The sequence below is a fragment of the Amblyomma americanum genome, chromosome 9 (assembly GCF_052857255.1).
Source record: "Amblyomma americanum isolate KBUSLIRL-KWMA chromosome 9, ASM5285725v1, whole genome shotgun sequence".
NCBI lineage: Eukaryota > Metazoa > Arthropoda > Arachnida > Ixodida > Ixodidae > Amblyomma > Amblyomma americanum.
This window is the reverse complement of record NC_135505.1, coordinates 136,779,115-136,917,998: the sequence shown is the minus strand read 5'-3', so window position 1 is coordinate 136,917,998 and position 138,884 is coordinate 136,779,115. Positions and strand designations below refer to the sequence as shown.

General features: G+C 46.7%; 8 protein-coding genes and 15 non-coding genes across 32 annotated transcripts in view; 19 read left to right on the top strand and 4 right to left on the bottom strand.

Annotated features, from left to right (window-relative positions):
- Positions 1–9,989, bottom strand: part of LOC144104518 (uncharacterized) — a 21,330-nt gene extending 11,341 nt beyond the window's left edge. For both annotated transcript variants that reach the window (XM_077637593.1, XM_077637594.1), the window contains exons 1-7: positions 9,702–9,989; positions 8,895–9,020; positions 7,911–8,009; positions 7,420–7,536; positions 4,042–4,137; positions 3,017–3,112; positions 2,891–2,935 (exon numbers count right to left, since the gene is read on the bottom strand). In XM_077637593.1, the coding sequence (XP_077493719.1) occupies positions 2,891–2,935; positions 3,017–3,112; positions 4,042–4,137; positions 7,420–7,536; positions 7,911–8,009; positions 8,895–8,988 (547 nt within the window). In that variant the 5' untranslated portion in view covers positions 8,989–9,020; positions 9,702–9,989. The remainder of the gene's footprint in view (positions 1–2,890; positions 2,936–3,016; positions 3,113–4,041; positions 4,138–7,419; positions 7,537–7,910; positions 8,010–8,894; positions 9,021–9,701) is intronic.
- Positions 9,990–19,690: 9,701 nt separating this feature from the next.
- On the top strand, positions 19,691–22,459 carry LOC144104514 (uncharacterized). Its single transcript, XM_077637589.1, has one exon. The coding sequence runs from the start codon at positions 20,193–20,195 to the stop codon at positions 22,389–22,391; it is 2,199 nt and encodes a 732-aa protein (XP_077493715.1). The 5' UTR covers positions 19,691–20,192; the 3' UTR covers positions 22,392–22,459.
- A 529-nt stretch (positions 22,460–22,988) lies between these two features.
- Positions 22,989–34,040, top strand: LOC144104516 (U11/U12 small nuclear ribonucleoprotein 25 kDa protein-like). Of its 2 annotated transcripts, none has more exons than XM_077637592.1 (4): positions 22,989–23,128; positions 27,275–27,499; positions 28,258–28,456; positions 33,791–34,040. In XM_077637592.1, exons 2-4 carry the CDS (start codon positions 27,348–27,350, stop codon positions 33,953–33,955), a joined length of 516 nt encoding a protein of 171 aa, XP_077493718.1. In that variant the 5' UTR covers positions 22,989–23,128; positions 27,275–27,347; the 3' UTR covers positions 33,956–34,040. The 2 variants fall into 2 exon arrangements, with proteins under 2 accessions (XP_077493718.1, XP_077493717.1); XM_077637591.1 differs by lacking the exon at positions 22,989–23,128 and adding an exon at positions 23,265–23,376.
- A 1,360-nt stretch (positions 34,041–35,400) lies between these two features.
- LOC144104515 (transcription elongation factor, mitochondrial-like) lies at positions 35,401–47,858 on the bottom strand. The gene is made up of 5 exons (XM_077637590.1): positions 47,711–47,858; positions 44,390–44,707; positions 41,967–42,113; positions 38,124–38,285; positions 35,401–35,873 (listed from the first exon to the last, which is right to left on the bottom strand). The coding sequence occupies exons 1-5, from the start codon at positions 47,807–47,809 to the stop codon at positions 35,649–35,651; spliced, it is 951 nt and encodes a 316-aa protein (XP_077493716.1). The 5' UTR covers positions 47,810–47,858; the 3' UTR covers positions 35,401–35,648.
- Positions 47,859–48,113: 255 nt separating this feature from the next.
- LOC144104513 (putative glutathione-specific gamma-glutamylcyclotransferase 2) lies at positions 48,114–51,863 on the top strand. Of its 2 annotated transcripts, XM_077637587.1 has the most exons (4): positions 48,114–48,398; positions 48,806–48,847; positions 48,998–49,093; positions 51,266–51,863. In XM_077637587.1, the coding sequence occupies exons 1-4, from the start codon at positions 48,264–48,266 to the stop codon at positions 51,623–51,625; spliced, it is 633 nt and encodes a 210-aa protein (XP_077493713.1). In that variant the 5' UTR covers positions 48,114–48,263; the 3' UTR covers positions 51,626–51,863. The 2 variants fall into 2 exon arrangements, with proteins under 2 accessions (XP_077493713.1, XP_077493714.1); XM_077637588.1 differs by lacking the exon at positions 48,806–48,847.
- A 526-nt stretch (positions 51,864–52,389) lies between these two features.
- Positions 52,390–58,006, bottom strand: Naa80 (N-alpha-acetyltransferase 80). Of its 2 annotated transcripts, none has more exons than XM_077637586.1 (5): positions 57,798–58,006; positions 56,763–56,908; positions 55,689–55,764; positions 55,518–55,608; positions 52,390–54,824 (listed from the first exon to the last, which is right to left on the bottom strand). In XM_077637586.1, the coding sequence occupies exons 1-5, from the start codon at positions 57,887–57,889 to the stop codon at positions 54,582–54,584; spliced, it is 648 nt and encodes a 215-aa protein (XP_077493712.1). In that variant the 5' UTR covers positions 57,890–58,006; the 3' UTR covers positions 52,390–54,581. The 2 variants fall into 2 exon arrangements, with proteins under 2 accessions (XP_077493712.1, XP_077493711.1); XM_077637585.1 differs by having other exon boundaries at positions 54,465–54,824; positions 57,699–57,996.
- Positions 58,007–59,700: 1,694 nt separating this feature from the next.
- TRNAT-AGU (transfer RNA threonine (anticodon AGU)) lies at positions 59,701–59,774 on the top strand. The gene has a single exon. It is a non-coding gene; the product is annotated as a tRNA-Thr (tRNA).
- Positions 59,775–61,900: 2,126 nt separating this feature from the next.
- TRNAT-AGU (transfer RNA threonine (anticodon AGU)) lies at positions 61,901–61,974 on the top strand. Its single transcript has one exon. It is a non-coding gene; the product is annotated as a tRNA-Thr (tRNA).
- A 100-nt stretch (positions 61,975–62,074) lies between these two features.
- Positions 62,075–62,148, top strand: TRNAT-AGU (transfer RNA threonine (anticodon AGU)). Its single transcript has one exon. It is a non-coding gene; the product is annotated as a tRNA-Thr (tRNA).
- Positions 62,149–62,248: 100 nt separating this feature from the next.
- TRNAT-AGU (transfer RNA threonine (anticodon AGU)) lies at positions 62,249–62,322 on the top strand. The gene has a single exon. It is a non-coding gene; the product is annotated as a tRNA-Thr (tRNA).
- Positions 62,323–62,422: 100 nt separating this feature from the next.
- TRNAT-AGU (transfer RNA threonine (anticodon AGU)) lies at positions 62,423–62,496 on the top strand. Its single transcript has one exon. It is a non-coding gene; the product is annotated as a tRNA-Thr (tRNA).
- Positions 62,497–62,596: 100 nt separating this feature from the next.
- Positions 62,597–62,670, top strand: TRNAT-AGU (transfer RNA threonine (anticodon AGU)). The gene has a single exon. It is a non-coding gene; the product is annotated as a tRNA-Thr (tRNA).
- A 101-nt stretch (positions 62,671–62,771) lies between these two features.
- On the top strand, positions 62,772–62,845 carry TRNAT-AGU (transfer RNA threonine (anticodon AGU)). The gene has a single exon. It is a non-coding gene; the product is annotated as a tRNA-Thr (tRNA).
- A 101-nt stretch (positions 62,846–62,946) lies between these two features.
- TRNAT-AGU (transfer RNA threonine (anticodon AGU)) lies at positions 62,947–63,020 on the top strand. Its single transcript has one exon. It is a non-coding gene; the product is annotated as a tRNA-Thr (tRNA).
- A 101-nt stretch (positions 63,021–63,121) lies between these two features.
- On the top strand, positions 63,122–63,195 carry TRNAT-AGU (transfer RNA threonine (anticodon AGU)). The gene has a single exon. It is a non-coding gene; the product is annotated as a tRNA-Thr (tRNA).
- A 100-nt stretch (positions 63,196–63,295) lies between these two features.
- On the top strand, positions 63,296–63,369 carry TRNAT-AGU (transfer RNA threonine (anticodon AGU)). Its single transcript has one exon. It is a non-coding gene; the product is annotated as a tRNA-Thr (tRNA).
- A 101-nt stretch (positions 63,370–63,470) lies between these two features.
- TRNAT-AGU (transfer RNA threonine (anticodon AGU)) lies at positions 63,471–63,544 on the top strand. The gene has a single exon. It is a non-coding gene; the product is annotated as a tRNA-Thr (tRNA).
- A 101-nt stretch (positions 63,545–63,645) lies between these two features.
- On the top strand, positions 63,646–63,719 carry TRNAT-AGU (transfer RNA threonine (anticodon AGU)). Its single transcript has one exon. It is a non-coding gene; the product is annotated as a tRNA-Thr (tRNA).
- Positions 63,720–63,820: 101 nt separating this feature from the next.
- TRNAT-AGU (transfer RNA threonine (anticodon AGU)) lies at positions 63,821–63,894 on the top strand. The gene has a single exon. It is a non-coding gene; the product is annotated as a tRNA-Thr (tRNA).
- Positions 63,895–63,994: 100 nt separating this feature from the next.
- On the top strand, positions 63,995–64,068 carry TRNAT-AGU (transfer RNA threonine (anticodon AGU)). The gene has a single exon. It is a non-coding gene; the product is annotated as a tRNA-Thr (tRNA).
- Positions 64,069–64,169: 101 nt separating this feature from the next.
- On the top strand, positions 64,170–64,243 carry TRNAT-AGU (transfer RNA threonine (anticodon AGU)). Its single transcript has one exon. It is a non-coding gene; the product is annotated as a tRNA-Thr (tRNA).
- A 5,225-nt stretch (positions 64,244–69,468) lies between these two features.
- Positions 69,469–118,121, top strand: Unc-76 (fasciculation and elongation protein Unc-76). Of its 6 annotated transcripts, none has more exons than XR_013308555.1 (11): positions 69,469–69,612; positions 76,274–76,335; positions 77,373–77,792; positions 101,420–101,528; positions 101,635–101,760; positions 103,970–104,075; positions 105,287–105,525; positions 107,015–107,090; positions 108,048–108,113; positions 110,471–111,306; positions 111,364–118,121. XR_013308555.1 is itself a non-coding variant. In XM_077637584.1 (10 exons), exons 3-10 carry the CDS (start codon positions 77,437–77,439, stop codon positions 110,485–110,487), a joined length of 1,095 nt encoding a protein of 364 aa, XP_077493710.1. In that variant the 5' UTR covers positions 69,469–69,612; positions 76,274–76,335; positions 77,373–77,436; the 3' UTR covers positions 110,488–118,121. The 6 variants fall into 6 exon arrangements, 2 of the variants coding, with proteins under 2 accessions (XP_077493710.1, XP_077493709.1); XR_013308554.1 differs by having other exon boundaries at positions 110,471–111,315; XR_013308553.1 differs by having other exon boundaries at positions 69,470–69,612; positions 101,635–101,790.
- Positions 118,122–122,358: 4,237 nt separating this feature from the next.
- The window catches only part of LOC144103711 (beta-scruin-like), a 25,618-nt gene continuing 9,092 nt past the window's right edge, over positions 122,359–138,884 (bottom strand). Inside the window, exons 4-8 of the mRNA XM_077636367.1 lie at positions 137,720–137,810; positions 128,763–128,855; positions 127,567–127,776; positions 123,644–123,882; positions 122,359–122,762 (exon numbers count right to left, since the gene is read on the bottom strand). Of these exons, the coding sequence (XP_077492493.1) occupies positions 122,554–122,762; positions 123,644–123,882; positions 127,567–127,776; positions 128,763–128,855; positions 137,720–137,810 (842 nt within the window). The 3' untranslated portion in view covers positions 122,359–122,553. The remainder of the gene's footprint in view (positions 122,763–123,643; positions 123,883–127,566; positions 127,777–128,762; positions 128,856–137,719; positions 137,811–138,884) is intronic.

The window sequence follows — 138,884 nt, the reverse complement described above, 5'->3', positions numbered from 1 at the left end:
GGACGGTCAGCATCGGAGTAGGGGGTGGTGTTAACGACATGTATTGAGATATCATTACTGATGCTATTCTGACGGATAGTTTTCCAGAACTTGCTTGGATTATTCTTAAGTAGCGCAGGAAGGTTTCTTGAAAAATATTTATTTTTAGCGTCACAAAGGGCGGAACAATATAGGTTTAGGTAGGTTTTATATTTACCCCACGCGCATGGCGTACATTCATGCTTTGCATTTTTGTATAATCGTTTTTTTCTTATTTCTCATGAGTTGATGCTTTCTTGTAAACCAGAGATTAGATTTGCCATTTGATAGCGTGGTAAGTGGAACATGTTTGCCTACAAGTTCTGCTAGCTTGTCCCTAAAAAGAATCCAGTTATCTTCTACTGCCCTGTCTTTAAAAGAGGGCATAAGGATATTATCAGAAAACGCTTGAAGTTCATCATTTATTCGATTGTAATCTCCTCTGTTATAGTCGCGAATCATTTTCCTCGTGATGCCAGTGAACGGAAGTGGAATGTTAATTGTCAGTCGAAGTAAATTGTGGTCGCCCAAACCGTCTAAGTAATATATGTCACACACTGTGTCAGGGGCTGATGTTTATGATTTATGGTTTAGGGGGATTTAACGTCCCAAAGCGACTCAGGCTATGAGGGACGCCGTAGTGAAGGGCTCCGGAAATTTTGACCACCTGGACTTCTTTTACGTGCACTGACATCGCACAGCACACGGGCCTCTAGAATTTCGCCTCCGGCGAAATTCGACCGCCGCGGCCGGGATCGAACCCGCGTCTTTCGGGCCGGCAGCCGAGCGCCATAGCCACTCAGCCACCGCGGCGGCTCAGGGGCTGATGTAAAGATGAGGTCTTATGTATTGGGACCACCGGTGGGTTGGGTAACTAGTTGAAGTAGGTTGAAATCTAAAGTCAAATTTATGAAGCTTGTTGAAGCAGTACAAGGGGATGAGATATTTGCCCAGTCGATCTGTGGAAAATTAAAGTCTCTTAGTAGGTTAGTTACATCAGCCTGGAACAGCTTAAATGCCCTCGTAAGGCTTACACGTAGTTTATCTGAAAATTAGTCATCAGAGTTCGGTGCGTGGTAACAGTTGCCTATCAAAATTTTGATGGAGGAAATAATGCAAGCTGTCCAAATGATCTCAAGATCGGAATCGGTATTTATAGCAAATGATGCTAGCGATTTTTTTATGCCTACGAGTACGCGCCCGCCTCGCTTATGAATGCGATCACGCCTGTATATATTATATGAGTTGGAGCCAGAAAGAACTTCGCTGTCTTTGATATCGCGATGTAGTCATGTTTCGGTGAAAGCTATAATATCGGAGTCACTGTCTCCGAGAAAAGATGAGGCATGAGCGCTCTTGGATAAGATACTTCGGATATTAGTAAATGACACTGATAAAGGGGAAGATAAGACAGGTTAAGTTTTTTTGTGGATGCGCGTACTATTGCCTCGTATCAGCTACTGATCTAACTGCCCGACAGCGTCAGCAGCGACATTGTGGGTGTACGTTTTGGGGCCCATGCACAGTTTATCAACTGATAACCTATACTTCAACTTATGCTGCTTTGCGAACTCGGTCAGCTTTGCCCTTGCCTTGCGTGTTGTAAGCGAAAAATCCTCACGGTCTGCAAAATCTGTTCCCTTAAGTTTAGGCCCTGATAACAGGAAAAGTGCTTTGTCCTTGAAAAAGGTCAACTTTGCAATTACTGGCCTGCGCTTCTCGGCGTTATATTTCCCCATTCGGTGAACCCGCTCAAACTGATGGTTGGTAGCGGTAATTTCTAACTTTTCCGCGTAGAATTTTATCATTTTCTCCTCGGACATTGCCCTGTCTTCATCTGATTCATCTTCTATTCCGAAGAATAGAAGGTTTGAACGCCGCATCCTATTTCCCGCATCGTCACACCTTGACGCAATGGCCGTCAGCTGATTCGAGACGCACACTATGTTGGCCTTTTTTTCGATATTAGACTCAGGTTAAGCTCTGATCGAGGTTAAGCTGATCTGATATGTTCGCGTCGCAGATGGAAGTTGATGAAGACGACGACGTTCAATGCACAGCCCAAGAGTATGTTGCAGCTTAACACGTGCCGTGATCGGCTGCTGCGATAGCATATACTGCTCTCGTGCAGTGGCCAGCGAAGCCGTTCTGTTGCGCCGCCGCGTTTTCGAAATCCATGCAGTCGCGGCAGTATTTATTGTTTCTGCATGAGCTGCTGCTATGCTATGACTGTCCAAGGTCACCCTCAAGGTCACCCTCCCACTGGCTGCAGCTGGCGCGACGCTCCTCCGAACTAACCCGAACTTGCCCGAGTTACTCCGAGACTTCACACAAGATTTTTGGCTGGCACTGTGTTAAGTACGGCTTTCGCACTGAAAGCATTGAAGGGTTGTAGAGGTCGTCTAAACAGCATTCAGGTACTGCAGGTAGTAATTCTTTAGAGTGAGCTCATTATGATTCGTGCCAATTAACATTTTGATAGTGATGCCCGCTGCTCAAGAAGGTTTCTTGAAGTTGTGTTTTATTACTCTCGAAGGCACTATTTCTTCAATTCCTTCAATATTTTTAGCTCACATTTTTTTTCGACGTATGGTAAGATTAGAAACTACAATCTTGCAGTAGTCAGCGCACAGATATCACAGAACGAAAGAGGACCACAATCGAAATTGCTTTGTCGCCCAACTAAATTTATGCTGAAGGATGAAGTTTATCGTAGCTTTGAAGTTACGCGCAGAATCCAAAATCGCCAGGGAGGTTGGCATGTAAAAATAAAAATATGCCAAAAGTGATGAACTCTTCGCTAAGTCTAAAGGTTATGGAAAGCTGAAATGCTAAGCAGTAAATGCAGAGGAGGGATGCAGAAATAACTTACAAGGTTTCTTCGTCACGTTGTCTGGCCTAAACGACTTCAGCCTTTCTGGAATGTAAAAGATTAGCATTTTTCATTTTACTTAAAGTCTTCAATAATTTCGACATACAAAAAAAGGAATGGTTTTACCGCAGATACAGCCAGCCAGGTAGCAGCCATGCAGGTCCCGTGGCGAGTGAGGATCGCAGTCTGAACCGTCTGGACATCTAGGTGCGCAGTCCGGTTCTGGGCGTTTAAAATGCAAGGATAAGAAAGGCTAACAAACAAATTAATATTCCAAGCAGCACAGGTCATTAGCCCAATATTGGAAAGTGATTTTCTCACACTGGTCCACTATAAGGCCAGTTTATGCCAATATATTCCAATATTGTGCCGACTACCTCTGCTGCTTGGGATTTCACGCTCTGAATATCAAAATTTCTTTGATGCCTTTAGAGGATGCTCCCGTTATTAGTCCTGCGTATTCCCTCCACCTTGTGTGACAACCCATGCAGTACGTGTAATTCGGCCCAATATTGGAAGCATATTGGCAAACGTTGGTGCTATAATGGACCAGAGTGAAACCATCAATTTCCAACATTAGGCCGATTACCTGTGCTGCTTGGGAAAGGAGGCTCCTAAATTGAGATAACGCTGCTATGCAGCTCAATAAGCTTGGCTCTCAACTTTGTGGAAGCGCTAGTTGGTGACTGGTAATGTGCAGAATGCTAATAGCGCAATGGGCAGGCAGAAGTATTTGAGGCTTCTGCAGCGAATAGCACTGCTGTTGCCTCTGCAACATTCCACTTACAATGTCGTCGACGTTGCTGAAATTTAGTCGGTGCCAAAAGCTCGAGACTGTCTTTCACTGAGAGCAATTTTTGTTTCCTAGCTCTGGGTACAAACGAATTTCAGGGCACCTAGGAGTTTACCAGCGACCAGCAGAAATATGTGTATTGTGGAACGAGAAGCTACTAATGAAAGGCTAGAAAGAAGTATACCAACACCGCAAACGCTGCCTACCAGCCATCAAAACCCAAGGCTAAATACAGAAAGTAGAAAATAGTAGACAGAACAAAATTGCACACAAATAAATATTTAGGAGCAGAGTCATCATCGTTGTTTCTCATTGGAACACTTTCTAATTACGCCTTCCTGAAGATGCGGCCCCTTACCGCATGTGCAGCCTGGCTTGAAGCAACCCTTGGCGTCCAGCGGTGATTTCGGCTTGCAGCGCTTTCCCGCCGGACACGGTGACAGGCAGTCGGGAACTGCGGTGGTGAAAAAAATAAGGTAGCTTAAAGCTTGCACTGGTGATAAAACGCCCAGTTATTTCTGGTTTGCCTAGCAGCTCCCTCATTCGGGCACAAAATTAAGTTTTCACGAAGGCTCCAGACAGCATACACTTTCAATTCCATTAACGCCATAGAGGAATTCAGTGATATGTAAACACAAAACATACAACACAATACAATATTTATTCTGCAAAATTAAAAAAACACAATACACGTAACAGGACTGTCAAAGCCTCAGAGGGCTTGACTGGCAGTGCCTGGCAGTCAGAAAACAAGAAAATGCAGAAAGTTGTTACTGTAGATAGCAGTGAAAGAAAAAAAGCATAAAGATGATTGCAAAAAATTAATTACTTCTTAACAGTCTTTTTATCTCTTGTTTAGTGTTTGCTTTTAAAACAGGCGCTGGCAATTTGTTAAATATTGCGGGCACATAATATTCCCGCGTTCGTTTTCCATATTTTGTTAAGGTCCTGGGGATTATGAACGGATCCTTTGGTTTTAGGCAACTGGTTGGTGTGTACAGTGTTTTAAAATCATTGTTCCAAAATTGATTAATTGTCACAGTTTCGACCATAAGAGACATAAAAGAGGGAATATTCAAAAGTCTAAACATTTCTGTGTCTTTCTTAGTGCATAAATCATATACCATTGACAACAGCAAGGAACGTAAAATTGAATTAACTCTTGAGCTCCATCTGAGGGTGCAGTGACAACACACAGTCAAACCATAACGCATAATACTGTAAACTAAGGCATGAACAATTGTTTTTCGTACAGAAATTGGCATTAGGCATCGGATATTGTACAACATACAAGAAGCCGCACGCAATTTACTGCAGAGGTGGGACAAATGGGAATTCCATGAAAGATCACCGTCAAAACACAACCCAAGATATTTAACAGAAGATGCATAATGAACCGGTTGACAAGTGCATATTTTACAGTCAGATGTGTGTAAGAATAAAGGTTTCATTGGCAGAATTTTTTACAACGGACTGCATACATGCATACATGAGAGATGAGTTCGCGCGAAGAAAGAAAGGGGTATGCAAGCTGCTGCAGCTCTGCTGTTTCCTGAAGTGTTCATTTTTCTTTGTAATTTTGCAAAGAGATTTCTAGCTTCATGCAGTTAAAATTTTGAAGGAATTTTTCTGAGCGCGAAGATTATGCTGGATGGCTTTGTAACTGGAGTTATCGGCTGATCGATCGGTGCTATCATGCCGTGGATCACCACATTAGATATTTATATCTGCTTCTATTTCCAGGCAAGATTTGCTCAGTTCTTCCAGGGCCAAAGAGGAAGGTTCTCGTTATTTTTTGTGCTAGTTCTGTTTCAGACGGCACAGTCGGATTTGAACTATGGCGTGAAAAACCTTGGTGGCTTTGTGTAACGTGATCGCACGTGACACTACCCAGGTTTCTAATGGCAAAACCGCACACAGATTAGGCCAGTGGTACCTAAAAGTGACTGAAAGCATCTCTCCTGACTAAATTCAGTTCGACTACCACGCCCGGTTTATCGCCTTTAAAGGCACACTAAGGGGAAAATAAACGGAAACAAGATGATGCTGATAAGCTTTTTTGCAGCAAGGGATTCTTTGCCCAAAGGGCACCACAGCACAACGTGTTCTTTGCTCAAAGTGGGGGTCGTAAGAGGAGGAGGAGAGTTACTGTGCAAGGAACAGGGAATGGTGAGAACATAAGATTACGAAGGGCAGATATCGTGGAAATAAAAGGGCGGGTATGGTCAGAGTGCAGGACTCATAACGCTCCGTCTGCAGCGATTGCTGCGAAACGCGTCGCCCGCCGATTGGACTAGCGGCAGTGGCGCCGCTCGCCTAGAGCGGAGGATTGGAGAAGAGGGAACTACGCATACATGCAAGTCGCTCTGAAATTCTTTACGGCAATAAATCGCGGAATGAAAATGCCTCAACAGCTGTCGCTCAACCTTGTATTACACAGTGGTTACCACCCTCAGTTCTATTTATTTTTTTCCCTGCTTGACAAAATAATGTCTTTGCTGCAAGTATCGTAAGTCCACAACTTTCTCCGCTGTTGAGACTGCCGGAAGTACGGAGGAGATTAGGCCACTTTCACGACGTGTTTGAATCAAAAGCAACGAACAAAAAAAAAACCGGTTTTCCTACCTCGAACAGCGTTTCTTTATCACGATATCTATCAACAGATGGCGCAGTAATAGTTACTCATAGCTTAGAATGGCAAAGTACCAGAATAGAATGAAAGGCTATGAAGTACCAAATACATAAAAGCCACTTTAATTTACTAGGCAAGATGGCGGTCGCCACCACCTCAATTCAGAGGGGATGCCAATTAGGTCCACCATATATCTATCAATCTTAATATGAATCCCAACATACTACCATTAGCACTGATATCGGCGCTACCGTTAGGGAGAGGCGCAAGCGGCCCCACGAGTTTGTGAATTACTTGCGATTCCGAAGCTGCTGCGCATCATGGCTTCAAGCAGGCAGACTGTGAGACGTGTCAAGTGGCCTCAAGAGCATTCGCTGTGCTGGTATTCCTACGGTGATTCCTGTCCCCGGTCGAAATTGTATTGCCGCGAAGAGGATGAACCAAAAGTGGGTGAAGAAGATTTCATGCGAGAAGGTGTCCCTACAGCCCTTCGCTTTCACAATGTTTTTTCCTGATCGAAACTCTGCTCTATAGGTAAAATAATAATAATAATAATAATAATAATAATAATAATAATAATAATAATAATAATAATAATAATAATAATAATAATAATAATAATAATAATAATAATAATAATAATAATAATTGGTTTTGGGGGAAAGGAAATGGCGCAGTATCTGTCTCATATATCGTTGGACACCTGAACCGCGCCGTAAGCGAAGGGATAAAGCAGGGAGTGAAAGAAGAAAGGAAGAAGAGGTGCCGTACTGGAGGGCTCCGGAATAATTTCGACCACCTGGGGATGTTTAACGTGCACTGACATCGCACAGCACACGGGCGCCTTAGCGTTTTTCCTCCATAAAAATGCAGCCGCCGCGGTCGGGTTCGAACCCGGGAACTCCGGATCAGTAGTCGAGCGCCCTAACCACTGAGCCACTGCGGCGAGGCTATAGGTAAAATCGGAAAATTTGAAACGTTCGGACACTGATCTCTTAGTCAAGTTAGGTATAGTATTTCTCTATATGTAGTGTCCGTTTAACGGCTAGATGCTTCCACCCTGCGTCCTATGCATTTTCAGAGAAGCCTTTGCCTTAGGCTTACCACACACGCAGCCGTGCAGTGGGCAACCCTGGGCATCTACTGCAGCGTAAGAGTGGCACTTTTCGCCCGGAGGGCAAGAGGTGGTGCAGTTCTTGGGCGAAGTGGCGCTGATGGAAGCTGCAAAACAAAGGGCAGGACAGAGAACGCAACGGACTGTGAAGATAGAAAAGATACAACGCTTTCCATTCAAAAACGAAAACTGATTAAGCTCCACTTAATCGGTTAATTCCCATATATTCGGAATTGGTCATTCTCGACTTCACATTCACAGATCCCTGAGAGTCCTCGTACCTCTAATTTTCAAGTGCACTATACTCATTACAATGCTAGTATAGCATTTAATCAGGGTTTTGAAAACGCAGTCTTGCCCTACGGCGTGATAACCCACCTCTTGAGTCGCGTTCAAGCAACTCTGTGAAAGCGCATTACAGCTGTTTCATGCATGCAAAACACCATAGGTATGCGTTGCATATCAAATATATAGCGCTTACCACATTCGCAGTTGGGCTTGAAGCAGCCCCGCGCGTCGACTTCGGATTCCAGGACGCATTCCTGGTGATGGGGACACCGCTTGGGGCAGTTTTCTGGGACTGTCGAAATAAGACGGTTATCGGATTACTGAGATCATGAGCGTTGTGACAGTGTAGGATGGACAGCATTCTATTGCGTGCGAAGGTAGTTAACAATCACTGAAACTAAGGAAAGCATAGGAGATTATTTTTTTTTATTTTGTGGTTTGGATCAGTTGAAAATAGTGCTCTAAAAATTATTGGCCTGAAAGATAAATGATTAGAAAGTATAGAAAAAAAATTTGGGACAGCGTTAATGGGTCCCGTCAGAGGGTCTTCCTGCCCGTGCAGATCCGAACACTGTTTCCATATTGTGTGGAAGACCACATGGCCTGCATATAAAGCCCTGCATTAACCAAAGTGGCAGATGGCACGAACTTGGCCACCTGCGACATGGCTGCGTGGCCATGTCTCATTTGGCGTCGCTTTCGGCGCTGCGCAATTTCCTCCAAGCGTGACGTCAGCGGTCAGCGAAACAAAAATTACAGGGCAGTTAAGGCTACTTACGTGCTGTGAATATCATGGGCTACTATAGTTAACTATAATAAGGTGAAAGCCGTCCTTGGCTCATGAGTGGCGTGTACGGAAGTTGTAGATGTCGCGCCCTTGGCAATGTTGCCCAGGACTGAATTTTGTTTTGTGCTTCCAGGGCGCTGACGTCATAGCAAAGCTTGAGACCCGGTGCGGACCAAGATACAAGCAGCGCTACCCCAATAGAATTCTGTTACTGTAATTGAAATTTTGTTCGTATTGTACTTGTTTTCTTAGTCGCTGTCCAACCGGTGTTACTAACAAGCTGCCTCTACTACCAGCGCTTCTGATAAGCTGCCGAAAATATCGGCTCCTCACGAAAGAGCGCTCTTTCTTCCGTTGTTGCTGCACGTTTGTGCATTCGGGGATGCTCACAGCAAGGGCAGCCGGCCTCGAAGCAGCCCCTGTCGTCGCGGTCCGAGCTCGGGTGGCAGACGAAGCTTGGCTGGAAGCAGGGGTTGACACACATCACGGCTTGCTGCTCGGTCGATACCCCAGGACCTGCACGAATAGATGCAATGCATGCACTATACCCAGCATTAACAAGCGCATGTTAATGACATCCTATAGTCGAAATCAAGAGGACGAACTGGGCTTGGGCAGGGCATGTAACGCGAAGGCAAGATAACCGCTGGTTGGTAAAGGTGACGGAAGGGATTCTAAGAGAAAGCAAGCGTTACACACCGAACAATTTCGCACCCATGAGGGTGCAAATCAGCCTGCCCCCAGACGAACACCCATTATCACCTAGTGGGTGCTGTGAAAGGGTGCAGAGATCAGCTCCCTTGAGGAAGGGTGCACCGCATGAAAGTATACAAGGTGTGCGTTAATCCAAGGCTTCTGCTTCATGGTTGAATCAATGTGGAGCACCCTTCCAACATGCATTCGTAGAGTTATAGAAAAGAAGTAGGGTGCAGCCATTACACCCTCTAAAGTAAAGAAGTGCACCCTTCCTTAAGGGTGCTGATCTCTGCACCCTTGTTTAGCACTCTTTAGAAGGCAATGGGTGTTCTTCTGGGGAGAAGGTGAAAGTTAGGTGGGTGGATGAGATTAAGATGTTTGCAGGCAAAGGGTGGATGCAGCTGGCAAAGGACAGGGTTAATTGGAGAGACATGGGAGAGGCCTATGCCCTGCAGTGGGTGTAGTAAGGCTGATGATGATGATGATGCTCACTGCGCGTACCCAAGACTGGCGTGCCGCCACTGTTCCGGAAGGCGAGCAGAAAGAGGACCACAACGACCACGATGGAGGCCAGGCAGACGAAGATGAAGGCTTTCTTGCTTCGCCTGGCCACGCCAGCGCCTCCGCCGCCACTGTACTGGACGCTCTCGGTGGCGCTGCGCAAACACCAAAAGGGCGGTTTCGCATACCCACGTGACTTTAGCAAGAATTCAGCAGGTTAGCCTCGTCTACCCGCCAGTCATATACATGCTGCTTTCCGTGCGACTCTAAGCAGGTGCACGCACTCTTAACACGGATTGTCCTATATAGGAGCAAGAAGGGAGTCCTCGAGTGTACTCCCTTTGAGGGCCCAAGAACTGGGGTAGATTTCCGTCACTAAAAATACGGAGTACTTAAGGACGGCATCGGAAACAAATTCCGTCTCAATCACATCCTCTTGGGAATGCCCTCAGGCTAACTCTGAGGTGAGAAGCATAAATTATTTAGACCAATGAGAGACCTTACTCCTCAACTCCTATCCGGAGATTCACCTGAAGACTGTCCGACTGGCCGAAGCCGCCGCTAGGGTCCAAGGACTCCTGGCTGTCGTCTAGGTAGGAAGGCTAAAACCTTCCCTACGTTGGACAAATAAAGTTTTACAATCCCAGTCCCTCTTCTAAACATCCGAAGCTCTAAGCGGTTATGAACATTTTAACGGAGGTTTAGATCTCCTCTATTTGCTAACCCGAAGACCTCCGGTGCCGCATTTAAAACTTTCCTCCCATTGATAATTGCACCAAATTAATAAGCTTTACAGCGGGGATATGCCTCCGTTGCTAAGAGTAAACATTCCGTGTATTTAGTTAAATCTACCACAGGACGTGTTTAGAGTGTAGGGAGAAAACATTGCTTGACAGGAATGCGGAAGAAAGGATGCAGGAGAGAAGGACAAGTAGAGTCGGAGCGCGCTAAGTCCGGAACGTACGTGTCATCCGGGTCATGTATGATCCCTGTGACGCTGATAAATGGAGGAGTATATATGACTGAGGTCGCCAAATGGCTGAACTCCACGCTCTAAGCACAAGTTAGACTATACGGGGATAAAAAAGGAGTGAGTTATCTTCTAGCGCACTCCTTTTTTAGGGGCAATGTATGGTGCCCAAGTCCCGGGTTACAGTTCAATCACTAAATACACGAAATGCTTACTCTGGGCCAGGGAGTCATACTCCCACGACAAACAAAGTAACTTGATGCAGTTAGCGATGGGAGGAGGCTTTTTTCAACGCGGCACCGGAGGCCTTGAGTTTAGCAAATTGAAGAGATTGAAGCGACTTCTCGCACTTCACAACTTCTGAAGAGGGAATTCGTATCCGTTCCTTATTTTCAGAGATGGAAACCTACCCGAGGCCTTGGACCGCATACCTTGCCCCTAAAAGGAGCGTGCTAGAGGACACCTTACTCCTTTTTTCCTCCCATAAGTCTAATTCTTGTGTGGGGGGGGGGGGGGATTTCACTATAACAATTCATATATCCGCAGTATCACCGCACGGCAGTCTTGAATTCTTTTCTATTAATGTTTTTGCTGTCGTCAAAAGTGTTGCCCGGTGGTTTTCTATGACAGTCTTAACTGTTCGATGCGATCGGCGGAAGCACTTTAAACGAAAGATTTTGCTACATATCACAAGAATGGACCATTACCTTCAATACTTCTAGCGACAGTTTCTTACAATTTTGGAATTTTCAAAATTTTTGTCCGAGATTGTTGCACATGGTACCGAAGCCAAATAAAAAGCAATCAGTGAAACGAACAGCAGAATAAATTATTATAGTTTGAGGAAATTAACTCTGTGGTCATTTGCACTGGTAAAGCGTTATGGCCGCTCGTAGGAAGTGATGACGGAGCACATGTGCATCTCCTCTCTTTTTATCGATTTTGATGTTTTTCGCTTAGCCTGTGAATGTTTTGTTTGCATGTGACTTGCTTGCTGATGACGAAAAGCATTATTTCTACTGGCTAGGTTATCGAGAAGTGCAAAAATATCATCCTTCGTATTAGACCCCTAGCTGTAGCAAACATTTATGCAACTGGAGTAACTTTGGCACACTCCATTGTAAGTCAGTGAAAGACAAATTGCACGCAAAACAATATTCCTCCGAGTAATTTGCGCGAGAAATAAAAAAATCGCATTCCTGCTTACTCGGGCCGCTCATCTGAAAATTAAACAAAGATTTAGAATTAACCAGTTCTCAGCATACAAATTCGCTCGATTAGCACCCTAAACAGAAAGGAGTAAAAAGGAAGGGAGTAGGCATGTCCTTTAGCGCACTTACTTTTTAGTCTCATAATGGCGTATTCATGCTTAGAGTATATGATTACTGAGAGGCGGCAAGGTATTCAGATATCTAATTGACAGTTTCGATTGACAAGTGATGGCGCAAGCATGACTGCAGTTATTGTGACGCAGGTAGAGAGCTTGAGATGGCAAGAAGTCTTGCATCAGGAACGTATTGGAAAGCTGGATGGTCCCATTTCGCTGATGCCGCAGGAACTTTACCCGGAGACACAAAGCGTGTCCTTACACGGATGAGAACTCGCTTTCAACTGAAATTTCGTAGAGAGAGGGAGGCGGAAGCGGGGAGGGAAACAAAGGGCAGCAACAACAATAGAACAAAACAAAACAAGAAAACATCAAAAGCGCGCTTCTCCTCAATGGTCCGCAAGGCTCACTCTTGAAAAAGAGTAAGGAGAATATAACGGAAAAGGAACGCTTAGGAAATGCTGTCATTGATGTAAGTGCGGAGGTGGATTATCACTGCCGTGCTTGTGCAAAATCAACTGAGGACAGCGGTTGCTGCTCGCTTCCTTCCGCTTACACAGGTTGGCAGTCAGTAAGGCAGAGTGGGCCTCCTCGCTTCCTTCCGCTTACACAAGTTGGCAGTCGTTGAGGGTGTGTATCCTCACTGCATGCCGCTTACACAGCTTGACAGCCAGTAACGCAGTGTATAGGCCTCCTCGCTGCCTCCCGCTTACACAGGTTGGCAGTCAGTAAGGCAGCGTATAGGCCTCCCGCTTACCCAGATTGCCAGTCAGTAAGGTAGTCTAGACCTCTTCACTTCCTCCCGCTTACACAGGTTGGCAGTCAGTAAGGTAGTCTAGACCTCCTCACTGCCTCCCACTTACACAGGTTGGCAGTCAGTAAGGCAGCGTATAGGCCTCGCTGCCTCCCGCTTACACAGGTTGGCAGTCAGTAAGGTAGTCTAGACCCCCTCACTGCCTCCCGCTTACACATGTTGGCAGTAAGTAAGGCAACGTATATACGTCCTCGCTGCCTCCCGCTTACGCAGATTGGCAGTCAGTAAAGTAGTCTAGACCTCCTCACTGCCTCCCGCTTACACAGGTTGGCAGCTAGTAAAGTAGTCTAGACCTCATCACTGCCTCCCGCTTACACAGGTTGGCAGCCAGTAAAATAGTCTAGACCTCCTCACTGCCTCCCGCTTACACAGGTTGGCGGCCAGTAATGCAGTGTTATATGCCTCCTCACTGCCTCCCGCTTACACAGATTGGCAGTCAGCAAGGTGGTCTAGGCCTCCTAGGGCCAACAGACTTTGGCCGTTCGTTCTACGTAGCATATAAAAAAAGACTTGTCATTACTTTTTCTTCCGCCCTAACAAAATCCGTACTGTCGTGCTCAGGAGATAAATGGCGCATATCCACTGCAGGGAATTGACCAAGACACAGGGGGGTCCCCACAGATACACAGGAGTTTTTCACAGAAAGATTGGATTGAATACTGGCAATTTAAAATTCAGTACAAATCGGCTCCTGTGAGATAGGTGGGTGAACATGGGACGAATGCTTCATGTCTAGTGTATTGGATGGTTCGATTACGAATGAATCCGTACTTACCAGCGCCCTCGCGTTGGTTGGAAGGCATTTTCTTCTTCTACTTTCCCGAGCCTTGTTCCAGTTGCGACCCTTGAGGTGGGTACAAAAAACAACACTTACGAGCTGAGAACAAGTTGTGCGAATAATGTCTTTCAATGTCCATTTTAGGCACTCCACCGCGGGCACCGTTGCCGCTTTTGTGTCTGTGATAGACGGGCTGAAAACGTTGGTTTAGGTGCTATATTTTTCTTCTTCATCGGCATCTCCGACAAACCAAGAAAGATGAGGCGCAGATACGGACCCAAGTTTGCGCATTTAAAAATCTTTCAGTGCTTTTCATGTATTCAATTCTCTTCTCCCGTTTTCTCCTTTTTAATTAATATCTCACTTATTACCCAAACCACTACCATTAGCGTAGCAACAGTTTACCCTCTTCTCTTGGCCCTCCTCACTGAAACCTGGCCAATCCCCCGGCGTGGATGTGTGTCATGTCACTAAGGAATGGTGTCATACGATTAGGACCTTCGTGTGGGCCAGTCGGTGAGGCATCATGGAGAGGTGCAGCGCAAAGGAACGAAGGACGACAGAGACACAAAGGAAACAGGAGCGCTCGTCCTGTTTCCTTTGTCTTGTCGTCCTTGGTTCCTTTGCCCTGCACCTCTCCATGGTGTCATACGACTCAGCGTTTCGTGCAGCCTAAACTTACTAGTTAAGTTAGAGTCTAGCTCGCGGAAGGGATTCGAACCGGCGACCTATGTTAGGTGTATTAACGCTCGATATTCGATCGCTCCTCAGCGTCGGCTTATTTTTTTTTCTGTATGTCATCGTTGAGCCCAAGAAGCCACCACTCGGCGCGCAACTCGTGAATCGCCCTTATGAACTTATAAGTTCACAAGGCATTTATAGGCATATATGACTGCTTGCAGCTCCTCGAACAACAAAAAGTGGCGCATTGTGTATGACTGTGTTCAGCCTGTAGCGCACTAAGCGCACCTCTTAAAGTATGACAATTTAATAGACTTTCCGATGAAAATCCGCCGGTTGCAGCCGCTCATTTTCATAAGTTTTCAGTGCCTTTCATCAGCACAGGTGTCGCCTTTCAAGGCATTCGTTTTTGACGGCACCATTTGGTAAAACTGTGCCGCTTTGTCGGCAATGTATCGCCTTTCCTATTGCACGTTTAAGTCCCTTTCTCAACTGCAGGGCCGAATTTACGGCGCCAGTTCCTTCCCTCTAACCGAGTTACGTAGCCACGACTCTTCGTTGTATCCGATAAACAGTCCCATTGCCCTCGCGCATATTTTGACGGTAGCATTGGCCTCGTTCGTAATAAGCGAGCGTTCGTTATAACTGCGGTCGCTATATGTGGGCTCGACTGCGTTTCTCTATATTCCCCACTTCAAAGGATCATACTGTCTCTGACGGCTCTGTTTTTCTGCGTGCGGGCCTTTCCGGACGCCCGCGCAGTTCCCAGGACTTTAGATAAGAAGGAAATCAGCTCAGCCGGACAATTCCAAGTGTTGCACGTCTGGATGATCACGTAGGGGACGAAAGACCTGATTAGGAACGCCAAATTATATATGTAAAAGCCTCTAACGTCGTAGATAAGACAGAGTTGGTCGAGCTGTCAAAGGTAATCGGCAAGCGCACGACAAATAACAAAACAAGTATAATATGGGGAAGCTCGAGCAGGATCTAAAGTAGGGAGACCGCCTAAAATGGGCCAAGAGGAAATTGGGCATTATCAAAGATCAGATGTACGCCATAAGAGATAAGGAGGGCAAAGTCGTTACTAATATGGATAAGAACACAGATCTCTACAGTAGCCGAAATAATCAGGATGGTAACGATGAAGCCAGTGGTGTGGGAGATTGGGACATTCCATCTGTATCTAAAGAGGAATCAAAGAAAGCCTTACAATGAAAATGAGAAAAGCGGATAGTGAGGATAAGTTACTGCAGATTTGTTGAATGATGCTGGGGAGGTTGTGTTATAAACGCTTTCCACTCTACATACACAGTGCCTCACGACCTCGAACGTACCGAAATCTTGGAAGAACGTATTTAGCTGTATGACATTTTGCGACATTTTTGTGCGATGCCGAGATGTTGAACGCAGGGGGATGGTTGTGAAATCCACCTGCAGAGGCGTGCACAGAGATGGCGCCACTGGGCTGAGCTTTTCATTAAGTCTCCGTTTGCGTACGCCGAACTAAATGTGCGAATGTTACAAATGGCGTGAAGCCCCGCAAAATGCTTGAGTTTAGCCTATGTAACCGTGCATATAATTATGGCACGCAGACAGCGATGATTTATACTCTTTTTATGAGAATATCTGTGTATACGCCGCGAGCAGACGACACACAAACGACGAGGTGTTGCGGAACATGTTTAACGCGTTCTCCTGATTGGTCTCTGAGGAGTTGTTTACCTTCATAGTGCTGCGAGAAACTTATGAGATGGAGTATAAAGTCAGATGGAGCTGGCCTTGTGCACTTGTTTGTCCATTAACTTCTTTCATAGTTTCTCTTTTTCGAGGCGGCAAATCACCCCTCCTCATCTGCCTTTTCTGTTTTCATTTACTGGACAGGGTCGTGAGGGAGGTGTGCGGAGTTTTTTTAAAGAAGCTAGTGATACAATACCCTTCCTTACTATTCGATTTTTCTTGCAATTCCTGCACGCCCTCCCCAGAAGGCAGATGACAAATTTTATTATCGAGTCTACTTTCTGTGCCTTATACCGGCAGCCTTACCTGGGATTTCTTAATACCGGTGACTTAAGGCGAGTTCAGAGAAGGTGTATGTTCTGGAAAATAAAAATTGAAAATAGGTTTTTTGGGGGAAAGGAAATAATAATAATAATTGGTTATTTGGGGGAAAGGAAATGGCGCAGTATATGTCTCATATATCGTTGGACACCTGAACCGCGGCGTTAGGGAAGGGACAAAGGAGGGAGTGAAAGAAGATAGGAACGAATAGGTCCGTAGTGGAGGGCTCCGGAATAATTTCGACCACCTGGGGATCTTTAACGTGCACTGACATCGAACAGCACACGGGCGCCTTAGCGTTTTTCCTCCATAAAAACGCAGCCGCCGCGGTCGGGTTCGAACCCGGGTACTCCGGCTCAGCAGCCGAGCGCCCTAACCACTGAGTGGTTACTAACCACCTTTACATGAATGCGACAATATACGTTTTTAGCATACCGGAGACGTATACCGGCTTACCGGACCCATCTTGCGCCCGCGCAGTGGCTTCTCCTCACTTCACCCAACAACGCCACCGCGCATGCGCAAGAGGGGTCCGGTAAACCCGTATACGTCTCCGGTAGTAAGTCTCCGGTATGCTAAAAACGTCTAACGGCGCATCGTAGTTCCTAGCGTACCTTGCAGAGACTCGTACCGCGTCTAGACTGGCGAGGTGACTCCTCTCCCATTGCACATGGCAGAGGGGGCCATGGCTGCTCCCATTTTAAGTGTGTTCTGCTTTGCCACCCAGGTGAAGGCGTAATGTATACAGCCACCCCAGGAAGGAAAAGGGGGTGTCAGTGCGCGTTAAAAATCCCCAGGTGGTCGAAGTTATTCCGGAGCCCTCCATTACGGCACCTCTTTCTTCCTTTCCTCTTTCATTCCCTCCTTTATCCCTTCCCTTACGGCGCGGTTCAGGTGTCCACCGATATGTCAGACAGATGCATGCGCCATTTCCTTTGCCCCAAAACCAAAAACGAAGGTGGTCGAAATCATTCCGGAGCCCTCCACTACGGCACCTCTTCTTCCACTCCCTCCTTTATCCCTTCCCTTACGGCGCGGTTCAGGTGTCCAACGATATATATGAGACAGATACTGCGCCATTTCCTTTCCCCCAAAACCAATTATTATTATTATTATTTCCATTCACCGCGGAAGCCTTACTCGATCTGCCCCCGTCTGACCCATCGATACGCGCGCTATCCTAGGGCATTAACGCCATTTACATGAAGGCGACGCGCCAGGAAGTTATGATGCGCTGCTGTCGCATTATGTAAACGCGGCTACTGTAACACGGTGATTAGAATAGAGGACAGCGCAGCGAGATAGGGAAAGTAAAATTTGGAGGACACTTAAGCTTAGTCTTTTAAGTCGAGACGCGGCAGCGTGTTGCAGCGTTTCCAAGGCGCGCGCGGAACGCCATCGCCCGTTCGGCGCGACGCGTGTTCCGTTGGACAATTTAAGGAAAGGACGCCTGTCCCACGTATCTCGGCGGACACCCGAACCGCGCCGTAAGGGAAGGAAAGTGAAATGAAAATTGGTTTTAAGGAAGGGAAATGACGCATGTCTCGCGTATCTCGGTGGACACCCGTACAGCGCCGTAAGGGAAGGAAAGTGAAATGAAAATTGGTTTTAAGGAAAGAAAATGACGCATGTCTCACGTATCTCGGTGGACACCCGAACCGCGCCGTAAGGGAAGGAAAGTGAAATGAAAATTGGTTTTAAGGAAAGGAAATGACGCATGTCTCACGTATCTCGGTGGACACCCGTACAGCGCCGTAAGGGAAGGTGTCCACCGAGATGCGCCATTTTTTGCTCACGGCCAACGCCGCCGAAGACACCGGCTTTTCTGCGACGCGAGCTCCTTAACGCTGTCGCGTTAAAATGATAGGTGTAACGTTAAGAGGCCGGAAGATGGCAGAGTTGGTGAGGAAACAAACGCGGGTTAATGACATCCTAGTCGAAATAATAATTGTTTTTTCAGGAATTGAAATGACGCAGTATCTTCCTCACATCTCGGCGGACACCTGAACACCGCCGTAAGGGAAGGGATAAGGGAGGGAGCGAAAGAAAGGAAGAAAGAGGTGCCGTAGTGGAGGGCTCCTGAGTAATTTCGACCACCTGGGAACCTTTAACGTGCACTGACATCGCACAGCAAACGGGCGCCTTAGCGTTTCGCCTCCACCGAAACGCGGCCGCCGCGATCGGGGTCGCACCCGGGTACACCCCGGCTCAGCATAGACGAGTGCCCTAACCACTGAGCCGCCGCGGTGGGTCCTAATCGAAATCAAGAAGAAATGGGCTTGGTCAGGGTATGTAATGAGAAGGCACGATAATCGATGGTAGTTTAGGCTACCGGAGTGGATTCCAATTAGGAGAAGGCAAGTGTAGCGGGGGCGGCAGAAAGTTATGTGGGCGGATGAGGGTAAGAAGTTTGCGGGGATAAGGTGACCGCAGCTGGCACAGGACAGGGTTAATTGGAAAGACATGGGAGAGGCCTTTGCGTGGGCGTAGTCAGGCTGATGATGATGATGATGACGGCGACGACGGCGAAACACGTCTGCCAGTGTTTATAATCCAATTAATCCACTCCTTACCCATGTGTGCGTTTGTATCAACAATGTACCCTGGTTAATCCCCTACCGTGTGCACGTGCCATTCAGCCAGAGGCCATCATCATCCTCATCACTTCGGGCCGCACTTCCCGCTCTTTATAGTGTGCAGTTGAGTTGCAAGGCACGACAAATGCAGCGCCAATTAAACAACCCCGACGTGGCAATCAAGAGTCTTGCACGCGCTGAACGGAAGGCGAGTCGTCGTTTAATACTGATTGCCGCTACAGAAACGCGCCCGCTTCTCGGGGCGCGAACGCTTTAAGGTTTCAATATGTCTCAATCGCTAGCACAAAATGGCCCGAAATGTGGTGGCAAAAGCAATGTCAACGCGAAAAAACCCCGACAGCGTTCAGGACGAAGTGGCGGGATAGCTGACGTTCGATCATTTATTCGCATTAAGGAAAGGAAAAGTCCGGCAATCTTGTCTTCTTGTATTTTTTTTCGATGTTTTGGTTCCGTCAAATACAGCTCCCGCGCGGGCTGAAAAGCATGCTAGCGTCTCCCTTTCAGCTGGACAAGTCACAAGACGCCTTTCTGTCACCGAGCGCGATATCATTGCTCAACGATATCATATAGCAATATCAAGATGCACCGCCCTTTTAGCTGGTGACTAAGAATGACACTTCATCGCGTCACTGCTGCGTGCGCTCAGATATCGCCCCGGGTGATCTCGAAGCGGCATCCTTATCTCGGTGCATATCATTCTCCGCCGCGACCAGGTGGCGCTGCTTCGAGCGCCGTGAAAGACATCGACTGCCACTGCGCGTCGCCGTGTCTTGCGGTGGCAAATGTGCGGACGAGCCCTAGCTTGTTGGTGGCCGCCATTTTTCGTCAATCACGCGGTTGATTTCGAGAAGGACAACGTGCACGCAACACGCGCTGATGTGAACGTGCCTCGCGCGTCGAGCCAGTTCGGCGCCACAGCAGCGTTCAGCTTGTGCGCGGCGGGTGCTGTGAAAGGTCTGCAGTGCAGCGTCTGCGGACGTTTTTTTTCTCGCTTACCGAGGCCCGTGCTCTCGAAGAAGACAACGTTCGCCCTGCGCGGCCCGCGACACAGCCACCCGCTGGCACGGGCCCCGTGCACCACGTTCGGACGCCGCTGTGACCACCAGTCGCCCCGCTGCACAGTCTTGCCGCCGCCGGGTTCGGAGCACCCGCTAACGACGCCGCGAGCCCACCCGACACCAGCGTCGTTTCAGTGCAGCGGTTCACCGCTGTCCGGTCGTCTCTAGCTGGTTGACGAGCAGGCGAAACACCGCACCGTACACCATGGCGACCAGCATGAAACGTAAGAGGGCCCAGAAGCAGGCCGACCCGGAAATGAGGAAGCCGACTACGGTACGCAGTCTGAAGACTTATTTCAGGCGCTTCGACCTGGACGTGAGGGCGCCTTGCACCGACACTGACTTCTACGTGACCATCGATGGCGTCGAGCCGCCCCCGAGACAGCAGGGCTGCTGGCTCATCAGGCGAGCCGGCGTCTGGAACCGCTTCTTCCAGACCATCGGCGTCGAGCTCCGCCAGAGCCGGCCCGGCAAGCTGTCCGTCTGCACGTTCGCGCCCCAGTGCGACCCGAGCATCACCGAACACGGGCTGGTGTGTGCCGCGCTCCTGGGAGAGCTGCTGTCGATCCACCGGTGCATCTACTACGTGCACTGCGGGTATTCGGGTCACCTGTTCGCGCTCAGGCCGAGGATGTTCGACCACCTGATCCCCAACAGCGCCATCGAGCAGTTCCACCTGGACGGACAGATGATGACGAGGGAGGAGGCGTACGGGCTCATCAAGGTCATAGTGCGTGGCTACATGATCAGCGTCCAGATCTCCAACCTCCAGCTGCGCCAGTGCGACATGATGACGCTGTCGGGCTACGTCGCGTCGACCGCGACGCTGAAGGAAGTGTCCCTCGTCGAGGTCGGCCTCAAGGTTGTCGACGTCGTCGCGCTGTTCAAGGCACTCGAGACCAGCCGGACGGTAGAGTTCATCAAGTTGGAGATCACCACTGTGGGCATACGGGGAGCGCAGCAGTTTGCGAAGCTGCTGCAGCACAACAAGACGCTGAAGTCGGCTACTCTGCAGAGGGCAAGACTCCAGGCCAAAGGGGCGGTGGCCATAGCGTCCGCGCTGGCGCACAATACCACGCTGGTGGCGTTGCGCATTGCGAGCAACAGCATTGGACCTGCAGGAACGCGGGCGTTGGCCAACGCGTTGAAGACCAACAGCTCGCTCATGGTCCTGGACCTGCGTGACAACGCGATGGGAGCCGAAGGAGCGTACGCGGTCTCAGACATGCTCACCGTGAATGCTAAGCTCGAAGAGCTCCACGTGTGTGGCAATGCCATCTCAGACTCTGGAATCGTCGCCGTGGCCGAGTCCCTACTGCGCAACAAAACGCTCAAGGTGCTGTCGCTCTTTGCCAACGGCTTTGGCGAGAACGGGATCGTCGCTTTGGCCAGACTGCTTGCCATCAACGGGACGCTGCAACGACTCAACGCCACTCTGGAATCCAACTACGGTGGCAGGAGGCCTTTGGACGCGTTCACGGCCGCCCTGGCATCCAACAAGACTCTCCATGGGGTGCAGCTTTTCGTCTGGGGGTCTCCCGCCATGAAGCAGCTGTCGCACACTCTCCGCTTGAACGAGACCCTCCAGTACCTGTGCATCTGCACGTCCAGCCCAGAAATCGACCAGCTGTGCTCCGCGCTTGAAAAGAACAAGTCCATACAGGAGGTCGAGGTCAACTGCTACCTCAACACCGAGGATGGAACTGCGTTGGCGCGCCTCTTCGAGGTGACCACGACCATCAAGGCGGTGACCATCACCAAAAAGGTGACCACCTTGTGCCTTATCCGCATCTTCCACGGCCTGGCCAAGAATAAGAGCATCTGGTGGTTCAGCGCCCAATGCGGCTCCCTCAGAATTAGCGCCAGCATGGCCATCGCCGCCGCCCTTGAAGTCAACAGGACGCTCTGCTGCATGACCTTCGGACGGCCCTCTGTCGACGAGGCAAGCCTGAATATCCTCAGCGCAGGCATCGCAAATAACCCCATGATCCAGATGTTTGGACTGGGCTACACGACCTCCAGCAGCGCGGGATTCAAGATCAGGGAGCGTCTCCGCCGCAACATGTACATGATGATGCAGGCCATCGAGTTTGTACTGGCCCACACGATTGTCAAGAAGGGAGCCGAGGCGTTCGAGGTGTACAAGGCGAGCACGTTCTTTCACCAGGAACTAGGCAAGGCCGGAGCAAGCAAGGGTCGTCCGTCGGCGCTGACCCTGATAAGGGAAGCCGAGCACTTTGTTGAGGACAACTACTTCCGGATTACGGGCGTGGTGAAGGAGGAGGTCGTGTGCATTGGGCCAAAGCGCAAAAGGAAGAAGAAAGTGACAATGTTCGACCACCTCAACAAGTACTGCTTGAACGAAGTGCTCTCGTACCTTCGGGTTTCCGATGTGCGGCTGTGAACTGAGGCAGTTTTTTTTTGTTATATAAAGTTGAGGTTTTAAATAAACACTTGTTTTCTTTTTACAGATTGACGAGTTTTCGTTTTTTGCGTTGCATAAAGTAAGCTTAAACCTTTCAGTTCCCTTAGTTATAAAATTTTCTTTACCTTCTAAAGGACGCTCGCGTCTGTTTTTATACTGAAACATGGTCACTTATTTTCCGCCTTTTTTCCTTTAAACTACCGTTTATTCTTTTACACTGCTGCATTCGGAGTTAAGGCTGGTTCACATGCAAGCGAGCTCGATTGAGCGGCGCAACGCAGCGAAAATTTCAAACTCATCACAGCGACAACTCGAAACAGGTTCTTCCGCCGCGGCGGCAGGATTTGCTAGCATTTTCGCTTGCATGTGAAACAGGCGTTACGTACAGTTCAGCTCCGTGAGCGATATCAAATGCTTTAGTAGTAGCCAGCTACAAATCAGCACGCACAAATGCGTGATACGAAACCGAAACTCCAGGAAACCGCCGTTGTGTCGCTGTCATCGCTACTGTGCTCTTGCGCAGTCGTTTACGGTCAAGCCAAGGCCGCCAAGGCGGATTTGGTCAAGCCAGCCAGCAGCGTAGCTGCAACATTAGCGCTCGTTTCACTGCTCGCTTCACGCAAGTTATGGTTTTGTCATGTCATCGGTAACATTTGGCCAAAAAGTCTTCACTCCCAAGCCGCCCGACAAAGGCAGTTTCCCGCTGGACCACGACGGTAAGAAGCTCGCTTTCGAGTTCTTTTCACGGCTGAACAGATATGGAGCCGTATCGACAGCTGAACTAATTTAGATATGCTAACGTTTAGAATAATGCCCAAGTTATCGCACTGTCTTCCGGTTCGTTCATTGAAGGCGAATGCAAGAAGGGAGTCCTACAATACCTTCTCTGCTTGAAGGACAACGACGGCAACGCGGAACCCTGCAGGCATCTCGCCCAGAAGTATTTGAAATGCAGGATGGACAAGTAAGTGTTGCCGAGCCCCTTGAGAAGGTTCGTCGTAGATTCGAATTTTTTTATGGCCTCCAATTCTCAGAAAACCATTTCATACTTGCCGGGCTAATCGCGAGCTAGGGAACCGCTCGTGACTTTTTTTTTTTTTTTCCCTTTTTCGGATTCGCTTGGCTTCCGTTCGGGCTTGTCCCGCATGCTTTCAATGGCTTTCGACGCCCGTGCGATTTTGTGATTCCAAATGGTTGTGTTCGGTGCCGTTTCTCACGTCGTTTCATTGACATGCATTATTTCAGGCCATCAATGCTATTGCTGGAAACGTCCCAATTCGAGTTCTTGAAGGCAGTACTTAAATACGTTTCGCGTACGTGCTGACAGATTCGTGGTGCAAAAGTGATTTCGGTTTTGGTATTTTACCGCGGGTGGTCTTACACGCGTGCTAATAGTATCTGGAACTACTTCTGTTCTTTTTTGTTGCAGGCAATGAGTGTCACACAGATTTTCTTACTATTAACTAGAAGGAAAGCTGGTGGCGCTGCACCTGAACCTTCATAGAACTACTTGAACCTCCATGTGCGCGCAAAGCATCGTGGGGCGATGAGCTACTTGGTGCCATAGTTCCTTACATGGAGTGGTTTCTTACTATTAACTAGATGGAAAGCTGGCGCCGCTGCACCTGGACCTCCATGGGCGCTCAAAGCATCATGGGGCGATGAGCTACTTGGTGCGGGACAGTAGATTTTTTTTAGTAACACGGAGTAGCGTTACTAAGATGCCCCATTCCGTATACGACTTCGGCGTAAAAGTAGTGTGCAAAAGCCATAGTAGCGAAAACGCAACAGCACACGACGCCAATAAAAGGTTTTTGTTTTCTGGAACTGCTGTGGAAAAACCTTTTAAATTGCTGAGGCGACAATATTTTTTTCAAAAACATATTTCGTTTTAAAAGTGCGCTTGTTAAACACGCAATATTGGCTTTTGTGGTCTGCAATGCTTGGCCAATAGGAGAGCGAGCAGTCGCTTATTTTGAGCAAACTTTGCATTTACATGCTTTTCTGCTAGTTTGTTATGACTTCTAGGCAGGATATTGAATGACAGGACATTCTTGATTATCGAACGTTTGTTTTTTCCTTGTTTTTTGGCCAAAAGTTGTAGTTCTGCAGTCGGTAGCTCTCTGCATCATGATGCTTAGAGCGCCCTTGGTGGTACAGGTGGTCACGAGGAAGCTCCATGCAAACTCCTATAGGCGGGGCGCCAGCTTTCCTTCTAGTTAATAGTAAGAAACTCTATGGTGTCACAGACCCAGTGCTGACTTCCAACTGGATGAGTTGGTCCGTCACGTCAGACCAACTCGCCCATCAGTTCCTATTGCTAAGATGGGAAAGTGACACTAGCTAGACAGGTAAGGGGCTGCTGGCATGCCGTATGGGAGGAAGCACATAATAATGCCTTCTTCGTTCAGAAAGGCCGCTAACCTTTGAACTTCTCATGATTCTACTAAAGATGCATGATTGTTCTTACCAATCAGTTCTTTCGAACTGCCTTTCATAAAACATGATTCACTCATTCTTAGTACCATTGTAAAGACCAACCTTCGCTACTCTCAGTTTATTGGTTTAAAAAATATATTCAGCCATCTTTAGCTTGGGAGAAGTTTCTGTGACAGGTTTCCTAGATTTCCCTTGAGTGCAACCAAATGGCTGGATCAGAGAATGTGCCATACGTAAACACCTATTTAAGAAAAGTGCTGCCTTTGCTTTCTCTCACTTCATGGACTTCATTAACTGGGATAGCAAGCTCATCTCTTTGAGTGGGTTCTCTTTGTTTTGCTTAGAACCTGGAAATGTTCTTGATATGCTGAATGCTGCCCTTGTTGCATTTACTTGCAAAGGAAAACCAGAAAGAATGTGCATTGAGAAATACATTTGGCAGCAAAACTGTCTTAGCACAGTATAAAGCAGTGTTTAGTCCAAACAGTACTACTGCTGGTGCGTTTTCATACCTTATTAGTATGAGGCGTTGTGAACTCAAAATGTAAGCAGATTCAAGTGCGTTTCAACATACCGTAAAGCATTTTTAATCACCTCTTAGCACTCATAATGGTGCGACCATCGTACAGAAATGCCCATTTTAGCAATGAGGGCTCTATAGCTTTCCTATGACCTTCGATCGAGAATTTCACTCATATTCATTGTATCAGTATATCTCAATCATGTTTCAGGATTTGAATTATCTGTCTAGAACACTTGAAAAAAATTGGCTGGCAGAATTTACATTGCAGGTCCATGGGAGGTTGTGGTAGAAGCTACAGTCCGTTTCATACATCAGGTGCAACGGTGTCAAAGCTAGCGTTCTTGTTTGCGCTGCCTGCATCCATGACCAAAAAGTAGTGCGTTCCTTGTGGTGAGCGAAACGTAGTAAATGCTTCGCCTGCAGGCTTACTACATGACACATTTGTCATGAGGTTAATTAAATTCCTTCTTATTGCAGACCACACGCTGTCGCTTTCTCGTAACTAAGACCACTCGGTCACAGAACAAGCACGGAGTAACACGCCTCTCTTTATTTTCCCATGTGGACTACTTCCGTAAATTTCACAGCGTTGCACCTGATGTATGCAATGGAGTTTATAGGGGTTGCAATGTAGACTGGAGTACTTCGTGATACTAGCTGTCTTAGCATTTTTATACTTGAAGGACAACATCGCAGTTATTCAGTGGTCTTGGTATCTGGCTTATGAGCCCAAGGGTGCGGCATTGAACCCTGGCTGTGGCAGCTGCATTTCGATGGAAACCTTGAAAATTTTCATGTGCAGTGTGATGTCAGTGTACGTTACAGAACCCGCAGATGGCCCAATTTAATCTGAAGTTCCTCCCCTGTGGTGTCCGTCATAGCTTGGGGACTTTAAACCGCGCACACCACTTTTTATGCTTGAAGAGTGAAATGTATGCTGAAAATGTGTGCAAATCTACATTTAAAGGTGCACTAAAGAGAATACTGAGCTCGTCTTTTTACTGCTGGAACTCAATCTAAAAGTTCCAAGCATTCTTAGAAATTTCGAATTATTGTTCCGTGTTGCCAATTTCCCTATTAAATCGGATTAAATGCCCGGCTTCCACCTTTATTTTCGAACCGACCGCAGAGAGTAGCAGTCAACCAACATGTAGAGTGCCTTTTAGCCAGTCGCATGGCAGCTTTCCGCTCTGCCATTGGCGGAGTAATACGTAGTAATGCGCGGAGTGATCTTTGAAGATGTACATGTTGATTGTGAACCGAACAACACTTGCAACAGAGCATGATGGCATCACACAAAAAAGTATAGATCTATGGATGTAGTGGGATTTCAAAACTGGAGTAGGGGCAGAGAGAGGACCTTCGAAAAAGGGGAACCATGATCACCAACACACCACAAGGAAAAAAGCGAGGCGAGCGCTTCCGCCGGAGCAGGGGGCGGGGGGGGGGGGCCATCACCCCCACACCAGCAGATGAGGAGGAAACATAGTCCAATTGCTTCTGGCTTGTTTTTTCAATGATATGTTCTCTGAACCACAAATATGTAGTGGTTTTATTAAACTATTACTTACGTCGTGCTGTAAGAAAGAGTAGTAAAAATTACTTGGGCTGTCTTCACGGTTTTCACTTGCCAATCGCAAGGTGATGAGGTTGAGCCTCGCAAAAACAAAGAGTCCACGCGTATTCTTATTTCCATGGGCTTGATTTGCAGCTATGTTGTCGTTGACTGAAACTTTTGTTCATGGAAACCCAGAAAGCAAAATAAAAAGGTCATAACGAAGTTTTCTAGAACACTCTTTAGTGCACCTTCATGTTCTGTTGAGCAGTTGAAGTGAAAGCCCACTTTCGAAAAACTGGGCATCCATCAGGGAAGCTTATATTTTCATTCGCTCGATTCCAGGCACCTGATGGCTGAGGAGGAGTGGTCAAAGCTAGGTTTCAAGGAGTCGGCCGAGGGGAAGTCGAACTAAGCCATGTGTGACACAGAGCCAGAGGTGAAGGCAGGGCCAGGAGTTGACGAGCCACAGACTGACAGCATCCCGCTTCCAGACGATGCAGCCGACAAAGTGCTGTCGTTTCAGGAAGCAATGGCCATCGCTGACAAAAAGATGCATGCCCTGATCAGGTGAGGCAGCTGGTACATTATATTTTTTTCTTTCTGCACATATCTTTGAGGATCCCCTCGACCCCTCTCCCGCACACAAGCATAGACGCATACGTTAATAATTGGTGATTGTCATTCTATTTGGCTGTCATGTGCATTGGTGAATGTGTGTCATTCTATTTGGCTGTTGTTTGTATTGGTGAATGTGCTTACCAGTTGCGTGCAGCATTGCACTAGGTGCACACGTCTGGAAAAATGCAGAAAAACCTGGAGGTGGTGCTTCTTGTCACCTGCCGCTTCGCTTTCATGCGTGGCAGCGTCAGATGTCGAAGAGTGCTCCCATGCACTTTGCGTGTTCACCCTAAGAGTGGACCACCCTGTATTTTCCATGTTTCTTGGCATTCTTAGTTCTTGGGACTGCAGCATTGGCCTAGAAGTTTGAGAGTCTGCCTCATACGAAGAAGGGGCAAGGTTCAGTCCTCAATACTGCCAGGATATGCCCACCAGTTTTCCACTTGTTTCAAGCTTTCCCTTGGCCTCGTGCTCGGGTCATCTGGGGTGAAAGGTTTGGAAAAGTGGGTCTTGAACTGCACCTCGAACTGGCCAGCAAAATATGTTCACCATGGAGATCTTTGACTAAGCTTCCTTTACACCATTGGAGTCGAACCATCATTCTTTCTTCGTGCGTTAGCTGCTGCGATGCAAGTTTGGGAAGTTCTGTTGTGAACATTATTTCAGATCTGGACATTTCATTTCTTGCCGCATTGTTTCATTTGCAGGAACGACCCCCTGCTCAACAACCTGCACCCCGAAGTGACCACAGATGAGCTGAAGTCCTACCTGGCACTCGAGCATGGTCAGGCCATGTCTCTGGTGGTGCATAAGGCCGATAACGACTACTACACAGTCGTCGTTGAGCAGAAGGCCACGGTGCTGGACTTGAAGAAGGCCCTGCGGCGTCATGTCACACTGCGCATGGTATGCTCATGACTGCTCTTACTAAGTGCTGGTTCCATGGTAGGGCACAGTGGTTATCAGAGGAGCCCCTCTAACCATTGGTGTCAACCCATTGTCATGATGGCGAGGTGAACCGCCTTGCACCATCATTGGAACTATCAATAAGTGCATATTATAAGTGCTTATTATAAGTGGATATGAGACTTAAGTCTCATATCCAGTGGAGAAGATTATTTCATAAAGGTCGGTTTTACCGTGCCCCGTAATTAACTTAAATAAGAACTCAAGTTGGCCGAGATGATTTCTTGGACTTATTGATGCACTTATTGATAGTTCCAATGATGGTGCATATCTTAACCCAGACACCTGCTTTACTCATCTCATTTTAGAACTGCTTGGTATGTAAATTTATTGATACTGCAACCACGCATGTTCGGATCTTAGCAGGGTGGGAGAAACACGAAATATCAGACAGAATACAATGGCAAAGCATAAATAAACAGTGGAAGGTTAAAGCAAAACAAGTAACAAAATAAAAATAATAATATTAATAAGTGCATGTATTATTTTTTTCCAAGAATGGCAACTACTGAGATTACCTTAGTGACACTGAAGTTTTGTAGTCTTCATTGACATCACTTGGTTCCTTCCTTCTGTAATGTTGTTTGATACGGGCATTTTTATTTTGTTACTTGTTTTGCTTTAACCTTCCACTGTTTATTTATGCTTTGCCATTGTATTCTGTCTTTGATATTTCGTGTTTCTCCCACCCTGCTAAGATCCGAACATGCGTGGTTGCAGTATCAATAAATTTACATACCAAGCAGTTCTAAAATGAGATGAGTAAAGCAGGTGTCTGGGTTAAGACATGCACCATCATTGGAACTATCAATAAGTGCATCAATAAGTCCAAGAAATCATCTCGGCCAACTTGAGTTCTTATTTAAGTTAATTACGGGGCACTGGATATGAGACTTAAGTCTCATATCCACTTATAATAAGCACTTATAATATGCACTTATTAATATTATTAATATTAATAATAATATTAATAAGTGCATATTATAAGTGCTTATTATAAGTGGATATGAGACTTGTTTTGCTTTAACCTTCCACTGTTTATTTATGCTTTGCCATTGTATTCTGTCTTTGATATTTCGTGTTTCTCCCCACCCTGCTAAGATCCGAACATGCGTGGTTGCAGTATCAATAAATTTACATACCAAGCAGTTCTAAAATGAGATGAGTAAAGCAGGTGTCTGGGTTAAGACATGCACCATCATTGGAACTATCAATAAGTGCATCAATAAGTCCAAGAAATCATCTCGGCCAACTTGAGTTCTTATTTAAGTTAATTACGGGGCACTGGATATGAGACTTAAGTCTCATATCCACTTATAATATGCACTTATTAATATTATTAATATTAATAATAATATTAATAAGTGCATATTATAAGTGCTTATTATAAGTGGATATGAGACTTGTTTTGCTTTAACCTTCCACTGTTTATTTATGCTTTGCCATTGTATTCTGTCTTTGATATTTCGTGTTTCTCCCCACCCTGCTAAGATCCGAACATGCGTGGTTGCAGTATCAATAAATTTACATACCAAGCAGTTCTAAAATGAGATGAGTAAAGCAGGTGTCTGGGTTAAGACATGCACCATCATTGGAACTATCAATAAGTGCATCAATAAGTCCAAGAAATCATCTCGGCCAACTTGAGTTCTTATTTAAGTTAATTACGGGGCACGGTAAAACCGACCTTTATGAAATAATCTTCTCCACTGGATATGAGACTAGGCAGAGCCATGCTTTAACAATCACTCTATTTCAGGTGCACAATAACTGTTATAAGTATTATTTTTTTCCAATGGCAACTACTGAGATTACCTTAGTGACACTGAAGTTTTGTAGTCTTCATTGACATCACTTGGTTCCTTCCTTCTGTAATGTTGTTTGATACGGGCATTTTTATTTTGTTACTTGTTTTGCTTTAACCTTCCACTGTTTATTTATGCTTTGCCATTGTATTCTGTCTTTGATATTTCGTGTTTCTCCCCACCCTGCTAAGATCCGAACATGCGTGGTTGCAGTATCAATAAATTTACATACCAAGCAGTTCTAAAATGAGATGAGTAAAGCAGGTGTCTGGGTTAAGACATGCACCATCATTGGAACTATCAATAAGTGCATCAATAAGTCCAAGAAATCATCTCGGCCAACTTGAGTTCTTATTTAAGTTAATTACGGGGCACGGTAAAACCGACCTTTATGAAATAATCTTCTCCACTGGATATGAGACTAGGCAGAGCCATGCTTTAACAATCACTCTATTTCAGGTGCACAATAACTGTTATAAGTATTATTTTTTTCCAAGAATGGCAACTACTGAGATTACCTTAGTGACACTGAAGTTTTGTAGTCTTCATTGACATCACTTGGTTCCTTCCTTCTGTAATGTTGTTTGATACGGGCATTTTTATTTTGTTACTTGTTTTGCTTTAACCTTCCACTGTTTATTTATGCTTTGCCATTGTATTCTGTCTTTGATATTTCGTGTTTCTCCCACCCTGCTAAGATCCGAACATGCGTGGTTGCAGTATCAAAAAATTTACATACCAAGCAGTTCTAAAATGAGATGAGTAAAGCAGGTGTCTGGGTTAAGACATGCACCATCATTGGAACTATCAATAAGTGCATCAATAAGTCCAAGAAATCATCTCGGCCAACTTGAGTTCTTATTTAAGTTAATTACGGGGCACGGTAAAACCGACCTTTATGAAATAATCTTCTCCACTGGATATGAGACTAGGCAGAGCCATGCTTTAACAATCACTCTATTTCAGGTGCACAATAACTGTTATAAGTATTATTTTTTTCCAAGAATGGCAACTACTGAGATTACCTTAGTGACACTGAAGTTTTGTAGTCTTCATTGACATCACTTGGTTCCTTCCTTCTGTAATGTTGTTTGATACGGGCATTTTTATTTTGTTACTTGTTTTGCTTTAACCTTCCACTGTTTATTTATGCTTTGCCATTGTATTCTGTCTTTGATATTTCGTGTTTCTCCCCACCCTGCTAAGATCCGAACATGCGTGGTTGCAGTATCAATAAATTTACATACCAAGCAGTTCTAAAATGAGATGAGTAAAGCAGGTGTCTGGGTTAAGACATGCACCATCATTGGAACTATCAATAAGTGCATCAATAAGTCCAAGAAATCATCTCGGCCAACTTGAGTTCTTATTTAAGTTAATTACGGGGCACGGTAAAACCGACCTTTATGAAATAATCTTCTCCACTGGATATGAGACTAGGCAGAGCCATGCTTTAACAATCACTCTATTTCAGGTGCACAATAACTGTTATAAGTATTATTTTTTTCCAAGAATGGCAACTACTGAGATTACCTTAGTGACACTGAAGTTTTGTAGTCTTCATTGACATCACTTGGTTCCTTCCTTCTGTAATGTTGTTTGATACGGGCATTTTTATTTTGTTACTTGTTTTGCTTTAACCTTCCACTGTTTATTTATGCTTTGCCATTGTATTCTGTCTTTGATATTTCGTGTTTCTCCCCACCCTGCTAAGATCCGAACATGCGTGGTTGCAGTATCAATAAATTTACATACCAAGCAGTTCTAAAATGAGATGAGTAAAGCAGGTGTCTGGGTTAAGACATGCACCATCATTGGAACTATCAATAAGTGCATCAATAAGTCCAAGAAATCATCTCGGCCAACTTGAGTTCTTATTTAAGTTAATTACGGGGCACGGTAAAACCGACCTTTATGAAATAATCTTCTCCACTGGATATGAGACTAGGCAGAGCCATGCTTTAACAATCACTCTATTTCAGGTGCACAATAACTGTTATAAGTATTATTTTTTTCCAAGAATGGCAACTACTGAGATTACCTTAGTGACACTGAAGTTTTGTAGTCTTCATTGACATCACTTGGTTCCTTCCTTCTGTAATGTTGTTTGATACGGGCATTTTTATTTTGTTACTTGTTTTGCTTTAACCTTCCACTGTTTATTTATGCTTTGCCATTGTATTCTGTCTTTGATATTTCGTGTTTCTCCCACCCTGCTAAGATCCGAACATGCGTGGTTGCAGTATCAATAAATTTACATACCAAGCAGTTCTAAAATGAGATGAGTAAAGCAGGTGTCTGGGTTAAGACATGCTTGGATCTTTAGGCACTTGGGGAAACCAAAAAGCTGTCTAAGGAATCCAAGGATTTTGCAGAGCCTATTTTTAGGGGAGGGCACCCGCTTCGGCTTTGGGAGGTGGTGGGTTCGACTCCCGGCTTCATCTCGAACCGGATTGGAACTTTTTTTTTTTTTCGCAAGGCACAAATTTTGGTTTTGAATTTTTTGCGATGCAGTGTCCGTTGCCATATCTAATCTGAGAACATAATTTCATGCAGAAAGATTAAAATTCACAAATTTGAAAAACAAAATATCTTTACCTGCACAGTGGTCCTGGGGGTGCAAAAAAACAAATGGGGTCATAATAAACAGTTCTGAAGAAATCAGCTTTGCAAGGTATCTAGGCAAAAAAGCGCAACTGACCAAAGCTGCATCTCGCCTTAAGGCGGGAACCTCGTCTTGGAAAAATTTATGTAGTCACAATTATGAAATTGATTTCAGAGAACATGTGTTTTTATGTGCCGGTTATAAATAATATGTCATTTAATTTCATGTAAAACAAGTCCTTCAGCACTTGCATGAAGTTTTTTGTGAAGAGCTTTCAAGAAAATGTTCTGTAAGAAACTTGCTGAAATGTGTGTTGTGGGTTCTCTAGGCATAAAGGAATGCAATGAGGGCCTTTCATAGAACTTGAGTTGCAGGACATTGAAGCTGCCACTTCAGAAACAGGAATACAAACTTTTCTTCGCATTTCTTAATTTACTGCTTCAAAACTCTGTAACTCAGGTTTTACGATAGGCAGGAAGACAGTTTTACCCTTATTGCATTCCTTATGTCAAGAGAGCCCATACCACACATATCAGTGATTTTCCTGCAGAAAATTTTCTTAGAAGCGCTTCACGAAAAACTTGCATAAAAATTACATAAGTGTTCAAGGAATTGTTTAACATAAAATTAAATGACACGTTTAGAATCTGCACACACATATACATATTCCCTGAAGATTTCTTAACTGTGACTACATTAATATTTTTTTTTTCAAGACCAGGCTCCCTCCTTAAAAGGTTAAGGTATATTTCATTACACTAGATAGCATGAAGCAGTCAACCTTTGATGCATTTCTCGTTTACACTTGCTTTTGTCTCCTGAAGTGAATTACTGTCATTCGTCTTTCATCTTTTTTTTGTGTAGGCTCGCAAAGGAGTGAAGCGGGTGCTGAGCTGGAAGTATGTGTGGAAAACCTACTGGCTATCCTTTGAAGGTGAACTGCTTAGGGACGACAAGGCATTTCTGCGGGACTTTGGCATTCGCAACAACTCCCAGCTGTTGTTCGTCAAACGGCTGCGTGAGAGATAGGCGCCCATGAACTGTGGCCGCATTTCAATAGCTTGTGAATCTGCGCGAGAATAAAACGGCATTGTGTTCTTCGTTTTAATAATAATGCTGGTCTGCTTTTCTCGAGTGTTAGTGAATGGTTCTAAGAAAGGAAGTTAAACGAACGCTTTTGTTGGTGACACAGTGTCAAAGTGTGTCAGTCAGCAAAAGTTAGGAATTCCACATGCTTCATTCATGCCATGTAGCTGGCATATCAAGAAAAAGTGAGCATCCCTGATGCTAGTTCTTTGTTGACAGTTCCTCGCGCGTTGCAAGCAGACATGTAGTAGCTGTGACTGTGGCAACTCCAATGCTGTAAGACTTCCTATGCAAAAACCTTGCGTTTATTTAGATTACTGTGGCCTGTACAAAAAGAGCTAGAGAATGCAAAGGTGGCAAGAAATTCACCTCCATGTTAATTTCCTCATGATGCCATGTAGGATATCATTGAGTTCTCCTGCAATGCACGCTGCTCTTTTTGCCTCTTGGCATTACGGCTATCATTTTCCCTTACATAGCTCTGTACACTGTGCTCAATTTATTTTCAAGCCTTTTCATTGCCCCAAACAGACTTGGCCTCAAACAGTTGTTGGGTCTGACTTTGTACATGTTTGCGTACTCAGGACCTCATACCCTGGAAAAAGTGAATATGAGGATTATTTGAGAGTGACCTGCGGTCTCGTCCTCAATTTCCATGCCACATTGCTGTCTTGCAGAGAAGCCAAACTAACTAGGCTAGCCCTTGCGACAGCCCTCGCCTGGCATGCTTCGCTGCCGAAGTCATTGCTGAAACCAACCGTATACCTTAGATTTAATGGGATTATTGCATTTACAGTTTACCAGTAACAGGATCAAACATCTTATGGTAGGCAGTGGCTGGTTCCAAACCACCTTCCACTTCAGATTCGATTCGAAGCAGGTTAAGCTTAGAAACGCCTAACGAGCGGTGGAACGTGTCAGGTGTGGGTGAAATGTATTCTCACAAAAGCTTTCCTGTCGCCGTTTTTTATTATATGAAACAATTTTGTGATTCACGATTCTAGAGGTCCACCTTAAAACTTAAGAGACCTTAAAACTTAACAGCTCGCACATGACTCCTTTAGTTCAAATTCCCATTCCTCCCTACTAAATCACGTTCACTCCATTGTTCTGCATCCTAATCCCATTTCATGCTCCCATGATTCCTGCGAAATAGAAAAAGGGTATGGCACGATAGCCTTAATGGGTTAATGCCCATATGTGCGGAACTGCTCATTATCTACTTAACATTCATAGATTCGTGGAGTCCTCATACCACTCTTGGCGCAGTGGCGCATTTTGCTCACGGCGACAACGCAGTTTATCTGCAACATGAACTTCTAAACACACTCTCGTTAAAATTTGGAGAACCAGGCACACAACGCATTCTGTTCTATAATGTGCAAGACTAATGTGACAGCAACTGTTTTATTGCAACAACAGATCATTCCATCTACAGTATAAGCACAGGGTATTTTTACATCCAGAAGTACGGCCTTCGTATTGACCAGGCCTCCTAAGACAGCTCGGCAGGAACGGTTGTTCTTCATTAACGCATTAGCGGCATCTCCTGGATCATGAGATCTGTACACTTCCTAGAAGTATGATACACATTTCAACAAAGTCGCCTTTCTGGATGACTTGCCACATCGTCTTCTCATATTTCAATGAGCATGTAAAATGCTCTGGCAAGCAACATGACCCCGCAGAGGTGTTCCCTGTTGACGGACGTCTCCTTGAAGTAGGCGCTCTTCAACTTGCCCTGGAGGTCCAGCGTTCCCTCGTCAACCAGCTTCCTTAGAGTCTCTTGCCCAGATACTCGCTCGTTGCCAACGTTGAGGTTGAAGAGGTTTGTGATTGCAGAAGACTTGACGGAAACCACCTGCAAGGATAAAGGACAGTTGAGTGAACACTCGCAGAGTGTGACCTCAGTTTTTGTTGTTTGTGTAAGGGGAATGCATTCAGGGAGTCAGTCACTTGACCTCACTACATGATGTCATTTCATGCAAATGACAACTATGAAACACCTTGGGAGTGGGTTCATCTATACCAGCCGACACTGTAAAAAGGAAAAGTTATTAATGGTGCTTTTAAGAATGTACTGACCGTTCTAAAAATTTCCGAGTTCTGAGACATACAAATGAGAGACTACTGTAAAAAAATGTGTAAGGGCCGCACTTTCTTGTTTTAATTTAGGTACGAATTTTTAAGGTGCGGCCTATACATCAATTAAAAAAAAGCACGCACACAACTGTATTTTTTCTCAATTATATAATCCAAAATGGAGTGCGGCCATCACACCAGATTACCTATACGGTATGCGTGGCCATGATATGCCTGGCAGTCAGGCGTTTAGCAGTGCGCACTACACGAACAGGCCTGAACTGTAATTCTAACTCGGGGCATGCAAACAGTGGTTTTGGGTTCAAAGCGAATAGTAACTTTCTTCAAATAATTTTGAGGCAAATATTTCGAATATTTCTGGCTGGCACGTAAAAAATGTTGAACAGGAAACGAACATTCTCAAAATCACATTTTTCTAACACACAAAGCCATTACATGAGAAAAAAAGAAGAGTGCACTGAAGCTTTGCCCAACTCATTGAAGCTGTCTCGACTTTATGCAAAACTTTCCATTGCAAATTGAGGAAGTCGACCTACATTCAGTGCCGACGTATACGTGGGATGCGAGACTCATCTATAGAACCTCTGATTGCAGCCGTTGATTTTAACTGGCGATTCCGCAACACCTGCTAGGCATATGTACTTTGTGCCCAGCACCACTCTGCGAGCCGTCGGAAGGCGGCACCCACCTCCGTTTGTCTCATGCTAGCTCCCCTTTATATTTGCACCGTAGCACTTGATTAGCGAATTTAAAGTGCAGAAAAGTGGCTGCGCAGCTGCACTCAACTCAGATTCGCCCCGCGGAAGCGCGGGCATATACATTGGCAGGTACAGATCTGGGCACCGCACTCGCATCGACTTGAGTCTGCTGCCGCACGAATGCACAGACCAGCTTTGGTACACATGCAGGTGCGTACACCTAGGCAGCGTCCATGAAGTCGCGGCTTTGGCTGCGTGCGCACCACAGTGCCATCTCGAAGGAGTTACGCTGAACTGAAGCCACACAAAGCAAGCATTCTAGAAATGTTATTCGGTCGAGACAAATGTTTCGAAATTTCGAATACCAAACAGAAGCTTCTCCATGGGTTTAGTGCATACCATTTCTCTGCAAGGCCCTATGAATTCAATGTTACCACCTGTAACCTTAACGCGACTATGTTAGGACTCAGGATTGGCATGTTTCGTGTTCTGTGTCAAACCTCATCAGTTTTCTGAAACGAGCCCGTTGAAACCCTTCAAATACAGCTACCATGTTTAAGAGGCCACACTTTTATGTGAAAGCATAGCAGTCCTGCACAGAATCGCTTCTAAGGATGTTTCCTTGCATAGCTGAAATGTCTCGAGTCAGTGTAATGCATGAAAGACAGACCAAGCAACGGAGCCAGAGGCACCAATGAACCATACGCCGTGCTACCTTTTGCAGTACTCTAGACAATGACGATTTCTCATGTCCAGCAGGGCAGGCTGCGACTGCAAAATAGGCTGCGAGTACAGCGAGGTGGGCAGGATGCTAGGAAAGTTGTAGAATGATGAAAACGTATACGTAGATTGAGCACAGTAGTAACTTCCACACAAACACAACCTGCCAACTATGTACAGAACATTCAAAGCGACAGGGGAAATTGGAAACTGAATCCCTCTCTCACGCATGAGGGGATGGAGGGAAAATTTTTGGTAGCCTGACTAGCCGTCACCCTACTCGTTTACAAGAGTGAAGTTTCAAACAAAAGATGTGAGAGTAAGTATGAACATGTTACACGGATTAAAAGAACACATTTTCTACTCCAATCAGAAATGCACAAGAAAGTGCGTGACCAAAACATGCCTGTAGTAAAACAATAAAATGTGGTACCGATGAACTACTCTCAGCATGTCATTACTGGAAGTGGTAAAACGAAGACCTCCAACAGTAGGTTGGAATATCAAAGCTGGCAGTGTTAGTTACATGAAGACCGCATTCTAAGGTTCTTGGACCCCCCCACCTCAAACATTCAGCAACGGGGACTTGCCTGTGGCTGCAGAAGCTTGCCGTGGCTGAGCAGTGCTACCAGCATGGCCTGCACAGTCAGCTGGCTCTGGGTGTGTGCCACCTCGCCGCCCTTGGGCCGTTGCTGCTTCTGCTCCACCACGTACAGGTTCGCCGTCGGTAGCTGCTTCAGCACCTGCTGCACCTGAACCACACATATACGCAAGCAATGAACAATGACAAGGCATTAAGATATGCTTGCACAGCTCTGCTAGGATGAAAACCTGAGCGAGTTGGATGGCATCCATCTTTGAAGAAGCACAAAACATAACTACACTAGAAGAGGGACAATGCGACAACCATGAGATCTCAGAGGCGACCTGGTTATAACAGGTGATGCTCTAAAGGAATAAAAAGTTATTATTGGCACTTTCAAGAATACATGTACTTGTCTGACTATTCCTCAGTTCTAAAAATAACAGACACGCGTACATCCCTTGATACCTTGAAACACAATGGCGTCATTCCATGTGAATGAACACTACAAAATTTACACTCGGAGAATGCACAGACAGTTGTCAGAAAAATGCTAGCATCATGTATCCCTCGTCTGGCGCAGTTGTGTTTTGCACGCTTCTTCAAAGATGAAGCATACATAACTCAGCCGGGATGACTTTAGCAAGACAACACACTACCACATTACAGTAGCAGTAGACTCTGCCTTTCCCCTCATTAAAATTCCTTTATCTCTCTCTGCCAAGCACTCTGACAGGGCAGTAATTACCATTTATGTCCATGTTATTTACAGCCAGGCAGCTCCAAAGGAAGGCATATACTACACTGTTCTGAGATCTGTGTGTTTCTAGTTAAGATCTCTGTCCAGGCAGTGATGCTAAAACTGCAGAGGGGACTTGGGTTGTCACTCTGCAAGCTGAGCCAACCACGAAGGCCAAATCAATGAGAACCTTGAAGCAGAGGTGATGCCATAATTTTTGGTGTGCTTCGTGGAATACCCCAAGGTGAAATAAATTTCTGATGTGGGTGCCTGTCGTGCAGCTGTTCCCAAAGCACATTGGACGAGCTCTGTGCCTGGCAAAAAATTTCTAGCTGATTATCCGACGTTGCAAAGCAATAATTTGCCAGCCATATTTCATTCATGCTAGGAAGCACCCACAAGGCATGCCCGCACGCATGTGTTCTCTTAAGTGTTGGAAAACAAAATTATGCATTTTCGGCAATAGAGGATGTTGGAACTTCTGGTCGCAAGGAGTACTCCACATCCCCAACAAACGGTACTAAAGAACCTGTGTTAACGACCAACCCGCAGTCTTTAACCTTGATAGCTTGCAAGAAGCAGTTCCCAAACATACAAGAAGTCACCTATGCAGCTTGTTAGACAAAAACTGCATGGTATACGTTGCTAAGACGGAAGACATTGCTTAGCATCAAACACTGAGCAAAAGACCAGCTCTGTAACAGTTAACAACAGTGTTACGCTGGTTACTGGCTTCAGTCTCTGGGCAAGCCAAAAGCGGTGCACCCCTAATAGCCAGTCATTACCTTTGTCATCAACCATGTTGCACTACTGTAAGCCATTACCACAAAGTATGGAGCTTCAGGGCAGCATACACAAGTAGTAGTGTTAAACTGAAGTAATTGAGAGCATGTTTAGCAAAAGGTGTGGGTAACAGTGGAGTATAGGTAACTGCATGACTGTTGTAACTATCATCAGCATAACTACACCATTGCAGGACAAAGGACTTTTCCTATCCACCCCCCCCCCCCCCCCCCCACCCCCACCCCCCCCCCCAGCAAACCCTGCCTGTCCGGTGCCAGCTCTGGCCAGCTTATCGCAGCAAACCTCCTAATCTCGTCTGCCTCTCTGAATCCCTGCTACCTCCTATGTTTACCTTCTCTTTGAATCTATTTCATTACCCTTAAGAATCCATGTCCATTTCATTAATTTGATTTCCCTAATCTACTACGCTCTCCTCCTATCTCTTAATATTGCCCCCTTTCAAATGTCTTATCACAGCTCTCTGCATAATCTGCAACTTACTTCAAAACCCTTTCGCTACCCACTAGGTTACATCCCCACAAACGAGTAGAATTGTGCTCAATTACAACGAACTTCACTGCCACATGCTGTTAGTTCGTCACAACTAGGAGTTCGCAATAAGTGGACTAAATATAGCAGATCAGACTGCCATAATCGGGAGCTCAAGCCGTGGTGTGCAAAATGAACTCGTACCAACTCGCCCAAATTTCGGCTTTACTCAATGTGCTTTTTACGCTACATATGCGGGAGTCATCACCAGCCCAAAGAAGTCTTGCCACAGGAAGGCACATTTTTCATGTCGCTACCCGTTTCTGCCCTGGCCAGGAAGCAAAGTAAGTTGGGTGCGTGCATCGTGACCAACCCGGTGACTGTCACAGCGAGAGAGAAAGAGAATTTTAATGAAAGAAAGGCGGAGAGGTCGGCCGGTGGTCACTTCTGATTGCAGTGCATATATGTCAGCCAGCCATGAATTTTTTTACCCACAGAGTTGGTCATTTCTGCGCATGCGCAGTTTAGTTTTGTCAGGGCGGCATCTTTACTGAACAGTGACTGGTGGCAGGCTTTCAGCGAAGGGCTCACCGGTGCAGTATGCAGGTATGTGACACCAACACAAAAAACATTCCGCTGCCTGCATACTTAGTCTAAGCAAGAGCAAAATTTTATAGCAAGTAAAGACAAGGCCTTCTCATTTATGGCCCCCCATAAGATTTCTGAACTCCCATGTTTAAAGTGGAGGACAGGCAGCAGTGATAATCCATGAATGTGCCGCCCCTCTTCCCAGCCTCAAGATTGTTGGTGACCTCAATGCGTGCAGAAGCCATAATTTAGCGCTTGCGTGTTGGAGTTCTATTTTCTTGCTTTTTTTTAACATTCATGCAACTACTGTCTTTCTCCCTGTTTTTGCATCAAAAGCAAAGGCCATCGAGGTTTCAATGTCTCTGATAATGGTTACAGCAGTGCAGAGGTGTCGCCGCGCACGTACGTGGCACCTGCATGTTCGCTGTAACCGGGTGTCGTGTTCATGGACATTTGTTCTGTCTGAGGCTTGGTGCCATAACCCTCATGTGCATTGTGACCGATACATTGTTTTTATTCGTACTAAGCGAACGTTCGTTATACATGGGGCCATTATAAGTGGGCTTGACTGTATTGGGAAGATACAACTGTTATAATACAAGCTCCTCTTACAGGATACTGGTAATCTATTATTCGTGCCCTGAAAGCACCTGCCAAAATCTCTGCACCCTATTCTTATCCTCTCTACTATTTCTCTGTCATGGCTGGGATAACACATAATCTTGTTTAAGGGCCACACCCCCTATTTTGAACTAAATAGTTGAGAAAAAAAAAGGTTATACTTTTTTTTAAATTCATGTATAGGTAACACCTTCAGAATTCACACCTAAATTTAAAAACAAAGGTGTGGCCCTGACACGAGTTTATATGGTATGCAGTCACTACTTGCCCTAGATAGATGCATTCCCTGCTGGTGTCGCAAACACCTTGCCACTTCCCATACCTTGCTGCCTGCAGTGAATGTGATATGATATTTTAAACTACACGACTGCAGTTCTCTAATCTCTAATCTAATCTAGTGTTTTTCCACAGGCAGTCCAAGAACAGGCGATCAAAGACCAGAAGCTTGCACTGTGGGCAGCACCTCTGGTTGTAGCTTCAACTCTGGCTCAGAAAACATCATGAAAATTGCATGCAGCATGTACTACACACAAAGCCTTTCTATAAGCATGATGACTTCAACATGGCCACACTGCACTCTGCTACAGGATAACCCTAGTATGGAAGGATGTGTCTCGTGCTCAGGCTTACCGCATCATAGTAAATATACAGGTGAGGCCGTGCCTTGTCTTCTAGGAACTTGACTCTTTCGAGTGCAACCACTGTGTTTTCCCTGGTCACGTGCGTCCACGTCAAGTACGGGGGGCTCACGTCTATGGCCACTATGTCGCTGATGCCCTGAAAGTGGAGAGAGATGTGTTGGCACAGGTTAACCGCTAGCCCTCAATGCCCCCTTTCCAAGCACATGAATTCAGCTGCAACGTTTTTACTCAAGTTGATGCTACACAGCGCCGGCTATCTAATGGTGTGCCACCGACACTATATAAACCTTGAAGGTTTTTTCCAAGACTTCCGAAGCTCTCACACTTCAATGACACAACCCATGTTTCATAAGGGAATGATAAGAACCAATGGAATTGCAAATGTTTTTTCATGTTAAACAAATAAATTGAGTGATACCTTTTCAGAGACTTGCATTTCAAGAGCAACTGTTTGAAAGCCCAATGGTTCAATGTAGCAAAACAGTGTAGGGTGAACTTCTGCATTCAACTGGAGTGATATAACCAAGTTTGTTTTAAACATTAAGCTACAGTAGGATCCCGATGTACGGTCACGGTTGACACGAATTTCGGGATGACATGAATTCGTAGAATTCCTTGGCTGGAGTGTTATGTGTACGATGCACAGAATTTTGGATATTCTGAACACTCTGCCGTGCTTCTGTGGATGATATGAATGCACTAGTAGTGACCACACCCTCGAGCACTAAGCTCTGTCCGCATATCGCCAACACCACGAGTAAGCGGTGGTCGTGCAGCCACAAATAAATCCCGTCAGCCAAGAACAGATCTGCGTAAATGCACTTCCAGTGCTCCTGCATAGGATTTTGCTCATTTTGGATGATACAAATATTTTTTGTGACCCCGTGAGAGTCGTATCATCGCTATTCTACTGCAACACCAATCTAATAAATTAGTAAACAAATATCAGTTAGCCACTGAGAGAAGTGAAAACCAACTTTTCAGCTCTCACTTTACTTTGCTTAAAGTAACTGCACAAACTGTGCTGGTTGTACATGGGGCTTAATATCTCAGAGCTGAGTATGAGTGACATCATAGTGGAGGGCTCTGGATTAATCTTAATAACATGGTATTCTTATTACACACTGATATCGCACAGCATACTGGCATCTTTTTTTTTTTTTTTTTGCACCTCTATTCAAATGCAGCCACTGCGCCAGGAATTTTATGCTCTTAAGCATTTCATCCCTTCAAGCATAGTTAAACAGTTGGGCTGCTTCCTGTCTGTATAGAAGAAAAAGGCTTATTTTTTCTAAGCCTAGAAACTCGCTGTTCTATAAAGAATTTGCATTTTACACTCCAGCATTTGCTGCTGAATTCGCCCGCCATGACTGGGCTTAATGTTTATGGAAACATCACTGGGGTCTCCTCCTCCACCGCTTTTCAAGCATTGCATTTTATAACACCACACTAAATAAAACTGCTCCAAGCCTGCCAACAACTTTCATTAATCCAGGTCTGAGAGCTCACTGACAACTTATAAAGCACAGCCAAAAAACTTGCTTGTCACAAAACTCTTATTGTGCGAAACAGTGCACAGCAAGTTGCCAAGTGAGTGAGGACGGCATGTTGGGTGAGTTGGTTGTTGGACCACTTATTTAATACAAACAATGCAAAACTAAACAAAGCACAGAAGAAGAGACAACGATACAGGGAGAACCAGCTAAGGAGTAGAAGCTGGCATCCGCAACAGCTCCTCTGGTGGCGGTCTCAACTTTGCCTCAGAAAGCACCCTGTACAGAGGCACCACGTTGCCAAGGGGTTTGGCAGTATTTCATTGTCTTTATTTTCTCTTGGACAGAGAAGGAGACAGGAGTAAAAGCTCGTAAGCTTGACAGAGGTCCTGCCTGTGTTACTTTATGATATTGTCGCTAAAAAAAGAAAAACAAGACTCTCTGTTGGGAAATCTAAAGTACGTTATGGTTAAGTGAAGCTAACGTCCTAAAGCTATGTGTGGGTTTGAGGGATGCTGTAACGGAGGGCTCCGAATTTAGACCAGCTTGGGTTCTTTAACGCATGCAAAATACCTGGGCACTTTTGTATGCAACCTCCATCGAAATGCAGCCGCCATGGCTGGAATTTAACTCCACAACCTTAGGCTCATCAGCTGAATGCCTATGCCACTGAGCCACCACGGTGGGTTTGGTGGAACCTACAGATTTCCCATCCTTAAAATTTAATCGAATTGAGATGCATTTATTTCTTCCAGACATTTACGAACTTCTGGAATTGTTACAGGGCCAAAAAGATGTTTAAATGTAGCTTGACTAGGTCCAGGCACCCATTTTACAGCAGTGCTCTTGATATCCAGTTCAGAAAGCGCGAAAACAAAAGAAGCTACTCCAAAGGGGCACCCTTGCAGTAGTGGTTTACCTCTATCCTCTCTAGCGTCAGGGGTGGGATGATGCTACTGCCCCGGTCGGGTAGCCTCTTCTCCTGGGGCTTCTTTCCATACACGATGGCCTCGCAGATGCGTGCCAGGCCCCGCGCTTGGATGCCGCTGATGGCGCTGACGTGGTCCATGCTGCTGAAGCCGCAGTTCTCTTCCCGGTGGTGCAGAATGCGCATAACGTTCGACGGGCCGATGGCAAGCTTGCGGAGCTCCTTCTCCGACGAGTTGTTCAGGACCTTCAGGATCTGGTCCTGCTGTTCTCGGGTGTACTGCTGGCCAAAGGAGATCCCCCGAACACCCTGCATGGAACATTGCAGCTGTGGCAATCTGGCAGACTGACCAGCTAGGCTGCTGGTTAGTTTGTTGTGGTATCAGCACAAAACACAACAGAACGAGGCAATGAGAACAGTGCACATTCGCGGTCTGCTGATGTCAAATCTGTGGCAGCCGCATGGTCCTCAGTAAAAAAAAAAAAAGACGACAAAGAAAAACATGCACAACTGGACAGCTGCCAAGTTCTCTTTTGCTATTTGTCCTGCACACCTCACTTTTTATGTCAAGCCTTTACCATGTCTGTGGCAATGTTTCAGAACTCCATACACTTGTCCCAGCCATTGTTATATATGGTGGCTAGGTGGTTATCTTTCAACATGCAAGTAAACATGAGTTCCAGTCTTTGGGTTACGCACGACTTAATGTTGAGCAATGACACACACAAACTCTCTAGCAATTACCATGTACCAAGATTTAACGTAAAGCGCTAAAAATGTACCCTAATCCCATGCAGGACTCATGCGGTCCGTTTTGCTACTGCTAGGTGACGACGAAAAAGTGATACCGCCTTTTGATACTGGAGACTCATCATGCTTTCACGACTGAAATATTTTCTCAGGCTCTAATATAAGTGAAGGTGTATGCAATACCCAGTCTTCTTTGGAAAGAATGTGGCGACTCGAGAAAGTTGTAAGATATGCATGCCTTGGAAGGCGATGCTTGCCCTGGTATAAAGCACACCAAGCTTCATGTTACAGTCTTTCTGCATACATGTATGGTCAGCAGCAACCGGCGGCTGCCATTTGTCATCAGCAAGTCTTGCAGGCCGAAGTTTGTGAACTATGCTCACGTACACACAAGGCCAACACAAAGGCTTGGCGACAAACGACTTTTGTTAATTTGACGAGTATGTCACTAGGCATTAGTGTAGAAGAGTGGTACAGAAAAGACAAAACAGCTGTTTGCCGAGTGGTTTGTCCATTTCTAGCATTACATAGCCAAAAAAAAAAAAGGGGGAGTTCCTGCTCGTGCTCGACAACTGTGGGGAGCACCATGTGCTGTCTTCCTTGGCTGTGGTGACCAAGCTCTTCTCAACATGGGTATCACTGATGTGCTCAGGATGCCCAATTGGTGGCGCGTCACAGCATATGCTGGTGTCAACTTTGAGACCAGGTGCTGGCATACTGCGGCTAGGATCTTATTGCGCTGCCATGACTGACAGCTGTAGAGTACATCACAATTTGCTTCAGTGTGGTTGGATTTATGCACCTGGAAACGACGGCACCACAAGTTCAGGCGCACTTGGATTTGTATGCTACACTGGCTGGATATGAAGTCGTTTAGGATGACTTGGTTTGCGCGGGTGATGACGCGGGTGATACACCGAGCAAGCTACAAAAATTATGGTGGGGCAAGAAAAAAGATTGAAAAATAAAATGCCCCAGCCCGTGTCACTAGGTATAACGGGCTTACCGACCAAGCTACATATATAGTATGGTGGGGCTGCCATAAAAAGAATGTAAACCAATAAGCTCCTGCCTGCCGACCAAGCTACAAAGAGTATGGTGGAGCTGCCATAAAAAAAACGTAAACCAATGAGCTCCTGCCTGTACCACTAAAGTATCACAGGCTTAACCCAATCGTAATATAAATGAAAAGGCCCGAAGGCAATGTTGTGCTTTTGCCACCCGAAGGTGGGAAAATAAAAAAATGGGGTAATGCTACTAAGCGACCCACAGCCGGGGGAGCGGGCCCGGGGAGACTCCCCTGATCTCCCCTGGGACGTAGCGGAGGGGGTGGGACATAGGTTGTGGGAATGGGACTGAGGGAAGGGTTATGGGTAATGTGATGGGAATGGGGACAGCGAGATATTGACCCTCATTTTATCATCGCTCGACTCCTGTCTGGCCAGGACAGGGAGGGCGTCGATGTTCTCCAATGGTGCGGCTCCACTCACGGGATGCCCGACCACCCAACGACGCAAGCTCCGACTCGGAGACAGGGAATCCTAACCCGGGGCAGCTGCCTCGGGCTCCTCCACGACTTTCAGGGGTCCGGTTCGGACTTGCATTACGACCAAGCTACAGTAGGCGAAGTACAAGCACTCCCCAACTTCCAAGAATATTGTAAAGATGATGATGAGGAGGCCGAGCTTGCACCTAGAAATCAACGCCACTTGTGTCAGGCTTTGTATTTTTGGCTATAATGTGGAAAGTCCCCTTACTGCGAACCTCGGATACAACGAACGCAATCGGCGCGACCATCAGGTTCGTTATAAGTGGGCTCGACTGAATTAAATTGGCTGTTGGGGAAAGGAAATGGCGCAGTATCTGTCTCACATGTCGGCGGACACCTGAACCGCGCCGTGGGGGAAGGGATAAAGGAGGGACTTAGAGAAGAAAGGAAGGAAGAGGTGCCGTACGTAGTGGAGGGCTCCGGAATAATTTCGACCACCTGGGGATCTTTAACGTGCACCGACATCGCACAGCACACGGGCGCCTGTGCGTTTCGCCTCCATTGAAACACAGCCGCGACCGGGTTCGATGCCGGGTTCGAAGGCGGGTACTCCGGATCAGTGGCTCGACTGTACTTAATTGTCGAGTTTCCATATGATGAACCGCGTCAGTCGCTTTGAAACCTTTTTAAGTAACTTGGATATCTCAAAGATAGCTGTCAGTTTCAACAGAAATGCATCTGAAAGCAGTCAGCCATGCAACAAAACAAAAACACGGCTTGAGCGCACTTCGTTTTCAGCATTTTTGAGGCAACCGTTCGCCGGCGATTACCCCACATGAACGCCCAAGTCATAAACCGAGTCGTAACTGCCTACGTAACAATTAGCAGTTGAGCGCGAACAACCAAATGTGTCTTTTTTCTGTTCAAAACAAACTGCCCTTCGTTTCCGATTCATTCACATTCGCAAGGTCGCAAACCACCGTTGACGACAAGCTAAACTGGGTGCATATGCATCGACACACAACACCGAGACTTTCCAAAGAGGCGACATACATGTTGCCGCGATCACTCACAACTTCAAAGGCGCCGACATCCTGAACCGATACGATCGCTTTCAGCAAGTTTGTGCGGTTAAAACACTGCACCGGACACCGCAAGCCCGGTAAATTCATGATGCCATGTAATTTTCCCCAAAGAGAGAAAGAAAAAAAGAACAGAAAATAGAATGGCAGAGCCTAGACAAATAGCAATAGTGCGCTTAGAAGAGGTAGTACAGTGCTGACATCTGTGTACCAAACCTAGTTGCAGTATACGACCTAGACAAATAGCAATAAAGCGCTTAGAAGAAGAGCTAGTACCGTGCTGACATCTGTGTGCCACACCTAGTTGCAGCATACGTCCACAGCTGACTTATTACAACTGCTTCCTTTTTTTTTTCTATTGGCTCTCCCCAAGCACGTGAATCTTTACGTCACCAGGCGCGTGATGCGCGCAGGCAACCCGACATTTGTTCCTGCATTTCGCAACCTAACAGCTGTTTGGCGGCCTTCACAGCTGACTAACAGGCGATGATCACCGCAATTTGAAGATTTACTAACGCGGCGGCGTCCACCGACCTCAGCTGTCATGTATGTCTTCGGCTACGGTTCGCTCATGTGGAAAGCGGATTTCCCATACAACCGCAAAATCGTCGGTTACGTCAAGGGGTACGTGCGCCGGTTTTGGCAAGCCAGCGAAGATCACCGCGGCGTCCCTGGCAAGGTGAGCTTAACGATGTTTACTCTCACACTTCTCACGAAGCGTGTCACAGCTAGCAGAGAAGTTCAGGTTCAAGGTCAGGCGTACTGCAAGCGCGATAGATGAAGCTCCGACCGGACCAGTGCACAGGGACGACGTTAGGCGGGCAATTTTAGCGATTTCTTAGCGAACCGCGCACATAATGAGCATGCAGCCAAGCTGAATGAGGTAGGCGGTTTAGGCGGGAACGTCCTTTTAGCGAGATTGTTGATCGCGGCAGGCAAATATAATGTGGCTTCGCACCGAATGTGGTTTCGTTTTCGATTACTCTCAAGAAATCCGCGCTGTTTGTGGATTTTCTTACCTCGTAAAAATGCAGGCCGGTTTCTTGCGTGTGGCCCGTGTTGACAGTTTTAATGTCACCCTTCCAGCCCGGTCGTGTGGTGACCTTGGTGCCGTCGTCAGACCAAAGCGTGAGCTGCTGTTTTTATCCTTTATCCCTCGCCTAACTATAGCTAAAGCTGCAGTCTATTCTCGGCGCAGTATACACGCCTGTCTGTTTACAGAACACTTGAGCGGCGTTGTTTGTTTTTATACATCCCCCCTCCCTTTTTTTTTTTCAGGACTGCGTTTGGGGCATTGCTTACGAAATCCCCGAGGCCGAGAAAGAAGAGGTGATTGGTCGCCTCGACTTTCGGGAGAAAGATGGCTACGACAGGGTACGAGTATATTAATAGTAGGTCTTTATTCGGATGTGTCCAGAGTAGATACTGTACACTTCTTGTAACCTATATATATATCCTCTTCTAGTGGTGAGAATGGAGAGGTTTTCATGCTGTCTGAGCCAAGATAAAAGTCAAAGCCAGTACTTAATTTGATTAATAGCCCATTACCAAACCAGTGGTGGTGGAGAAAGACTGCTATGACGGAGCAAGAGTATTACCGAGCCCTACCGATTGGTTTTACCTATATTCTTTATCGTAGCAGCAGATATATGGGCTGTTTCTATATGGCTGTCACAGCTCAGATAAACGTTTTGAGCCAACACCTGTGCTCGTTAGCACTTACCGAACAAATGGTGGCAGTACAGTTTTTGCAGAGTGAATAGGCTTGCAAATTGGAAGTCACTCATCTATTTGAACCAGCAACTTCTAACTGAACATTTCCATCTGGGAACAGTGGCATAAAAAAAACTCACAGGACGGTTACGGCTGTGCAACACGATGTTCAGCGATAGCTGTTTAGGAATTTAGTTTTGGGGATATATTCCTGGCACACTGCTGTAGTGGTCAAGTGATGCACCCCTGCACTGGCTGGCGGTTGTTCCAGAGCCACCCATAGGCATATGCGACCCAGGTTGACCATGATATAAGGCCACGTGACATTTTCACGTCATGTCACCTTAGACATTAACGCACCCATCTGTGACGACGGCCACGAGAAAGCCAATGACGCTGATGGCGACAAGAAAGCCAGGGACGGGCGCCTAACAGCTATCGCTGTAAAAGTGTAACGTTGAGTGGGCTGAAGGAAAAGTCGACTCATTACTTGATGTGAAATAAGGAACATTTACTTCACGAATGGGGTGACAGGGTAATTAACATAATACAAATACAGAGACGGATTTATATGATGGGGACAAGCTAAATCTACGGTATAAAACCAACATCAAAGCCAGTACAACAGAAAGCATCCGTCCTGCCTGTGATGCCAGTGACGGGCCGAATTTCACCATCATACCAAATATCTTTGTCATTCTTCTTGGCAAGAGCAGCTGATAGTTAGGTTAATCAGGGAATGATATAACACAACAGTGGAGTGAGCTGTGTTCCAAGTCAGTAACAGGTTAAGGTCTGCCATGGGTCAGGAAAGAGTAGTTACCCTGACAGTATCTGAATGAGATGACTGTATGGGCAGCGGCAGCATCTAAGAGTGCAGCAGATGCAATGTTGGGAGAAAAAGCAAGTTAGGCAGGAAATGTAATGTGCGAAACTAAACCAGTGACCTGTCGGAAAGCCAGTGTGTGCTCCAAGGTGAGGAACACTTAGCCGATGGTTGCTGGGACTAGTTGAGTCATGAACAAAGAAACCAATCTGGAGTAATTTTGCTGCAACTGGCACAAAATAGGAATGCTGGATGATTCAGTGAAGGAAAAGTAGATTTTAAGCGACTAGTAACCAAGCGAAGGTTATCTGATTGGCATCTAAAATCATGGCTAGGTGGCTTGAACCACCACCCGATTTAAAGGCATACATCTCTGTTGATGATGGTGATGACTGTTCTGTTTCGCACGAGGAACAGCCAGTGTGTCTGTTTACTCGAGGGCTCTGCCTAAAGGCTCACTTTAATCACGTCAGACTGTTTGCTCTTTTGAAAATGTACATGTAGAAGCATCAAAAAATTGGTGTGAAACTCCAGACAAGAACATTTCTGCATTGAATTTGAAAATGTTGTTTGGGTATTGTTACTCCATACAAAAAGTATTTAGAACAAAAGAAAAGTGTGCTCTCGCTCATAGAAGTAGGTAATCATTACTTGAATGCTAGTTAATGTTTCCTTTGATAGTACTGCTGCCCATACGGCCATCGTCTGTAGTACCATGGCCAGAGCGGTAGCATTTGTGCTGGTACCAAGGTAGCCAGGTACGAAGGAACGTTCTCTCGCGCGAGATTCCATAACTAGCAAGAGCGCCATCTAGAGAGGGTGGAACATGCAGACTGGCCCCGTGCTGCAACCTCAGATACTGATGAGCTCTTCCGCTTGGCAACACTGTCTCTCCCTTACCATGGTAGTAGTGGACTATGAACCTCTCGCGAAAACTGTGCTCATTGGCTGATGCGTACACAGCAGTCAGTGCCGCAAACTGAGGCAATTTTCTTTTCGAATTTCAGGTGCAGGTCATGTTCTATCCGGCCAAAGACGAAGAGAAGCCCTTCCTGCTCACTATATACGTGGCGCAAAAGGAGAATCCCTTCTACCTTGGGCCCGCGAGCGCGCTGGACATCGCCCGCCAGATCCGCGACGCCGCGGGCCCAAGCGGCTCCAACCGAGAGTACCTGCTGTCACTCATCGAGTGCATGCGCAACATTGCACCACACGTGCGCGACCAGCACCTGCTCGACATCGAGCGCAACCTGCTGAACTTGGAGACCTCGGAAAAAAAAAAAAAGCCGGCCCACCCCCAGGCGCAACTCGACGACTATCAACGGCATCAGTATGAAGGCAGCCGGACGCGGGCAGAGGTTGCGTGACGCCCCTATGCGTAACAAAATTCTGGCAAGGTGGCGTACTTTTAGAGCCCTCCTCGCTGAACAAAAGTTACTGCAAAGGCTGACACAGCGCATCTCAAGGTTCCCGGTGATCATAACTGAGGAATGCAAAGGACATCAAAAAATTGGTGTGAAACTCCAGTGCAAGAAGGAGTTCTGTGTGTGACTTGTTTTTAGCGTGGCAATGTGCAACTTATTAAACACTGCCTCTGACAACTGGTATGGAGTGGCCAGCATATACCTTTGAAATTAAACTGAACTTCTACAAGATGCTCTGTGCTTAGTTGATGGTAGTGCAGTGATAGGGTTCTTCTCCATTTCCTTTAAGGCACCTAAATTACATTCGAAAAATTATCACGCTCGCTTTGTCTGGTTACAATAAACGACTCTGACACTCATCTACTCCACGGCTTAGCACAGCAGTAAAGGCAGTTAACTGCATGGCCTTTTGCTAAGTTGACCATTGACAGAGCCTTTCAAAACGTCAGTCAGCATAAAAGGCAGAAAGTAATCTGCATCTAAATAGCTAATGAAAACACTTCTTACGAGAATACCCAGTGAAGCGGAGAATCCACGCAGATTTCAGGAAGGACTGGTAGCTTCAGCAAAAACAGCCCCATATAGCTTCACCGAAGCGGAACTTTTCAAATTCAGACAGCAAGCACAATAAACAGCATGCGGAAATTTTATAGTGACCAGTGTAAGTCTTGGTAATGATTATGCACTGTTTGAAAAACAACAGGAAATTTTAGCCACACTCCAGAGCTTCCATTTAATTGCGAAAGGGCAAAACATGAGAATTCTCAGGAAAGTCCACTGTCTCCACACGACGAGTACGTTGCTTTTGTAATAATTGATAGTGTGTTTTTGACCCATGCCGAAGGCGATGCTTATATTTCAGCGAACACTAATTAGGCACAGACACTTAAGATTGCTTATATGTGAGAATGCGAAGGCATGCAGCAGTGCGCACCACTGCCTGCACCGTTTCTGCTGGCACGATGTATGACATCACCCACACACATGCGCATATGACGCCGCCTGTACAGCTCAACGATGAACGGTTGCATCACAATTTTCACCTGAAAGTGAGAAGGCATACAAATGAAGGTGTATACGTCATTGGCTCGAATACCTGTCTCAAGTTAGCCTCCAACTTGACCGGCACAACTATGCTATATGCAATGAGAAATCATCTGACATCACCCGAAATGGTGTACGACAAACGGTTGTGCCTCATGGAGGTTGGCCAATGGAGATTATATATATATAGACAAATGACATGTATAGGATTGTTTCAAATGGCGGTGCTGCATGCGTCATATAGCCGCGTGACGATGTCACCCAATTTTTATTGCCATCACTGAGATTGTCTGTACCATCCGCGAGCACACACACATCACCATTTTTTTTCTCGTAATGGGACTAGTAATGCTTTTGCATTAAAAATACCAACAGCTTCACTCAAGGTGCTTCTTGGAGAAGAATGCATCTAAACACACGACACGATAAACATGGCATGTAAACTCAGCTACAAATGGTCTATGAACAGTCTTGGACAAGGTTAATTGCAGACCAATGCAAGAGGCCTTTGCCTCTTAGTAAATGCAGCTACAGTTTCAGGATACTCTCAACATTCTTGCACAGCCGCGTTAGTGAACATTTGGTGGGCGTTGACCTCACGTGGTCTTTGTTCATCCACAAAAGTACACAAAACTGGTGTCATGCCTCAACCATACATCAGAATTTTGTAGCGATAGCTACATTAAAGTAGCATTTTGAGTATTCAGCGTGGCGGTGTCGTGGCTGGTCATGAGGTGCGTTGTTGGTCACGTGGTGCGGAGCAGCTGCCGGCGGCATGGCAAGCCGGTGAAACCGAGTAGGGGCGAGTGGAGAGAGTGAATACACGTCCAGGGACAAAAATGGAGAAGGAACGCCCGGCGAAACAGAGCAGCGAAAGACTGACTTTGCAATTCAACTGAGCGAGTTCCACTCGGCCAGCTGTAGCTATCGCATCACTCCAGGTTTAACCAGAGCTAAACCACAGCCATTTTTACAGTGACTGCAATCTGGCGGCCCACTTTGGCTGCTTCTGCCCGACAGTGGCAAAAAAATATTAATGTGACTAGCTCCTTTTTCACATCAAGCTATCTCATGACAAACGGCAGTTAAATAATCATATACAATCACCTCGGGCTCAAAGAAAGATCAATCCATTGAGAGCAATTAATTTCGCTATCCTCCAGCAAGTGGTTCAGCACACACAAGGCTGAACCAAGAACATGGCCGCTTCAACAAAATGTCTTCAAAGTTTTTTTGTACGGCCAATGTGGCAAAGCACTGATTGTTTTGGGAGCTCCTCCAAGCAGGCGGTCGCCAGAGCCATGCTGTCATATGTATTGTCTCTGCGTTCCATAATTATCTAGCGGACCAGAACAAACAGGGCCTTCTTGCCGCCGTCACAGCCATTGGCTCCGTCTTTACACGACGCACACAGTGGTGCTCGGCATCAGGTGAACGGTGCGTATGCAGCACCATATAACCACTTTCACTAAAAATGGATCTTTTATAAACTAAAAAAAGCAAAGAACTGAAATAGAGGTAATTGCCAACACTGGATAGAGTTTCTCTCACTGCCGAATTTTTCCAATGTTCAGCTGCTGCAGGTGAAACTCACCTCACATATGTATCCCTTCTATACAGCATCAGATCGATTATTGCCAGCCCCCCCCCCCCCTTCCTTCCCCCCAACCTAAAAGTCATCATCTGCATGAAATGATGTCGCTGAAGGTCACATACATGACTGATCCAAGTTTGGCAGATCATATATCCATTCAACCTCTTAGACACAACTCTCTTAGTAGCAGACACAAAGACTAGTATCAGGCCACACAAAGGCCCCTTCCAGTTATTAAACCTTATTCACTCTGCCAATGCATCACAGCTGTTTCATCATCCACACTTGCGTTAGTACTGTACTGACTTGCATCTGAGACGAAAATGGTAACATGGGTGGTGGTGGTGGTGGCAGAGGAGGAGGTAGCGGGTTCGCATTCTCTATGTGCGTCACTCTTTGCGAGCAGCCATCGATTAATGACTTGCTGTCTTGTGGAGATGATTCATTTGTTTTGCCATCAAAGAGCCTGAGGAACTTTTCCATGTGGTCCATTGTGCCTGAGATCTGAGACGAACAAAAGCAGACTGTTACTGCGAATCTGTCCAACGAAAATGATAGGGCAATTTTTTTTTTTCACAAGTTGCCATATGCCGTGCAAATTTACACAATAAACTGGCATTATTCTTCCCACTTTTGCCTCCACCAACGGAAGTGTTTTGAAGAAAGCATTTGTGAGTCTCGCCAGCGTGAAAACCTAGCTGTCACAAAATACCATTTTTCAACAAAACTGCGCAACAAATCACAGCTTCATAATTAAAGCAGACAAAATAACTGCAATATGCAGGCAGAAAAAAAAGAAAGGCTGAAGAAAGGAATTTCATCTCCAATTAGAGTAACAATACACAACTACCATAGTTAATAGCTGAAGAACAAATCACTACTGATGAAGTTTCTTCTTCCAACACCCCAAGCAGCTTATACTTCACATACAAATTTGTGAACATTTATAGCACAACAAACACACGTGGACGAGGAAAGAATTACTGCTGTGCATGAGTGCTGTATTCTTTTCTCGTCCGTATGCGTTTGCTGTGTTATGAATGTTCAAGTCGACTACCCGCTAGCCCGAATCTTCAAACCGCTCTTTTACATATGCTAATTTAAGCCTACTCTGAATCAAAAGTGTCAATAAGTGGCAGTCAGCGAGCATTATTGATATATACACTTCGCATGCACAACGCTAAATAAAATGCTTACCCCACAGACAGGGGGACAAACCGTGTAACCAATACCCCTGTAGAACTGTTCCTTGTCATGGGTTGACAGGTAACATCTTGTGAAGCCTTTCCTTGAAGCAACGAAAACAATCGGTGATACGTAAAAAAGTACAAAGGCACAAAAGACAGTTTAGCTTAGAAATCTACTCACTTGCGAGCATAATCTTCGGTCAGCTTCATGACTAGCTTGCCGAAACCTTTCCCCCTCTCTTCAGGTATGACTATGACTGAAAAGTAAACATTCTGTCACTATCGAAATTTTCACGCAGACCAAACTGTTGCAGTTTTTTTGCAGCTTTGCAAAAGCCCTGGTGCCCCGAACACACCGTTTTGCTACAGAATATCAGTTTGAAACAAAGGCTTGAAAAATACAAAAGGGGAAAATGTATCGTACATGAGAGTCAAATTTACTAACTAGCTAAATTAACTAGCCCATCCTTACAGACAAAAACTGAATCGACTAGAAGAACCCCAAAATTATGCTTCCCACTTATACTTGAGCAGTCATTGCTGATTCATGATTACAAAATGTTCCCTTTAATGTTGCACTGACCTGCACATTAGGCTGCACTTCCTTTTACCAGTTTAAGCACTTCAAGAGACTCATTCCAGAATTCTCCTATTATGCCAATGTAATTTCTCTCATTATTTCTAAATGTAATTGTAACAATAAGAGAAATAGTGTATGCTCATAAAATTCTCACAATTTGTCATAAGCCTGTCACATCCATCACATGAAACTCGGTGTTTACAAATTATCCCAAAGTTTCAGCTTGGGATTAAACCAAGAAAAAAGATTGAGCTCACAAAAAGAAGTTGTTTATAGTATGCAACAGGGCCAGTACTCAAAATCGAGCTTAAAAATTACAGGTACTGAGACGACCTCCTCCTTGTCCCCAAGATAACATATGCAGTTATTTACATTGATATTTTGAAATGGAACATTTTGAACATGACGACGACAAGGACATCATGTTCCTTCATGTTGAAACATAGCATGCCTTCTGTCTTTCATTGCCAGCACTAGTTGTATCCTCTGTTGTCCATGTCTTGTGTGTACCACAAGAAAACGTGTGGTACTTTTCAGAGTGACCCCAAATTAACTGCCAAGTGTGATTGAGTTTTCCTAACACAGAAGCGCATGTGGCTGTTCATATTTGGTTTTAAATGTGAGGGGCAATGGCAATGAATTCTGCACTTAAGCTTCGGCAAACCATCGCCTCACCGGATTCAACGAAGCAGGCCTTGTCATCGTGCAACACCCGACATAGTTTGGCGTGGCCGATCACTTGGCTCTCTTGGGCTTTTTTGTGCTTGATCAGTGCCAGCGAAGCAGGCAAGTTGCTGCTGGACTTGCTCAAGCTGTGGAATCTGCAACAAGATTGTCCGACGCAGTCTTGCAGAACGATGCTTAGTATTTAACTAATTACCAGTCCTGCTAACCTCACTAATTCCAATGATGTCTCATTTAACCCTGATGTCTCATTTAACCCCTGATGGTTCTTGGAGCAGCCCCCAGTCTAATGAATACCTTTAACGGAGAGGCAGCTGAGCATTTAGGGGCGCAGACCAGGAAAATTCACTACATTCTACCTGAACAGAGATTTTGACACACGCATGTAAACATGCAAACTGGCAATGCCTTCAGACTCAAGGAGAGTGCTTCTGAAGCTGCAAAGTTCCAGTAGCAGTGGTATGATATGAAAATCGCATGAAATTAGGCAAATATATTTTTCCAAAATTATCGCAGTGATGACAGCAAATATATCTGCATATGATAGCCTGTGAAGCAGCGACGCAGTGACCACAAGTTGTTGTTATTGTTTGCCTCAAAAATGGCACATACCCACAAGGGGGATTGGCCATAACCAGGCTGTGACTCTTTGCATTGCAGATTCCACAAGCACAAAGATTAGCGACCTAAATTTCTTTCTCTTCTTTCTTTACGAGAGAATACATGAGAAATTTTAACGACCAGCAGCTACGCGAGCTCCCACACGAAAAAATAAGGAGGCTGAAAATGGCCCTTTGACTGACTTCATATTATGTAAAATGACTCATGTAAAATAACCTCGAATATTTTCCATGATGAAGTTCGTACGACCTCGATCACTTGCAAGGATATATCAATAGCTTAAATTTTATTCTGCCAAACACTCACACCGCAGTGCTGTTCGTTTTCTTCAATGGCGTCAACTTGATTTTCCAGCACTGGGAACCCGAAAATTCTAACGTGCCGACTTTCGCAACGTTCACGTACCGAGCTGTGTGGCTTCGCTTCCATTCGTTGTTCAAGATGTTACAGCAGGCATTTATGTACTCGGGATGATCGTGAAGTTCAACGAGTTCCATTGTAAACTGTCACAGCAACTCATGAGCTGGAATATGTCTTATTTGTTAGAAAACCGCACTCTACAATCGCAGACAACGAAACATCACAGGCAGACGACACAGCTCATGTTTCCTACTGGATTAGCTTGCCTTGAGTTGATTTCAGTTCCCCATATCCCCACCTACGAACTACTTTTTTTTTTCTTTCATGGCAAATAGTTTTGCACAGACGAAAGACAGCAGTGTTGACATAAGCGAAGAGATTTTTGATCTTCACTCGTAATGTTAACATGCGCTAGCTGATTAAATTGCGGATCTCTGAGGCTAGGCCTCAGAACCACTTCCAAGTTTAAATCACTGAGTTCAGGAGCCATTATCATCATCAATGTCGCAAGTTTGAATTAGCGGCGGGAAAAACACATTTTTTTTTTCTTCTCAGCAATGAATTCGTTTCAGCCGCTAAAAGACTGCAGCAGACCCCCTCTGCATTTCCTCCCCCCCCCCCGCCAAAAAAAAAGAAAAATATAAACTACAAAACTTTGTAAACAGCGCAGATTGGTTGAAGTTGCTCCCTGAGTCTTTTCGAACGTGTCTGAAGTGCAACCTTCATTTGAACTGCAAACATGGGAGTGCTTTTTGGTAAACCAGAAAACGCGGCGCTCCTTGAAAGATTATGAAGAGATAAGGTCTCACATGAAGCACCGCCAAGATACTGACTCGCATCTTTTAAACCTGCTTACATATCTCAACAGACATGGCGGCCAGCTTGCTGCTTTTCCGCGTACCATGTGTATACCACGTGCACACTTGGCGTGCCTTTTATCTCTGAGGTAATTTGAGCAGTCGCATTTCACCCCTGCTTTGACTGTCATGCTATTATTTTTCTCGAGTCGGTGCTGACACCCCTTATCAGCAACTAGAAGAAATCCAAGCTTACTCGTCCCGCCTCTGAAATCATTCACGTTTTCAGGAGTGGGCTTCAGCTGGAGAGGTTACGTTGAGTATGACTGAGCTGGGGGAAAATGTCGCTACATCAAGTTTACATCAAATTTATGAGAAAAGCGCAATCCTTTGTTTGACTTTTTTTAAGCACTGTTAAAGTGAAAAGAAAAGTGAAAAGAATAGTACCGGAGGTCTCAAACACGCTGCCGGCTGGCCCTAAAGATTTCAGCCTTTGCAGAAACGCCGTTCTAACTATATGTTGGTTTCTTATCCATATCGCATTTTTTAAAATTTTTTTACGGTTTTGACACCGGTCGCTTAAACTTACGCTACGCGTCCAGGGCGGCATGAATTGTTTGCACTGGCCTCAACCTTTTCCCTGTTACAACCATTGACCAGTGGAACACAGAAGTTTAATTTGTCAATGTGGCCCACGTGGCGAGAGATGCGCGAGATTCTTAAAACTGGTATGATTCACGTTTCTACGGAAACGGTCCAGAGAGATGTGTTTACGGTATCCGCGGTCACAAATCCGTGCCGCTCGCGCTACGCGCTCCAGCAGCCCAACCCGATAGTAGGTAGGCATCCCGGCTGTGTCACGTTTTTTTGAGCGTCAGGTCAGAGATAAGGAACGATAGGCGCCTTGGTGCCACATGGAAAAGACCCCTGCGACTTCGCCGCTTTGCGCAACCCTGCCGCACGGTTGCGTAACAGTCGCTTTCAGCCCACACGTCGGATGTGTTTAAACTGGGCCGGCGCAACCCCTTCGCTTTTTTTTTTATCTATCTTTGTTAACGGGCCGGCTTTAAAATGCGTGCCTGCAAGAACCGGTTGGTACCATCTGCCGTTATTTCCGTGAAGAACAGTACGGTTTCTGTGAGCCAACCGTCGGCGCCGTGGCTTAGTTGGTTAAAGCGCCTGTCTAGTAAACAGGAGATCGTGAGTTCGAATCTCGCCGGTGCCTGATCTCTCTTTTTGCTCCTAGTGCCTCTTCTGAAAATGCGGCAGCTCTTAGGTTGCCTGCTATGGTGTCTAAAATTAGCGTCTAATGTTCTTGCTATTTCCCAGCCGAAACTCAAGCTAGAACCTCGGTTCCATTAGTCTTAAATGATATGAATGAGTCATCACCTTCTCAATATTCAAATACCTTCCGTTGGATTAACCTATGGGACTATACTAATCCGACCAACTGATCCGCACTAATCCACCTTAATCCATTTCTGGGGATTGGCCAACTTCACAAATTTTAGGGTGCTTTGCAATTTTGGGAGATCGGCGAAGCTTTCAAATTTTGTCGGCCCTCATAATAATAATTGGTTTTGGGGGAAAGGAAATGGCGCAGTATCTGTCTCATATATCGTTGGACACCTGAACCGCGCCGTAAGGGAAGGGATAAAGGAGGGAATAAGAGAAGAAAGGAAGGAAGTGCCGTAGTGGAGGGCTCCGGAATAATTTCGACCACCTGGGGATCTTTAACGTGCACTGACATCGCACAGCACACGGGCGCCTTGGCGTTTTTCCTCCATAAAAACGCAGCCGCCGCGGTCGGGTTCGAACCCGGGAACTCCGGCTCAGTAGTCGAGCGCCCTAACCACTGAGCCACCGCGGCCACGCCGTGTTGACGACATCATTACCCACTCAGTCGCATTCATAGATTGCGGGCAGTCCTCATTCTACTACTGCACCGGCGTAACTAGTGGTGCAGTGGTTAAACGATGCACCGCTGCTTCGGCAGGTGGCTCTTTCAAACACAGCCACCGGCTGGGCTTGTGAGACCCAGGTTGTCCTTCCCGAGCTTCCGTAAGGCTATGCCTAAGGCTCATGCGCAGCTCCACGGTGGGCATGTGCAGTTGCATTGAATTTGGCAGCGATGCTCGCAATACGATGGTCAGGTTGCCATTTGTCATGGTGGGTGCGATGTGATGCCGTCACAAGGTTACATGACCTTTCTCGACCAATCAGGGAATTTCGTGACAGAGAAGCTGGAACTTTTTGTAAGACGACAACCTAAAGTGATGACTCCAAAGAGAGCTGCTAGGCGTACGCGCGAGCGCCTGTGCCTCCAACGACCCCCAGCGGCAGGCGCCGAAAAGGGGCATGCATCTCCATGTTCCTGGTGCTGGCTCGCTCCCCTCTCGAGCCGAGAGACAATTTCAAGCTCCGAAGAAAAGAGGTTAGGGGAGCTGCGACTTCAAGCCGAGATGAGCCGCAGGAGGGCTGAAAGAACTTAAGCCGCGTAGAAAAGAGTTGGGGGACCTGGAAGAACTTTTGACCGCGAAGAAAGGAGTCTGGGTCCCCGCGGTCCTCCAATTGTTGTAAACCGCGCCTCGCTCCCGACTCAGACCACGGTGCTTCAGACGCGCGTGCGAGCGCCCGAGCCCGGGCGCCGATCTCTGTAGTAGTAAGCCCCAACTCGATGGACACATCCTACGCGTACCAGCGGAGCGCCTACGCGCACGGGCGTACGCTGGATTCTGTCTGCGCATGCGCAAAGCGCGACGCGCGCGCAGGCGCGAGCAAGGGCAGATATCTGTCCATGTCAGATATCCGCGCCTGAGCGCGCGCGCTTGCGCGCGCGTCGGAAGCGGGGTCCGGTTTACAACAATAGGAGGACGGCGGGGGCTCTCGGGGACTCTTTTCTTTATGGCTTGAACCTATCCCAGGTTCCTGGAACTTTTCTTCGCGGTTTAAGTTGTCCTTTCAGCGCCCCCCAAGTCCCCTTTCTTCACGCTTGAAATTCCTTCGGTCGGCTCGAGAGGGAGAACGCCCCAGCACAGGGAGCATGGAGGTGTATGACTTTTTTCGACGCTTGGCACGGCGCGGCGCTGGGCGCGTAGGCGCTCCGCCGTACGCCTAGGATGTGTGCATCGAGTTGGGGCTGTAGAGATACCCGCGCCGCACTCGCGCCTACTATACATGGCTCATCTCGCGCACGCGCAGATCGGTTCCAACATACGCGCATACGCGCACGCGCGTGGCGCGTACGCTCAGGAAGTGTCCTTGGAGTCAGGCCTTGAATGCGGTCGCATTAAAATCCGATGTTGCACTGGGGCGTCGTTTCAATGAGCGGGTTTCCGTGGAGCGTCCGTCGGCGCCGTGGCTTAGTTGGTTAAAGCGCCTGTCTAGTAAACAGGAGATCGTGAGTTCGAATCTCGCCGGTGCCTAATTTCCTTTTAGCAGTGTACACCTAACGGTTCTTTTTCTAAAAACCAGAGTTGCACTGGGGCACCCTTTCAATGAGCGGGTTTCCGTGGTGCATCCGTCGGCGCCGTGGCTTAGTTGGTTAAAGCGCCTGTCTAGTAAACAGGAGATCGTGAGTTCGAATCTCGCCGGTGCCTAATTTCCTTTTAGCAGTGTACACCTAACGGTTCTTTTTCTAAAAACCAGAGTTGCACTGGGGCACCCTTTCAATGAGCGGGTTTCTGTGGTGCATCCGTCGGCGCCGTGGCTTAGTTGGTTAAAGCGCCTGTCTAGTAAACAGGAGATCGTGAGTTCGAATCTCGCCGGTGCCTAATTTCCTTTTAGCAGTGTACACCTAACGGTTCTTTTTCTAAAAACCAGAGTTGCACTGGGGCACCCTTTCAATGAGCGGGTTTCCGTGGTGCATCCGTCGGCGCCGTGGCTTAGTTGGTTAAAGCGCCTGTCTAGTAAACAGGAGATCGTGAGTTCGAATCTCGCCGGTGCCTAATTTCCTTTTAGCAGTGTACACCTAACGGTTCTTTTTCTAAAAACCAGAGTTGCACTGGGGCACCCTTTCAATGAGCGGGTTTCTGTGGTGCATCCGTCGGCGCCGTGGCTTAGTTGGTTAAAGCGCCTGTCTAGTAAACAGGAGATCGTGAGTTCGAATCTCGCCGGTGCCTAATTTCCTTTTTTGCAGTGTACACCTAACGGTTCTTTTTCTAAAAACCAGAGTTGCACTGGGGCACCCTTTCAATGAGCGGGTTTCCGTGGTGCATCCGTCGGCGCCGTGGCTTAGTTGGTTAAAGCGCCTGTCTAGTAAACAGGAGATCGTGAGTTCGAATCTCGCCGGTGCCTAATTTCCTTTTTTGCAGTGTACACCTAACGGTTCTTTTTCTAAAAACCAGAGTTGCACTGGGGCACCCTTTCAATGAGCGGGTTTCCGTGGTGCATCCGTCGGCGCCGTGGCTTAGTTGGTTAAAGCGCCTGTCTAGTAAACAGGAGATCGTGAGTTCGAATCTCGCCGGTGCCTAATTTCCTTTTTTGCAGTGTACACCTGACGGTTCTTTTTCTAAAAACCAGAGTTGCACTGGGGCACCCTTTCAATGAGCGGGTTTCCGTGGTGCATCCGTCGGCGCCGTGGCTTAGTTGGTTAAAGCGCCTGTCTAGTAAACAGGAGATCGTGAGTTCGAATCTCGCCGGTGCCTAATTTCCTTTTTGCAGTGTACACCTAACGGTTCTTTTTCTAAAAACCAGAGTTGCACTGGGGCACCCTTTCAATGAGCGGGTTTCCGTGGTGCATCCGTCGGCGCCGTGGCTTAGTTGGTTAAAGCGCCTGTCTAGTAAACAGGAGATCGTGAGTTCGAATCTCGCCGGTGCCTAATTTCCTTTTTTGCAGTGTACACCTAACGGTTCTTTTTCTAAAAACCAGAGTTGCACTGGGGCACCCTTTCAATGAGCGGGTTTCCGTGGTGCATCCGTCGGCGCCGTGGCTTAGTTGGTTAAAGCGCCTGTCTAGTAAACAGGAGATCGTGAGTTCGAATCTCGCCGGTGCCTAATTTCCTTTTTTGCAGTGTACACCTAACGGTTCTTTTTCTAAAAACCAGAGTTGCACTGGGGCACCCTTTCAATGAGCGGGTTTCCGTGGTGCATCCGTCGGCGCCGTGGCTTAGTTGGTTAAAGCGCCTGTCTAGTAAACAGGAGATCGTGAGTTCGAATCTCGCCGGTGCCTAATTTCCTTTTTTGCAGTGTACACCTAACGGTTCTTTTTCTAAAAACCAGAGTTGCACTGGGGCACCCTTTCAATGAGCGGGTTTCCGTGGTGCATCCGTCGGCGCCGTGGCTTAGTTGGTTAAAGCGCCTGTCTAGTAAACAGGAGATCGTGAGTTCGAATCTCGCCGGTGCCTAATTTCCTTTTTGCAGTGTACACCTAACGGTTCTTTTTCTAAAAACCAGAGTTACGCTGGGGCACCCTTTCAATGAGCGGGTTTCTGTGGTGCATCCGTCGGCGCCGTGGCTTAGTTGGTTAAAGCGCCTGTCTAGTAAACAGGAGATCGTGAGTTCGAATCTCGCCGGTGCCTAATTTCCTTTTAGCAGTGTACACCTAACGGTTCTTTTTCTAAAAAACCAGAGCTGCACTGGGGCACCCTTTCAATGAGCGGGTTTCCGTGGTGCATCCGTCGGCGCCGTGGCTTAGTTGGTTAAAGCGCCTGTCTAGTAAACAGGAGATCGTGAGTTCGAATCTCGCCGGTGCCTAATTCATTTCTTTTTGTATCATCATCAGCCTGACTACACCCATTGCAGGGCAAAGGCCTCTCCCATGTCTCTCCAAATAACCCTGACCTTTACCAGCTGCGACCATCCTATGCCTACAAACTTCCTAATCTCATCCGCCCACCTAACCTTCTGCCGCCCCCTGCTACGCTTGCCTTCTCTTGGAATCCACTCGGGTACCTTTAAAGGGGCTCTGAAAGACCTCCCGAGGAAAGCACATCAACTCGCCTAATCACTGCGTTGTGTTGTCATGAAAACCTGAGCAAAGTAATACACTTCTACTCGCAGCAGAGGAGCCACAATCACGCGCGAAAGTTGACGAGCCCTTTCCGGCGACTTTTTCATGCTCGCACCCTCCTCCGTCGCTCGCATCTACGTATATATGTTGAGAGTTGGCTACTGGTTAGATTATTTCAGACGTCAGGCAGCTACCAAGGCCGCGGCCATTTAGCCGTAACTCCGGCGGGCCAGGAAGTTCTCCCCCGGAGGTGGGGCCGGCGGAGGACCGCCGACCTACCAGCGTGCAAAAGTGACGAGAGGAGAGGGAAAAGCGCGAAGGCGCTGAAATTCAAAATTTGACTACAGATAACTCAGCTTCTACAAAGCGCATTAGAAAATTTCTTGCTGCGCAGTATTCGTGAAGAGGCGTGCTTTAACATCCCAGCCATACTGCAACTTTATTAGAGTCCCTTTCAGAGCCCCTTTAAGGACCAGCGGTTATGTTGGATTCGCAGTACATGCCCTGCCCAAGCCCATTTCTTCCTCTTGATTTCGACTAGGATGTCATTAACATGCTTCCCTCACCCACTCTGCCCGCTTCCGGTCTCTTAAAGTTACACGTACCTATCATTTTTTTCCATGGCTTGCTGCGTTGTCCTGAACTTAAGCTGAACACTTTTCGTTAGCCTCCACGTTTCTGACCCGTAGGTGAGTACCGTTAAGATACAGCTGTTGTACACTTTTCTCTTGAGGAATATTGGTAACCTGCTGTGCATCTAACGGTTCTTTAATAAAATGGCTGGCGGTTTGAGCATTGCTAAGCACGGAATTTTTGTGCGAGAGCACTCTGGTCCACCCAAATTTTGGGGATTGGCTGAAACCATTCTGGCGGCGTCCGAGGTCAGCTCCCAACTTGGGTAAATTCAATTTTCAAATTTTCGGAGGTGGCCCACCCAAATTTCGGGGGTGGGCCAACCCCGCTTTTTGGGGTGGGCCAATTTCATTTTGAGACTATAGGTGAAGCCTTTCTTCCATCCGAGCACACCCAGAATCACCTGCAGTTAAATCCGATCAAAGTCACTCCAAGGGCAATTTTTTTTGTGTCCTAACCATATTTGGGAGACGCCTCATGTGCCATACCGTTTGTTGCCATCCTTACCCTGCAGGGCCATCCCCAAATTAAGCTTTTCTTGGTGTCTCACAGGTCTTGAAATCGCCCAAGGTCATTCCAAGGTCGAATTGCGGCTGGTCTCAACCATGTTTGTGTCATGCCTCAGGTGTCATATCATGTTTTGCCATCCTTACACTACAGGGCCATCCCCCAAATTGAGATTTGCTTGGTCCTTTGCCATACATGTGCACCCATTGCCTTACTGACAGTGGCGTAGCCAGAAATTTTGTTCGGGGGGGCGGGGGGGGGGGGTGGCTCATTTTGCAGCGCGGCCTCCTCATAGAATTTGTGGGAGGATCAAACGCAACAATAATAACTGCATTGCCATTGACAATGCAATTGTGTATTAGATAACGCTACGCACTGTCTAGACAAGTGTGATATGTATTTTTTAAATAACATAATATATACGTATGTCTTAAAAACCGAGGCAGACATGATTACAAGACAAAACTGATCAGGGGACAAGACAGCAGAGAAGGGAACAGCACGAGCTCGTCCTGTTTGCTTCTCTTACGTGTCTTGTCCCCTGCTCAGTTTTATGTCTTGTAATCATGTCATACCAACTATCCCCTTGTCGTTAACTCGTGGCAGACACAACTGATACCAATGCTTCCATGTCTTTGCGTATTTAATAAGTAAAGAAACTATCACACGAAGTCTAGAACTATATCTGTCCGGAACCAGCAAAGCAGCGCATGCCGCTGATGTGAAAAACGTACAGGCCGTGAAATTAGCAAGTAGAGGACAAATATTTTAATGAATGTTTGTCGTTCAAGAACCTTTACATTTTTGTACATAAGCAACGGCCAGGGAAAAATCTCATTGACGCTGTCCTTCGTTCCAGTGTACTGCGCAGCAGCAGCTGCCAGCGGTCATGTACTGCGAGTAATTGCACCGAAATTTTAGTCGCAGCAGCGAGCCATCGATAGGCCCTTGAAAATTTGTGCTACGATGGGGCCCCTTGCGTTACATGACTCCAGGTGCATGGGAATTGCCGCGAAATTCAACCCGAGTTAGTAATGTTCGCGCCGAAATGTCTTTTCTAGTCTGAAAACGACACTGTAGGTGGCAAAATTCAGAATGACTTCCGGCGCCGGTAGTTGTTTTGGTCAGCGGTGCGTGACAGTTCGCAAAAATTTCGGGGGAGGGGGGGCTGAAGACGCAAGCTAGGGCCCCATCCTAGCACAAATTTTCAAGGGCCTATCGATGACTCGCTGTTGCGACTAAAATTTCGGTGCAATTACTCGCAATACATGACCGGGGGCAGCTGCTGCTGCGCAGTACACTGGAACGAAGGACAGCGTCACTGAGATTTTTCCCTGGCCGTTGGATATGCACAAAAATGTAAGGGTTCTTGAACGACAAACATTCATTAAAATATTGGTCCTCTACTTGCTAATTTCATGGACTACGTTTTGCATACCAGCGGCATGCACTGCTTTGCTGGTTCCGGACAGATATAGTTCGAGACTTCGTGTGATCTTTTCTTTACTTATTAAATACGCAAAAAATATGGCAGCATTGGTATCAGTTGTGTCTGCCACGATTGAACGATAAGGGGATAGTTGGTACGACATGATTACAAGACATAAAACTGAGCAGGGGACAAGACACAGGAGAGAAGGAAACAGGACGAGCTCGTCCTGTTTCCTTCTCTCCTGTGTCTTGTCCCCGGCTCAGTTTTATGTCTTGTAATCATGTCTGCCACGATTTTTAAGACATACGAATACATTATTTTATTTAAAAAAAATACATATTTGACTTGTCTAGACAGTGCGTAGCGTTATCTAATACACAATTGCATTGCCAATGGCAATGCAGTTATTATTGTTGCGTTGGATCCTCCCACAAATTCTGTGAGGAGGAGGCCGCGCTGCAACATGACCCCCCCCCGAGCACAATTTCTGGCTACGCCACTGCTGAGGATGGGATGTGGATTAGGCAAATGCAGGATTCAGAACAGTCTCCTTGAAAGCAATTTTTAGCATCTGTATCATGTTCAATTGCGTGGCTTTGGAGATTCTTAAGATTGTCCCGGAGCGTAATTTATTTTATTCGTGTTTTCTTATGCTTTCTTCTGCCAAAGTATCCGGTCGCCGCACATTGTCGTATGCCGTATTGCATGCATAGCTGTGAAGAAAACACTTTCTGCAGCTTGTACTACATTGAAAGGCGACTGCCCTTACAAGTAATGGTCTATATAGACTTCTTGTAGACTCTATTGCCTTCCTATAGATATTTCTCTTTGTCTATTCATAGTCTATAAACTGTCTATAGACAAGTCTACTAAAAGTGTATGGCTGTAAATTTATAGATTGTCTATAGGCGGCCTATAGGATTTGTATTGCCTAAGGACTATTCTCTAGGGTCTCTCTATAGAGAGTCTATAGACTTTATACACAGCAGTCTATGGACAGTCTATAGACTTTCTAAAAAATTTTTTGCAGGGGTAGGTACTATACGTACATGTATGCATGAGTGGTTCGTGGAATGTGGAATTACGCCATGAGACGCCGTCACACGTCTCATATAGACCACTAGGTGCTTGAGGCTGCAGCACATTATTTTAAAGATCATGGCTATAGGATAATGCACTTGGATGTGCCAAGAATTCGCTTAATTTCCACTTCACTGCCGGCCAGTATTATCAGGAGCATACCTTAATAATGCAATGTCTTTTTAACAGGTTTGTCTTCACAATTCGTTATTACGGATCACTCACTTTATTCGTAGCGTTTACTGTGAAACTTCGATCTGAAATTCCTCAATGCCGACATGTGCCCGTCCCATAAAAAAAAATATTTTAAAACAATGGTCATCTCTGGGGTCATGAAGAACAAATGAGCATCGTAGTGGGTGGCAACTCATAACGAAAAGAGGATACGTGGTGCAACTTTCGCTGTTGCCTGTAAGCCCTACAGGAGTGGGCTGCTCGAAGTGCTGGAGTTCCCTAGTGTGCTAGACAGGGCGCATACAATACACAGGGCGCATGTTCTATTGTATTCAACAAAGATGTGATCAAAAAGAAATAATTTACGTGGTAATCAAAAAGTATTGTGGAATCACTGAATCGGTACTTAGAAATGTGATTGAACAAGACCTCCGCCTTCCGAGATAACACAAACGCCGAAGCTGTGCCCTGTATATATTTTTTTAGAAAAAAAAGGCCTGTATCAAATAAAAGAACACCCTGTACGTATTTTCCATACAGAAACTCTTCATGTAAGATAGTTGGTGTAGGAAAATACGCGTACTGCTTAATACACGCAAATAAAAGACGCGTGTCTCATGCTTGTAAAAGTTTTTAACGTGCTTGTAACGTGTTGTACAGTTTGTAACGCTGTATCCTTATTCGCCCTGAAAGGCATCTCTTCTGTCGAAGCAGCAGAATGCTGCACGGTTGAGGCCATTTACGATCGACTGTGTTTGTATTAAGCGAAGTTCGTATTAATGGTTAGTCTATGAAGGTTTAACCTCCCAAAGCGACTCGGGCTATGAGGGATGCGCTGTACACGGGCCTCTAGAATTTCGCCTCCATCGAAATTCGACCGCCGCAGCCGGGATCCAACCCGCGTTTTACGGATTAGTGGGAGACTTTCTGAAACATTGGAGGAAACAAAAAAGTTCGAATTGCCTAGATTCCACTACTATGCTTGTCACTTGTCACTGCCCACTCATTGGTTTCCACCAGTGCTGTCTAGCTACAATCGCTGCTGCCGCTGGCGGCACCTGGCGGAGGCGCCGCCAAACTCGCGCCGTATCGATCGGGCCGCGGCGGCTCGATAATGGCGCGCTGACTCGGTAACCCGGAGAACGGGACAGAGCCCGGCCCCGACAGAGTGGCGCCTACGGGCACCTGCTCCCACCGCCGGCGCCAGAAACGAACCCGGGGCTCCGACGCGGGAGGCCTAAGCTCGCCACCGCCCCGCCCGAAGAAACCCCGCAGGAAACAATCGAGGTGAGTTCTCTTCTTCTAACGCTCTTTCCGCTGACGTTCTTCTCTCATCGGTCTATTGGCAGAAAGGGCACAGATCGTGCAAAAACCGTACTCGCACAGATGCGCATTTACGCCTCCCTGTCTAGACGCCAACGGCGGGTCCAACCGTTGGGTTAGGCTTAACGGCAGGCTTGCTTGTAATCATAGCAGACGACGGTTTACGGTGCTCCCTGCTTCTGACGGGGAAATGACCTTGAAAGTTCGCGTACTTCGACGATCGTCTGCTAGACGGGCGAAGTAGTCGAAAAGCGAATGCGAAAGGCCTCGTTTTATCGCTCATCAAATAGCGTCACGTTTCTTACGCGGTGCAGAAAAAAAACTAGCGGGTGCCGCGGCGCAGTTGAACATTCGTGCAGCGTCGCACTATATGCTCCTGCAAGAGTAATGACTGCATGGGTGCGGTCACAGCTCTCTCCTAATTCGCTGCTTTCCTGTGCGATCTGAAGCCTTTGTTTTTGTGACCGTTGACTTCTTACGAGTGTCCACAAGATATGCAAGGTCTTAAAGAACATGCGTTCTCGGAGTGCTTGTTTTGTCATCCGGAACGCATTGTGTACATGCGCATCAGATAGGACTATGCCTGTGCGAGGTGTCCATGTTTTCTCTATGTCTCCGATATAACCGGCCTTGAACCTGCAATTAGTGTTGTGCAATGTTATGTCTGGGCGCTGCGCTATAGCGCAGGTAAAAAGGCGTGTGTCCAACGACCCTAATTTATTACTGCCATCGCTCGGCCGCCATTTGTTTTTGCAGTGGAGACTGCGTTTCACCCGGCCTCAGTGCTACAGTGTTTGAGCAACATAACTGGCCTCCATTACAAATAATCGACGCCGTCTTTGTGTAAGCCGTACCTTTTACAGTTATTTGCAGTACGTAAACTATTGAAAAATAGTTTACCGTGCACCAGACTGTGAGTAGTTACTAAAATGTACAGGTGATCAGTTAGTATTGAGCTTTCCTTAACTATACACACATCGAAGCAAAGTGTAGCAACGCTATTTTGTTATTAATTTTTGTTATTAATTTTTTTCTGCCTGCCATAGTTTCAAAACATGGTTAGTCCTCTGTGAATAATTCATTTAGAAGTTAGACATATTTGTGTGCCACCAGCTAGGAAGGCTGAAAGGCGGTGGGCACTGCAAAGACGCGCTAAACATGTATCTTCGTTATGTAAATATCGTATACAAGACAGTGAATGTTTATTTTAAACATACATACTTCCATATGCACTCATTGCAGTCCATTCTGACGTGACCGGTATGTGCCGAAGCGCAGAAAATACATATTTTTTTCCTTTCGAATCAAATTTCTGTGATAAATTGCAATTAAAACTATTATTTCCAACTTAAATTCGCGATCGGCGTCTCGTCGGCATTACACATGCCTTGAAAATTGTAGTTAACATTAAACAACTGGCTTAAAGCCGTCACGGCCTTCTCGGCAACGCAAGCTGTTAGTCTATGATTAAAAGCAAACCTTTATTTATCTGACCACATTTCTTGTTAAGCGCAGAAATTCGAAAATAATTTTGTATACCACAGAGCAAAGCCCATCACACCACCCCCTCACAAAAAATGATCTATAGACAGTCTATAGACTTCTTATATACTATATTGCCTTTATATAGATATTTTTTGTCTATTCATAGTATATAGAGTGTCTAGAGACAAAGGTCGACTAAAAGTGTATGGCCATAAATCTATACATTGTCTATAGACTGTCTATAGGATTTGTATTGCCTATAGACTGTTCTCTAGGGTTTTTCTATAGAGAGTCTACTTTATAGAGAGAAGTCTGTGGACAGTCTATAGACTGTCTAAAGACATATTTGTAAGAGCCCACACCAGAGTACATTACATGCCTAGCACAAAGCCACTCCACAACATTGCGAATCCCACCGTATCTGACCACAGCATAGCACGTCATATATCCGTATCATTTCCCATAGAAAGCCGCCGCGGTGGCTGAGTGGTTATGGCGCTCGGCGGCTGGCCCGAAAGACGCGGGTTCGATCCCGGCCGTGGCGGTCGAATTTCGATGGAGGCGAAATTCTAGAGGCCAGTGTACTGTGCGATGTCAGTGCACGTTAAAGAACCCCAGGTGGTCGATATCTTCGGAGCCCTCCACTACGGCGTCCCTCATAGCCTGAGTCGCTTTGGGACGTTAAACACCCAGAAACCATAAACCAAACATCTCCGATAGTTCTGTGCACTGCTGATGATCTCGACTTACTACCCTCAGAATTCGTGCTTTTTTGAGCGAACTGAATCTTCGAAGCCAGGTTACATAAAGGCCAGTTCAGCCACAGAGGTTACCCTATAGGACAGAGTTCTCGAGTCTATCCTTCAGAGCAGTAGAATCCAGAAGGTGTGTGGGGATAGCCCCGATAAAGACGCCCGGAGACCGGTGCCCACGATCGCATTCACGAAGAGCGCACGCGCGGAGATCATCTCAAGCGGCCGGAGGTCGCGATGCTCACGGCGCACGCAGAGGCGTGACCGAGAACAAAAGGAAGCTTTGTGCGCGTTTTCTGTACATACTCTCGCTACACGGCACCTGAAGGGCAGCCTTTCAGAAGCACGAGCGAGTAATTATTACGCGCCTCTTAAGGCGGCGCACAATGGAGAAACGTGATAAGTTCCTCCCCTCCCCCGTTTTTTGTTTTGCGAAAATAAACAAGGCACGCCCAGTACACAGCCGACCGACCCTCACACAAGTTTTTTTAGACAGTCTATAGACTGTCCATATACTTCTGTTTATAAAGTCTATAGACTCTCTATCGACGAACCCTACAGAGAACAGCCTATAGGCAAGAGAAATCCTATAGACAGTGTATAGACAATCTATAGATTTATGGGCATACATTTTTAGTGGTCTTTTGTCTCTAGACAGTCTATAGGCCATTAATAGACAAAAATAAATGTCTATAAGAAGGCAGTAGAGTCTATAAGAAGTCTACAGACTGTCTATAGACCAATTTATTAAGGGGACGGGCTGGATATTGCCGTCTACTAAGCTGATAAAGACTACGCCGTGTTGCTTTATGGGCTTATTTGTCACATTTAGCATACCATGAAGATTAAAGAAATTGTGAAATTTTAATCCCAAATATATACGTCTACGCAGCGCGAGCTTGTGCTCGAGCGCAAATACCGCTGTTGATAAATTATGTTAAGCATTGATCAGAAGAATTCGGGCCATATGGTTTACTTTCGAAATGTATGGAGGAGACCCCTTACGACAGCCCTGAAGGTCATCTACCATGGAAAGCGGGGATTCTCACACTGCAAAGATTTAGAACACCACAGGTGCTGTAAGCTGAGTACTACACGGCTCAGAAGACAACCATGGACTCTGAAGACTTGACGAAAGGTGCACGCCGTCACCGCTACAATTTGCCGCAGTTTATAGGCTTGCCCAGTAACCTCTATCTCCGTAGTGACGAATGTGATGTTGGATAAATGAAGTAATTAAGCTCAGTCACCGTTATCGTAGTAATAAAAAAAACTTATGCGATACCCAGCGACAGTAACCATACCAATAACCCGCCATAAACGCGTCCAGGTATTCCCGTTAACTGGACGTGCCAGATGTTCATGCTGAGCACTAAAGAAAATTCCAGCGAAACGCAGAGAACATACTTGTCTGAACCCTGTCCTCAAATTCTTTGAGTATGGTCAGCTGCACGATGCTTAACTCATTGCTTTCAAGTACAATAACGCGTAGGAGATACGCCATCATGATCCAAGAATGGGCCCTGGATATTAGTTATTGGCAGTAATTATGCGAAAACTTGGGCTGATGCGCTCCGCCACGAATTATCCAAACGAAGTATAAATAAAAAAAGCGTGTTTAAAGGAAAGTAGTTTAGCTGAAATTAATGTAGTTCACCTGCTGCTACGCAGAAGTTGTCGTTTTTACAGTATGTGGCATGTTTTATTTCTCCTACAAGTGGCAGTCGTAAAGTACCCGGAATAATATTTTACTTGCAAAATGTGAATAAGAAAAAAAGTACTTCTCTCTATGCATAGACCGCAGTACATATAACGGAAATTGTTTCAGCTCTGCAGCATTAGCTGGATTCGGTAATAAAAAAATTTCCTGGTTGACCAATGCAGACACTGTGCACTGATGCTTGGCCTCATCCTCTGCACTTAAGTGTGACAGCCAATGCTGCACGTCAGATTTTAAACTTATTATGAAGTTCGCGTCTCCATACTGTTCCTTCAGTCGACAATGAATATCAGTCGTTTGTTCACCCTTACTTGTAAAAAAAGAAAAAAAAACATTCCAAAAGGCCGCGGCCATCTTCTGCTTGTGAGGGTGACGTCATCTTACACGTCACGCTGATGCACCGCGGCTCGCTGCATGCCCAATTTACCGGCAGAGAATAACATGCAGAGAGTATAACTTTGTACAACATCCCAAACAACACGGAACATCGGCCCCATGCTGGAAATGTATTGGCAAAGACCGGTCCTACAAGTGACCAGCATTTGCCAATATATTCCCAATGTTGGCCCGATTCCCTGGGTTGCTTCTGATGATCACGATTTTTAATTGAGGATTTTTATTAGGTGCATTGGTCTTCTGATTATAAGTACCGCTGATTTTTCAACACTGCAGAAAAACATGGATTATTAAAATAGTTCGCAAATCATGCACTTAATAAAGAACCGTGAGTAGTAAAACATTCATATACTTTCGAGCTTTACCACTGAGTTGCTACCAGATTGTTCGATATGAAAACCTGATTGCAGGCGACACTTTTCTCAAGTAAACGAACCGAGCGCCAAAGCATCAACATGTGTGTACATTGGCACATGGTTCATACCGTTTTATTTGCACTGAAGGAACTTGTGACAACGACAAAGGAACCCGTGATGCTATTCGCGATAAGTGAAAGGCATCACAATGAAAGCATGCCTTCGAAAAACCACTACCAGCCCTCGCACGCACTTGACACGCCCCGCTCTGTCATCTTATTTTTTTTTCGCGATCGCATCGGCTTCCGCAGTCAGTAGGAAGTGAATAACCGGGTCAGTTCCTGGAAGATGACCCCCCCCCCCCCCCCCTTCCCCTCCCATTCATCCATTAGCTCCTCAAGGCACGACTTTGAGCCATATGTCCTTTCTTTCTTCGCCTGCATGCCCGTCAAGATAGGCGTGACCGCTATTTTGATGGCCGATAGGGAAGCCGCTCTTATGCGTAGCACCCCTTTGAGCAAACGTCGACAAGTACACAGGTTATAACTACGCAGTGTCCGCTTCTCCTCGAATAAAAGAACAGAAGAACCGGACACAAAACGGGAAGGGGGTGAGGGGGGTTGGAGCGAGAAAGATTCCCGCTTTTGTCACGACGGACAACACCGCGCACGATATACGATTCGAGCCGCTTGACCTTGGCGAGTGACCTCTTCCTGGGGCGCCGTCTCTTAAAGGGTCACACCTGGACCGAACGCGCGCCAGTGGTCCCCTGGCCACCGAGCGGAGAAGAACCGTTGCTCGATCGCGTTCGAGGCCCCTTCTGGCGTCTTTTTCAAACGCCCCATCTGTCAGTTGTGACTTGAGTCGCGTAAGAACAACCGGTTGGTATAAGTCTTGCTGGCCTTGCGTCGCAAACTTGTGCCTGGAACAACCGCCAGAGGTCGGGATGATCGGAGATACTCTCGAGCCCATTAGGTGATTCCGATGTCGTCTGTGAGTGCGCAGCCATGCCGGGAAAGGTGAGTGACCTTTTAAGAAGGACGTCACTGCATGACAGCGCAGCGACCGATGCGGAGAAAATTGATGGCGGTAACGTTAAGGCACACATAGAGCAGCATAGACAGCCAGGCTGAAATTGGGTGAAGGAAACTGACATGGGCAGGGCGCATTGAGCACGAGTGATATGATAGCTGGTTAGCAAGTGAAAAGGAGCTGACGATGGTAGAGAGTCAGACAGAGTGACGAACTCCTGAAAATTTCCGGAATAGAGCAAGACCTACTAAACTATACACACCTGCGCGTATGGCAGGGTCCTATGGAGCAGCGTGCACCAGTTTTCGTTACCTTTCTGGCCGTTGAGAGCGCTCGATTGACCTGTTCGTCTGCTGTGATCATCATCACCGTCTGCTATTTCATGCGTGCTGTTCCAGCGCATTTACTTTGTGTTTCTCTGCTCTCTCAATATCAGCAATGAAAACAGCCATAATGAATTTTGGACAGCGAAGAATGCGTCTCCCATTCTGTAACCTTTCATTTCGTCGGCACCATCCCACCTAGCATAGATAAATTGATGATGGTGATCCCGTGGACAAATGATAAAAGTGTCTTATTTGAAATAAAATATTGAAGGAGGCCATTTTCCAAAAAGGTATATATTAGCGCCACATCACCGGTAGTGTTTCTATCCTAGCGGCAAAAGGCATGAACTAGGACGTGCGTGTAGATGGTCTTGACTGTGCTGCTGATGATGATCGTGGTGGTACTGTGGGCGTCGCTGAGACTTTGCAACTTGCAAACCGTTCTCAAAGAAAGCATATGCTTGAGTCTATTAGCGGTGATTTTGCTATCTTTGCCACAGCATTGCTCAAAGCATTCGTTTGTGAAATCGTATCTTCGTTTATTTTGTCCACTTCCAGGTAGACAGGTCCAAGCGCTGGTGTGAGGCCACGGCGCTATCAAGGAAGGGAACTGCGAGGAGGTACGAAAGGCCTTTAGGTTTGCATAAAGCCACCATTTGTGTTAACTGCAACACATAAAGTGCGAAGATTATGGCCGTATCAAGTGTAGACGTCAGATGGGGCTCAGTTTGATTCCGCGGCAAGGTCCGATTCACGGACTCATTCATGCTTTGCTGCGTTCTCTCTTGTCGGAAATCGTTGAGCACCCTGCGACTGAAAGAGGATAAAGAATTGTAATTGCAGCCATTATCCGGAGAAACAGAAACCTTCCTGCTAATGAGCCTTTTAAAATGGAATTTGTTGCTCCTGCTTTCAATATAAAGCTAGTTCGAGCTGAATCCACGCAAAAAATAAAGCTTGTTAGACTCGAAGTTTGCTTGTTTTCCGTTTTCTTTCTTGAATCTAAAAATTGATTTAATTAATGAGCCTGAAAATATTTTTTGGCATGTATCATTTATTTTTCTGAATGTGCTAGTAGCTTACAGGTACGCTGGTTTATTAATAATAATAATTGGTTTTTGGGGAAAGGAAATGGCGTAGTATCTGTCTCATATATCGTTGGACACATGAACCGCGCCGTAAGGGAAGGGATAAAGGAGGGAGTGAAAGGAGAAAGGAAGAAGAGGTGCCGTAGTGGAGGGCTCCGGAATAATTTCGACCACCTGGGGATCTTTAACGTGCACTGACATCGCACAGCACACGGGCGCCTTGGCGTTTTCCTCCATAAAAACGCAGCCGCCGCGGTCGGGTTCGAACGCGGGAACTCCGGATCAGTAGTACGCTGGTTTGCAAAAAATAGAAAAAAAAAACGTCAGGAATACAATGTGTTGCAAAATAGCTTCGTGGTGTGCAGTCAGTGGACAGATATCTATAATAAACGTATACATACACAGTTGATAGCTGGTGTTGGAAAATATTATAGCTGTGTAGCGGTCTTGTCAGACTCACGCAGAAGTTTAGCAAAAAATTGAGCACTAAAAACAAGCGCACATATCGCGCGGCAGAAACGAAACCGAAACTGAAACTGCGCCGCGTGTCTTTTTTTTTTTTTTGTCAGAGCGTCGTCTGCTGCCGCATCTCGCGAGGCCCCGTCGCCGGCGAGACGAGACGAGAGGAGCACCATGAGAGATGTCAAGATGGCCGAACTGAAGGTGGAGGCGCCGCTGGCTCGGACCGAAGAGTGGTCCGACTTCAGCGACTTCCAGAGCTCCGAGGATGTGGAGAACTCGAACGCGTCGACAAAGTCGACGCCGACCACGGACAGCAGCGCGAGCAGCGGCGGCGGCGGCGGGGTGGCGGCCAACGACAACTCCTTCGCGGACTGCAACTTCAGCGAGACCTTCTCTAACTCGCTGGAGGACTTGGTGAACACCTTCGACGACAAGATCACAAAGTGCTTCTGCGACTACGATGAGAACGTGGAGAAGCTCGCACCCGTCCAGATCCGAACGCAGGAGGAGATTCTGAACGAGTGTCAGTGAGTAGGCGCCGGCATTTCGCTTCTCTAAACTTTTTATTTTTCTCGGGAGCGGAGGATGTCGCATCCGTGGGAGAACTCCCACTACCTCCTGAACGGATGCTGCCGTCCGATCAGCTGTTGTTGGCGCCTCGGCACCTGCGCATCACGCAACGGTAATTCGTTGCATTCAAAACTATTAATCGGGTCGTCTTGGTAAACAATCTTCGGTTTGGTAGTACGTCTCCTAGGGCTGCTTGACTGCGGTGACTACTCTAAAGGATATTGTAAAACGGTCTTAAACTTACGTTGATCAGTGGTGAAATTTTTTTGGAGTGAGCGCGCATAATTAGCTCGCTTCTCGAGCGTTTTCGTGGGGTGTTTTACACGGTTATTGGCCGACCTTTCCAGCTCGCAATCTTACCGATTGTATCGCTGTTTGCATCACCGCACTACCGAGGTATTGGAAGCTGCCTAGGCAAAAGGCTGAAAAAAAAAAAAAAACTGCTCTAAAGCTACCTGTGTTGCCTGTCTGTCCGTCATGCTTGAGCGTTGGAGCTAGGTGTGCATTATTTGCAAAACTGCTTATCTCTCAAGTCCCGTTTACACAGATAACCATTCATGCTCCGCTTGTAGCATTGTGCGCTATCTAGCAAGAAAGAAGACACACCCTCGGTGCTCGGATTCATTGCCGCGTATCAGCTGTGCCGTTTCTTTTAATCTAATCAGCACAGTTGCCTGTTTCTTCATTGCTTTTTTTTCTTTTCCCAACCCGAGTGAGCGCGATGCGGGCTGCCCGCTGCATCCTGCTTATGCTTCCTCGACGTCAGCTGTTTCACAGGGTCACGACACCGCCTGCAATTTCGACTGTTTCTTTATTTTATCCCTTCGTGCTTTCTTTCCCTCTCGTTATTTATTTACCTTTTGTTTTGATGTCTCACTTAGCGGTGAGGCCTCAGGAGGGGCTGTCGTGCAGAGAAGGGGTTGGGAAGGGAGTGAGACCGTGTCTCACGCTTCCAAGTCGTGCCTCTGCTATCGAACGGACCCGGCTGTTCGACCCGCTCCTGGTAGCACTGTTTCTGGTGTTTCCATTTCCATCTATCCACGCCGTCGTCATTATCAGTTTTGGGGACAGTTCAAGCACGAGCGGCAAAAAGTGGGCAGACATAAAAAAAACTTTCGCTGGTTAATTGTGTCGCTTTTTTGGGAAAGGCTCCAGCGCTACGAAGGAGTTGCGTTTCGTATTTCTTCTGCTTCAGTTATTTGTGTTCGCGTTTGAATTGACCCGTTCGTATTTGGATTGACCCCGATAGGCCGCGACGTGCTTTCGAAAGGGCAAAAAAAAAAGGGGGGGGGGGGGGGGTTGGTGTAGGGTGTCAGCGTCGTCGGGTAGTGCGGGGGTATGTGCCGTTTTGTAAATCTAGGGCACGCACGCTCTCAAGCAGGATGGGGTCGCGTTCGCATACTGGGATCCCGGGTGTCGCTTAATATAGCACCGGCCCACCACGGCGTTTTTCCCAGCGGGTATATTATTTTATTTCCTCATTGAATCGGGTTACTGTCACCCCCCCCCCCCCCCCCTTTCCCCCGTCCCATCCCTGCTTATCGCATCGGTGCTTCGGCGCTTGTGGTATGGCACGCAGGCCGAGGGAGTTACGGCGACCTTGTAAACTTTTCATTTTTCCTTCCTCATCGGCGTTTTAGAATTGGAAAGAAGGTCTCCCGGCGAGGCTGCAGTGTTTGCCTTGGGGGAAGGCTCTAAAGCTGGGACTTTCTGGGAAGATAGCATCATTAGAGGTCTCTCTTAATCCGGCCTTTGATTCTCACCTGCCGATATCTAGCTTGCGGTATTAAACAGGGTGTTTTATCCTATTTGATGCCAATATGCCTTTTTTTTTTGTAGGGAAGCTATTATAGCAACAGAAGAATGGCTTTTGATGAGTTATCAGAACGAATGAATATCTCATTCCAGCTTATTTTGTTAGTGGAAATTAAATAACTGAAATCTTTTAGTGAATATTTGAGTTCGTCTATTCTGTTTAACTTGCATTGAGTGGCCATGTTAAACACATTGCTAAAAACAGCGATAAAAGATATAGAATTGTTGACATGGTGTCGAATTCCAAACTTTGTTTGAAACAGCCCAACATTTATACATCTACTGGGACTTAATTTCACTGCTTTTGTTGTAGAAGCAGAACAGCATATGGTAGCAGGGGGTGGCACATATACAACTAAGTTCAGGGGATAGAGCTGTAGATTAGGTGTGCACTGTGGGTGCCTAAATGCCAACACGTTTAAAATAAAGAGTCACTTGTTTGATCAGCAGCATGTTTATTTTGGCAATTAATTGACAGCTTTGATCAGCAGCATGTTTATTGTGGCAATTAATTGACAGCTCACTCAAAATTCCACACTTTGGTACCTTGGTATCATGTGGTGAGCTTGTTTCAGTGAACTGTACAGTTTGGAGCAGGAACTGCTGGTTGTTACTTCCTCGGGGATGCTTACTATAATGTTCAATTTTTTAAATCCACAAGGTAGAAAAAATAACCTTATTTCAAAGCTGTTGAGTATAAATGTTGCCTTAGCAATTTCCTTCAAAGCACAACGCTTGTATTTTGAAGGCCCGTAACTATTCTTTTGTGCATTAGTGAAATTTTGAGTAAAGTTGCTGAGAGCTGGCAGGTAAGAGACATTGCATGGCCTGTTGCTATCAGCATATCTTTTATCAGTATCAACGTGGGAGTCTGTTTTTCCACCTGTGGCTGTTAGTGACTGCTCTTAATAGGAGTGAATGTCGTGTGATCTTGCGAGTAAAGTAGTGGGTTTGAAAAAGGAAATCAGAGCCTAGATGCTTATTATTCAATGCAACAATGCACTGCAGGTGCCACTGTGCTGGCAGGTTTTCATTATCTCAAGGCGTTTGGTGGCTGTCATTTCCTGCCCTTTGTGCCGTCTCGTATTGTAGCCATCAGTCAACCTGTCACTTTGTTTGGAGTTCAGGCCGAAGGAGCCATGCTCTTTCACACAAGCTTCACCTCGCCTCCTATTGAGATTTTCCGCTGGGTTACGACGTCTCAGTTGTGACATCCAGCGGCCTCCGACAATGGATGAAAAGCAGTAGTGTTTGCGGTTGTATGTCGTAAGCCAGCCTCACTGTACAGCTATTTTCTTACCATTTTTTTAATGGACGTGGGAGTCGGGGTGGTGATAAGTGTAACTTGAATGTCGCAGTTAAGGTCGCTGTGTAGAATGTGTGTGTTAGGTCCAAGAATGGAGATTCTCTTGAAGTTTCTTAGACATTCCGTGCGTCATTTCATAAGTTTGAGAATTGGTTAGAAGGTAGCATGTGTTCTGCAAATAATTTTTTTTCCTGCTTGGTTGGAAAGATGCTTGTTCAAACTGTTTGGGAAAAGCAACTTTAATTCCATTTCAGTGTCTTTCAGGATCAGGATACTTGGGTGCGGAATAACTGGAATGATTGGGTGGAGGTCGAGTTTGAGTCCTTACATCGCTGTAGTGAATTCTGCCGCAAGCACAGGCTCATGCATATGAAAATCTAAGAGTGAGGTTTCAGGGCTTTATTACTGTAATAAGCAGAGTAAAAAATTCAGATTTAGAATCTTGCTAACGAAGACACTGTGCTGTCCTTTCGGATGATGTGGGCTCCAGCCTTAACAGGATTCACTGCGTGTCAGTTGAAATCAAGCACAGCGTTGTAAGCGAATATCCGTGCTCTCATGCCTCTGTTTCTTTTAGCAGATCTTTGGTTTTGTGCATGTAGTGTACTCAGCTATGTGTGTGCACAAAACTTTGAGGCAGTTGATAACACGAAAGCTAGTGGTGAGCTGAGACTTTCCAAAAGCAGCTTCTTGTATCTTGTATATTTCCATGTTACCACGTATAGCAGTAGCATATGTTTTGATCTGTTAGTGGCACATAATTATGGTGTGAAGTAGAGATTACTTGTTCTATTTGCCTAGATCTTTTAAGCACAGGTCGGAAGCACTGACACTTAATGCTTCTGTTTGAGTGTGTGTGGAGGTGCTTATTTATGCAAGTCCTCTCAGTGCCTTTAGAAACATATTAGATTGCTATGTTTCTGGAGCTGTGATAGTTTTCTTGTGTGTAGGTGTTCAGTTAATGTGAGATGTATGCTCTTTAAATTTGCTTGCGTGTGGCTGCAAGGTTAGGACTCATCTTTGTAACCATAACCAGGTGCCGATATCCTGGCCAATTGCTAGAGTTGGTACACTGCACAAACACGAAGGCATTAAGGTCTTATTTTTTGTTGGTTTGGGCTGACAGTTCAGATGGCAGTTCCGCCATTACAATGCATGCCAGCCTTTCCGTTTTACTACACATTGGTTGTTTCAGCTGTTTCTTCCAAGCAGCACATGTGAATGGGCCAATATTGGAGATTGATGGTTTCATTCTGGGCCACACATTGGTTGTTTCAGCTGTTTCTTCCAAGCAGCACATGTAATTGGCCCAATATTGGAGATGGAAGGTGTCACTCTAGGCCTTTGCTGGACCGGTTTTTGCCAATATGTTTCCAATATTGGGCTGTACTTGTGACTGGCATTTTAACCAGCGTTTGTTCTCTACGTGTATATCTCCTTCATTAACATTTCTTGGTTCCTTGAAAACAGACTTGGAATGCCCTTTTTAATTTGTTCTCTTGTTTTAAACACGGCATCCGTGATATACAGAACTTGCATTAGCACATTCGGGTTTATTGTTCAAAGCCTCTAATTTTGTGTTTGTTTCTGTTAGTTGAAAGTTTTCTATTTGTCTGTCTTCCTGTGAGTGTTTAAAGCTGCTTGCATTTCTGTGTGACCAGATGTATTTTTTGTTCCGCTCGAATCTGCGGCCCGAGGCACGATATGACAGTTTGTTGCATCTTTATGGACCAATGTCTGTGTGTGCCTTGCATTTGCTTGTGTTGGCAGTTAACCACATGAAAAATGTGCATGAGTGCCTGCTCATCACGAGAGTCTCCCTGTTATGCCCTGTAGATAGTTAAGTAACTACAGTGGATGACCATTTTATTTTAGTAGCTGTTCGTTTCCATTTTCATCACCTCTTTATTGCCTGTTTCTGCTTTTGTGTTTTGTCTGCTTTGAAAATCTTGTGCTAGAAATAAAGACCCAGGTGTTTTCTGGCTATTTGCTGTTGTGGTTGCCCCTTTCTAGCATGCTCCTCTGTGCTTGCATGAAATTGTTTCCTTTTTTCTTTACTAACTGAAAGATTTGCATGCAATTTAGCTGAAAACCATTGCAGGCTATGCGACATCTACACACATTTGGTTATCACATGCAGTGTCCCATCTGCGAATAGTATTGTTGCAGATGTTCGCTGTTGACGTATAACCAGTGGCTCGGACTCTTTTTTTCTGAAATTTTCTTTTTAGTCCCAATGCAATTTTTGTTGATACAGTGCAAGAAGCCTGGCCGTTGCTATCTTCAGAGAAGCCAGAGGCGGTTGCAAAACGCTCATGAAGCAGAAATCTTCAGGAAAAGACTTCTTCTCGGTATACAGCCGACTGTGGACAGTTCGAACTTGAAGGGAACACAAAATTTTTTTGTATTATGCAGGGTTAGAATTAAGGAAATCATTTTTAAATGTACTTGATTTTGACTGCATGACAGCTCAGCTTTAATTCGAACGAACCCAAAGTTCGAATGCAGGTAGTTCAAATTTAACGAGAGTCCGCTGTACTTTCATTTAGGACCACTAAACCAAGCTCAGTTGAATTCACGATGCGGACGATTTGAACAACTTGAAGGGAACGCAAAGTTTGTTCGTATTGTGCAGATTTACAATTAAGGAAATCCTCTTCAAATGCACTTGATATTGACTGCATGACAGCTTTACTTCGAATGAACCTGAACTTCGAATGGAGCTTGTTCGAATTTAACGAGAGTCCGCTGTACTTTAATTTAGGACCATTAAACCGAGCTCAGTTGAATTCACGAAAGTGTCTTCTGGAGAATCGGGGACGTGGTCTATATCAGCAGTGAGTGCCATCTTGGACGTCCGCCCGTCCGAGAAGGGGGTAGTCTTGTATCGCTTAATTCTTTCGTCGCGCCATCGCGTCTGGAGAGTCGGGGACGGGTATGCAGCCTGTATATCAGCAACGGGTATGGGAGCCATCTTGGATACGCGGCCACCCGGGAAAGGGGTAGTCTTGTGTCGCCTAATTCTTTCATCGCGGGTGTCCCTTCCCTGCTCGCTCGTCGCCTCCGTGATGCCGCTCTTGAATCCTCGTTTCGCCCCGGCTTGTTAGGTCTGTTCGTTGCGCCTTTTGTGCGCGTGCGACCTTGGCGTGTCGTGGGCGCGCGCAATGGAGCGCGTGGAGCGGCAGACGACACGGCGCGGCCGCATCGTCTGCGTACTACGTCCTTCCGGGGCCGTGCAGACGACTCGGGCACCCTGCCAAGAGAAGCGTGTTGTCTGCTTAACGGGACCAGCAGCAGACGAAAGTCTCTTGTATTTTGCTTGGCGAAGCGTCTACCACCCGCTCTCTTTTTTTTATCTTTGTTTTAGCTTCGGGACAGTTGTACTTGGTGGCTAAGAGGGAGGCGAAGACTTATGAGACGTGTGCTTGGGGCAAAAGGCTTCAAAGTGTGCTCGCAGAAGAAGAAAGAAAAAAATTAGCTTAAGCTTGTCGGCTTGGCCACTTCGCTTCCTGGAATTCCTTGGCTGTGGCTTCTTGTCGCCCTTCTGCATGCTTTTTCCGCATTTTGCGCTTTCTGCTGCCATTTTTCAGGATTTATGTGCGGAAGCAAACTTCCGGTTTTCCGCCCTTTTTTTTTTCTTTTTCACATCTCTTCACTGGCGAAATCTAGGGCACAGTTGCAGTTGGCAACACTGACCGCGGTCCACGGCGTCTTGTTTCTAGCCACCTTAGTCTTGTATTGCTCCGCTGGATTTTTAAAGTTTCACTGTACCAAAAAAAAAAAAAACCTGGTGTATAAAATTTCTTTAGCTTATAATTTCGTCTCGTGGTTAGCTTGTTGTTTAGCTAACAAGAAAAGCTTTTACAACGGTCTACTTTTTTTTTTTTCACGGAGAAATCCTGTTCGGCGGTCCTGAATGTGGGTTGAGGTTATCGTCGTATGCGTTGTGAAAAAAGTTATGCCTGTACGCGTTAACTCTTTGATTGTACCATTTGCAGAACTTTTTTTTGGCCTCTTTCTGCTGCATTAGTCTTGCGCATTCGGCTCTGGCGTCACCGATCATGGATGAACTGGCGTTTGTACAGTTCGCATAATTGTCCGAAGATGGTGCGACGATCGGTACGTGCCAAAAATTTAGGGCCAACCGGTGTGTCGTTTCTTGAAACACGGAGCAAGCCGTGCTGGAGATACCCTCCTCCTCACACAAAATTTGACACCCAGGACGCTATCTCCTGGCGTCAGATCCAAACGAACACTTCTCCTAATCTCCACAAACTTCACCTCATGCACCCATCACTATTCCCTGACACATACCCATGGTGCCAGGCCCGCTCAACATTTCGTGGAGATGCGGGGCGAAACCGAACCACTTACAGACGCAGTACACGTCATTTGAGCGGTGGGAGGCGGTGCTGACCAGCGATCGTATCGAGGACCAAAGAGCCTTCATAAAACAGGTCCGTCTGACAGCTCAAGCCAGTAGAGCCCTGGAATGAGGACCTCACCCACAAGACTCAAGAAACATTCCTCTTGATTTTAATCATTAAAGTTTACATACCTACCTGAGCCGAGCTGGCTCCCATCCGCCCCCCCCCCCCCACACACACACACACACACACAACTCGGACAAAGACAGGCTGATAGGGTACAGGGATATAGTTCGGCACTGTAGACTAAACCGGAAGCTGTACCCTGAAGCTGACCGCAAGCTCAGCAAAAAGGAGGAAGCAGTTTGGAGGTGGTTACAGACGGACTCATACCTGAATCCGCGCATATAAAGCAAATGGTACCACGATACGACGGCAGATGCAAACTTTGCAAGGGACAGGCAAACATGATCCTCATGATATGGACATGCACACACTTGGAAAACAGCTGAGGGATCATTAGGAATGAAAGGACTATAGACACCCAATTTTATTGCGTGTTTTCGTTTTTCAAATGATGCTTTAGACATTAGAATATACATGGATCACCGCGTGGTTTTCGCATACAACCGGTAAATAATATATAATTGAATTTTTTTCATGCTGTTTCGGTTTCATCAACCGAACGATGGCTGTGACGTGTAGTTGTTTAGGTTACGTGACACATAAAAAAATTGCGGTATAATGCTTATACATAGTTTTAACTGACTGCGGCACTTAAACCAGCCTGCTTCAATAGCTAGATTTACAACAAACGACCTATCAGCAGTTATATTGCAGTTTTTTTTTGTGCCTCACGTGACCTAAACGTCAACTACACGTCACAGCCATCGTTCGGTTTGATGAACAGCGTCAAGAAGAAATTCAATTATAAATAATTTAGCGGTCGTAGGCGAATTCCGCGTGGTGCTTCGTGTATACCAATGTCTAGCCCATCGTATCGAAAGAAAACACGCTAGCGAAAATGTGGTGTCTGTAGTCCTTGAAGAAACATGGGAGGCTCTGGTGCTCAGCTCGGACCCAGATGAGCAGAAGTCATCATTCAAACCCAGGCTGCTGCCAGATCCCGAGGGCAGAATCCTAGCGTTGGAGGTAAAACCTCCTAGAATTTGGTTGAAAATATAAAGCTCTCTCTCTTTGTATTGCGCAACTGATACGATTGAAGAGCCGTGCCAGGCGCGTACATGAGATGCCAAAAGTCGCATCCTTAAGAGACAATGGGGGGGGGGGGGGGGGTGTAGTAGTCGAGAATGCCCTTCTCATTTGGAATGCAACGCACACTGCTCGTGCCTTCCGGCGAAAAAAGAAAGGAAGCCAATTAACCGTTTGACCCGGTGGCCGACGAAGCGTGGGATACGCACCAGGTTCCCTTTTGTTCGCTGTAAGGCTTTCCGGTGGCGTTAATGCGGTCTCACTTCCTTCGCCGTAGAGAGGGTAAAAAAGAAAGGGTCGCGCAATTATATTCGCGCCGCGGCTAACGAGAAAGCGCGCGGAAAACTGGAATTTATGTGGGTGCCTCTAAAAGAAAACGTTGCTGGGGATCGCCAGCTTTGCTTGTATAGCACGAACGGTAGTTGAAGATGATTGGCTTCATTCATTGTGCTGCCCTTGCTGCATCGTATATCTTTCAAAGCTCGCTGGTACTGCTGTCATATTCCGCCATTCCCTTGACATTGTGCGTTCAGTCGGAATTGTATACTGTACGTAGTTGTGTGCAGTTTTTACGGCATTCCTTCCGGTCGGCATACTCAACGCCTCAAGAGTACAATTAGCCCTGGAGTACCCTCTTGTGCACTTACTGCTGCAAGAATAAATTGAAGGAACATTTTATTTGGTTTAGGTTTATGGGGGTTTAACGTCCCAAAGCGGCTCAGGCTACGAGGGACGCCGTAGTGAAGGGGCTCCGGAAATTTCGACCACCTGGTGTTCTTTAACGTGCCACTGACATCGACATTAGACGGGCCTCTAGAATTTCGCCTCCATCGAAATTCAACCGCCGCGGCCGGGATCGAACCCGCCAGCAGCCGAGTGCCATAACCACTTGCTCGTATGCGTACACCAAATGCGCCTTTTGGCGTTTGAACGAAACGAATTTTTCAGCTTCTGTGAATGGTCTGCTACGCAAGGACTCGGGGGGGGGGGGGGGGGGGGGGGAATTGTCGCGTGCGCAGACGTCATTCAACGTTCCTGTACGGAGCGCAGACGATTGGCAGGAGGCAGGCACGACTCGGTACTGGCTCTTGAACACGATCGTCAGCCTGCGATACTGACGTCACCTGTGACTGCCTACGGAGAAAGAGCTTCCCCAGACAAAGGAGCAGGCGACGGCGTCGTATTTCCTGCAACCAAAGAACCACGGATTCGTTTCCGCGAAAGGCAGAAAAAAAAGTAAACGAAGCGGTGAAGAATTCGAGCATGGGAGATGAATCGTACGGTATGTGAGAAACGCTTCCAGGAACCAAGCGGCGCGGACGCGTTGGAAAATATAAAAAAGAGGAAAAATCCTGCTGGCAGCTGGAAGCGGCTCAGCATCCGCATGGGCAGTGACGTCATGGCTGCCGCATCGATCCGTGGAAAAGAAAGAGGCCGCGGAGGAAGCGCCGTTGCATCCGTTGCGCGAATTGGAGCGCCTCGCAGCACAAAAAAAAAAAAAAAACCGTGCGTAGTGCTTCGGGAACCAGCCAATCAGGAGACGCGTGGCGCGGGCCGGTGCGCAGTACGCCTGCGCACTGCACGTATCTAAGCGCGCCCCGTCGTCTGCTCTTCCGATCGGAAGCAGAAGACGCCTTCTGCCCAGAAGCGAAGTTTATAAAGATACAGCAACGGCAAAACGGTGTTTGCCTGCATCGATGGATTGCTGCGTTCTATTGACACTCTAATCGAAAAACAAAATACAGGTGCTGCCGCCAGCGGCCGTAAACATTTTTAAACCCAATTTTTCTCAGCAGTAAGCGCTCCTTTTGCCGCCGAACAGAGAACATACCCAGAAATAGACATACAGTATTTATTACGTTAAAGAACCGCAGGTGGTTGAAATTTCCGGAGCCCTCCACTATGGCGTCTCTCGTAGTCTGAGTCGCATTGGGACGTTAAACCCCTACAAAACCCAACCCACCTATGCAGTAAATTTTTACTAAGCACAAAAAATTGTATGTAGTCGCCCTCAGTGTTCCTTTTTGAGTTAGAAAAATGCTCGTTGGCGTTCAAGTTGTGAAGTTGTTCTCGCGTGCCAGCAGTGGGCAGTATATATGCTGCCCCGAATTATTGAAGCGGGTCGGGGTAGGGTACCCGCCGCGGTGGCTCAGTGGTTAGAGCGCTCGGCTTACTGATCCGGAACACCCGGGTTCGAACCCGACCGCGGCGGCCGCGTTTCGATGGAGGCGAAATGCTATAAGGCGCCCGTGTGCTGTGCGATGTCAGTGCACGTTGAAGATCCCCAGGTGGTCGATATTATTCCGGAGCCCTCCACTACGGCACCTCTTTCTTCCTTTGTTCTTTCACTCCCTCCTTTATCCCTTCCCTTACGGCGCGGTTCAGGTGTCCGCCGAGATGTGACATATACTGCGCCATTTCCTTTCCCCATAAACCAATATTTATTTTCATTTCGGGACCCGCCGCGGTGGCTCAGTGGTTAGGGCGCTCGGCTACTGATCCGGAGCTCCCGGGTTCGAACCCGACCGCGGCGGCTGCGTTTTTAAGGAGGCAGAACGCTAAGGCGCCCGTGTGCTGTGCGATGTTAGTGCACGTTAAAGATCCCCAGGTGGTCGAAATTATTCCGGAGCCCACCACTCCGGGCAGCTCTTTCTTCCTTTGTTCTTTCACTCCCTCCTTTATCCCTTCCCTTACGCGCGGTTCAGGTGTCCGCCGATATATGAGACAGATACTGCGCCATTTCCTTTCCCCAAAAACAATTATTATTATTATTAAATTAATTTGGGGTTAAGGGTGCCTCGATGGCCAGCGCCTCCCTTAGGTGGGGCATTTTGCAAACTGCACTCGGCGGCGGTGGCATGTGGAACTATTTTGGAAGGCTGGCGAGGAGGAAGGGGGTCTGGGTCGCGCGCGTAGTACAGCACGTCACAGACGAGGCGCCGGCCTGCCTGTCTCTGGAAAGGGGGGGGGGGGGGGGGGGGAAGAAGCACGCAACGATGAATAAGCTCCGCTTTGCGTCGTCTTGGGACCCAGCAGCCGGCGCTTCTTGCAGTGCGGTTGCTGCAGCTTGCTTGCTGTTTCTTCTTGGGGCGTGTGATAGATGACCGCGTTGCCCTTCGCGTTGAAAAGCGTCCGCTCTCTCTCTCTGCTGATTGATTCACGGAGGGCATTTAAAACGAGAAAAGGGGGGACGGGGGAGGGGGAGAGGAAGGAAGAGCTCCTTTGGCATTAATAGGCTCTGGTCTGGAGGCAATGCCTGCAAGGTATCTCTGTGGGGTGCCTTCTCCGTATTGATGTGACGACGTTTATTCGGTTTATAATACGCCCTTTTGTGTACGGGTAAAAGAACGAATTAAATTAGTTAATATCACGGTAGAGGGCGTTGAGTGTGCCTTACAGGCGATTTTATCTGGAAGGTTAGGCACTCGGCCAGTTCTTAAGCGCGCATTGTTGCAGAGGCAGGGCTAACAGCAAGGAGAACTTTGCTGTTAGCAGCGTGGCGTTACAGACGGCAGTGTCGTTGTGAAAGCGGTCTACTTGGAATAAGTTTAATTATAATAATTGGTTATAATCGCACAGCACACGGGCGCTTTAGCGTTTTTCCTCCATAAAAACGCAGCCGCCGCGGTCGGGTTCGAACCCGGGAACTCCGGATCAGTAGTCGAGCGCCCTAACCACTGAGCCACCGCGGCGGGTCGTTAAAGATCCCCAGGTGGTCGAAATTATTCCGGAGCCCTCCACTACGGCACCTCTCTCTTCGTTTCTTTCTTTCACTCCCTCCTTTTTCCCTTCCCTTACGGCGCGGTTCAGGTGTCCAACGATATGTGAGACAGATACTGTGCCATTTCCTTTCCCCAAAAACCAATTATTGTTATTATTATTAACGATGTACTATACAACCTTCGCCTCAGTTATGTACAATGCGCAAGCGTGGCCAAAAACGAGGTGCATCTGCTGGGTTCGTGGGCGGTGGTCGTAGCGGTGTGCACCTATACATGTTTCTGTACCTGCGCTTAGGGTCGGGCATCACTCGAAATCCTATAGCATTTGCAGCCCAGCTTCCAGCAATCGCGCACTCAGATGTATATATAGTTGTTGCGCTTGCATATATACTCGGCGCCTGTTTAAACGCTTTTCCGGTACGTTAAGTGGAACAACGTTCCAGCTAACGACTACTTGACGGCTATACTGGAACTACGTTCCAGTTAAATTGGCAGAACCTTTAGAAAAATTATTCTTACGGGACTGTACTCAGCACAACGGTTTTATGAGCACCTATTGTGTATCAAGTGTGCGTGAGAGTGATTTTGATGCAAGGAAATGCATTCGTTACTTTGGGGGTTTAAAAAAAAAGTAAAATAATGTCGCCCTCCCCGCGCTTAAAATAAAGACGGGTGTCTTTGCAGTCTTAATTACAAGCAAACACGCACGCTGAGACGTATTTGGTTCGGCAACAACCGTGTCAGCATCCGCTGTCCTTAATAATAATTGTTTTTTGTGGAAAGGAAATGGTGCAGTATCTGCCTCATATATCGTTGGACACCTGAACCGCGCTGTAAGGGAAGGGCTAAAGGAGGGAGTGAAAGAAGAAAGGGAGAGAGAGGTGCCGTAGTGGAGGGCTCCGGAATAATTCTGTCCTTCGGCGTAAAAATCTTGAAATGTAAAAGCTCCGAAACTCCCTGCATGCATCCGCGCTTCGAACGCTTGGACGACGATTTGGTCCGAAAGTTTGGAGGTGCCAAATTCACTTACAAAATTTTTTGGACACTTTATAGAAGTCTATAAAGTTTATAGACTGTCTATAAAGTCTATATACTTGACAGTCTATAGACAATACATTTATAACCATACACTTTTAGTAGACTTTTGTCTATAGACAGTAGAATATGAATGTACAAAAGGAAATATCTATTGGAAGGCAATAGAGTCCATCGAAAGTCTATAGGTCATTTTTATGAGGGTTGTCGCGTCGTCTGTTGTAGTCAGGCGAACTGCCGAGGCTCATGAAGTGCTTATGACTTTCAGAGTGCCGTCGATGAGCCGACGATCCCATCGAGGTCGCCGGAGTTCGGCAACTAGCTCGATCGCCTGGCCGAGTTGTTTTCCACTTAGCCACGGAGCTTATTTGCGAGTTCTCCTTAAAATAGCCTGCAGCGTGTTGCCTCCTTTCCCGCAGTAGCTGCTTCCAGAGGAACATTGGCGTCGCTTTAGCGCTGCCCACCAAAGGGCCCTGCACTTGCCCGCGATTATTTTCGTGCAGACGCAGGGTGTCTGAGCCCGAAGCGTGTGTTTTACGCCATCAAATATATGTTCGCTGTTTTTTGGCGGCCCGGCGGGCTTTTAGCATATCCGAGCATTCGCCGAAGTCGACGGACGCGTAAATCAACTCGAGTGGTCTGACCGCTGCCTGAGTCAGCGTTGTCGTGGCAGTGTAAATGCTCGTTGCCTGTAAACGGGCCATCGTCAGAAATCTTTTTTTTTTCGTTGTTCAGTATCTTTGTATCGTTCTCGCCAGAGTGACTTAACAGCATTCGAAGTGAAGACTTGTTTGGAGGTCGCCTTAATCAGGAGGTAATTGTAATGCTGCCATAAGTACGTGCCTTGGCAGTCCGAACAGATGCATGCATTTAGAGGGTGGCTCAGGTTGCGACGCGTCTTTCATTTCCCTCTTTGCTCTCCTATCCTTTAATAATAATAATAATAATAATAATAATAATAATAATAATAATAATAATAATAATAATAATAATAATAATAATAATAATAATAATAATAATAATTGTTTTTTGGGGGGAAAGGAAATGGCGCAGTATCTGTCTCATAAATCGTTGGGACACCTGAACCGCGCCGTAAGGGAAGGGATAAAGGAGGGACTGATACAAGAAAGAAAGAAAGAGGTGCCGTAGTGGAGGGCTCCGGAATAATTTCGACCACCTGGGGATCTTTAACGTGCACTGACATCGCACAGCACACGGGCGCCTTAGCGTTTTTTCCCTCCATAAAAACGCAGCCGCCGCGGTCGGGTTCGAGCCCGGGAACTCCGGATCAGTAGTCGAGCGCCCTAACCACTGAGCCACCGCGGCGGTGCCGCTTTTCGATGGAGGCGAAACAGTAGCTTGGTTTGGGCTAGTTGGTAACAGTTCTTAGAAAACATAGCGCAAAAAGGACACGGACGACACAGAAGTGGACAGGACAGGCGCCTGTCCTGTCCACTTCTGTGTCGTCCGTGTCCTTTTTGCGCTATGTTTTCTAAGAGGCGAAACGCAAAAGGCGCCCCGTGTGCTGTGCGATGTCAGTGCCCGCTAAAGAACCCCAGGTGGTCGAAATTATTCCGGAGACTTCCACTACGGCACCGCTTTCTTTCTCGTCTTTCACTCCTTCCTTTATTCCTTCCTTTGCGGCATGGTTCGGGTGTCCACGGAGATATGCGAGACAGTTACTACGTCATTTCCTTTCCTCAAAACCAGTTTTCATTTTTTCATTTCGTTATTGTTCCCTTTTTGCTATGAAGGCCAAGCCCGCATTGCCATTTCTTCGTGTGTGTGTTTCTTTTTCAAGTCCACTGGCCGTTCATTGCCCTCGCGCGCTGTTCGCATTTGGCGGGGAACGGAAACGTGAGCTTATTTTAGCGAGAAACGGAAGCGATCAACAATCCTGTGTGTGTTGAGCGCCACTCATCAGCTGCCGGCCTTCTTTTCTCCCGTTTATAAATTCAAATTTCGCGCCTTCCGGGTTTAGGCGCGAGCGCGTTGCGGTTCCTAGAACTCGTACATTCGAACCGCGTAGTCGCGTTACCCATTTTAGCGTTCACCTGCGACCGTAAATCTGTGTGTTACGGGAGGGGTAGTTGGCACCTGGTTTACCTGTTTACCGCCAGATGGAGGTGTTTTTTTTGGCGGGAAAATTGGAAGTGTGAAATGTGTTTCGCCCGAAGAGTCATCAAGCAAGAATAACAAAAAAAAAGAAACGCAGCATAAAAGTAGCGCGCGAAGCTATGAGTGTTTTGGAGCAGCATTTATTGGCTGAAAGTTCACCTTGGGCTTGAGCGTCGGTCCAGCTTGTATTCAAACTTCGCGCCAAACCGGGCGTTCTCGCGGGGACGCGCTGCGGCGCGTCCCGGCGGTTTGAAAACGGTCGCGCTAACTGTTAACCGGTACAGAAAGGTGGATGTGCGGGTATCTGCGAGTTTTGAGAAGCATAAATGCCCATTTTGGTCCCCGCGTACCTTGTTCCGACCGTGGCCTAGTCGTTTAGTGCGCCTAGTTCGCGATTGGGAGGTCAGCGGTTCGAACCCCGGTTGCCTATTGGCGGGAAATTTCTTATATGCGGGAATGGTAGCCGTTGACGTGTTCAGTTCGACGCACTTGCCTTTCCTATGATTAGTGAAGATAAGACCCACTGCTGTTCACATTCTGAATTGCCCTGTGGAAATCACATCACGCTATGAGGAAATGGCCTGTGCGTCGAGCCGATTTTTTCTTTTCATTTTTTTCACTCATAATGCGCAGGTTGCAATGGGAAATTTGTCCGCTAATCGCGTAGCCTGCGAGAATGTAACAGTGACGCCCCCAATCGGTTACTCCGCCCCCCCCCCCCCCCCCTTCCAGCCTCCGTCGCGGCAAATATAAATGCCAACAGCTTAATTAGGATGCGCTTTTTTTTTTTGCTATGAAACTCGTTTGCAGATGGCTGAAAATTTCCTTTTCGTATAAAATAGCGCCGCAACACGTTTTTATTAAAATTGCTTATGAACAAAACTGACAAGGCGCGTTCGCAGGAGGCCTGGCCGCGTGAATTCGCCAGGTGCGCCATTCCGGGGGTCCAGTTGGCGCGATCCTGTCAAGCAGTCCAAGACCTGCTTCGCCCGCTTGCCTGATTGCTTGCGTAATCAATATATGCTTGCTTTCCCACACAGTATTTCCAATTTCTTGTCATTAACACGTTTGCTAGATGATTATAATTGTTGTATAGTTATTTTTTTAATGCGCTTGTGACGGGTTTTCATTTAGCCCGCACTTAAAGCGTATTGATCGCCCACCTGCTACGGTCGCATAATGAGACTGCAGAATTATTGTGAAAGGATAAAAAAAAAATGAGCAGATGATGCGCCTGTACGTTGGCATCCGATTTTTCAGGCAGTGTTCACTCAAAATTGCACGATATTATGTGTTGTCGCGTACATAACCGTGTTGCGTATGCGTATACGCAGTAGTGTCAGCTGACGCTGTAGTTCGTGTCACTGCGAGGGGGGGGGGGGGGGGGTGCTTATGCAAGTTATTCGACGCTCCGCTGCGCCGACGACTCACGTGCCTCGTTTGGTGAACCTATGATGCGTAACTATATCTGCGTGGTCGTAGACGTTGTAATGCTGTGCTCCACTGCAAACCGGTCGATTCTCGAGGTGGCTCAGTGGTTAGGGCGCTCGACTACTGATCCGGAGTTCCCGGGTTCGAACCCGACCGCGGCGGCTGCGTCTTTATGGAGGAAAAACGCTAAGGCGCCCGTGTGCTGTGCGATGCCAGTGCACGTTAAAGATCCCCAGGTGGTCGAAATTATTCCGGAGCCATCCACTACGGCACCTCCCTCTTCCTTTCTTCTTTCGCTCCCTCCTTTATCCCTTCCCTTACGGCGCGGTTCAGGTGTCCAACAAAGTATGAGACAGATACTGCGCCATTTCCTTTCTCCCCAAAACCAATTATAATAGTCGGTTCTCGAGCAAACGTCAACACAGCCCGAAAGTACCAGGAATCATATTTTTTATTGGAAACAGTAATTAGATGCAGCTCGCCTCAGTGACCCTTTGTTTGCTTTACAGACTCGTATTGCGTTCCATCAGACTTTTTAATCCGGGTGTTTGAGTAGCTTCAATACTTTGAAAGCGACCAGCCAGTTTGCACCCAAGAATCAATTCCGTGTTTACATAGATCTGCACTGAAAGTTGGAGCACTCTCACTGTTGTCACCGTGGGTTCAGATGAAAAACTACGCAGAAATAACGAAGGAAAGAAGTGGACTGTTCACTCGTACGCTTTGTCAATCACCACTGGTTGAATGTGGATAACGTGTTCCGCCTTCAAATTGTAGCTCCGCCGCGGTGGCTCAGTGGTTAGGGCGCTCGACTACTGATCCGGAGTTTCCGGGTTCGAACCCGACCGCGGCGACTGCGTTTTTATGGAGTGCACATTAAAGATCCCCAGGTGGTCGAAATTATTCCGGAGCCCTCCACTACGGCACCTCTTCTTCTTCTTTCGTCTTTCACTCCCTCCTTTATCCCTTCCCTTACGGCGCGGTTCAGGTGTCCAACGATATATGAGACAGATACTGCGCCATTTCGTTTCCCCCCCAAAAAAACAATTATTATTATTATTCAAATTGTTGCTGTCTTGTACGTTAGCCGTTGTCTTTCTTATCAGACCGTCCTAACGGAACTGCTGCTCGCAAATGCCGTGACTGGCTCCGGTTCGGGCTGGCCTCTGATTGGCCTGAACGGTGAAGTCATTTCTTCCGAAAGTCGCTCGTGGTTTTCGTATGTCGTCTGCGACGTTGAAATGCTTCGTTCTATACGCAGTTATGTAACGGCTCTTTTGTTTGTTTTGTGTTTCTTTTTATTAGCGTTCGCGAGCGCTAATGGTGCCCTGTTTCGAAAGATCTCAATGCTGAGAAAATAAATAAAAAAAGTAAGAGGGAAAGAAGGAAAGGAACGGCAGCCAAGAGAGGCAGGAAGTGGAAAGGGAGGACAGTACGCTTGCGACCAGTTAAGCAACCCGGGGCAAAGAAGCGGAGGCTTGTTTGCGAAGGCTCGAAAAATACCGTCTCGCCGTCTTACCCGCCGCGGTGGCTCAGTGGTTAGGGCGCTCGACTGCTGATCCGGAGTTCCCGGGTTCGAACCCGACCGCGGCGGCTGCGTTTTTATGGAGGAAAAACGCTAAGGCGCCCGTGTGCTGTGCGATGTCAGTGCACGCTAAAGATCCCCAGGTGGTGGAAATTTTTCCGGAGCCCTCCACTACGGCGCCCCTTTCTTCCTTTCTTCTTTCACTCCCTCCTTTATCCCTTCCCTTACGGCGCGGTTCAGGTGTCCGCCGATATTTGAGACAGACACTGCGACATTTTCTATTCCAAAAAACCAATTATTATTATTATTATTATTATTATTATTATTATTATTATTATTATCGCCGTCTTCAGCGACCCCGCGCGAAACGTGGCGCCGTGGCTGTGCGAGCTTGGGAGGACGCCGTGTAATTCTTGCGTCGCGTTATCAGCAGCTTCTTTGTTTCGTTATCTCGGATGTTCCGTTTTTGCGAAGAAGAGGATATCTTCATGTCCTATATTCTTGATATCTCTCTCTCTTCTCTCTCTGTGTCGTTTGTTTTCCCTTTCCTCTCTTTCCCCATAGTATAGAGTTGCACGGCCGAGACGTGCTTCTGTGGCCAGCGCCTTTCTAATATCCTTTACAATTAAAGCTCTCGCCGAGAACAGTATAGTTGTGTGCAGTGCATCGGCTTACTGTTTGTGCTGCAGTGATGTGAACGTTACAGCACATCACTGCACCTTACTGACACTTGGCCACCCTGCTGTTACATCTTCCTTTAACGTGCACTGACATCGCACAGCACACGGGCGCCTTTGCGTTTTGCCGCCATAAAAAGGCAGCCGCCGCGGTCGGGTTCGAACCCGTTAAAGATCCCCAGGTTGTCGAAATTATTCCGGATTCTTCCACTACGGCACCTCTCTCTTCCTCTCTTCTCTCACTCCCTCCCTTATCCCTTCCCTAACGGCGCGGTTCAGGTGTCCAACGATATATACGACTGATACTGCGCCATTTCCTTTCCCCCAAAACCAATTATTGTTATCACATCTTCCTTGCCTTGGTGTTGACAGTGTATACAACGCTCAAATAGACACCGCTCGTTCTCTGCAAATTAGTTACGCTTCCCGGACGTTTCTCCTTTTTTTTTTTTGCGGCTACAATCCGCCTTTTTCACGCAGCCTTTGTGCGCATGCGCGCCACTTCTCCTCCAGCTCCACTGGTTGCAGACGAAACCGCCTGCCCCTACTGCGCACGCGCAGGTCATGTTAGTGTCAGGCGCATGCGACAGATGGCGCCAGCTGTCAAGCGCACATTAGAGGTCTCTTCGATTTGGCTGCACTTTCTGCTCCAGTTCAAAGAGTGCATGCAGCACTTTCGCATTCGTTTTGCCACTGCAGCGCGCGCCCTCTACACTTCCGTCACTAGTGCCAGACTAGTGCAGCTCGTGTTCTTGGCTGGCTTGCACTCTCCCAAGTGGAAATGCAGCTGTAGTGCTACAATATGGCGGCGCCCATGTGTAGGTTGGAGAAGCGAAGAAGCTATAATTGTCATAATTGTAAACCTAAGCGGTCAAGCCGAGCCTTATATGCAGCATTTCAGTGCATATTCGTAAATTGTCTGCGTATGTACACGCAACGCCTCTTTTTTTTCTACGAAACGACTATTTCTTGAAAGTGGGGGGGGGGGGGGGAGGAGGGGGGGGGGGGTTCATGGCGACACTTCAGTGCGATTTGCTGCTTGAAAATTCTTCACTTGGTTCGAGATTTTGGCGCCCGCTGATGTCGGCGGCACGCAGTTGGCTGTAATTTGGTGGCGACGCCAAGGCTAGCAGACGAGCAGGCCTGCACACGACCATTCTGGCTTATGATTTATGGGGGTTTAGCGTCCCAAAGCGACTCAGGCTATGAGGGACGCCGTAGTGAAGGGCTCCTGGAATTTCGACCACCTGGGGTTCTTTTCCGTGCACCGACATCGTACAGGACACGGGCCTCTAGAATTTCGCCTCCATCGGAATTCGACCGCACGACCATTTGTTTCGCAAGAAGTCAATGCCAAGCTGCACTTGAGCTGACGCTGCACGCTGGCGACACCGCCACGGAACTCTCAAGGAACTAGTGCAGCGAGTGCAGCCAAATCGAAGAGAGGCGAAGAGATTTCGAGGTGCTGCTGGCTCCTCGTGGAACAGATCGCGCCTGCGTCTCCCTCGTGCATTTTTCGGTCAGTAGCAGACGAATTTTCGCTACTCGCCAGGGGGCGCCTCATCTTTTGAAAAAAGCGGCACCCGTCCGTTGCTTAGTCTAGTTGTGTTAGCGTTGCGCATACATTTTGCAAATTTTTATTTCTTTTCTAGCTTAAAATAAACAGGCTGCCGCTTTAAAGGGACCCTGAAATGGTTTTCATGGACACATTCTAACTCAGCAAATCTGTACAGATGGCCTTTGCGAGTGTTTGTTTCAAATTTAAAAACTCTCAGTAGACTCTACAATTTACACATAATTCTAAAAAATTGCGACACCTCACCGCGCATTCTTAGCAGCCCCTACCCCGACGTCTGGGCAATTTGAGCGAGCCTTATTATTGGGCGCGTCCAGTTGACCTAGGTGGGATGGGTCGTGGCTGGGTGTAGTGCATATATTCCCATTTACCACTGTAGCGATTTTATTTTTTCACCATTAGTGGTGCATACTCAGTGCCTGATTGGACTTCGGAAGCTTTCTCACGCCCGGCGTACGCATTGTCGAGGCCACGAAAAGTGGTGGAGACTCCAAATCTTTCCGTTGCCTTTGCTGGAATGGTGCATAAAATTTGGAAATCGTCAGCACGTGGCAAATAGTTTGCAGTTGATTTTCTACTCCAGTGTAGCTAGCTTTGGGTCCATTTTTACAAATGAGGTCGCAAGTAGAGCTGAGGTCACGTGATGCTTGAAAAATCTGCCATATAACATGGTTGTGCGTTAATTCGCAGTAATTCCCGTTCCTGAGGCAGGCTAGCGTATCAGTTAATTAGAGCGAATGAAAACACGGAAGAAGCGATATTAATTGCACTTTTTGTCTCAGCCTAACTCGTGACGTCGTAACTACATGTTCGGCGACTGAAACCGAAACTGCACAGAAAGAAATGATTATAATTCATTCAATAGGGTTAATTTCACGCGGTAATCCATCTTAATACTGAGCTGTTGCTCATCATTCCCAAGAGAGACAGGGATTCGCAATCACTATTAATTAATTCTCTCACGCTATGATGGCTTTTTTTTTTATCTTGAAAGCTAGGTAACTGTACGCACAGCGGCACCAGCTTGATTCATGATTTCCCTCTCGTAGAAGTCGCGCTAATTAGAGCACCCCTAACGACCCCAGTCCGTTGAGGTTTTAAATTGCACAAGATTGGAACCGTGGCGCTGCACCCAATTGTCTGCAAGTGCGCCATCGGTACTTTCGAGCATACACCAATTTCTGGCATTGGCTTAGAAAAGAAGGCTTCCGTGCCTGCGACCTTGACGAAGAAAGGATGCATTGTTCCGTTGTGTCATTTAATTCTGATAACAAACTGCGGTGGTTCAGGTCCTCAAAAAACTGTTCTCCTTTTCGGTGCCACTTTTCGGTGCATCTCGCGGGAGTCCCTGTACACGCAGAAAGTAGGCGTATACAGCAGTTCTACGGCAGTCAGCGTCTCGTCCTTGACGTGATTTGCAGACAGTGGAAACGGCATTCTCCGCTGTCCGCACTCTGTCCATAAAAGTGTCATCAGACGGGCAGACGGGAGAGGGGGCGACAATGGCGCCGCCTGACGTGATTCACGAGCGGCGGCGGCGGGTCGGATCGGTTTATGGACCGCGGTGGCCTTAATCAATAACGAGCTGTGTGCGCGCTGTTTCCGGACTCCTGTTTTTGCGGCGCCGTCTACACTTTATGTTTCTGCGACCTTTTTGTTGCATTGTCGTTCTGCGCGGCTCTGTGTGTGTGTCTCGTTCTACGACGGCGCCAAAAATGGGTTCGATCGCCCAGCGCGGCCCCAAACGATCCGTCCTCCTCGTCCGGAAGCAATATATCGCGTTGAAATGTGCCATTTGTCAATTAGAGTTGGGAGTGTGCCGTATTGTTAGTGTCGTTTTTTTTTTTTTTTTCACTGTACTAATTTGGAGTGCACGCGTCTTCCATCTTTCCCACAGTGCAGCTGCTGGAAAGGAGAACACATTGCTGTATTGATTGCTTTTATCACGAAAACATGTAGAGCGACATATATGATATACTCTGCTTGGTATCATAATAAGACGTACGGTAATAGGATTTGTGGGATTGTTGAAAATGAAACCATAGAATAAGCTCTGTGTGAGCATTGCTGCTTTATCTGCAGTTTTTTGCCTTCTAAAACATTATGAGGATTTACTCAGTGATAGTGGAAATCCTTTGTTATTAGCTTGTAAATGCCTTTCCTGTTTTAGTTTATTTGATGTGACGCTTTAGCCATGTCAGCGTCAAGTGCATTAGACAGGGTCCCTTGAGTTAAAACTTCACATAACAGAGATTTCTTGGCTCTCTCTGAGTTCTGTTAGGAGTCAGCTGTATGTGGCTTTTGAATAGGCCATGGGTATCCATGTTCAAGATTCCCTATAGTGTCAAAATTGATGGAAGACCTCTCTGCGGTGTAATGCCTCATAGCCTGTAGTGTAGGTGTACATGCTTTGTTCTTCGGAGAATTTATATTTTAATTACCTAGTTGCTCTTTTTTGCTTTTTCAGCCAACACTTTCACAATGCAAATTTATCGAATTCAGTTTCATTTTATTACTTAAACAGTCCCAAAAAGAGGTACTACATGAGGTGTGGAAGGAATAAAAAACATGTCAGTAATGCTTAACGTTTTATGTTTTTGATGAATTTGGACAAACAGGCGATACAGTAATAACACTTGGCAGGCCACTCCAGCGTACAGCTGTACGAGGAAAATGAGAATAGGAGAACTTCACATCGCATGAGCATGGATGGGCAGCTTGTTTCCAATGGCTGTACTTTATGTAGATCATTGACACCTCTGCTTTCTGCTAACTTCTTGGTCTCGTTGTTTCCTGCCAGGACTTGGTGGACGATCACTGGCAACTTTGGCAACATCCTACCCATCGACTGGTCCAAGTCTTACGCCAGGAAGCTGCAGCTACCGGCACTGAATCTCAATGAGCAAGCGGTGAGACCTGTTATATACGGAGACAGTGAAACTGCCGTTTATGGTTGCCACAGTGTCGAGGCTTGGTGTTGGCGTCTATGCTGAAACGAGAGCTTGTGTCTCGCAGAAGTCGGAGCGGCTGGACGGGCTGGACGGGTCATCGGACGACGAGGAGGAGCTGGCCAAGGACCTGGACCTGCACGCGCTCATCCTGTCCAGCCTCCAGCAGGAGCCCATCTTCACAGCCGAGCAGGTGCTCGAGGAGATCGACGAGATCATGCAGGTCGGGGGATGAGGGCTGCAGGATACTGCCAGAGAACTTTCGTTCGACCACCTGCCATGGTGGAAAAATCCCTCTAACACATTAACAGCAACACAGCGTTAAGTTATCGTTTCAGTAAAACAGTTGATTTGCTAGTAGGCAGGCTGTTTCTGCTACTAGGAAACTGACGGAAGTGTAACTGGTGCACACGTAAGGGTTATTAGTTATGAAAAAGGCTCCCACGATTTCTTCGATATGCCACTGCTTTGAGTGGAATTCGTCCTAGGTCTTCTTTGCTTCACCCTGCTGCTTTGTGCTGCTTTGGAACATGAACATTGACTAGCCTACCTTTCTACCCTGCTCTATGAAGGGCACCCCACTTTGTCACATGCCTGCAAATCACCAAAAGCAGCTGTCCAAGAATTCTACCGCATGCTTTGAAAACAGCTTGGTTGCTGCATGCGGCAGCGTGCAACCCTTTGAAATGTAAGGCGCTACTTCATTACTATTAAGGCAGGATTTAGTTGTAATAGTCATAAATAATCAGTATGAAAGAGGTTGATGAGACAGTGGTGGCTGGACCACTTGCTAGGGTCAGACTTTGTTGCAGCGCTTGGCAGCTTGTGCGAGGGGACTCTTTTGGGAGCCTCAGGCTAGGAATTCCGCTGTGCGTTTGCTTATGAAACAGTTTGACCTTAACACTGTCTGTGCGCAAGAATTATGGGGGACCACCAAGGTCATGCAGGTCACACCATTTCCAGATTGGAGTGCAGTGTTTCTTGTTTGACTAGCCAGGAACCAACTGGACAAACAGCAAATCTTGTGCAAGAACAAAGGAAGTGAGACCATTGTAGGCTCTGAAATAGACCTTTAAGTCTTTGGTGAAGAAAAATGGCTTTGTGTTTATTTTAAGATACAGTAGAACGCCGCTATAGTAAATTCGGTTATAGTAAAAATTCGGATGTAGTAAAGTGAAGCTGCAGTTCCATTTTGCCATCCGTAGATGATTTTACTTTTTTTCGGTTATAGTGAATATTTTTTTCGAAGAAACGGCTATAGTAAAGACCGTCTGGCCATGGCGATGTACCTCTCGCGGAATGATGACATCGCGGCACGCGCGAAGTCTAGGATCGCGAGGCAAATTAGATACCGAATGCGCTCTTTGAGGTGGCTTCACCACTAACCTCAAGAGCCGCGAGGAGAAGCCAACCCTTCGAAGACCTTGAGGCCATGAGGCAAAGCACGCGGCGTCCACGGGAAAAGAAGAGCTGGCTATGAACGTAGAAAGAAGGCGGCGCAGGTCACTGAGCAAGGAAAGCCAGTAAACGTGCAGGGAGGAGTAGAAAAAGGAGTGCGTTCATAGCACAGCAGCACGGGGAAGCAGCAGCAAGAAGCGGAGGCGCGACGGAATTGCGTAGATGGTTTTGCCGCGCTTGACTCTGTTGCGCGCGTTTCTTAACTGCTGCCGCTTAAATGACGCTGAAGCCACAGAAGACGACGCTGTGATCATGGAAAGCTTTGGTTTTCAAATGAAATCAGACTCGCTTTATTTTAGCAGCCACGTTGTATTCATGTAAATCCGGTACTTCCATAAGACATAAACGCTGTCGAAAACATGATAATATGTGATAACTGATAATAAATTATTATCACATAAAGGGGTGTTAAGAGCAGGAAGTAAGGTATTCTTGAGTGCTTGTTTTATAAACCAGCACTTCGTGCTAAGTAAGAAGCCAGAGGGCACAGTCAGAGCCATGCCATCACCAACAGCTGATATAGTAAAGACCCTGACATAGCAAAAATTTTGGCTGGTGTGAGCTACTTTACTATAGCGGGGTTCTACTGTATGCACAATGTTTGGTGGCATGACGTTTCAGTGCAGACTGTGTATTGCAGTTTTTGTACAAAACATTAAACATGGCAGCCCCACGACAAGCTTGTGTTTCTTTTATTGGTCATCATGTAGCTGCATAGGCGGCATGCTTCTAGCAGGACAGAATAAACAAGTCTTACTTTTTCCTGGCAGCATTAAAAATAGAATGTGTAAAGTGGATATTGATCTGCACTGTCTAATGTGTTTAGACCATCACTGTAGAAAAAATGGCTACACATATAGGCTCCAGATAGTATTTTTTAGTCAGTCACTCGAGACTAAGGTAAATACTTCACAGAGTAAAAGGTTCTATGTTCGTTTGTACAGGAAAATGGCCCTTCTGAAGGAGTCCCATCGCCTGATGCCTCCCCAGAGAAGACAGCTAGTGACGCCATGACCAAGAATGCCATCTCCTCACTCGTCTATGGAGAAAGTGAGTTTGGCATAGCTCCTTTTGTTGGGTAAATAAAATGTTAAACGTGTGCTATTGAACATTTGGAGTCCTGCTAGTGGCATTGGGCAGTGTGTTACAAAAATGTAATTTTCTTTTTCTCGAGCCCATTAATTGCACTGCATTCCAGTCAGCTCTGTTTAATTACTTTTTGAAGATTCTTATCAATTGATGTGCATTTGAAATAACATTTAGTACATCCTGAAAATGGGCATTAATTCATATTGTGCATCTAAGGGGTGCCGACAGATGGGGCTAACATACCTTAAGTTACTAGTGCAACACAAAGAATGTTGCATATTCAGAGTAAATAACAAGGTTTTGTCTTGAGACGCTGAGAGCAGCTTTAGACGGAGAAAGAGAAGTTTAAGCATTCACCATAAAGCCATGATGGACCCGTCTCAGGCTTCTGACTTGTTGCTGATGACCTCAACTTGTCTGTGATGTGCAATTAATTTTTGTGCAGACAAGGTTTTTCTCCTTTTGACCGTTAGAAACACTTACCACTGCACAGGCCATCGGAATGGTCGTTGCTACCTACTGTAAATGTTTGCACGATCAAAGAGACATTTGCGATATTAGTGTCGACTGTGGAAAGGTCCATCTGAAGGCTCAGTCAACACTTGAATGTAAAAGAGAAAATTCAAGTGGTAACTACCAGCAGCAAGCCAGTTGCCAAACAGATTGTCCGGGTACCTTGTTCGCATTTTCTAGCTCGGTATGGCCAGAGACAGAAATTTAAATTAGGCTTTGTGCTGGGGATAAAAAATACTAGCATGTTGAATGCAGTAGAATTGTAAAACAACAAAGAGCAAAATAACATTTAAGCCATTCTTGAAAAAAAAAAACCTTGCTTCCATTGTTGCAGCTGCTGTTGTCACCATAACTTGCTGATATTGTTACGACTGCGACTGGCAGTGTTCTTGCCTTGGGATAGTGTGTAGATGTGCTTGTTGGAAAACACTCTTCATAACAGCAGTGCAAAAAGAGGAGTGCCTAAAGACTGCTCTGCGTTGTCTTTTGTGTTAGTCTTTTTGGGCTAATTCTTCAGAGCTTTTGTCTGTTATGAGCGGTGTCTGTGGATGTGTGCTTATGGAATTGCCAAATGTTAATTCTGGGTTGAGAATGCACTCAGCCATCGCTGAAGAACGACGTAGCATAGAAGTGTTGAAGTTTGTGCCCTTTCTGCTCAGGGCTCAAGACGCTGTCGACGGCTGAGCTGAACGAGGTGCTGGTGGAGCTGGAGCGGCTGATCCGCGAGCACTCGGAGACGCTCATCCAGGAGCTGGCGCTGCGGGACGAGCTGGAGTTCGAGAAGGAACTCAAGAACACCTTCATCTCTCTGCTGCTCAGCGTGCAGAACAAGCGCCGTCACTTCCACATCGACCGCCGGAAGGGGCGCCCCACCAACCACGGCACGCCCGAACCCAAGGTGCCGTGAAGTTTGTTTGCTACTTGTGTTGGGTGTTTTGGCACGTAAGCAACAGAGGTAGCTACCATGTATGAGAGAAATGGTTAACATGCTGTTTTTTGCAGCATCAGCTATAATGAACAGACCATTTTTTGACAGAGTCTGTTGTGTCTTCTCATTCAAAATTTCAGTAGGGGGAAAAAGTAATAAGAAATGCAAATGAAGCAGATAAGAAGAAAGAACAGGCAATGAGCATGAATTGCAACTGACAATAAAGATAGTGTGTGAATGACTTCTTGAATTTTATTGAAATATAGTCGCTTCTAAACTCTATAACAGCTCATATTCCGTTGTGTTGTGTTGAAGGACAAAAAGAATTAATTGTAGGGGCTCGTTGCGTGATGCAAGTGACAGAAAATACATGGCATGATATTCTTTTTGATCAAGGTGGAATTCCGTTGCACACCTTGGCAAGGAGGGTGATTTGCACATCCACCCATATTAAGAGTGTCATTATTTTTCTGTTTTTCCGTGTGTGGGATTCGATATACAGAGAAGCTGCGACTTTTTCATAGGCTTTATTGCAGTTTCTCTTAAACGGCCACACTGTGCTCTTGACGCTGCTGCTTTGCGAAAGGTCCCACATAAGGACTTTAAAGGGCAGTTCCGCAATTTTTTGGGCATCCGCACATTTTATTGGAACTTGCACTGTAGTTTCTCCACAGTGTTCTAACCCTTTGTGCCCTGCGGAGTTTTGTTTCAGTGCAAATCACTTTAAAATTTTACCCTTTTGTGTCCCCCATTGGGGCTATTTCTGTGTATGGGCAACCTTCTGTGTGTGAAGTCATGAGTTGCATGCCTGTCAATATTCGCAGTGTGTTGCTGAAGGAAAGAATTTCAAGCTTGTTCTTGGCCATTTCAGACAAATAATAATAGAAGCTGTTACATGTAGCTGTCAGTTTAGCCATTCAACGTACCCACGGCAGATTTTGTGACAGTGTCCATGATGCCATAATTTGGTCTGTCGTGACGTCATACCATGGTTGAAACAGAGTTTTGTTTTCGGTTCCCCTGTTTTTGCTGCTTTGTTGTTGTTTTCCTTATTATTTAGAAAAACTTTCATCAGAACTAAGAGAGGGAGGTCCAAGAAATATATTATAGTAAACTCAGAATGTTCGAAAATCCTCCAGAGTTGCCCTTTAAGGGTTAATAAGTTTGGGTATTGTTTTTACTTCTGCTGCTGATGATGGTGATGAGCCAAAAGCTGTGCATGGCTTCACTTGGCAGTCCGACAGTGTTTAACATCTTTCCGTCCATCATTTCTTCTTCATCAAGGATGTTTTATTTAGTGTAGCTCCCCAAAACAGTGTCGACCAACTAGCCCTGTTGCAAGCACTTCCACAATTTGACAGGCTTCTCACCGGATGTTTACACAAGGCTGTGCTTCCCGAGCTTCGGATTGTACAAAAGACATCAGTCTCTGACATTTGCCTCTTGGTTTACTGTGCAGTATCTCACCACGGTGATCCCTTACAATGTGGACAAGGGCTCTCCGAGCAATGCCTCCCTACAGATCCTCATCAAAAGTGAGTACTTCCAAGCTGTTCGTTAAGTTGCCTGCTGTGCAGTGGAAATCCATATGGACAATTGCTAAGATAACTGCTAATAGTTTTGACTTGTATATGCTGGATGCATTGCCGTTGGTGAATCATAAGTGAAGAAGGGGAACAGTTGAAGGAATTATATCGTACAAAAGTCAGTTCCTGCTTTGTTGTGTCCTTGTTAGTTGTGCTGTTTTCAGCATCGGTCTCTGTTTAAGCATGGAATGCTTATATATTGAACTGGCGAAGTTTTAACTTAGCTCTTGAAGGGTTCCGCATTGGCGCTTTGTGATTGACACGCAGGCAGGAAAGCACTTGAAGACTTCCTCAGGAAACTGTTTATGAGGTAGAACTAGGCCCACTGCTGGACAAAGCAACCTGGGAGTTGGTGGCGACAATGACACTTACATTTTGCAGTTGTCATTTTTGAGAGTAACTGCTCCGAAATGTGAAAAGCTGCTTCCATCACTGGTATTGTCTAGACATGGTGGGAGAGCGACCAGCAAAAAAAAAAAATAAAATAAGTAAGCAACCATGCTGGGTTGGCTGGAGGTGCTTTTATGGGCAGTGTGTGGTGCCAGTCTGTAATCCTTTTTTTTTCTTGCTCCGTTCAGTGCATGAGTTAAGAAGGAAAACATGGAGGCTGTTTCAAATCGCGATATCTATCAGTATTCCTGCTTTTTTTTTTAACCCTCGTTGGACACCGTTTCAGTGCCCCTTGCACCTCTGGACAAAATAGGAGTCACTACATGTGAACCTCCGAATTTTAAACCTAGCAGGTTGCTGACTACCAGCCCCCCTTGAGCTTGTGTGCACTCAAAAGAGCTAGTTCTGCTGATGTCACACTCGTGTACATGTTGGAGAGGAAACTGGAAAGTCCGGGCATGGTTCCTCGTGCCTTTTTGTTGGAGCTGAAAGTACAACATGCCCGTTTTCTTGCAGTTCTCCACGCCATCAATGATGACAGCCCGACAGTGCCGACGCTGTTGACAGATTACATCCTGAAAGGTGAGCTGCTGTCCTGTGATGACCAGAGTCCAGAAGAGTAATTTTAATGATGGTCTGAAGGTGCTCAGGTTTAAAAGTTTTCCGCCTTTGGTTGCCTTGCTTTAAGCATTCAGGCACTGCCATACCAGGCTGGGGGGTCATGCGTTCAAGCGGTAACACATGGTGTAGGCTCGTCTTGGGTGTGTACAGCATGCATTGTTTTATGATCATGCAATGCATCTGCAAGCTTCAATTGCTCTTGTTGAGACTGGTAAATTGTTCGAATTCTGATTTCACCTTCAACTCTTTGCAGCTGCATTGCAAGTCTTAAACTACAATTTTCTTTTCTATCCCTGCCAGGTGCCCTTGGGTCTCACATATTAATGCTAGTCATAGCTTGCATAATTCTGATTGCACTGTTTTTGTTTCTGCAGCTGCAAAGTACATTGTACTGCTTCATTAATTGGCACATAGCTGATTAGGGCTCGTGAAACTGGTACTGGCAGTGGGCAATCTTGTAGGGTCGAACCATGCCTTTGTAGAACTGCTCTAGTTTCACTGATTCGGCATCCTGAGTGACTGGGGCAATTCTGATGCTGCACTAATGTTGTGGATTGCCTCTGTGCAAGGCAAGGGTAAGGCATGTGGTCAACATGTGTCTAGCTTGATAGCTTGCCACCTTGGTCTCTCAAGTTCACCGGGTAGGTGTTAGATGCGGGCATTAGGAATGTAGGAGTGTGGAACAGCAGCCATCAAAAATTCATGGAAGGCGACTCAACAGAAGGTGTTTCATTGCGTCCGAGGTGTACTGCTTGAAATTTAATAGTGTACTGTGCAAACCACACATTCACAATTAGGTGCCATATACAGTTGTCTCGCAAATATGGTTTGGTTTAGTTTATGGGTGTTTAACGTCCCAAAGCGACTCAGGCTATGAGGGGCGTCGTAATGAAGGGCTCCGGAAATTTAGACCACCTGGGGTTCTTTAACGTGCACTGACATCGCACAGTACACGGGCCTCTAGAATTTCGCGTCCACCGAAACCCGACCGCCGTGGCCGGGATCGAACCCGCATCTTTCGGGTCAGTAGCCGAGCGCCATAACCACTGAGCCACCACAGTGGCTGTCTCGCAGCCGCTGCAAATATGGACACTTTGTATTGCGACACTCTGTAGTATTGCGAAATTGTGTGCTGTGACTGAACTGGCTCTGTCGTTATAATAGGAGACTGCTCAATACTACAGAAAGTCCTGTTGTTATGACAAGAATTTCTGTTGTCAGGTCCCAGAATACTACAGGATGTTATAACGGAAAATTTTTTGTTGTGTTTTTCGATAGGGGTTATACGCCTTTTTGTTGATGGCAAAAAAATTCTGAGGTTGACAAAGGTTGGGTGGTAACTTCCCTTATATGCTCAGTGGGTATGTTACATTTTCTATTAGTCTTGCTGTACCTATGTTGTTTACTTTTAATGATTTACAAAAGCTGGCTAAAAACTGTGATAGCTTGCTGCAGATAGTGCTGATTGTACCTTAGTTCTTTGGATGTTGGCTAGGCGGCACTATGTGTCCTTCCTGCGTAGAGCTACTGTATAGGTATCAGAGTTTCGCATAGGTCCGCCATATTGCTGCCCAAGCATCCAAGTTATGAGGGAAAGCCACAACTCTTATATGCAGGACGCACACTTTGCGCAGCAATTGGAGCGAGTGCAGGCTTAAGCCACTTGTTTTTGGATGTTGAACTTGCGTTATTCTAGCCAAAATACCATTGCAGTGAGTGACACAGCTTGCTAGTAATGCATAAGCTGCACCAAGACCTATATCGGTGAGTTACGAATGAAATTTTTGCCTTGTGGACGGTGGTTCCATCTGTTGTAAATACCACAAGTCATTCTTTTTTGTGCTTTTTTTTACAATTGGAAAGCACTCATCATAAAATTGCATGTTTTTGATAAAACATCGTTTTCACTGTGACAACATGAAATGCCGCACAGCATGAGAGAGTATGTGTATCAAAGGACTGTCAGCGGCAGTCTTGTGCTAAATGATGCAGAGGATTTGGCTTCGTGGCAATGCATGAATGCTTTTTCAACTAGGTGATCATGCTTCGTCAATGGAAGCGCAAGCGGCATCAGGGAAACATTGGAAAGCTGTACAGTATAACTCTATTCCTGCACGCACACTCCGTTTTCTGAATAAACTGCACTAACTGCCACTGTACATCTGTGACATGCTTCTCTACTCCTCTGACTTCATGAAGCGCATTATCAAACTTTTTCTTGCTGAAGTCTATGATTCATGCTGTGCGAGAGAGTATTGTAGTGTTGTGGTACATCAGGTCCGCTAACTGACTGCATTTGTTTTGTTTATGTCTTACAGTCTTATGTCCAACATAAATGGAGGAGTTGCTGAGCATCACCCCTTCCTGGGTTGTTTCTGTTGCCGGCATTCAGCTCTTGGCCTTTGCAACAAGAGACCAATGTCCAAGGCTGGCTCACAGCTACAGCCTGCTGAAAGCCCATGCTGGTTGCTATGGGAAACCTGAGAAAACTGGTTGCTATTGTCACCTAATTTTTTTTTAGTTCACGCGTCGTTTGGCCAGAAGCTTATTTATTAACGGGAGTGCACTGCTTGCTTGGCGATGTGGTCCACTGTTGTGGTGAGAATTCACATTTGAATTATAATGTGACACGACTGTTCAGAGACCCTTTGTAACTGAAGCTGGGACACAGCGGCAAGGTAGAAATTGATGTAGCACCATCTGTGAAACTTCACGTTTAAGGAAAGGCGAGATAACTTCTAATGCTAGTTTTTCTCTATATTTTGCCACTGCGGAGCAACTTCTGTGCCTTTAAAAAAATGCAGACTAAGATCCTGTCTGCACTCTCTTTGCAACAACATTTGTGTAATCTCGTCAATAATTTTAACATTGTGATGATCAAATTCTTTACAAAACATTGTGGCATTGATGCTCATTAATCGGCTACAAGTGCCATCTCTGTCTCGATTCCATGGTGTAAAAGTTTCTTGCAGGCTTGACAATTAGACACCGGCGTACCTTTTGTAGAGTTTGGTGTATTGGCACTGATGAACCGTTTTGCCTTGTCTTGCAAGACCTTCTGTCGCATAAGGTTCTCCGCAGTCACTGAAACGCTGCAATAGCAGAATACAACTCAAGAAACAAGTGGTGAATGCCCCTCAAAGGATGCCCTCCTGTCAATAGCGTTGACCGATTCTCATTACATCGTGGTTAATCCCCTTGAATTTGCTAGTGTGACATCATAGGGAGCTGGCAGGTGCAGAGGGATTAACGGTGAAGTAATCGCGACATCATGACTATCGGTCAACGTCATTGGCTGGAAACCTTTTTTGAGGGCTATTTGCCATTTCGTTTTTGAGTTGTACCCGATTCTAATGTGGCTGTCCAAGCAGAGCTTGTCGTTTAGCCAAAGCTTTGGCATTTTGGCAAAAACTCCAATGAACTGGCACTGGTATGAATTTTTTTTCATTTGCACTTGGTTTGCCAGTGTAGCTCTCAAGAAGGCCCTGATACTCAACTTGTCAACACTTTCCCGTTTTCGTCTCACATGCACACTACACGTAGTGGCTTCTGTTGTACAAGAGGTTTTATTGCAAACCTGGGAAGTAAAATTTCTTTATTTGCTCATTTACAGAACTTTCTGATATGAAAAGTAGCGCTCTGTTATTATTCACGCATACAACCGATGCCCAAGCACGGGCACACCCTCGTAAATCACACCTGGTTGTTTTGTAACTACCGGTTTGCTTACAATTAATGTATTAACCTGGCAGTAATTTTCAAATTCTGTGGAGGGTCAGACATAAATCTTGGTTCTGTACCGCTGGCTAAGTGTTCCCTTTTATATGGGAGAAGGATGTATTGTATGATCATTCACAGACACTTCACGGTAAAAAAAAAAAGGATGCTACACGACAATTTATGGTGGCTTAACATTGCAGGTGTTGGTGGCTGCTTGGCACTGTATCCGAGAGATGAGAAAACTTTCAGAGAAAGGGAAAAGGTACTTTTGGCAAAAGTTGTTTCAGGGCCTCTTTTAATAGCAGCCGTGTCTCAGCTTCCAGCAGTTAAACTTACATATGCCTGGTTTTTGCCAATGCATCTGCATAGCCGTGATCACTCCAGCCTTCTGACTTGCGACGCACTTATTTTTTGAAGTGTCTTTCATGCTTGAGCTTGTTTTAGAGCTTGCAACCCCCCGTTTTTTTTTTCTGAGTGTACGGAGACAGCTATGTGAGGCATAGTTTATTTGAAGTGTACAAATACAACCGTCTTTATTTTAATCGGTGTTGTACTTTTACCAGGGTCTTTTCATTTGTGTTTTGTGCATGTTCAAGTTCATCATCCTTCCGCAACCTGTTGCTAAGCTCTACCATGTCTGTTTTGTTCTTGTCTCGAAGTACCTAGGCGCATTGCAAAGTTGTGGAGGCTTTGTGAACTCAGTTTTCCTGGATTTTTAATGACACGTTACAGGGACATTTTTGTATATTTTTTGTCATGACATGGGGCATTGATTGCATAAACTGTTTGCGTGCACACCTGCTGTCATAAGTTTAAGGAACACGACTTCATCAAAAAAACTTGATTTCTTTGCATCCGGTGCATTGCTTGAGATTTAATGATGCGCTGTGCAATTCACACACTCGTAATTAAGTTGTGTGTATCTCTTCAAGGCTGCATGCAAAGGTGGGGACGAAATCATTTTTTTTTTTTTTGGTATTGCATTCCATAAACCCCTGACTGTGGGTGTACAAGAAATTGATATTGCTTGTATAAATTTGGCAAAGTTGCCTGCATTTGGTACTGATCGGAAATGCCAGTCATATTTTTTGTTAGTGAGTAGAGTTTCCAAGTGTGTGCGCTGCTATTCAAGTGCTGGGTGTGAAGCTGAAACTGCCTTCTTTCCAAGTAAGATATGAGCACGTTTTGAAAATTTGAGTTTGAAGAATTTCATGACTATGAAACTTCGAGCACAGGATGACCGTTTGCATCATTCCTTCAAATCATTGCAGCCATCAGGAAGAATGTAGTTTGATGCTTTTAATTTGGGCTTTTAAGAGGTGTGCACATTGTAATTATATGCTTGTAGATGCTTTACTGTGCCACCAGTATGATATGAAAGCTGTTACAAACAACACTTCTTACGAAGTCTGGAATGATGCACGAAATCATGACTTAGGGTATCTTGGAGAACACTTGCGTTGGACAAGTTGTTAGCATTTGGCATGCTTTGAGGGTTTTGTAGTATTTGATGAAAAAAAATTGCACGCTTGGTCTGCTGTTTTAGCATGAAACACTTGACCAATGTAACTATAAAAATTTGGGGACACTTAAGCTCCGCTTTTAAGGGTATGATGCGACAGCAGTTCCTCTTGCCCAAGCAGACACTGATACCGTTTCCCCTTTCACAATCACAATCATGTGAAAGACCACATGACATACATATAAAGCCCTGCTTTAACTAAGCCGTGTGAACGTGTCTGCATGGCGTAGCAGTAGCTTCTCTGACTTGCAACCCGAGGGCCCGAGGGTCGGGGGGTTTCCGATGCGCCGCTGGTGTGGCTGGCGCCATCTATGGGAGCGTCCCGTAATCGACTAGTTCTAACTTCTGTCATGCCAATGGCAAGGTTGACACCAGCTTTTCTGCAGACGGGGCCTTTACGCTTTCGCGTAAAAATGGGGTCTGCAGGAAGTGTGTACGTAATGCCGACCTCAAAAACTCTTTGGGGAGTTCTTGAACTTCCTTTGAAAGTCGCCATTGACTGGACAGTGTTCTTTTACAGGGAGATTTCTCTCACAAGTAGCCATTTGAAAGGAACTCTTAATGTTTAAAACACTCAGAAACTGGGAGTTGCAGATTGGGCTTCATTGTTTTTTGGGGGTTCACATTGGTTGCCTCAGATGCCCATGGAATGTCTTGTGAAAGGCCAGATGGCAGTGGATATGTCTATTTCCTTTTGCAGTGAAACTGCTGAGTCATGTACAGTGTCCAGAAATGATTTCGAGAAAATAGCGTCGTTCTTGTTGATGCTCGTCACTTAATTGCGTGTTCTGTACGAGGCTTTTCTTTTCTTCATCAATCTACTTATTGCTGAAAAGCTGTGTTCCTTGCTATGGGATGCCTCGGAACAAATTTACATTGCCATTGCGAGAATGCCGAGGAATTTTATTTTACACAAATCTTTTTTTCTCTTGTTAACCCAGAAGCTGATTTACTTGTTTAATGTTGATAGTCTAATGTGCCAATTGCATGCAGGTTACAATTAAGTATAGTTTCCAGATTTGCGCTTACAGTGATCTGTTACTCTAAGGCTGGAACTATGAAAATATGCCTCACCTCTCAAAAATTTCTCGAGATGACACATACCTATGAAAGTGACACTTGTAGTTTGCTTATGAAGAGTACAGGTAGCACATGACAGTTTAAAAGCAAATGAGTGAACAGTGGAGGCTGAATATCGGGCCTTTTTGTGCATAGTTCGTGGACTTTGAACCACAGCACATATAATACCTCTTTGCCATACAAAGGCAGTTTACTGGCTTTGAGTCGTTCCCTAGCAGCTGACTTAGCTGGCGCAAGTAGTGATCTTCACTTCAGTGCTGCATACTAACTGACGCCTCCAACTACTTGCACAATGCGCGAGACCAGAGTCGGGGAGTTCCTTGCTTGCGAACACCTTAGATCAAAAGCACGCTTGATGATGTACAAGCGAATTAGAGCAGGGAGGCGATGTTGCGATGTTCTTGTGTTCTGCGACTCATCGTTGAGCGTTCGCTTCTCGCTATGCTGCACTGGCTGGCTAGATGAAGCAGGCACATGTTCAGGCCAGGGAAAAGTGAATCTCTGAGGCTTGTTTGAACATGAAGAGTGCTGAGCTCATGATGGCAGTCCGCTGGTGCAATACACCTTAGAGCATGGTTAGTACCGAGCAATACATGGAGGACGCGTTGGGATACAGTCTAAAGATTGGATGGGGGCACCTAAAAGCGTTTTATGCTTTCAAAGCATCAGAAATTGTATCCAAATGATAAGTAGAGCAATTTTTAGCACAAATTGTGAGTGGGTTTCTTTCAAAAAGCATTCATGGCGGTCAGTTCTCTTCAAGTAAAAGACTGCAAAAGCTTTTGTTTGTTCTTTGCCGCAGTGACATTTAGGCCTAGGCTGGAAAACTACTGGCAGGTTCACCTCTGTGCTAATGACCAGTGCTGTTCTTGAACGTACAAAATCTCTAGACCATGTATAGACGGTCTATGCAGGCTATGGATTTTTATAAGTCGTGTGAGCAGTCTGGAGTATGTCTATAGACGCACTGAAAAAATTTTTGGGAGCTTGAATGAGAACTGCATCAAAGGCTTAATGCTCTTCGTGTTCACACTGGTCAGAGATCCACGCGTGCCATGTATTTGCTACACACGCTAGTGCGACTGTAGCCGTGACCATTTCACGTTGCTGACTTGCTGAAGTATTTCCTCACAACTCACAGAAGTCGCTGCAGCTGCAGCTTTGCGATCATGTTGGTGAAGGCACCTTTTGCATAGCTACCCATTGTCTCAGCTGGCGACGCGATTATCACGCGCGGCACATGAGTTTTTGTACAGTTGATCGCCACGTGCAATTGCTTTTCCCCTAGGGAGTTTCCCAAGCGTATATATATTTATATATTCTTCCATTGTTGATGAGCAGTTTGCTTCAGTGAAAGCTTTTATTATGATACAGATTCATTGTGCCATCGCTGTACCTTTCTCTTGCAGCTCTTAGTGTTTGGTTTTGTCAGTAATGTATCCATATCTTCGGGACATTGCGAAGTGTGACACTGATGTCTGAATGACGTCTTAGTGATTCAGTGGTGTTGTGTTTGCAGGATTTTGTGAACGGTCATGATAGCTTCCAAGTTTAGGGAAAAAGAAGAATGGTGTATGCAGGGTTGAGTATGGGTTTTAAAAATGTATGTTGTTTTGTGATGCGATATTGGATATGTATTCTTTGTATATAACACTGTCTTGGCAGTTAAGTGTTTAGTGGCATGTGTGCTGGCATATGTGCATATGTGTGCTTGAGCATTGCAGTTTTGTGATCTGTGAAAAGAAAACATTGAGTATACAGTTGATGCATTCTTCATTTAGTATCTGGGTGTTGCTTGGTGTTTGATGCTGTGTAGCTACAAGGGAAAGTCGGGCGGGGAGACATGAAAGAGTGTGTCATTGGTTGATTACTTCACTAGTTTGAATCTTTCACTAATTTGTAAGTGACTTGATCCCAATCTTACTTCATTTGCTGCCTTTAAATCTGTCGTGAGACATGATTGCTTGCAGTGTCAAAAGTATTCAATGCACATGTTGTCCACTTTGGCTTGCAGTCAAGAAAAGTTTTTGTTCATATCACCTTGTGGCCCTGGCTGACAGCTGTAATGTTACTGTTATGAGAAAGTTTGAACTCAGTTTTCTTAAATTGTTTACAGAGGAACACCTTATAACAGTAAATTTGCCAACATTTTGATACTTGTTAAGTTCCTAACACTATATCCTCCTGTGCTTCAGCTTTTTGTTATGCTTAATGGTGTGCTTAACTCAGGTTGGTGAAATTGTTTTCATTTATGCTTGCTTTTTATTGAAGCTGCAGTGTGTTCTTGAATCTTCATTGGTTGCATGACTGAGCTAGCTAGAGAAGGTGCGAATGTGCTTCTGTGTGGCAATTCGTGAAGTTCTGACTCTCACATAGTCGCAAAGTATGCTAGCTTGTGCTGTCCTCTAGCACCGTTTGCAACAGTGGAAGAAAAATCCATTATACACTGCGTGGCTCACAGGCCACTGCGTGAACCTTCAAAGGCAGCAATGAAACCAAATGTAGTTTTAGCCGTGTATGTGTTCTGTCACCCCTCTCTCTCTTTGCTCTTTTCCTGACCCCTCCTTTGTTCCCGCACATGATGTCGCATGGTTAGTTCCACAAGAAACCTTCCAAAAGTTGGAAACAACATGACTCAGCCAGCCTGTGTTTTGTTTTTGGTTTTAGCAGAGCAGGAATTGGAAACAGAGAAGTTGTAGAGCATTCTTTCATTTCTTCAAGTGCAGTTTACCCTGTTCCTAGCGGCAATGTTGTAAGTTGCATTTTCTGGCCCAACATTGCGACATCACTCGTTCTTGCATGTCAGATGTGTGACGTCGTAGCATGTGGCTTTGCAACAGTTTGCCATTTGGAAACTGTTGGTTTAGCTTCCGCATCACTTCTACAGAAGAGGCAGCTGGGTTGCGCTGCAAATGAAAACAAAAGTAAGGAGCTCTGTCGGAATGTGGTGACGGCTGTATATTTATTGCTTCGTAATTTCCTTCAGCATACTTGGAACTCTTTGTACAGCACTCACCGTCAAGTGCACGCGGTTATGTGAAGAGCAGCCTTTTTGTTCCAGTGAGTCGTTTGTCTACTCAGCATGGTCTTGACCATACTGACAGCTCATTGAAAGGTCACAAACTTGTAACTATACGAAGGTTGCCCGTTTTGTCGCAGCGGCTCGCTCTAGTTGGACTGCTTTAACTCCGAGAAGTGCCCAGCCTGGGCATTTTTTGATCGAATGTGCCAAGGCAGGTCCACAGTCCAGACAGTGAGGGCATGGCGTGCCCACATTGTGTCGTATTTTGGTCATGTCATCGAGGTTCACTGTCAGATGCGTTAGTGTTGCTAGTGAGGATAGTGCAGACCTGTGCTGACGTCATATTTTTGACTGTGTTCATTAGCTGAGACCTGGAGCGAAATCCTACAGTTATCACAGTTTTGTGGGCGCGAGCCGTGCGAATGATTAAGTTATGCTGAGAACTGTCGACTGTCTAGTTCGTTTTGAGGGTACCAGAGGGCGTTGGTTTGCAGCGAGGCGTGGATTTGTCATGCTAGCACACCGCTGTTAGTGAACTTGAGAATGTCCTTGGAGCCCATGGAGGTACTATTGTGAACTGATGGTCCCCCCTTGAAAGAGAAATAAAAGAATAACTTTATCTTGATTCACTGTGGTGTCTCATTTCTTGACACGATGTGTTTGTGATGACTTAACGTGTAACTTAAAAAATCGATGTGGCGTGAATATGAATGGCCAGTGTGGAAGCTGTGTGTGCTGCACCACTCAGCTGTACTGACATCAGATGCGTGCTGTTTAACTTTATAGTGTCTGGTGTACCAACAGTTTTTCTTTGTGCCAGCAAAACAATAATAAATGTGAATGATGTTACAGAAACCCTATTTGCAAACATTTTTGTAATAGCCAAGTCATCTTCCAAAGATGCAGAAGGCGTGTTGAAAGATTATTTGTTGCAAAAAAACTAGCCCTGCTGGCAAAACAACCCAAAAATTCAACAGGCTTACTGCGACATTAGCAAGTGCTGCAATTAATTTTGCTGTCAGTACTGTATGCACCCAAGTATGCATCAGCAATTCTATCATTCTTACCGGTTGGATTTGCTCACTTTAATGATAGAGTAATTTTTGCATTAAATCTGCCAGTTAATACACTTCTGGAATAAGGGCTATTATGAGCGGTGGGCTTGAAGTTCAGGACTTAAAACTGTTACTGTGGTGTTAGAAGCAGTGACGGTTGATGGCAGGCGCCACTGCAAAAATTTTCGTCCACATAAATTGTTTCCTTCAGACCTCTACGAAGAGGACGCTACTTGGTGCAGCCCAGATTCCCTCGCTGTATTTGAAGTTGTTGCTGCTGCATTCTGAAGATTTCATTTGTTTTGTCATTATGAGGAGGCAAAATGCCAAAGAAACAGTATTCCTACTCGAAATTTGAATTCCCCCCTCCCTTCCATTCATCTGTCCGTCCGTCCTACAAAGTTAATCACGGTGGAAGAAAGAGAGGTGCACTGACGGCCCGGCCGCACTGTGGTGACAGAGCGGCCACTTATTGTGACCGGAAGTGAAAGCCGCCACTAGGGGCAGCACGTGTTTAGGGGGCTGTCCTCCCCACTGATCTCTACTAGGGGCCGGATGGCGTATCGGGAGCCCGAAATTAGTGTTCCTGTATATGCTCGCGGGAGCATATATAGAAACACTACCCGAAATGTTCAAAGTATGCCACCGGAAGTAAGCGGCCTTGTCCCGCAAGTCGAGCCTTTGGCAGTGCATGAAATCATGGTTTTTCCAGTTTTAGTTTTCCCCCTTGGCAATTTGTATTTCAGTCATTCTCGTCTTTTTACATTACAATACAGGCCTAGCTTTGCGCCGTCAGCTGCACGAGGAGACCAGCAAAATTTTCGGGAGCCTTGTCTGCTAAGCTAGCCCTTAACCGCGGGAAGTTTGAACCATCACGCCTGCTTCCCTCGGTTCCTCTGAAATTGCAGGGTTCTCCAAATGATGCTCACATTTCTCGCGTTCAGCTTGCTCATTCCTTTGATACGACGGCCGATATTGCACGAGAATAACGCAAAACAACTGCAATTGAAGAGACGAAAAGCGCGACTTTTTACATTGAAATACACTGCAGACATCAGGCAGAATCCATCCAACTTCCGGTGCCAAGCTTACTCGCGCTCACCTCGGAAAGCAGCCACCAAATGAAGATCAGTGGCTGCGTTTTTATGGAGGCAAAACGCTAAGGCGCCCGTGTGCTCTGCGATGTCAGTGCACGTTAAAGATCCCCAGGTGGTCGAAATTATTCCGGAGCCCTCCACTAAGGCACCTCTGTCTTCCTCTCTTCTTTCACTCCCTCCTTTATCCCTTCCCTTACGGCGAGGTTCAGGTGTCCGCCGATATGTGAGACAGATACTGCGCCATTTCCTTTCCCCAGAAAACAGTTATTATTAGTGGTCCTCGCTGCCGATTCTGCGTGCTTTCCTTTGGAGCAGCGGTACACGCGCAGAACATCTGCAACCTCAGTCAGGGTCCGAACGGCCAAAAACTCCATATACGCCTGTTTTCTTTATTTAGCCGTCTAATTCTGGGCCTTCGTACTGCTTACTGTCTAAGCGAGCAGGCGACGCTCGCCTACGCTTCGTTCGATAAGTCGCTTCGTTCTTGAGCTGTATCCTACTGGTAGTGCATCCTTGAAGGTATTAGTGAGCGCTATCAAAATACGGAAAGGGACGAACACACAGGACGAAGCGCTCGTTCCTTTCCCTATTTTGATAGCGCTCACCAATACCTCCAAGGATGCATTTCTAGCTAGCTCCAGCAGTACCTCTTCCGACTGGTAGCAACAGCGTCGTAGGTTAGCGTCGGCGCAAACGGCACAGCTCGCCGCGCTTCCACTACCCATGCTGGCACATGAAAGGCGGGAGTTCGAATCCCGCTCAAATCGTACGTATGCGAAACCGGATGTGTTTTTATGGAGGAAAAACGCTAAGGCGCCCATGTGCTGTGCGATGTCAGTGCACGGTAAAGATCCCCAGGTGGTCGAAATTATTCCGGAGCCCTCCACTACGGCACCTCTTTATTACTTTCTTCTTACACTCCCTCCTTTATCCCTTCCCTTACGGCGCGGTTCAGGTGCCCAACGATACATGAGACAGATACTGCGCCATTTCCTTTCCCCAGAAACCAATTATCATTATTATTATTAAACCGGATGTAAAGGAAGTTGTTGCCGGCATTGCTTGTAAGCGCACCCAGGAAGAGCAGGTAATTGGATGGAGGGGGCGGAAGGAAGCAATGAAGAGAACACTAGCAGTGGGGGGTGTACACCCCCCGAATTCGGAGCCACTTTCTCGACCTGAGGCGCTAACCGGACGCGTACACCGAAAGCGCGAAGCTTACCCCAAGAGCGCATTTCTGCATGAAAACAGTGCCATGTCAGTGCACGTTAAAGATCCCCAGATGGCCGAACTTATTCTGGAGCCCTCCACTACGGCACTTCTTTCACTTCTACCCTTCCCTACAGCGCGGTTGAGGTGTCCACCGAGAAATGACAATTGTTGCGCCTTTAGTTTCCTCAAAACCAATATTTTTCGCTCACTCATAAATATTACATCACCGTACGCATGACGCGTAGAGGACACATGAGTAACGACGGTAAGTACGAAATAATTCGCGAGACCGTACATAGTGACTCGCCGCAGTAACTGGCCTTTTTCATCGGCGCTGCTGTTTGCTAACACATCAACAGCATTGATCATGTCACTTTTTTGGCCACTCGCTCGCCCGGGCAGGAGAAAAAGTGTCAGGGTTTTAACTTGGTTAAACCGGTGACAGCGCGAAAGCACGGACTTTTCGTCTTACTTGATGATTGTTTTAACTTGACTTAATTGATGTTTTTACACGGTATATGCTCGATGAACCGGTTAATCATCGTTATTTTTAAGGACCAGTACATCGATTTTGTTCCAAATCAGCCGACGTTAAATTTCGGCGGTGGGGTGGGCCAAATTTGCTTGTCATTATCGTGTTGGTCACAGTAAAATTAGGCAGGACATCGATTTTGGTGCAAATCGGTCAAGGTCAAATTTCAGGGTTGGGCCAGATTCCAGGGGTACCGCTGGCCAAATTTGGTTTGTCAAATATGGCTGGACATCGAGTTTGGTCCAAATCAACCAAGGTCAAATTTGTATTTGGGGTGGGTCAAAATTTGGGAGAGGCCTGGGCCAAATTTCGAGGCCACCATCGTGATGGGCACAGTCAAATTAAATTGGACATCTATTTTACTGCAAATCGACCATGGTAAAATTTCGGGGATGGGGCGGGCCGAATTTTCGAAATGACCAAGGCCAAATTTGGAGGATACCATTGTGATGGACACAGTCAAATTGGGCTGGTCATCGATTTTGGTGAAAATCGGCCAAGGTAAAATTTTGGGGGTGGCCCGGGCCAAATTTAGAGTTAACTCTGTTTTTTATTACTCGTTAACTTAAATGTGTTGTCGCTGTCGCTACGCAACAGCTCAATATCGTAAGACTGCGTTGCGGCTGGGCAATTGTCCACGGATCACCGAAGCCCATTGAGGTCGAGCTCCCTGTAACAGCTTTCCGCTGTTAGAATTGTCTTACAGATACAGGCTACATGGTGGCTACCAAAACAAAGGTGTCCAGTGAATCTTCTTTATATAGCAAAATAACAAAGAACAAAACTAAGAATGAACATATTTTCCCTATAACCTCAAATATCCCATTGGGGTTGTTTTTCCATTTCACCCATTATTACAAAATCATAGAAAATAGAAGGCTGATGTTTTTGCATCTTCATAGGCACAAAGCTGCAAAGCTGCTGAACGGGAATGGTGTGCACGACACGACAGTCTGTGTACTTCCAATTTTTATAAGTGTGCCACGTTTCTGAATACATAGGACAATCGGCAAGCCTTGCATATCGTACAGTTGGGGAGGTCCTCGAAGCACAATCACTGACGCTAACACGTTTCTGCGTATAATGCACATATCTATTCACTTCTACGTGGGTATCCGACACGTCGCATCCGGGCTCTGCACGGCAGCACGCCTTATTCGATTATTCGCCGGGCCGCGCATGGTCGGCGCTGAAGAGCACGGCCTCCATGCCGACAAACTGTCCGGGCAGCGTGCCCCAGTGCTCCCAGCAGAGGTCCTCGTCGTCGTGCTGATGCCCCGGGCAGCCGCCCTTCATAACCAGCATGTCCAGGCGGACGCCGCGAGACTCCTGGCGGTCTGTGCAGCCGCCGATGGCGTACACGTCCTGGCCTGCGGGTGTTACGTTAAGTTAGGTTATACGGTCTCAAATAGAATGGCGCGGCAACTGGCGTTTGACTGGACACCTGAATAGACCCCTGGGATGTCCTTGCTTGCAAGGTGATCAGGTTAGGTTCGGCTATGCTGCCAAGAAAGGGAAGGCGTTGCAGCTGTCCCTGAGTGGATACCCGCGTTGACTCCTTGGGGTCTGGGCAGTGCAATGAATTTCTGGAATTTTTCTTCGCGAAAAAAAACGTGTCACTGTGGTTTTCCCTGAATAAATTGTAGCCCGTCAGATAACAGCCTAAAACTTTCCCTCACCCCACAAGACTACGTGCAATCTCCCCAACACTATGCACATTAAACTGTCTCCGCAGTGCAGGGCCCTCTACACTCTATATATGGGCCTGTAAACGCAATAAAACTATCACAGTCATATCCCAACCTACTAACAAGCAGTGGGAGAGAGAAAAACTCTCCAGCTTTGACCCTGACTGGCGTCTACAGATGATTGAACGGGAGTAGACGGCAGGAGAATCTTCCGGGGTCCTTGACTGAGCACTTCACTCACGGCGCTCGTCTTCAATATTTTCTTTGCATAGAATTTTTCTCCCCCTCTTCCTCTTGTCCCTGCAAACGTTGCCATTGTTGCCACCTCTGTTGCCATTGTTAAGCCTGAAGTCCATAGATTGCCTTACTCCTATATTTAAAGTTATCAAGAGACTTTAGCCTGCATTGTAGGGATGAAAAGGCGCTAAAAAAGATTCGGACACAGAAAGACAGACTAGCGGCGTACTGTGTGTGTCTTACTCCGTGCTCGCTTTTCGAGCGCTTTCCATTCCTGCAGTGCCTATAACCAGCTCCTGTCGTTCAGTCGGTAGACAAGCGCTTACCGACGGGGACAACCAGCGCCGCGTGGACACGGTATGGCGTTGGGCAGAGCTTGGTCCAGGTCTGGTCCACGCCTGGCCTTTTCAGGAGGATCACTTCGTCCAGGCTCCGGTAGCCCGTAGGACCGTACGTGGCTCCGCCCACGAGGATGAGGCCGCCGTTGGCCAGCTGGGCCATCGAAGCGCTGAAGCGGGCCGAAGGGAGCTTCGGCAAGCGCTGCTCGCCTGCGCCTGCTTCGGGTCTGCAAGAAATAATCGGTGGTCTCACGTTCAGCCGAAGTCTTCTGCAGGACGAAGGCTTCTCCCTCCGCACTCTTTTCACACCCAAGAACCAGCTTTGGCTGGCATATGACAGGCGAGGAAAGTTGTCGGAGCCATCAGAAGCCCTAAACAGAGGACCTCATCTGCAGCAACAAGAGCTAAGCCTTTTTTTTAATAAACGTTTATTTTGTCTCTCCCCAAACGGCCTACCGTTTACCACTGCCTCCGGTGTCAGCTGCGGCGACAATGTATACTTACTTGCCCTGTCACATCGGCTTATTTTCAACGGGCCTTGATTGCGATTCCCTTCTCTTGGTGTCCTGGAGCTCTGTCGGTCCCTTGTGTTGAGGGCCCGATGTGGTGTGTGTGTGTGCGTGTGACGACCACGAGCTCTCACAATGTCGCAGAACACCTTGAATGCGCGCACTGAGGCTTCAGATGTGGTAGCCGTTTTAGTGTCTGGACACTCTATGCCCCTACCTGCAACCGAGTCGATGCTGTTCGTGCGTTGGACGCATTAGCTACCGTCGACCTTAATCACTTGCAAAGGGCTAAGACAGTTTTCCTTTTAATTGTGAGTGGTCAGTGGCTACGGCTTTGCGTTACAGAGCGCGAAGTCGTGGGTTGGAGCCCGGCCGAAGCAACTGCGTTTTCATGGAGGCGATAGGCAGTGTTGTATTGGAAGTGGTAAGGAATACATCTCTATAGGACAATTAGTGACCGCTAAGCAGGTTTATGAGAAACAATCACGATAATAATGGAATGGAACGCATTAGTCGCCACTGTTGGATCATGTAGAACAGCTTACCAGTGGTACGAAACAGTTGTATTTCGCTGATGGTCATCTATGGTGCTGAAGAGGTTAACGCAAACGCTGGATATTATTAAACTAAGGTCAGCGCAGCGAGCCACGGACAGAAATACCTAGAATGATAGAGGCAAGGTTAAGAAATAAGATCTCAGGAACAAGCACAGACACTGGGCTGATGAGGTTAATGATGAAATGCGACAAACTGTGTGGGCCGTGATTTCGCGTTCGAAATTCAGCCGTATCCTTCGACATACATGGCGTGCATAATTAAGCAGTCGCTACTTTGGCACGTAAGAATATATGCGAAAAGATATTTCCTTCAAAAGAATGGAAAGCCCCAAATGCGGACGGTAGCGAAATGGCTTTAATCACCGTTGTCCCCGGCACTCAGAAGCAGATCCAGTCGGCGCCTCCGGAATTCTATATCGCCCTTTGGCCATACTAAAGTAAGCCTCCCCGATTCGGCTAAAGCCGGACGCACGTTGGGGGACCCCGGAACTGTCTCAATTATTAAGCTTGTCAGGGACCAAGCTCGCTATAGACTCAATGATTCAGAGCTAGCATCCTGTCCCGCGTTGAATGATTTGCGAAGCTCTTGTTCCCTCTGCTGGGAAGCCAATGCGGCTCGTTTAGGCGGCTCGGATGTATTTAGTATACAGTGTTGCCAAGAGGATTAGCCACAGCTAGCTCATGTAAGCGCATCTTAAACCCCTGCGGCGCTTACATATGCATGGTTCATCTATGGTGCTGGGTCCACGAATAAAAGGTGGGGGGGGGGGGGTCAAATATTCTGGCAGTGGCATTTAATATTTTTCGCATCCCCGTTAAGTAACTTTGCACACCCTTAAGCTAGACCGTCTGTTCTAAAGGACTGTCCACACTGCCGGAGAGAGGTGTGAAAATATTGGCACATTCTTGTAGATCTTTTCCTCCGAGGACAATAGTGAGAGTGGAACTCGCGGTTTTGGCAGGAATTAACGACGTAAGTTGCAGATAAAGTCAGGCCAGTACCGATGGTTGTGTCGTGCTGTGTTAAAACACTAATAAGGAAGTAATTACGCATTGGCATCCATCCAAGCGCAGCCATACAGCTACAAGTGAAAGCTATGCAGTTTCCACAGAAACTGCGTAGTTGAAGAAAAATTCATCCTGATCCGGGGTTCGAACCCGGGACCACCGCTTCGAAGGAGCAGTCTTCTGCCAACTGAGCTAACCGGGACGGCAAACTTATGGTAGAGCGAGAGCGAAGTGATCAATAACTCGAAGTGGGAACTTTGTCGGCCAAATGTTTAGGGGAATCCCCAAAGGTGGAGTAGAAGTGTAATAAGGGAGTAATTACTCATTGACAGCCACCCTGTTAGAACATCGCGGCTCTTGAAGCATTCGAGCTACGTCGCCTGAAATAAAATACTACCATAACCTTCTCGTATATTATATACTTTATGACTATGACTGTGCAAAATGCATAGCGTTATTTTTGCGGGATGAAAATTCAGACGCCTGATTTTAGAGCGCAGTCGTCAGCGTCGGCGTAGTCGGCGCAACCGGTTGTCCATGGATGGATGGATGGATGGATGGATGGCAGGTAGGAGCATACCCTTTGAAACGGGGCAGTGGTTGTTGCCACTATGCTCAGTTTTTTTCCCTTTATTTTTGTTTACTCTGCTGTAAGTTGTTAACACAATTCGCCATTTCCTTTAAAAAACGTCTTCCTACACTTTTAAACTTATGTCACCTCTCTGCTTTTGTGCCACCAATCCTCCAATCGCTCGAAGTAGCAGAGCGAAACGCCACCTGGGCGTTGGCTGTAACACGCCACCTGCCAGCCGTGAAGAGATGCACTCAAATTTCGCATTACCGGCTATCGTAATCGCCTGTCAATGTTTTCTTTGTCTAGTAACTAGCCACCGTTTCTTGCACGGTCTAACCCGACCTGTTTTCTCATCCTCTCTTCATTTGCTTTGACAGAGCAGACTTTGTGTTGCTGCCGGCAAAAGCGGTAGCCGATATCCCTGTACGGCATCAGCAATCTCAATTTATTGATAATATTTTTAAAATCACCCTTCTCAGCTGTAGTTTGAATAACCCCTGTGGCTCCCGAATGAAGTCACGCTCATTACTGGCACTGCACGCCGCCTAGGTGGCGCCGCAGTCGCCGTTTCTCCAGTGTCAGGGTTTGCAGACGTCTACTGCCACGAGAAAGCGCAAGTATACTGTCTCTTTAAGATATTATAAATAGTTTCAGTTATCTGTGTAATCAAAATAAAAAAGTGTTTTGTCCATTACCGCATGTTGCAGAGGTGGGTATCAGTGTGTAGGTACTGTCACATTTTTTATTTTTAAACTTCAGTGCACTTGCGGAGACAAGGAACGACAGAACTGGATGGAACAAGCGCTACCGACAGCTGTGTATTTATTGGAACCAGTGAGGGTTTCATCGACAAGGCTTCTGAAGAAATCCACAATTGCCAGTTTGTCCGCCCAGACAAGAGACAGAGGACTCACCGCACGGTCTGTTTGTTCTTTGTCTTTCTGAGCGCTTTGTTCTGCACATGAAAGCGGGAATAACGGAGTGGGAGAGGAGGGAAGAAAAGTTATGTCCTTCATGTCCGTGAAACGTCACCATGATCACGAGTCAAGAGCTCTGAAGTTGCTGAGATGCTATATCTACCAATAGCCTAGTAGTCAGCTTCATCGCTACAGATGGCTACCACTGACGTCGCAGTGGTCGCCCTGTTGAAGACTACGAGCACGGCTGATATCAGCGCGTTTACTGGTCCGCGTACTGCCACCTGATGTCACGCCCGTGACGTCACGTACACCGTAACCTCCGACGAAGAAGGTGTACACTCACGTGAACTGCGGCAGCCGCATCACGACCACGCTGTCGACGAGGTACGCGTTCTCGGCGTTCCTTACGGGACGCATGGCTCCACCGGCGAGCACCAGGCGGCCGTGGTCCAGGAGAACGCAGGCGGCCGCCAGTCGAGGGCAGCACAGGCGTCCGGACAGGGCGCGCCACCTGTCTGCTGCCGGGTCGTAGCACTCGGCCGACGACAGTGCACTGCGGTTCGAGGAGAGGCCGGTGGCAGCCGAGAACAACGCACTGGTTGCACGTGTGCTCTTGGGAGATCACCAGGTGGTCGAAATTATTCCGGAGTCCTCCCTTACGGCACCTCTTTCTTCATTTCTTCTGTTACTCCCTCCTTTATCCCTTCCCATACGGCGCAGTTCAGGTGTCCAACGATATATGAGACAGATACTGCGCCATTTCCTTTCCCTAAAAAAACAATTATTATTATTCCCAAAGCGGAAGCAGTGTCAGGAAGCAGGGTCAACGGCACGGGGAGGAAAGCGCGAGCCACTTCCGTCCCGGCTAATTGAAAAACCTCCGCTGAAGCCGCAACTCTGTACACCATCCGTTTGTGAACGTAACTTGAGGAGGGATTGGCGCTACCGTCTGTAATTCGTGGCGCTGGGAGGTATACAGAGTTTCACCTCCATGTCACGGCTAGGAAACTCAAGTTAGTTTCGGTTTCAACTACTTCAGCGCACCTGGTGATTTTAGTAGGAATGATGTTAGAACGTGAATCATTAGTGCGCATGCCCGTCTGAGGCACCGCGTAAAGAGGTTGTTCTGTTTATGCCGTAGTGGTTCGAATCCTGTTTGGCGATGCAGCTTTTGCCTTATTGGATAACGTTGCCATGACAAGGAGACTACGCTACAGTTGCTGTTCTTCCGGCCGCTGTGAGAGGAATTAGCGCAGACGTCTGGTGTGACGCGACAGTGGTAAATACAGGCAGTTTACTACCTCTGGCAGGGTTTGGTATCCGGCTAATCAGGCTTGTCTGCTCCCTTGCCCTGGTTTTAGTTCTGGTGAACATGAAAGCAGGCCAACCTTAATGTCTTTCTAAAGAAAAATGAGAGAAGGTGGGACCGAGGTTCATCCTTGAACCTTGAACGATCAGGGTTAAACAATTAGGGGTCTGCAATTAATCAATGTAGGATCGAAATGGATCGAGGACCAGATGGTCACCAAGTCGACTCGCCTGTCATCGTCGCCCAGTCCACCGACGGCGTACAGCTTGCCTTGGTGCGCTACCAGGCAGTGGAAGATCCGTCCTTGTAACATGTCGGCCAACCTGCGAGTCGCGATCGCTCTGCATGCATCATTTAGCCATGCGGAATGTAACGCACTTTGGTCGGATGCAACTCAAGAACGCAGCGGCTTTTCCCCGTCTAAGGACCCCATTCCAGCTAATGGCGTCGGCCGATTCTCATTGCTAGCGTGACAAAGTAGGGAGCGGCTCCACAATGAAGAGCGGGGTCTATCCCCGACCATAGAGGGAGGGGACTGTCCCCTTTTATCTACCACTTCTTGCTTTGTCACGCTAACAGGGTCATGAGAATCGGCCGACGCCATTGGCTGGAAGGGGGTCCTTTGACGGAGAAAAGCCGCTGCGTTCTTGAGTTGTATCCGACCGTATGTGCCCCGAAGTCACGCTGTATCCAGACAACCTGTATAAAATAACTAGGCACAGCGGCACCTTGCTGATACCACTGCTATCGCTCAGTAAAGATGGCTTTCAGGTTTTGAGGGTATCTTATCATCGAAACGCAGAGGCGACACCACTGAGAGCGCACGCACGCAATGATACGCCGGAAGTGGAAGCTGGACAACTTCGTTTCTTTTGTTTTCGCATAGAGGACGTAAATATACTGCCAAAATTAAAGAGCCCAATGTGTTTGCCTCTGCTCAGTGTAGTGGGGTTATTGTAGCACCCATCGGAGTCCTAATTTTCGGGGGGGGGGGGGTGGGGGGAGTTGGGACGACGGTTCCTGTAAGTTCAATTTTCAAGAGATCTGGCACACTGGTGATGCAAAAACAGCCACACAGCTCATTCCAGAAGCAAACCCGCTGAGCTGTATACTTTTCAGAAAGGCTGCTCGGGGGTTCCCTTAGCTTCCATCATCATCGCAGAGCACACGGACGATTTTGCATTTCTCCGCCATCGAAGCTACTGAGCCACTGCGGGGGTCAATTTAGGCAGCAAAGCACCAGACATGAAATGCCGGTAGAAAAAGTTGCGCACACTGTGCGCATGCGCGTCGGCACGCCGCTTTCCGCCAACGCTTCCTGTCGAGACAGGCGAGGAGGCGACCTTGCATTTTTTATCTAGAAGCATGTCTCAGATCATGATTGGCACTTTACCAATATCCGTCGAGAGAAAAGTATACAAAAGCTGTATCTCACCGACACTCACCTACGGGGCAGAAACGTGAAGGATAACGAAAAGGGTTCAGCTTAAGTTAAAGGGGCTCTGAAACGCCTTCAGAGGAGAGCACATTAACTCACTTAATCACTGCACTGTGTTGCCACGAAAACCGGAGTCAAATAATACTCTTCCACACGCTGCAGACGACCCACAATCACGCGTCAAAGTAGGCGAGCCCTTCCCGGCGACTTTTTCATGCTCGCGCCCTCCTCCGTCCCCCGCATCTGCGTAGACGAGGTGAGAGGTGGCCATTGGTTAGATTCTTTCAGACGTCAGGCAGCTACCGTGGCCGCGGCCAATAAGCCGCTTAGCTCCGGCGGGTCGGGAAGCTCCGCTCACGGAGGGGGTGGGGGTGGGGGGGGGGGGGGGGTCGGCGAATGAGCGCCTACCTTCCAGCGTGCAAAAAATGACGAGAGGAGAGGGAAAGGCGCGAAGACGCTGAAATTCAAATTTTAACTACAGATAACTTAGCTTCTGCAAAGCGCATTTAAAAAATTCTTGCTGGGCACTATTCGTGAGGCGGCGTGCTTCAATATCCCACGAATGCCGCAACTTTATTAGAGCCCCCTTCACAGCCCCTTTAAAATGCAGTCAGTATGGAAAGAAAAATTATCGGTGTAACGTTGAGAGACCGGAAGCGAGCACAGTGGGTGAGGGAACAAACGCGGGTTAATGACATCGTAGTCGAAATCAAGAGGAAGAAATGGGCTTGGGCAGGGCATCTAATGCGAAGGCAAGATAACCGCTGGTCCGTGAGGGTAACGGAATGGATTCCAAGAGAAGGCAAGCGTACCAGGGAGGCGGCAAAAAAGTTAGGTGGGCGGATGAGATTAAGAAGTTTGCAGGCATCTGTAGGGTGGGCGCAGCTGGCAAAGGACAGGGCTAATTGGAGAGACATGGCAGAGGCATTTGCTCTGCAGTGGGCGTAGTCAGGCTGATGATGATGATGTGAGCTGGCTTACTTCAATCCTTATAGCTCTCCGTCACAAAAACACCGAAATGCGTCGAACGAGTAGCGAGCCTCCCGACCGTACGTGTTGAAGTCACCAACCACAAGGTAAGCGAAGGTGACCTGCGCTCGCAAACCTTTCAACGCCTCATGCAAACCTTCCCGTGGTGGCGTCAGCACTCGTCACCGAGCCTCGAAGCACCTCGCGATTCTCGCGCTATGTATATTCACGAAACCCGAATAGTCGCACTGACCAGTCGTTTGGTGCTGGACCTCCTAGTCGATAGTCGACACAATCCTTTAGAATTAAATTAAGCCTTGTTCAGAGCTAGGTTAGCTGTCGACGTGAGAATTTTGTGAATTTTTTGTATATAAAAACACAAGTAGGACAATAGGCAGCCTTCTCGACATTGTAATTTCTTATCTCCACCATGCGGAGTCGTCAGGAAAGTTCACTACCCGTCTTAATTCGTCACTGGCATATGCTGCGGACAACCGATAATTGGTTTGGGAGATGGATTAGGCAGGAGACTTTGAGGGGGATATGGTGGAAGGGGTTGGCGCGAGGACAGTGCGGATCGATGCGAAGCTTATAGCTTAGCTTTGTACCGAAGTTTTAGTGCGATGGCAGTACTATGTCACGTGGTAAAACCGGCTCACCGAGTTTGCGTGAAGCTTGACCCTGAGGGTGACCTTTGCGGAACCATAAACAAATAAATAAAATAAATATTGGTGCCACTGGGATTCGAACCCACAGCGGCGAAAAACAGATCAGCTTCGCAGGCCACTGCACGAGAGCACTTTTATTTCGTCGCAGCCGATCACGCTTCGTGCTAAACTGCAACAGACTCTCGCGTCGTGCGTTGCACTTAGTCGTCTTCATGAACTAATATTGTCTGCAGACATGCCGATTACCCTGCCAGCAAAACAAAACCATGAGCCAATCAGGCTAAACACATGCTTTCTCACGTCTGCTCGGTTTAACTACGTTAAAATCCTAATCCGTTAGAAACCTACCTCACGATGGGTGGTGGTGTGGATGGCGAAAGTTAGTATAACCACGCACAACGAGCACCCTGCAATCCCAAGCCTCCAGAAGCTCATTCAAGACCATATATTGACCCCAACAGCTGAAGGCCCCACTATCCAACCCACGAAACCACGGCTCACCCCTGAGTCGTTCGACGGAATTGTTTTCCCTTTCTCTTCCTACCGAATCCCTGAGAACGCCAAGTATAGCCCGTTCCAACTACGACGCAACCACTAACGGGAAGTGAGTTTTTTTTTTTGTAACACAGATCCGGCTCCTGCGGATCCTGTTTTCGTTTCCGCAACCGGAAGTTGGTGGAGTAAGGCAGCTTGAGCTGGACCGCGCTTATATATAGCATATCCAGCCTGTATATCGATCGACCCACCACCGGTGAAGGCTGCTGGAAATACACAAGAAGGATCGCCTCTGTCGTATCTTGGTTGAGGCGTGAATTATTCGTATGGTGGCCGGGCCACTCTGATCAAGTACAAGAGAGCAGGATGACCTCATCTTCCTTGATTGGATTCTTGCGTGCTTTGCCTCTCGGAGACCTAACTAAAGCGGCGCTCAGGTAGCCTGTAATTTCTTGCCGTAAGCTCACCATTCAAAGATAGGCTCACCATCCCTGTCAGAATGAACTCAGCAAGGGAGGCTTTCTAGTTACATTGCTTCGCTTTGAGGGTGGCTATAGTCAGATACAACTCAAGAACGAAGCGATTTTTCCCCGACAAAGGACCCACTTCCAGCCAATAGCGTCGGCAGATTCTCACGAACCTGCAAGCGTGACAGTCGGCATCTGCCACTCCCTGCATTGTCACGCAAGCAGGCTCACGAGAATCTGTCGACGCCATTGACTGGAAGGGGTTCCTTTGACGGGGAAAAGCCGCTTCAGTCTTGAGCTGTATCCTACTATAGCAGTAGCGATCCAAGTGTTTTTATTTTTGTTTTTGCCGAGCCAACTGAAGGAGGGACCTCTCCACGTACACGTGGGACGTGACGAGCTCTTTGCGATGAGGTCACGCTTGGCGCAGTTATATAACGCTTAAGAAGTGTACAATGCACAGCTGTGCCTAAATGTGCCCAAGGGGCCATGGCACATCTATTGTTTCCCAGTAGCTTCTGCGCTCAGCGCCGAAAATAATTATACAGCACGTTCCCATCAAGCTTCTCTCTTCTTAAGCGTGATGGAGCGCTCGATGTAAGCTCAACCTAGGAGCTGCGTTGTGGGGGGGGGGGGGGGGGGGGGTTGACAGTTGGCGTCATCAACAAAACAGTGTTTTCTTTTGAATTATGAAGGATTTTCCGAAAAATCTTACCTAAGCCATTTTCTTTTTCTTCTTGGGTACCGGTTGACTCGCGCAGCGATTCCATCATGCTCATGCAGCTCTGAACGACAGCAATAATTGAGCCCTTAACCATAGATATCATTTTGTGTACCACAGCTATATGATTCGACGATAAAATTTCATTTTTAATGAGCAGAATTCGCTCGAGAGACGGGGCCGTTTTTTGGATGAAGTTTGGAAAGCGCTCCGCCACAGTTGTTCAATATTTTCGCCGGGAGGAGAAAAAAGTTTTAAAATGTAATGTCGTCCAGAAAGGAACCGTTGTTCCGTTCTTCGCTATCCTAACCTGCTTTCACTGTGTCTACGGACCAACTTCCGAGTTAAAAGGTATTTCCTATCTTCAGTTTGTTATTTTGGTTCCTAACGAACAATCGTCCTACAATTCCCGGTTTCCTCTGTGGTCGCACTGTAAACACCATTCATATTCTACTCGGTGCGATGGTCCGCACGATATTTGTCGCTCAAAACACGCCGTGAAATTAGAAGTTAAAATTTTGATTTAGTTCTGCTTTCGTGTTGGAGACAGTATGCTCGGTGGGTACTACGCATTGCAAGCTTCAGTGATCAGTCAACACTAAAGGGAGCCTTGCTAGTGTCACTCAAAGGAGGAGTGCTGTGTGCCGTCAACTGAATCTTTCAACAGCCTGCAGAGACCGTCAGACCGCAAACGTTGTGGCCCTGCCGGTTTAGCCTGATGCTTTCTTTGTATGTGCGTCATTCCTTTTAGAGCATACTTGCGGTGTTTACAACACGTGGACAGGTCATTGTTCCTGCGATATTCATGTCCTTCATCCCCTGTTCAAGTGACCCGGTGGGCACGCCTTGCGTGGGGTGTGGAATTCACGGACTAAAGCTTCAGCTAACTGGAGAAACTGGGTCGCTTACATGCTGGCCACATTCATCCAGTTCAGTGGTCTTTTAAACTTCACATTGCCGCAGAATTTTGAAAAAGTTTACATTAATAGGTGTGTAATAATAATAATAGTAATTGGTTTTTGGCGAAAGGAAATGGCGCAGTATCTGTCTCAAATATCGTTGGACACCTGAACAGCGCCGTAAGGGAAGGGATAAAGGAGGGAGGGAAACAGGAAAGGAAGAAGAGGTGCCGTAGTGGACGGCTCCGGAATAATTTCGACCACCTGGGGATCTTTAACGTGCACTGACATCGCACAGCACACGAGCGCCTTAGCGTTTTTCCTCCATATAAACGCAGCCGCCGCGGTCGGGTTCGAACCCGGAACTCCGGATCAGTAGTCGAGCGCCCTAACCACTGAGCCACCGCGGCGGGTTAATAGGTGTGTAAATGACCCTGCTCCAGGCGACAGTTTCGCATGCAGTGATTATATGTCTATTTTTTTTTCAGTTCGCTCGCAGTACCCCCAGCCCTGCCGTGACCGCCATGTGACTAAACAGAAAGGCTTAAAAAGGGAGTAAGTTGTCCTCTAGCGCACGTTAAAAATCCCCAGGTGGTCGAAATTATTCCGGAGCCCTCCACTATGGCACCTCTTTCTTCATTTCTTCTCTCACTCTCTCCTTTATCCCTTCCCTTACGGCGCGGTTCAGGTGTCCGCCGTTATGTGAGACAGATAATGCGCGATTTCCTCTGCCCCAAAACCAATTTTGTGGTTAGCGCACAGCACATGGGCGCCTTTTATGGAGGCAAAACGCTAAGGCGCCCGTGTGCTGTGCGATGTCAGTGCACGTTATAGATCCCCAGGTGGTCGAAATTATTCCGGAGCCCTGCACTATGGCATCTCTTTCTTCCTTTCTTCTTTAACTCCCTCCTTTATTCCTTCCCTTACGGCGCGGTTCAGGTGTCCGCCGTTATGTGAGACAGATACTGCGCCATTTCCTTTCCCCAAAAAACCAACCAACCAATATCCTCTAGTGCACACCCTTTTATAAAAGGGATTGTGCTAGAGGACTTCTTACTCCTTTTTTTCTCCAATATAGGAGTATTTGTGTTTAGAGCTTCTTATTGATGGCATAGATTAATGACTCTACTTGTGGCTTATACTCGGGGGTATGCAAAATTCTGCAAGTGCGCTTTCCCACATAATCATGTTGCCCAAGACAACATGGCGGATATATCTGCTGCTGATGATGATCACTTGTTATGGACACGGAACTTATATTCTAAGAAAAGAAAAGAAGGCTACAGAAATAAACCTAATTGCTGCTCTGTAAGCTGTTGAAAAAAAAAGATCGAAGTGTAACATTGACAGACATAAAGAGAGCAGGGTGGATTTGAGAATCAGCGCAAGTTGAGAATACTCTGGGCGAAATGAAAACAAAGGAATGGATGGACATCACAAGTTATACGAATAACTAACAGCCGACGCGGTTAATTAGTGTCAGAGTGGAGACCAGAGAAGGAAAACGTATTTGAGGATGGCATGGAGTCAGATGCAGAGATAACCTTAGAGAATTTGCTGGAATACCATGGCCGCTGTTAAGGCCAGCTTTCTTGCACATCACACTTAATTATGGGCCAACGAGGGCGACACATGAGCTCTACAATAAAGCACAACAAGCAAATAATAGAGGCACCTCCGAGCGGATAACGTGGAGCGTTTGTCACGATAGGGTTAGTGGGTCCCTACATTGGCCTGGGGTCCTCCTCTTTGCGTATCACTCCGCAGACGCGCTCGTTCTCTACTCAACATTCATAGACCGTCGTGTGTCCCCGTACCCCTACTATCGCAGTGGTGCAGCGGTCAAGCAAAGCGCCGCTGCTGGATGTTTCAAACATGGCCAATGGTGGGGCTTGTGCGGCCCAGGTGGCTCTTCTCGAGAAACCTGTCGCGGCCAGTCGTCAATTTAACTTCCACCTGGCACTCAACTGCCACCTACCACGGTGAGCAGTTTGCTCACAATTCGGAGGGAAGGTTGCCGCCTGCTACGGTGGGCAGGTTGTGATGACGTCACAAGGTCACGTGACATAAGTGGCAGCTTGGTCGCCTGCTTTGCCGTTCACAACGCCGCCGACGGCGGCGGATTTTCTGCACAACGGGAGCGTTAATATCTGTGATTTCATCTCCCCTCGCATGTGGTCGTTCTGGGCTACGTCCTTTCCTGTCGCTGCGCACGTCCATCTCAACATCCTCACCTCTGCGTATGCTTAATTTTTTTTTTCGACCCGGTCCTTCTACAGGAGTACTGCTTCAATTCCATGCATCATTGCTGTCCTCACAACTGTTCAGCAGTATCGATTGCAGATGCCGGGTCTAGCAAAAACCTTTTGCTTCCCCTTTATTATAATTTAAAAACCACTTACTACTACTACTACTACTACTACTACTACTACTACTACTACTACTACTACTACTACTACTTCGCCCTAGAACTCAACAAGGATCTTTTGTCACAAAGTACACCATGTAACAGCCTTCTAATTCTTCCACCCTCTTGCATTCTAGAAGTGACTTGCCGTAATCAATTGCTCAGCCAAGGCACTTGAAATGTGTTGTTCTCTTGACAATGATTTTATGGTTTTATGAAGTTTAACGTCACAAAGTAGCTCAGGCTATGTGAGACGCTGCAGCGGAGGGCTACGAGCAATTTCCAACACCTGGGGTTCTTTAACTTGCACAGGCATCGCAAGTACACGGACCTCCAGGATTTCACCTCCATCGAAGTGCGATCGCCGCGGCCAGGATCGAACCCGCGTCTTTCGGGTCAGCAGCCGAGCACCATAACCACTCAGCCACCACGGTGCTCTTTTGAGCATAGTGTTCTGCAGCAGGTCATGTGACTAAAGAGCTGTCAGTGATCCACTTAGTCCTTAAACAGGACCATGACCTCCCGAAGAGATGGTGCTGGAGCATGTGTCACATTAAGTCCATAGCCGAAAACAGTGGTAGAGTTTTAACGTTGCTGAACCGAGTAGTCGTGCGAAACCATGTGTTTAGCCTAGCTGGCTAAACCCTAGATTGGAAGTTGATGTAAAGACGACGATGTGCAATGCACAGCGCGAGAGTGCGTTGCAGTTTAACACGAGGCGTGATCAGCTTATAGGAGATAGCACAGTGCTCTCGAGCAGTGGCCACCGAAGTTGACCTGTTCCCGCCGCCGCGGGTTCGAAGCTCAGTCGCGGCAGTATTTCTTTAATTTCTGCATGGGCCGTTGCTATGCTAGGTTTGGCCAAGGTCACCCTCCCAGCTTGCACGACGCTTCTCCGAGCTAACCCGAGCTTCCTCCAATTGGCAGTAGATGGCGCGACGCTCCTCCAAACTAACCCGAACTTACTGAGTTACTCCGAGCTTCGAACAAGATTGTTGGTTGGGACCACGTTAAGTAGTGCTTTTGTACAAAAGACTCGGTGGGAGAATTACCCGCCCTGCGTCTTTCACCAGGCAAATTAAACGGTGGTGGCGAGATGAAAAGGCTTCGATTCTCGACTCACCTTCGCCACTTCATTGAGGCCAAGTCAAGGGCGAAGCAACATCTTGACGGCCGCTTCACTTTGAGCGCCGCCTGCCGCAGGTCCAGTCCACCTGGAACACATGCCAGAGAAGATGACGTCACAGTATAGGCACCGTGGAGTGTGCGGGAAACTTGTGTACAACGCTGAGACAGGATGCAGCGGAAAATGAAAATTTGTTTTATTATATTTATTTAATAAATACTGCTGTCCTCACTTTGAGGTCGTAACAGGATCGGGTTCACATCAATTGAAACAGCACAGAAAAAAAAAAAACAGATGAGAAGCAGCACCGTTATTCGCGCATAGTGGCAATGTTGTTAAGAATTTTCAAAGCATGTTGTCAAGTTCGAGAAAAAAGTTCTTAAGCGACATCTGGTTTAGAATTTCAGAAGTTAACAAATTCTACCCTCGGATAACATGCGAGAAACGGAAAAATTTGAATGCATCACCCTGGAATCTGTATTCGGTTAGTTGTTTAGCATGTTTCGTTCTTGGGACGCGGATTTTCGGCTCAAGCAGGTATCTAGTTTTTGCCAAGTGGTGGTTATCAGTAAATGAAGGCTCAATAACTGTCTCACTTCCAGGCGAACACTGAATTGGCGAGGAAGCAGTGAAAGAAGAAAGAGAGAAAGGCGTACCATAGTGGAGGCTCCTGAATGATTTCGACCACCTGGGGATATTTAACACTAAGGCGCCCGTGTGCTGTGCGATGTCAGTGCACGTTAAAGATCCCCAGGTGGTCGAAATTATTCCGGAGCCCTCCACTACGGCACCTCTCTCTTCCTTTCGTCTTTCACCCCCTCCTTCATCCCTTCCCTTACGGCGCGGTTCAGGTTTCCGCCGACATACGAGAGAGATACTGCGCCATTTCCTTTCGCCCAAACCAATTATTATTATTATTATTATTATTATTATTATTATTATTATTATTATTATTATTATTATTATTATTATTATTATTATTATATTTAACGTCAGCAAACATCGTAAAGCACACGGGCGCCTTTTTTGCGTTTCGCGTTCACTGAAACGCGGCCGCCGCCAGGATTGAACCCACGTCACCGGGTTCACCAGCCGAGGGCTTGGTCTCTTGGGAAGCCAAACGCATTCTGGACAGCATGCCAAAACACAGGTGCGCTGCACC

Excerpts from the sequence above, each read along its gene's own strand:
- Unc-76 (XM_077637583.1), top strand. The coding sequence starts at position 77,437 with ATGAGAGATGTCAAGATGGCCGAACTGAAGGTGGAGGCGCCGCTGGCT. Across the intron at positions 77,793-101,419 it reads GAGATTCTGAACGAGTGTCA|GACTTGGTGGACGATCACTG; the intron begins GTGAGTAGGCGC and ends GTTTCCTGCCAG. Across the intron at positions 101,529-101,634 it reads TGAATCTCAATGAGCAAGCG|AAGTCGGAGCGGCTGGACGG; the intron begins GTGAGACCTGTT and ends TGTGTCTCGCAG.
- LOC144104515 (XM_077637590.1), bottom strand. The coding sequence starts at position 47,809 with ATGAATTTACCGGGCTTGCGGTGTCCGGTGCAGTGTTTTAACCGCACA. Across the intron at positions 38,286-41,966 it reads TGTATATTTACTATGATGCG|GTGCAGCAGGTGCTGAAGCA; the intron begins GTAAGCCTGAGC and ends TGTGTGGTTCAG. Across the intron at positions 35,874-38,123 it reads GCAAGCTTCTGCAGCCACAG|GTGGTTTCCGTCAAGTCTTC; the intron begins GCAAGTCCCCGT and ends TTATCCTTGCAG.
- LOC144104516 (XM_077637592.1), top strand. The coding sequence starts at position 27,348 with ATGTGTGACACAGAGCCAGAGGTGAAGGCAGGGCCAGGAGTTGACGAG. Across the intron at positions 27,500-28,257 it reads AAGATGCATGCCCTGATCAG|GAACGACCCCCTGCTCAACA; the intron begins GTGAGGCAGCTG and ends TTTCATTTGCAG. Across the intron at positions 28,457-33,790 it reads GTCATGTCACACTGCGCATG|GCTCGCAAAGGAGTGAAGCG; the intron begins GTATGCTCATGA and ends TTTTTTGTGTAG.
- LOC144104514 (XM_077637589.1), top strand. The coding sequence starts at position 20,193 with ATGGCGACCAGCATGAAACGTAAGAGGGCCCAGAAGCAGGCCGACCCG.
- Naa80 (XM_077637585.1), bottom strand. The coding sequence starts at position 57,889 with ATGGAACTCGTTGAACTTCACGATCATCCCGAGTACATAAATGCCTGC. Across the intron at positions 55,609-55,688 it reads ACCGAAGATTATGCTCGCAA|GAAAGGCTTCACAAGATGTT; the intron begins GTGAGTAGATTT and ends CGTTGCTTCAAG. Across the intron at positions 54,825-55,517 it reads TTTGTCCCCCTGTCTGTGGG|ATCTCAGGCACAATGGACCA; the intron begins GTAAGCATTTTA and ends TGTTCGTCTCAG.
- LOC144104513 (XM_077637587.1), top strand. The coding sequence starts at position 48,264 with ATGTATGTCTTCGGCTACGGTTCGCTCATGTGGAAAGCGGATTTCCCA. Across the intron at positions 48,399-48,805 it reads ACCGCGGCGTCCCTGGCAAG|CCCGGTCGTGTGGTGACCTT; the intron begins GTGAGCTTAACG and ends TCACCCTTCCAG. Across the intron at positions 49,094-51,265 it reads AGAAAGATGGCTACGACAGG|GTGCAGGTCATGTTCTATCC; the intron begins GTACGAGTATAT and ends TTCGAATTTCAG.